This window comes from Schistocerca gregaria, chromosome 2 (genome assembly GCF_023897955.1).
Source record: "Schistocerca gregaria isolate iqSchGreg1 chromosome 2, iqSchGreg1.2, whole genome shotgun sequence".
NCBI lineage: Eukaryota > Metazoa > Arthropoda > Insecta > Orthoptera > Acrididae > Schistocerca > Schistocerca gregaria.
In genome coordinates, this window is record NC_064921.1 from 1,021,098,470 (window position 1) to 1,021,242,648 (window position 144,179).

Consider the following 144,179-nt stretch of genomic DNA (forward strand, 5'->3'; position numbering starts at 1 on the left):
CTGTTGTCCTTCGTGGCAGACCATCCTGGGCTTATATTTCAGAAGAGAAAGCCCGCCTGCATGAGGTGAGATTTCCTGCTGCTTGCCAAACTGCAAAGTCGCTCAGTCTCTCCCCAACTGAGAACGTTTGGAGCATTACCAGCAGGGCCCTGCACCCATCTCTACCTTCTGACGATCTAACGGACCAATTGGACAGAAGTTGGCACGCTGTGCCTCAGGAGGACACCAACAACTCTATCAGTTAATGTCTAGCCGAATAACTCCTTGCGTAAGCAACATGTTATTGACTGGCTCAGTTTGTAAAGTCCTTCCTCTCGAATAAACCATCCAGTTTTTCTGATTTGCTTGTCAGTACATGTACATCACATCTACCGATTTTCGTTTCATACGGATAATTTCTTCGGGTTTAAACCGATTTTTTTATTTTTTACTTGTTTGTGTCTATCAATCTACTACGAAATATTTGCGATACCTAACGGAGGACTTTTGTCTCGTAGCCAATCCCCCCGTTTAGCCACTGTGTGACAATGGTCGTGCGCCAGATGTTACAAGACAGATATTGCACAGTACACACCCCCTTGGACTTTCTGAGTACGAGTTCATACTCCCAAAAGTTTTGTCACTTGCTCCTGGCATTGCGTGCCATCTGCAAGTGCTTGTTAGCTAGTGGCTTCGATACACTAGATGTCTAGCATTTTGTCTGCTGAGAATGTGTGATGATTTTACACAATGATCACAAATATTTTGCATTCTTTCAACAAAGTTTTATTGAGTTCTTTAAAGTGAAGTTACAATATGGTCTCTGGTTATCTCGTTTCTATCATATCACGGAGAAACAGCGTGATTCCACTGACGGCTAGGCCAGTGAAGTGCATCGAGCAGTCGTAGTCGCCTGCGATGTCTGTTCTCTTCCGTCGCCTGTGAACATGAAAATGCACAATTTTTGAAAGACTCGCACGTTTTGTGGTGTACTATAGCTTACGCTACGGTATTACTTCAAATATGTAAGCTAAATTCCTATATCTACATCTACATCCATACTCCGCAAGCCACCTGACGGTGTGTGCCGGAGGACACCCTGAGTACCTCTATCGGTTCTCCCTTCTATTCCAGTCTCGTATTGTTCGTGGTAAGAAGGATTCTCGGTATGCTTCTGTGTGGGGTGTAATCCCTCTGATTTTATCCTCATGGTCTCTTCGCGAGATATACGTAGGAGGGAGCAATATACTGCTTGACTCTTCGGTGAAGGTATGTTCTCGAAACTTTAACAAAAGCCTGTACCGAGCTACTGAGCGTCTCTCCTGCAGAGTCTTCCACTGGAGTTTATCTATCATCTCCGTAACGCTTTCGCGATTACTAAATGATCCTGTAACGAAGCGCACTGCACTCCGCTGGATCTTCTCTATCTCTTCTATCAGCCATATCTGGTGCGGATCCCACACTGCTGAGCAGTATTCAAGCAGTGGGCGAACAAGCGTACTGTAACCTAATTCCTTTGTTTTCGGATTGCATTTCCTTAGGATTCTTCCAATGAATCTCAGTCTGGCATCTGCTTTACCGACGATCAACTTTATATGATCATACCATTTTAAAGCACTCCTAATGCGTACTCCCAGATAATTTATGGAATTAACTGCTTCCAGTTGCTGATCTGCTATTTTGTAGCTAAATGATAAGGGATCTATCTTTCTATGTATTCGCAGCACATTACACTTGTCTACATTGAGATTCAATTGCCATGAATATGAATATGAATATGAATATATACATTCCTGGAAATGGAAAAAAGAACACATTGACACCGTTGTGTCAGAACCACCATACTTGCTCCGGACACTGCGAGAGGGCTGTACAAGCAATGATCACACGCACGGCACAGCGGACACACCAGGAACCGCGGTGTTGGCCGTCGAATGGTGCTAGCTGCGCAGCATTTCTGCACCGCCGTCAGTGTCAGCCAGTTTGCCGTGGCATACGGAGCTCCATCGCAGTCTTTAACACTGGTAGCATGCCGCGACAGCGTGGACGTGAACCGTATGTGCAGTTGACGGACTTTGAGCGAGGGCGTATAGTGGGAATGCGGGAGGCCGGATGGACGTACCGCCGAATTGCTCAACACGTGGGGCGTGAGGTCTCCACAGTACATCGATGTTGTCGCCAGTGGTCGGCGGAAGGTGCACGTGCCCGTCAACCTGGGACCGGACCGCAGCGACGCACGGATGCACGCCAAGACCGTAGGATCCTACGCAGTGCCGTAGGGGACCGCACCGCCACTTCCCAGCAAATTAGGGACAATGATGCTCCTGGGGTATCGGCGAGGACCATTCGCAACCGTCTCCATGAAGCTGGGCTACGGTCCCGCACACCGTTAGGCCGTCTTCCGCTCACGCCCCAACATCGTGCAGCCCGGCTCCGGTGGTGTCGCGACAGGCGTGAATGGAGGGACGAATGGAGACGTGTCGTCTTCAGCGATGAGAGTCGCTTCTGCCTTGGTGCCAATGATGGTCGTATGCGTGTTTGGCGCCGTGCAGGTGAGCGCCACAATCAGGACTGCATACGACCGAGGCTCACAGGGCCAACACCCGGCAGCGATCTCCTACACTGTCCGTACACCTCTGGTGATCGTCGAGGGGACACTGAATAGTGCACGGTACATCCAAACCGTCATCGAACCCATCGTTCTACCATTCCTAGACCGGCAAGGGAACTTGCTGCTCCAACAGGACAATGCACGTCCGCATGTATCCCGTGCCACCCAACGTGCTCTAGAAGGTGTAAGTCAACTACACTGGCCAGCAAGATCTCCGGATCTGTCCCCCATTGAGCATGTTTGGGACTGGATGAAGCGTCGTCTCACGCAGTCTGCACGTCCAGCACGAACGCTGGTCCAACTGAGGCGCCAGGTGGAAATGGCATGGCAAGCCGTTCCACAGGACTACATCCAGCATCTCTACGATCGTCTCCATGGGAGAATAGCAGCCTGCATTGCTGCGAAAGGTGGATATACACTGTACTAGTGCCGACATTGTGCATGCTGTGTTGCCTGTGTCTATGTGCCTGTGGTTCTGTCAGTGTGATCATGTGATGTATCTGACCCCAGGAATGTGTCAATAAAGTTTCCCCTTCCTGGGACAATGAATTCACGGTGTTCTTATTTCAATTTCCAGGAGTGTATATATGAATATGAATATATATACACTCCTGGAAATGGAAAAAAAGAACACATTGACACCGGTGTGTCAGACCCACCATACTTGCTTCCGACACTGCGAGAGGGCTGTACAAGCAATGATCACACGCACGGCACAGCGGACACACCAGGAACCGCGGTGTTGGCCGTCGAATGGCGCTAGCTGCGCAGCATTTGTGCACCGCCGCCGTCAGTGTCAGCCAGTTTTCCGTGGAATACGGAGCTCCATCGCAGTCTTTAACACTGGTAGCATGCCGCGACAGCGTGGACGTGAACCGTATGTGCAGTTGACGGACTTTGAGCGAGGGCGTATAGTGGGCATGCGGGAGGCCAGGTGGACGTACCGCCGAATTGCTCAACACGTGGGGCGTGAGGTCTCCACAGTACATCGATGTTGTCGCCAGTGGTCGGCGGAAGGTGCACGTGCCCGTCGACCTGGGACCGGACCGCAGCGACGCACGGATGCACGCCAAGACCGTAGGATCCTACGCAGTGCCGTAGGGGACCGCACCACCACTTCCCAGCAAATTAGGGACACTGTTGCTCCTGGGGTATCGGCGAGGACCATTCGCAACCGTCTCCATGAAGCTGGGCTACGGTCCCGCACACCGTTAGGCCGTCTTCCGCTCACGCCCCAACATCGTGCAGCCCGCCTCCAGTGGTGTCGCGACAGGCGTGAATGGAGGGACGAATGGAGACGTGTCGTCTTCAGCGATGAGAGTCGCTTCTGCCTTGGTGCCAATGATGGTCGTATGCGTGTTTGGCGCCGTGCAGGTGAGCGCCACAATCAGGACTGCATACGACCGAGGCACACAGGGCCAACACCCGGCATCATGGTGTGGGGAGCGATCTCCTACACTGGCCGTACACCTCTGGTGATCGTCGAGGGGACACTGAATAGTGCACGGTACATCCAAACTGTCATGGAACCCATCGTTCTACCATTCCTAGACCGACAAGGGAACTTGCTGTTCCAACAGGACAATGCACGTCCGCATGTATCCCGTGCCACCCAACGTGCTCTAGAAGGTGGAAGTCAACTACCCGGATCTGTCCTCCATTGAGCATGTTTGGGACTGGATGAAGCGTCGTCTCACGCGGTCTGCACGTCCAGCACGTACGCTGGTCCAACTGAGGCGGAAATGGCATGGCAAGCATGGCAAGCCGTTCCACAGGACTACATCCAGCATCTCTACGACCGTCTCCATGGGAGAATAGCAGCCTGCATTGCTGCGAAAGGTGGATATACACTGTACTAGTGCCGACATTGTGCATGCTCTGTTGCCTGTGTCTATGTGCCTGTGGTTCTGTCAGTGTGATCATGTGATGTATCTGACTCCAGGAATGTGTTAATAAAGTTTCCCCTTCCTGGGACAATGAATTCACGGTGTTCTTATTTCAATTTCCAGGAGTGTATGAATCCTTTGCTGGTAATATGACAAAAGTTTTGAGCATGTAAGTAACGAAGAGCTGGAATGCCAGACACTCCATTGTAGTTTATTGCTGCATACATACAAGATTCATTTTATAAAGAGGTTCAGTTTGAGGGCGTTGCTGCAGCGTATACAGGGGCATCGGAAATTCCCGTTACAAACTTCTAAGCTTGTAGAGGGGAATCAGCACTGTTTCCGTTCTACTACGATTTCAACTCAAGTTGTGTAAGGCCTCCACGGCTGCCGAGAGAAAGAAAAAAAGCTCAAAGCTGCTTGTCCCAGTATGCAGTAGGGTAGACAGGATAACGTGTACTAGGTCAGTCTTTCAGGTGATCTCCCTTAACGTCTACCTTGCTGCGAGACTCCTCTAGAGACAGAGGAAGATTTGCTGGCACGAGTTCTGGCCGCACATCTCGTGGACGTGCGGCAGCGTTCTCGCTTCCCACGCCCGGGTTCCCGGGTTCGATTCGCGGCGGGGTCAGGGATTTTCTCTGCGTCGTGATGGCTGGGTGTTGTGTGATGTCCTTAGGTTAGCTATATTTAAGTTGTTCTATGTTCTAGGGGACTGATGACCTAAGCTGTTAAGTCCCATAGTTCTCAGAGCCATTTTTTTTTTTTTAGTTCTGGCCGCTGCACTAGAAATTGAGGAGGCACCAGGTGCGATGGAGAGTGTGTACCAGAACATGCCTCGTAGGTACAGTGTCTGTAACAACACTGTTCTCGATACGTCGAGCCGCTGTTGTAATGTATCGGTACTGTTCTGTACATACAATATGTTGGGTTCTTTTATCTTTTAGAATAATGTAAACATGTAATGTTTCAGTAATGATACAAACAAATGTGCTTAAGTAATAAATGGATGTTTCGTTGTCTTTCCTTTCGAATTGTTAGCTAATAATTGTACTGCGTCACGCCTAATTCAGTTCCTCAAGCAGAAGTGGATGGGTTAAAGATCTGAATTGAAACCGTCGAAGAACGGAACGGTACGTTCCCGAACATAGGCTCCTGTTCAAAATACTATGTATTAACTCCCCTCTACAAGCTCTCGAAATTTGTAATGGGAACTTCCGAACACCCTGTATGGAATGTAGCGCGACTACGATGAGGGTATATGGACACCGACATCTAAGCGAGGCACTAGTGGGTCATTCGTGACTTTGCGGCGTGCGAGCGCCAAATACGGAAACGTGAACTGAAATGAAATGATCGTATGGCATTTATTGGCCAGGATATCCGCTTCGGGATTCGGCCGCCGTATTGTAAGTCTCTTTAGTTGGCTTCACTTCGGCTACTTACGAGTCAATGATGATGAAAATGACGACGATGGACAAAATACCTAGTCCTCTTCCAGTAATCGAACCCGGACCCCATGGCGTGGAAGGCTGTTACGCTGCCGCTGCGCTACGGAGGGGTACTGCAGCGATCTCATCACCAAATGCATCAAACGAAGACCAATGTGCTGTTATTCTTTTCTTGGCTGCTGAAGGACAAACACTGGTAAACATATCGGAGAATGGAGAGTGTGTATGGGGTAGCATGTCAGTCGAGAACCACTGTTATGGAATGGTACGCCAGGTGGTGCTGTCGCTTCACGGTAACGCGCTTCCTCATAACGTAGATGTCGTAATGCAGAAGTTACGCCCACCAAAGTGGGTGACACTCCAGGACCTGCCCTACAGTCCTTTACTCCTCGTCTCTCCCCCTGTGGTTATCCCTTAAAAAAGCGTTGAAGGGCTGACGACTCCTGTCGGACGAGGATGTGCAACAGGCACTAACTGAATTCCTCACCTGGGAGAACAGCGTGTTTTACCAAACGATTATGTCTATCATGTTGAGTGGGTGGGATGAAGTGTCTCAACACTAATGGTGATTTTTTCTGACTAAAATACCGATTCTGAACTGTACGACCTTTGAACAAAAACTTTTTGATAGCCCCTTATACCTACATAACTTTTTTCATTATAGACAAACACCGCCGAGCCAATATAATACGGCTACGCGCTCAGTAGCCTATGCTGGGCCAAACAGTTGCTGTCAACTAGGGACCAGCGTTTTATGGGTACAGAACTAACCGACCGGCAGTGACCTAGGTGTGTTCCATCGTGTTGAGATTAGGCGAATTTGGTGGCCAAGGCATCAACATAAGTTCACTCCTACGCTCCTCAAACGACTGTAGCACGATTCCGACATTGTAACAAGGATAGATATACCGCTGGGAGATGCCCTCGCTCTCGGGGAGGGCATGAAGCATGAACGGATGCAGGTGGCCTCCTATAACGTAAACGTAGTCCACTGCTGCCAAAGTGCCTTCAGTTACTGCCACTGGTCCCATGTAAGCCCAGGTGAATGTCCGACATAACAAAATACTGTTGCCAACAGTCTTTGTCCATGACGTGGTGCATGTTTCCAGCGATCACTCTTTTGAACGACGGCGAGACCGAGCACGACCATTGACATCGTATAACAAGGAAATATGGTTCATGCTACCAAGCGACACGTTCCCATTGATCCACCACCCAATGTAGAAGTTCCCGTCTCCACGTCAGTCGTAACTGATCATCTCGTTGAGTCAACGTGGGAACACCGAGGGGTGGTCTGCTGCGGAGGTTCACATTCATCACTGTGTGCTGAATGGCGTGGGCGAAAGTTTTTTCCTACATCAATATTGTACTCTGTCTCCATAATTGCCACAAATCGCCGCTTCTACTGCAGTACCGATCCTGTTCTGTAATGAGGTACTGATGTCTTGTCGCCTGCTCGTGTCTCCCCGTCCTCATACCACTTTGCATAAACGCTGATGACAGCAGAACGTGAACAGCTGATCAGCTATATTCGTGTCCCGTCGCTGGGCCGGAATACTATGCATTATACACTACTCGCCATTAAAATTGCTACCCCAAGAAGAAATGCTGATGATAAACGGGTATTCATTGGACAAACATATTATACTAGAACTGACATGTGATTATATTTTCACGAAATTTGGGTGCATAGATCCTGAGAAGTCAGTACCCAGAACAACCACCTCTGGTGGCAATAATGGCCTTGATACGCCTGGGCATTGAGTCAAACAGAGCTTGGATGGCGTGTACAGGTACAGCTGCCCATGCAGCTTCAACGCGATACCACAGTTCATCAAGAGAAACGACTGGCGTATTGTGACGAGCCAGTTGTTCGGCCACCATTGACCAGACGTTCTCAATTGGTGAGAGATCAGGAGAATGTGCTGTATCCAGAAAGGCCTGTAAAGGACCTGCAGCATACGGTCGTGCATTATCCTACTAAAATGTAGGGTTTTGCAGGGATCGAATGAAGGTTAGAGCCACAGGTCGTAACACATCTGAAATGTAACGTCCACTGTTCAAAGTGACGTCAATGCGAACAAGAGGTGACTGAGACGTGTAACCAATGGCACCCCAAATCATCACGCCGGGTGATACGCCAGTATGGCGATGACGAATACACGCTTCCAATTTGCGTTACCCGGATGTCACCAAACACGAATGCGACCATCATGATGCTGTAAACAGAACCTGGATTCATCCGAAAAAATGACGTTTTGCCATTCGTGCTCCCATGTTCGTCGTTGAGTACACCATCGCAGGCGCTCCTGCCTGTGATGCAGCATCAAGGGTAACCGCAGCCATGGTCTCCAAGCTGATAGTCCATGCTGCTGCAAACGTTGTCGAACTGTTCGTGCAGATGGTTGTTGTCTTGCAAACGTCCCCATCTGTTGACTCAGGAATCGATACCTGGCTGCACGACCCGTTACAGCCATGCGGATAAGATGCCTGTCATCTCGACTGATAGTGATACAAGTCTGTTGGGATCCAGCACGGCGTTCCTTATTACACTCCTGAACCCACCGATTCCATATTCTGCTAACAGTAATTGGATCTCGACCAACGCGAGCACCAATGTCGCGATACGATAAACTGCAATGGCGATAGGCTACAATTCGACCTTTATCAAAGTCGGAAACCTGATGGTACGCATTTCTCCCCCTTACACGAGGCATCACAACAACGTTTCACCAGGCAACGCCGGTCAACTGCTGTTTGTGTATGAGAAATCGGCTGGAAACTTTCCCCGTGTCACCACATTGTAGGTGTCGCCACCGGCGCCAACCTTGTGTGAATGCTCTGAAAAGCTAATCATATGTATATCACAGCATCTTATTCCTGTCGGTTAAATTTCGCGTCTGTAGTACTTCATCCTCGTGGTGAAGCAATTTTCATGGCCAGTAGTGTATCAAAGCCGGTTATGGCGATGTATTTCCCCATTGGCGGCCTGTGCCATCGCTACGATGATTCTCCACTCGTATCTGCTACATTGTGTTCAATGGGGTGACCAAAATCGAGCCAGCGATATACACATACAGACGACAATAGTATCATGCACACAAGGATAAACGGGCAATGCATTGGCGGAGCTGTTATTTCCACTCAGGTGATTTATGTGAAAACGTTCCGACCTGATTGTGGTTGCACGACGGAAATTAAGAAACATTGAACGCTGAATGCTAATTGGACTTAGATTAATGAGACATCCCATTTCAGAAATAGTTAGTGATTTCAATATTTCGACTTCTACAGTGTCCATATCCTGTCGAGAATAGCACTGCCTCTCACCACAGACAACGCAGGGACCGGCGGCCCTACTTAATGACCGAGAGCAACGAGTTGTCAGTGCTGAAATGAAATGAAATGAGCGTGTGGCATCATTGGCCGGGAGGCCCCTATTCGGGGAAGTTCGGCGGCCAAGTCCCAGCCTTACTTCATTCGACGCCGCATTGGGCGACTTGCGCGTCAGTGCTGAGGATGGAATGATGATGTAGACAACACAACACCCAGTTCCTGAACGGAGAAAATCTCCAACCCAGCCGGGAATAGAACCCGGGCCCGCTTGCATGGGAGACCCAGTCCATGAGCGGAGAAAAGCTCCAACCCAGCCGGGAATAGAACCAGGGCCCGCTTGCATGGGAGACCCAGTCCACGAGCGGAGAAAACCTCAAAACCCAGCCGGGAATAGAACCTGGGCCCGCTTGCATGGGAGACCCAGTTCATGAGCGGAGAAAACCTCCAACCCAGCCGGGAATAGAACCCGGGCCCGCTTGCATGGGAGGCGAGCACGTTACCATCCAGCTAACCAGGCGGACTTCCAGTGCTAACAGACATGAAGTAACCACTGAAATCAATGTGGAACGTAGGACAAAGGTGCCTTTTAGGACAGTGCGGCAAATGCTGACGTTAATGGGCTATGTCAGCAGACCTATGAGACGAGTTCCTTTGCTAACAGCAAGACATCACCTGCAGCACCTCTCTTGGGCTCGTACCATATTGGTTGGACCCTACACGAGTGGAAAACCGTGGCGTGGCCAGATGAATCTCTATTTCCGTTGGTAAGAGATGATGATAGGATTCAAGTGTGGTGCATACCCCACGAAGCCATGGACCCATGTTGTCAACAGGGCACTGTGCAAGCTGGTGGTGGCTCCATTGCGTTGCGACCTGTGGAATGGACTGGGTCCTCTGGTCCAACTGAACAGACCATTGACTGGAAGTGGTTATGTTCGGCTACTTGGAGACCATTTGCAGCAATTCATGGATCATGTTTCCAAACAACGAAGGAATTTTTATGGACGGCAATGCGTCATGTCAAGGGTTTAAAGAACATTCTGGGAAGTTCAAGCAAACGATTTGTTTGCTCAGAACGCTCGACTTGAGTCCAGTAGAACGTGTATGGGACATAATCGAGAAGTCATTTCGTGTACAAAATCCTGCGCCGGCCACATTTTCGCAATTATGGACTTTCATAGGGACAACATGGCTCAGTGTTTCTGCCGAGGACTTCCTACGATTTGTTGAGTCCATGCCACCTCGCGTTGCTGCACTCCGCCGATCAAAAGGAGGTCCGCCACAATGTTAGGAGGTATCTCATGACTTTTGTCACCTCAGTGTACTTTCCTTACCGTATCAGTTCTCGCAAATGCATCAGGCGGCTGTTTTATCTCGAGGCAGGGAGTGTTCATAATGTTTGGGCTCATCAGCGTATAGTATACCGTCAACCAGTTTTATGTGGATCCTTGGGAATGAAATAAAATGGTAGGAGAAGGTAAAAGAGGGTTGACAAGGCACAACCGCTGGAATGATGGAAGAAGCTTGCAGAGGAGGTTCGAATTTCGCAGCAAACAAAAGAGGAAGAAGCACAGGGAGGGAAAAGAAACTGTTCACTTGCCCTACTTAACAGAGCATGAACAGTGGCAACGTTTGCAGTTCTTTGGAACACGCTGAAGAGTAAGCGGGGTTGACTGGGTTGTTTTGGCCAAACTGCGAGGTCATCGGTCTCATCGGATTAGGGAAGGACGGGGTGAGAAGTCGGCCGTGCCCTTTCAAAGGAACCATCCCGGCATTTGCCTGGAGCGATTTAGGGAAACCTAAATCAGGATGCCCGGACGCGGAATTGAGCCGTCGTCCTTCCGAATGCGAGAGTAAGCGGATAGTTGCTGTTCCAAGGAACTGCGGAATATTTCACTAACAAGAACCACACTTTTTATATTTTTTTATGAAAAAGAACAACAGCCCCAAATTATCACAGAAATCGATACATCCTATAAAAATGGACGTACGATTGTATGTATGTATTTATGTTCCGTATCTCCTCCTAAACCACATGACCGATTTCAACCAGACCTCGTACACTTTGCACTTACTGCCTGTAGAGAATCGCTGTGGGTTTATGAACCATCTACCTATCTAAGGGATCAGGTGAGGGTGAAAAAGAGGTGAGAAACAGAATTTACTCATCGAGTATTTGAGAATGAGAGTTTTATTGACTTGTCACAGGCTTTAAACATAATTTCAAACCTTTACGAAACTTTTGTCGCTGGCAGCCCTCACAAAATTATGAAAGGAAAAAAAAAAATGTTTTCTACATTTTCACTGGTCACTCAGTAAAACTGTCGCATGAAACACGACGTTTTAATTCGTCATTTCTTTACAGCTAATTGTAATTCCGACGCACGTGGCACATAGTAGTAACATACACAACTAAATGCAACAGGAAAAATTTGTCCTTGAAAGACACATGGTTCAGGAGATATGACGTGAGAAACAATGAGGTGCGTTAAAAACCGCCACATCATGCATGGCATTTAAATTTATTCCCTTTTTGCTAGTAACTCTATTCGCATCACATTTCGCAGACAGCGTCCACATATTCTGCTGGATGTAGCAACGAAAATACATCATTTTACGTAATACAGATCTTGAGAAACGACGTCATAAGCATAGAGCTTCATGAAAATGAAACTGCATGGTGAAATTCGCTGAAGATACGGGTGGAATACGTGTAAAAATACGTTTGAAATACACTCCTGGAAATGGAAAAAAGAACACATTGACACCGGTGTGTCAGACCCACCATACTTGCTTCAGACACTGCGAGAGGGCTGTACAAGCAATGATCACACGCACGGCACAGCGGACACACCAAGAACCGCGGTGTTGGCCGTCGAATGGCGCTAGCTGCGCAGCATTTGTGCACCGCCGCCGTCAGTGTCAGCCAGTTTGCCGTGGCATACGGAGCTCCATCGCAGTCTTTAACACTGGTGCCCGTCGACCTGGGACCGGACTGCAGCGACGCACGGATGCACGCCAAGACCGTAGGATCCTACGCAGTGCCGTAGGGGACCGCACCGCCACTTCCCAGCAAATTAGGGACACTGTTGCTCCTGGGGTATCGGCGAGGACCATTCGCAGCCGTCTCCATGAAGCTGGGCTACGGTCCCGCACACCGTTAGGCCGTCTTCCGCTCACGCCCCAACATCGTGCAGCCCGCCTCCAGTGGTGTCGCGACAGGCGTGAATGGAGGGACGAATGGAGACATGTCGTCTTCAGCGATGAGAGTCGCTTCTGCCATGGTGCCAATGATGGTCGTATGCGTGTTTGGCGCCGTGCAGGTGAGCGTCACAATCAGGACTGCATACGACCGAGGCACACAGGGCCAACACCCGGCATCATGGTGTGGGGAGCGATCTCCTACACTGGCCGTACACCTCTGGTGATCGTCGAGGGGACACTGAATAGTGCACGGTACATCCAAACCGTCATCGAACCCATCGTTCTACCATTCCTAGACCGACAAGGGAACTTGCTGTTCCAACAGGACAACGCACGTCTGCATGTATCCCGTGCCACCCAACGTGCTCTAGAAGGTGTAAGTCAACTACCCTGGCCAGCAAGATCTCCGGATCTGTCCCCCATTGAGCATGTTTGGGACTAGATGAAGCGTCGTCTCACGCGGTGTGCACGTCCAGCACGAACGCTGGTCCAACTGAGGCGCCAGGTGGAAATGGCATGGCAAGCCGTTCCACAGGACTACATCCAGCATCTCTACGATCGTCTCCATGGGAGAATAGCAGCCTGCATTGCTGCGAAAGGTGGATATACACTGTACAAGTGCCGACATTGTGCATGCTCTGTTGCCTGTGTCTATGTGCCTGTGGTTCTGTCAGTGTGATCATGTGATGTATCTGACCCCAGGAATGTGTCAATAAAGTTTCCCCTTCCTGTGACAGTGAATTCACCGTGTTCTTATTTCAATTTCCAGGAGTGTATGTTAAATATATGTGAAATGTTTTTGACATGTGTTTGTGGGAGCAAAATTAAGGATAGAGAGCTCATCCTAAACCCTGTGCAACGATTTCAACCAAATTTGATACGCATGTTAACGACGATCTGGGAAGAAATAGTGTGACAGTGAGAACCACCAGCCTCCTATTGGGGTGGGGGAGGCGAGAAAGTGAAGAAAGGCATTTGAAGGAGGAGAAGGGGAGAAAAAGAGGAGAGGAGGAAATTGGCACAGATAGGGGGGAGACAAAGAGATGGATAGAAAGAGGGTGAAGAGGAACTGGATAGAGGGGAGAGGTGGAGATTGGCAGAGAAAAGAAGGAGGATTAAATGGACAGAGATTGGGGGGGGGGGGGGTGAGAAGGACACCGAGAGATGAGAGGGTCCCATGGGCAGGGAAAGGAGAAGAAGGGAATGGATGGAGAAAGGGAAGACGAAGGGATGGCAGAAAGTGGGGAGAGGAGGAAATAGAGAAAGGAAGCAGGTGGAGAAGGAGAGAGAGAGAGGAGGAAGGAGGAAAGGAACAGCGAAGGGGGGAGAAGGGGATGGAAAAAGAGAGGGCATCAAGAGATTGAATTAGATGAGGAAGAGGAGGAGGAGATCAACAGAGGGGGGAATGGACTGAGGGGGGAAGGAGTAGAAGGACAGGGTGGAGTGGGCAAGCAGATGGTCAGAGAGAGGGCAGAAGAGTGGATAGGCAGACAAAGGGATAGGAGGAGATAGACAGACAGAAGAGCAGAAAGAGATGGAGAGAGAATTGGAGATGGAGGAGCTGAAAGAAGGGAGGGGTAAGGGTAATGGACAGGGGGAGGAGCGAGGGGGAAATGGACTAACACAAGGGTTGCAGCCACATGTAGTAAGCGTTGCTTCACGCAGTGTAGAATGGCAAAAGGCGACTGAGGTGTTGCAAAGTAGGCAGGCACAGATAGCCTTGCTGACAACAGCAGTCTACCAACAGACTGACACAAGACGCAGACAGACCGAGCGCTGAGTGAAGCCTGGACAGTGCTGAGTAAGGGGAAGTAGGGCCAGCACGCAGAGTTATGCTGCAATATACTGCGGGAGTAATAACAAAAAGCTACCACCGAGGGTAAAAAAAACGTCCTCCTGCCGGATATAAATAGTGGAGCGCAGGCAGCAACAGACAGAAGCCATTAGGAAGCAGTTTGGATCTGAGGACGGGCGTGGTCCATGTCTGGATGTCCAGTCTTCGTAGTTGACGATTCCGGAAGTCTGTTCCAGCTCGCAGGAGTCATCCGTTCGCCGCCAGATATCAACTTCAGCTCTGGAGGTCGGCCCGAGTTCGGTCGGCACCGTGGCTGACTACTACAGCGAGAACTTCCAGCAGGACCGGCCGCAGCGCGGTCTCGGTCACAGGCGCCACCGGGGACTGAAGCCCGGACTCCACGGCAACCCGGCCCCACGGCGCGTGGTCCGTCCATGACGGCACCTCGCAGACATTGCGACTGACGGTTTCCAGGCCGCCGGTGCAGCAGGCGCCAGCAGCTGACCTCACCGCGACGCGGCCATACTGGGCTGCCCAGCGGCGACGAGTTCATCTCAACCACAGACCATCCTGGCCTCAGCGGAGCACTGGTGGCCTGAGGCTCCCGAGTGCGATCAGCGGCGCGCGTTGCGCGCATTATCGGAGAATCTACACAGCAGCAGCCAGGTGGAGGGATTCGCAGGGTTGGGCAGCGACGACGAGGTAGAAATTGTAAAGAAAGTTCAATAAATAATTGTAAAACTCCACGCCGTCTCAGTCTTTGGCGCAGCCACTGTGTCTGCTGCTGACAAGTGGTGCAGAAGCCGTAACACAAGGTTGGAATAAGCACTACTCGGACTACTCGGGCAACACTAGGTACTCTGCTAGTTCATCATACTTATGTTACGTAAATCTATCCGCCCTTTCCTAGAAATGGACCGTGATGCCCTCAACAGCTATAAGCAAGGAACTATCTTCCACAACACCTCCCCTCCATCGCCCCAACCTAAACAATATGAACTGATGGAGAACCCCAGAGCCGTAAAAATATTTTTCCAAAAACGGCTCTGTCAACAGTTGTAAGCAAGCAACTATCTTCCACAACACCTCTCCTCCATCGCCCCAACCTAAACAATATAAACCTAAACAGCGCCGTTTTCATGAGTTAGCTTCAATTTGTTTAGGTTGGGGCGATGGAGGAGAGGTGTTGTGGAAGGTAGTTCCTTGCTTACAACTGTTGACAGAGCCGTTTTTGGAAAAATGATTTTACGGCTCTGGCATTCTCCATCAAAGGACGCCAAGTCATTTACTTTATTTTACTAACCGACTGCGAGAAAATTTACTTACCTTTTGCGTAGGATAGAATTATGCAGATTTCCGTAACAGCCAAATGGTCGTTGCCATGATAGTATCTTCTCCAGCCACGAAGGTTTTATAAATTCTTTAAATCCCTCTAGACCACAAAGGACAACTGGAACACAGAAAACATATAGTTTGTTGTAATGGGACTAACGTAAACTAACTGCAGATGATACTCAACTTTATGAATAAAGCCTACTATTTGATCCACAGGACCTCAGACGAATCAAACCACGAATATGTTTTGGTTCTGAACAAATTTATGTATCCCAAGTAACAGGCACACGATATGTTACGAGACCAGTATTCAACAGAGTACAAAAGAATATTCATGTCGGTCAAAAATAAATCTAGTTTCTAGAGCGGCAGATTCAAATATAAATAGTTATTTATCTACAGTAGAAGGTGAACGAATAAATTCGTATTCTTTTGTTAGTGACTAGAAACGCTGGATACAAGGACAAAGTACAACATCCAGCATAGCAAAAGTCTCCCTTCCAGTACAGGATTGAGAGAGATAGTGCAAAGGTTTAACGGACTTCAGATATCCATACAGCTGTCCTGATTTAGTGATTCCGTGGTTTATATAACTCAATTATGGAGACTGCCAGGATGGCGCCTGTCGAAAGGCCACTGCTGATTTACTGTCCAGTTCGAGTTTGTGCACCGTCTTCATCCTCTCGTTGTCGATGGGACGTTCAACTCTAATGTTCTTTTCCTCCATCCATCCACTAAATTAAATGCCTTGTCTTCTATTCAGTTTCCGAAGCATTATCCCTGTGCTTTACGTTCATACGGTGTCTTGCGGAAATATAGTACTTGAGAGAAAGTGTACAAATGAATTATAAGTCAAGGTACGCCGTTGTTAACTGATTGTGTGAGGACATGCTGGAAAGTAGTGCCTCCTATTTTTTTAACATTCTACATTTTTATTATTCATGTCTGCATACTGTATTTGCAGCCCTCTCTCGCTACAGGGCTCCGAACTGTAGCGTGTAACATAACCAACTCTGTATATGAGGAACAGCGTGACGTAATCGAGTTTCGAATTCGAAGGGACACACACGACCGCTGAAACATCTGCAACAGTCCGACGACGCCTTCAGTTCACTGTCATTGATCATCCTCCATACAGTCCCGACTTGGCCCCACCCGATTTTCATCTCTTTGCAAAACTTAAAGAACACCCTCCTTTGCAAGCAGAGGTGAGGTTGTAGCTCCGTCAGCCAAGTCAGACATTCTACAATAACTGTCTCGAGAAACTGGTCTCTCGTTGGGAGAAATGTATTCACCGCCAGAGTAATTATATTGAGATATAAATATCTAGACATGAAGAATAAATACTGGGTGATCAAAAAGTCAGCAAAAATTTGAAAACTGAATAAATCACGAAATAATGTAGATAGAGACGTACAAATTGACACACATGCTTGGAATGACATTGGGTTTTATTAGAACCGAAAAAATACAAAAGTTCAAAAAATGTCCGACAGATGGCGCTTCATCTAATAAGAATAGCAATAATTAACATAACAAAGTAAGACAAAGCCAAGATGATGTTCTTTACAGGAAATGATCAATATGTCCACCATCATTCCTCAACAATAGCTGTAGTCGAGGAATAGTTGTGAACAGCACTGTAAAGCATATCCGGAGTTATGGTGAAGCATTGGTGTCGGATGTCGTCTTTCAGCATCCCTAGAGATGTCGGTCGATCACCATACACTTGCGACTTGAGGTAACCCCAAAGCCAATAATTGCACGGACTGAGATCTGGGGACCTGGGAGGCCAAGCATGACGAAAGTGGCGGCTGAGCACACGATCATCACCAAACGATGCGCGCAAGAGATCTTTCACGCGTCTAGCAATATGGGGTGGAGCGCCATCTTGCATAAACATCGTACGTTCCAGCAGGTGTTTATCAGCCAGGCTGGGGATGATGCGATTCTGTAACATATCGCAGTACTTCTCACCCGTCACGGTAGCAGTTACAAATTCAGAATCACGCATTTCCTCGAAGAAAAAAGGCACGATAACGGTATATTTGGTAAATCCAACCCATTCCGTTCCGTGACTTTCTCGTCGTGCAATGGAGTTTCCACGACAGTTCTAGGATTTTCGGTAGCGCAAATTCTGCAGTTGTGGTCGTCGACAGACCCTCGGAGCGTGAAATGAGATTCGTCGGTCCACAACACGTTACTCAATGAATCGTCATCTTCCGCTATCTTTTCTAAGGGCCAACCTAACAGTAGTGTATGGAATGCCGTTGCGACGTGCGACTGCACGAGCGCCGACTTCCCCTTGCAGAGACGAACCCGCTACAGTCTCCATTTCTTCCTGAACTGTCTCAGCAGCATTACGTCTTGTGCTCGGTCGGGTATTACGGGGTCTATCGTCTAAACAACCCGTGGCTTCGAACTTCGAAATCATTCTCGCCACAACTGCATTTTTCAACGGAGCTTTACCCGTTCGAATCTCCTTCCTATGGCGATAGGATCGTAACGCTGAACTAGCACATTCCCCATTCTGATAATACAGCTTCACTAAAAGCGGCTTTTCAGGTAACGTCAACATGCTGCGACTGCTGGAGCATCTGATTCTCTCTCTCATTACACCTCCTTTTATACACGATTGTCATGCGCAGTCACTAATGTTTTGCTGTCCAGCGCCATCTGTCGGACATTTTGTGAACTTTGTTTTTTTTTTTGTTCTAATAAAACCCCATGTCATTTCAAGCATTTGTGTCAATTTGTACCTCTCTGTCTACATTATTCTGTGGTTTATTACGTTTTTAAATTTATAGTGGCTTTTTGATCACCCCGTATGTAGAATGTTACTATCGTTTGTTTTATTTAAGAAGCTTCAAGAGTTTTCACATAAAAAAGTTCCGAGGCGTTACTTTTCAGTACGCCCTCGAATATTCCATCTGTGAAACGCAGATTAATGACAATGTGTTGTAACTGGAGTGTAATTTGCGCACAAAAAGTTCCATACATATCTGATTTAACAATGAGAATGTGGTCACATATTTATTGTAGCAGCCGAAGTACCATGCACTCACACTGTGAGACTGATTGCGAAGTATACATGTAGTGGTCGTGCGAAATGCACTATCGTGTTGTATTGTGTATTAGCAATACTAAATAGAGGTCAATAACGTGACACGAGCAGCGTGTAAATCATGTGAAGTACTGGGTGTTCCAAAATTTCTTTCCTCGCGCCTGTTGTTACAAACTGCTACTGTGGTGTTATCTTCTGACAAACGAGAAATTCCTTCTGCTCTAGGTGGACAACGCTTATTAAGTCACACTGCACACTGTAAGCTGTACAAATGTCGTGATTACTTTGCTCGGTGAAGAGATCCCTGGTGGGTGATAGATAGCCGCCCGCGGCGAGTTCTTCAGCGTCCAGCAAGATGCTGGCACACAGCTCAGGGATTCGGGTGCTCCAGTCCGTATCAGCGAAAGACGTGGCGTTGGCGCAGCCGAGCTGAAAGGGAATGGTCTGTGAAAGTACGCTGCTTATAACAGAAAAGCAGTACGGTTGCCGTACTGATAGTTTCCTACCAAGATAGTGCAACGTGTCACAATGATTGAAAGTTCTGTGTTGGCTAAAGGAGGCTATATGGAGATGAAGATGAAACGACCCGCGCGCAACTTACGCTTGTCTTTATTACAATGGCATTGGTTGAGATCTGAACAGTCATGTGAAGTTCACAAAAATACACACATTTTCTGCTACAAACCCTTTCTTACTAAAATGAAAGAGAGCTGTTAGAATTAAAGATCGGTGCATGGATTATTCTAAATTATACGAATGCCTTGTACGCACATCTTGAAAACGTTGCTGTACAAACATTGGCCGCTCCCGAAAAGAAAGCTTCCACAAAGGGATATAACTACACAACAAACTGCCATATAATACAAAATTTATCACAGATATAAGAAAAGTATGAGATACAAGTAACAATACACGTATAGTGCCTTCTATTAAGTAAGCCAATTTTGAGTTTGCTATGCGGAATTCGCTAGGGAATTCAGTATTCCCAGATCCACAGAGTCAAGAATGTACCGAGAATACCAAATTTCAGGCATTACCTCTCACGAAGTGCCGTGGCCTACGGCCACGTTACTGGATTAATGGATTATGGCAGCAGACGACTGACGCAAGTGCCTTTGCTAACACCACGGCATCGCCTGCAGCGCCTCTCCTGGGCTCTCGACCATATCTGTTGGCCCGACTTTAGTTGTAAGAGCTGATAGTAGTGTTCGAGTGTGGCGCAGACCTCACAAAGCCATGGACCCAAGTTGTCAACAAAGCACTGTGAAAGCTGGTGGTGGCTCCATAATGGTGTGGACTATGTTTATATGGAATGGGTTGAATCCAGTGGTCCATCTGAACCAATCATTGACTCGAAATTGTTATATTCGGCTTCTTGGAGGGCATTTATAGCCATTAATGGACTTTATGTTCCCAAACAACGACGGAACTCTTATGGATGACAATGCACCACATCACCGGATCACAGTTATTCTTGACTGGTTTGAAGAACATTCTGGACAATCTGAGCGAATGACTTGGCCGCCCATAATGCCCGACATGAGTTGCATCGAACATTTATGGGACATAATCGAGAGGGTAGTTCCAGAACAAAATCCTGCATCAACAACACTTTAGCAGCCATGGACGGCTATAGAAGGGCTCAATATTTGTGTAGGGGAGTCCCAAACAACTTGTTGAGTCGGTGACATGTTGAGTTGCTGCACTACACCGCGCGAAAGGAGTTCCGACACGATATTAGGATATATCCTATGACTTTTGTCACCTCAGTGTAAACGTGTGAAGACGGAACAGACAGTCCCAATCACTGTATACAAGGTGTTACAAGAAAAGCAACTTTCAGGAAACATTCCTCACACACAAATAAACAAAAGATGTTATGTGGACATGTGTCCGGAAACGCTTAATTTCCATGTTAGAGTTCATTTTGGTTTCGTCAGTATTTACTGTACTTCCTCGATTTCACCGCCAGTTGGCCCAATTGAAGGAAGGTAATGTTGACTTCGTTGCTTGTGTTGACATGCGACTCATTGCTCTGCAGTACTAGCATCAAGCACATCAGTACGTAGCATCAACAGGTTAGTGTTCATCACGAACGTGGTTTTGCAGTCAGTGCAATGTTTACAAATGTGGAGTTGGCAGATGCCCATTTGATGTATGGATTAGCACGGGGCAATAATGGTTGAAATGGCTCTGCGCACTATGGGACTTAACATCTGTGGTCATTAGTCCCCTAGAACTTAGAACTACTTAAACCTAACTAACCTAAGGACATAACACACACCCATGCCCGAGGCAGGATTCGAACCTGCGACCGTAGCAGTCGCGCGGCTCCGGACTGAGCGCCTAGAACCACGAGATCACCGCGGCCGGCACACGGGGCAATAGCCGTGGCGCGGTACGATTGTATCGAGACAGATTTCCAGAACGATCGTGTCCCGACAGGAAGACGTTCGAAGCAATTGATCGGCGTCTTAGGGAGCACGGAACATTCCAGCCTATGACTCGCGACTGGGGAAGACCTAGAACGACGAGGACACCTGAAATGTACGAGGCAATTATTCGTGCAGTTGACGATAACCCTAATGTCAGCGTCAGAGAAGTTGCTGCTGTACAAGGTAACGTCGACCTCGTCACTGTATGGAGAGTGCTACGTGACAACCAGTTGTTTCCGTACCATGTACACCGTGTGCAGGCACTATCAGCAGCTGATTGGCCTTCACGGGTACACTTCTGCGAATGGTTCATCCAACAATGTGTCAATCCTCATTTCAGTGCAAATGTTCTCTTTACGGATGAAGCTTCATTCCAACGTGATCAAATTGTAAATTTTCACAATCAACATGTGTGGGCTGACGAGAATCCGTACGCAATTGTGCAATCACGTCATCAACACAGATTTTCTGTGAACGTTTGGGCAGGCACTGTTGGTGATGTCTCGACTGGGCCCCATGTTCTTCCACCAACGCTCAATGGAGCACGTTATCATGATTTCATACATGATACTCTACCTGTGCTGCTAGAACATGTGCCTTTACAAGTACGACACAACATGTGGTTCATGCACGATGGAGCTCCTTCTCATTTCAGTCGAAGTGTTCGTACGCTTCTCAACAACAGATTCGGTGACCGATGGATTGGTAGAGGCGGACCAATTCCATGGCCTCCACGCTCTCCTGACCTCAACCCTCTTGACTTTCATTTATGGGGGCATTTGAAAGCTCTTGTCTACGCAACCCCAGTACCAAATGTAGAGTCTTCGTGCTCGTCTTGTGGACGGCTGTCATACAATACGCCATTCTCCAGGGCTGCATCAGCGCATCAGGGATTCCATGCGACGGAGGGTTGATGTATGTATCCTCGCTAACGGAGGACATTTTGAACATTTCCTGTAACAAAGTGTTTGAAGTCACGCTGGTACGTTCTGTTGCTGTATGTTTCCATTCCATGATTAATGTGATTTGAAGAGAAGTAATAAAGTGAGTTCTAACATGAAAAGCAAGCGTTTCCGGACACATGTCCACATAACATATTTTCTTTCTTTGTGTGTGAGGAATGTTTCCTGAAAGTTTGGCCGTACCTTTTTGTAACACCCTGTATATGAGGGCGATGGCGATGTATATATTTTAAAAGCGGTTGACTGAAGAGCAGCAACATGGTTGCTGCCACCGCTCAACCCATGGAGTGGGAAATAAATGATCAATAAAGAAGGAAATATGTTTGATGATAGATAAACACTGCCCCCTCCAATAGAGATCGAAAGTGAAAGAGGAAAAAATAAGTAATGTGTGGAAAGTAGAGCTTACCCTCCAGGCGACCGAGTAGAAGAGCAGGCGGTGCGTGGTGGAGTATCCCCTGGGGACCGGCTCGCTGCTGGTCTCGACCCTCCAGCAGCCGCTGGAGACGCGGCAGCCGTCCAGCAGGCCGCGCAGGCAGAAGTCGGAGTCGCCCTCGGAGGGCCAGCGCTGCACCAGCAGGCTCGCCAGCGAACTGGCGGTCAGCGCGCCAGGCTGCGCTGGCGCCTCTAGCGGCGAGGCGCCAAACCGGCCCAGGCCTCGCCACAGCCGCGGTTGCGCGAGCTGCAGCACTGCAACACACGTGCTCGCTGCTGTTCAGGTTGCTCACACACTGGATCGTGGCCTCGCTGTACTCTGTTGGCGCAAGTCGCACGACACCTCATCTTCGAAACTAATACGAATATAAACATTGGAAGCGCAAACACTACGTAAGGCTAGGCGCAAATTCAGACGCGTATAGCGCGTGCGAAGCGACGCAGCGCAGCGCGCATTTTTGCAACTTCACTGGTTCAAATGGGACCGCGCAAATTGCGACGCGACGAGACTGGGACGCGACCCGCGCCTGCGCCAGGTCGCGCGGCGTTGTGGTTGCGCCACCATTTCTCGTGCCTCGCTAGCACCGTGGGAAATTTTAGGCGAGAAGCGGAAAAGTAGCCCGGCCATATGCTCACATCGGAACGGCGCATACGAGCAGTGGTAGTATTGTCCATACGATAAATTTTGCCTTACTGTATACTAAATTTTGTTGCCCTTGGGTAGTGTTTCGTTTTTCGTTTTTTAAGCGCTCCAGATTTCTTCGTTAGTCCATTATACTTTTCTGTTTTTATATCTGTATAGTTTTGTTTTGTTTTTCTTCTGTCAAGAAAAATGCATATCTCAATAACTGGTGATCCATTGGCCGCTGCAGTTGTATCACATGCCTCCGCGATGTTTTCAGATCACACGAAGGGACGGAGGGTAGTGAATAAGGGAGCAAGGAATATTATAAAATCATGTGATTAAGAACCAAGGCAGGAAAGTAAAACGAGGTTATCTTCTCGCTGCCTATTATGCTGGCGTATATGTACGATCTGTTACAAAAGTTTAGAAAAGAATAATCTCCACAGGTGTGATCCCTTTGTGTTCCAAGATCTGAAGTATAAAAGTCTCACTGTGATTACTTGGATGTGGATGTAATAATGTAATACGACACATTGTACTACATGCATGTGAACATCGCATTTTCACTGCAAGCTAGAAACAGTTGAAAAGCAGTCACAAATGACAATGTTTTAATTGGTTCGTCGTGATGAGAAAAAGCATTTCAGTTGTTACACGCACACTATCAGCATTAATAAACTAATTATACAACAGAGTACACAAATGAGGAAAATGGTCGGTATTATTACGAAAATAGGAATATCCTTAAAGAGTGACATGATTAGATATATTTAATTTGTTGAAATGTACTGCTGACAAAGGCAGATCTACCTTCATGACAATGTTTTTCGAACTCCAGCTCACAAGGCACACATTGCTAGCATTCCTGCCGCGCGCGTTATCCTCCTGACCATTGGGTTGTGCGACAGATCAATTGTTTATTTTCCTGAATAACAAGTATTTTATTCGCGATCACACATTGTCAGCTTGGCAAGCCGTAGATTGAGTAACCAGTATCTAGCATGTGCCTATCATTCCGCCTGAAGGAACGCTCGTCATTATTTTAATACTGCTCAGATCAAGACAATCCTTTGGTAAGTTTCCATTCCAGTAGCTCAGTGTTAAAAATGCGATGGGTAACAGAGATTCCACCAAAATTCCAACAGAAGTGGCAATCTATTTTTGTGTGAGTTTTTAACCTTTTCTCATTCGAAGAAGTATCACCGTTTGTGAGTAACGGCCACATTTCGCTTGGTGGCTGGTTTAATTGTACTTTCTTTGTCACAGTGTAATTTACCAGACTCATCTCACAGTAGCTACTGCGACCGAATTCCGAAACGATGTGCCTCATTAAACAAGGAATTGTCAATCACAGAGCTCGTTAACTTACAAAAAACCTCATAGTGTCGGTTTGCAGTAACATAAAAGAAAAAATTTCATGTTTATTTTGGTACTAGGAAGCTCTTGTTTCGCTAGCTGTCGATAACTCTTAAAAATTACAGTCACTGGAGTGAAACAAACAAAAAGGGAAGTACTGATATATCACCATAGATAAAAAAGCTCCTTGTGTTTAAGAATTGACAAAACACTCTCCTCCTTGTATGCTGTCATTCACCAAACTTTCGTTTCGATGTCTCGAGCGGTTTAGGAGTATGAGAGATGTTGCGGGCGTGAGATCGGGAGTGAGCGCGCTACATAGGATCCAATTTCTCGAGATCGGAGGCAGATAGAGACCTCCTCCCAAGTCTAAACAAAAATTCAACATGTTAGCTAAATTTCATACGCAGCAATATATGGCGTAATACGCACCAAACGCAAAATTTTCGTTGCAAAACATTGCGAATTTTGCGTAGTTTCATCACGATAAGAATGGTCATCAGCGAGATGATGGGCACAACGGCACGAAGCTGACACATAACGCTACAAGTAAGGCAAAAATCAAATATTTTCTGTGAATAGTTTCTGTAAAGTCGTTTGAGAAAGATAACAGGTTGCGCGCGGTGCGGTTCTGTGAGCGCAGAGCGTCGCCAGCCGGCACGTGCGAAGTACGGTGTACGCGTCGCAATGTGCGCTGGACCCGCGCAACTCGTGCGTGTAGCGCTGTAGTGTCGTGTCACGTCACACGTGCTACACGCGTCTCAATTTGCGCCTAGCCTAAAAGTCTGTCGTATACATCCGACTTGCGACACCACCACTTCCTGTTGGGTGTATTTAGCATAATCCTTGACCCCTAAATTGACCTAAGTTCGACCACTTAAATTCATTACCACCTAGGGATACCTCCTTCATCTTATTATTACCACACAAATTAAAATCATAAGATTTTATAAGTTTGGGAAGGAACATTGATGAAACCACATACCCCAACCGTTAATGTGTATCTACACTTGTTCGTGAAATAAATAAACGAAGATAAATTTTGTTGTAGTCTTCTGTCTGAAGACTGGTTTGATGCAGTTCTCCATGCTAGTCTAGCCTATGCAAGCTTCTTCATTTCTGAGTAGTAATTGCTGCAACTTACACCCATTTGAACCTCCTTACTGAAACCATTCCTTGATCTCTCTCCAAAATTTACAGTACTGGCCATTCAAATAGCTACACCACGAAGATGGCGTGCTACAGACGGGAAACTAAACGACAGGAAGAAGATGCTGTGATATGCAAATGATTAGCTTTTCAGAGCATTCACACAAGGTTGGCGCCGGTGCCGACACCTACAACATGATGACATGATGAAAGTTTCCAACCTATTTCTCATACACAAAGAGCAGTTGACCGGCGTTGCCTGGTGAAACATTGTTGTGATGCCTCGTGTAAGGAGGAGAAATGCGTACCATCACGTTTCCGACTTTCATAAAGATCGGCTTGTAGCCTATCGCGATTGCGGTTTATCATATCGCGACATTGTTGCTCGCGTTGGTCGAGACCAATGACTGTTAGCAGAATATGGAATCGGTGGGTTCAGGAGGGTAATACGGAACGCCGTGCTGGATCCCAACGGCCTCGTATCACTAGCAGTCGAGATGACAGGCATCTTATCCGCATGTCTGTAACGGATGGAGCAGCTACATCTCGATCCCTGAGTCAACAGATGGAGACGTTTGCAAGACAACAACCATCTGCACGAACAGTTCGACGTTTGCAGCAGCATGGACTATCAGCTCGAAGACCATGGCTGCGGTTACCCTTGACGCTGCATCACAGACAGGAGCGCCTGCGATGGTGTACTCAACAACGAAACTGGGTGCACGGATGGCAAAACGTCATTTTTTTCGGATGAATCCAGGTTCTGTTTACAGCATCATGATGGTCGTATCCGTGTTTGGCGACATCGCGGTAAACGCACATTGGAAGCGTGTATTCGTCATCGCCATACTGGCGTGATGGTATTGGCGTGATGGCCATTGGTTACACGTCTCGGTCACCTCTTGTTCGCATTGACGGCACTTTGAACAGTGGACGTTACATTTCAGATGTGTTACGACCCGTGGCTCTACCCACCATTCGATCCCTGCGAAACCCAACATTTCAGCAGGATAACGCACGACCACATGTTGCAGGTCCTGTACGGGCCTTTCTGGATACAGAAAACGTTCGACTGCTGCCCTGGCCAGCACATTCTCCAGATCTCTCACCAACTGCAAACGTCTGTTCAATGGTGGCCGAGCAACTGGCTCGTCACAATACGCCAGTCACTACTCTTGATGAACTGTGGTATCGTGTTGAAGCTGCATGGGCAGCTGTACCTGAACACGCCATTCAAGCTCTGTTTGACCAATGCCCAGGCGTATCAAGGCCGTTATTATGGCCAGAGGTGTTCTGGGTACTTATTTCTGAGGACCTCTGCACCCAAATTGCGTGAAAATTTAATCACCTATCCGTTCTAGTATAATATATTTGTCCAATGCATACCCGTTTATCATCTGCATTTCTTCTTGGTGTAGCAATTTTAATGGTCAGTAGGGTATATGCAAGCGGCAACGACCGATAACAAACTGACAAAAGTAAGTTAATTATACCATACATTAACGGAACACAAAGCTGGAAACATGACAGAAGAGAAATACAGGAGTACAAACTGGCAAGTGGTATGAAACAATACTCAGAACCAATATTTAATAACGAGTGTGAGAGTCTTGCGGTACACCGCCGTCAATAGCAAAATTCCAACTAATTTCAGATTATACACAAAATACCTCACCGATTCCCTCTTGCCCTCAACATGTAATCTTATCGACAGTGAGGAACATAGATATACATCTATAAATGAGGAAGGAACATTGAATGGAATTGGACCCGTGGTGCCGAGTATCAAGTGGATTGCACGCTGTACAATAACAACAGCGGATTTGCATTGTACTGTATTGTATGTTAACCGGGGACCTAGAAACGACGGAGAGGCTCCGTCCACGCCGCAGCCGCAGTGGTCCACAACGCCACGACGGCTACCGCAGTACACTTCACCCCTCCGCCGCCCCACACCGAACCCAGGGTTATTGTGCGGTCCGGCTCCCGGAGGACCCCCCAGGGAACGTCTCGCACCAGACGAGTGTAACCCCTACGTTTGCGTGGTAGAGTAATGGTGGTGTACGCGTACGTGGAGAACTTGTTTGCGCAGCAATCGCCGACATAGTGCAACTGAGGCAGAATAAGGGGAACCAGCCCTCATACGGCGAGGCAGATGGAAAACCGCCTAAAAACCATCCACAGATGGCCGGGCGGGGACACAGCGGATTTACTCAACCCAACTGATGTCCGATTTTCCAAAGTGAAGAGGAACGCAGTGAACTGTCTAAACGATCATATGGTATGTTATGGGGGCCATCAAAAAGTTTCCGTTCGAAGGCCGTACACTCCAGAGTCAGTACGCCAATCGGCAAAAGCATCGGGAGCTCTGAGGCACTCTTACTACCGACCCATCAGGTCGATGACAACCTTCCGGTAAAACACCGCGTCTGCTGCGTGAAGAAGTCCGCATCCTGCCGCACATCCCCGTCTGACAGAATCATCGACGCTTCAAGGCCTTTATTAGGGTGCCGAAGGTGTGACAGTCGCTTGGGGGCTGATCAGCGCTACAGAGCGGGTGGTCTTGTGTCTGTCGTATGAGCTGGCGTAATTTCCGCACTGCGACATTTATGATATGGGGACGTGTGTTGTCATGAAGCAACACCACACCTTCGCACACCATTCCAGCCTGCCGGAGTGGCCGAGCGGTTCTAGGCGCTACAGTCTGGAACCGCGCAACCGCTACGCTCGCAGGTTCGAATCCTGCTTCGGGCATGGATGACTGTGATGTCCTTAGGTTAGTTAGGTTTAAGTAGTTCTAAGTTATAGGGGACTGATGACCACAGCAGTAAAGTCCCATACTGCTCAGAGCCATGTGAACCATTTGAACACCATTCCATAATGGTGGTTTTCGACAGACAAGTTGTCCCGTACACATTCTCCGTTGACCGACAGATGTCTAGTGGTATTTATATTGGCATACAAGCAAATAATAAAAACACGTTGGTCCTGTTGCGCTGCATTTGGTTATAATGCCACCATAGTTCACGTTTCCACATTTACCCCACGCACGTCGGAAATACACGAGTGCTGCACTGCTCCCTCCCTCTTGTTTTCATTTATTGGCTGTCAGCAGCCTATTATGCCACTCTGCAGCCTACAGAAAAGTTAAAAACAAAATTAGGAGATATGATTTTCTGCAGGCTGCAAAAAGGCATAATAGGCTGCTGCCAGAACGCCCCGGAAAAAAGGAGGGAGGGACCAGTCCGGCACTCGTGTATTTTCGACGTGCGTGGGGTTAATGTGGAAACGTGAACTATGGTATCATTATAAACAAATGCAGCGGAACAGGACCAACGTGTTTTTATTCTTTTCTTCTCATAAAAATAAAAACAGGCGATAAAATGGTGGCTGATTGAAACTGGAACAAGGCGAAAAATTGCGAAGAGAATATAAAAACAAAGGGTCGGTGATGCTGATTAAATACACAGTAAATAGATAGGTACAATTTAAAAAAAAACACGGCGACAGTCTGGTTTCTGTTTGCAACAGTTTAAAAGCACACCTAGCGACAATATGGTGTCTATTCACAACACTGACAGGGGACGCACAACACTGAATACACACTTAAAACAGCATTATAAAGGAGACACGAAGGGAGATTGGGGGGGGGGGGGGAGTATCCGGACTGATGAGGGGAAAAAAGGGGGAGGAGAGGAAAGAAGAAAAGGGTGGAGCCGATGGAGGGGGAGGACACAGGAAAACGGGGGCAGGGCAGAAGTGAGAATGAGTGGGGAAGACAGTGAAGGGGAAAGAAAAAGGACCTGGGAGGAGAGAATGGGGTCAAGGAGTGGGTAGGTGGAGAAAAAACAAGATGGAAGAGGGGGAGAGAAGCCTGGAAAAAGGACAGATGGAGGGAGGGGGAGGTGAGGATCATAGTTGATAGGAGAGATAAATGGAGGGAGAGAGGGCATCATCCAAAGGGGGAGTTGATGGAAGCCACCACGAGAAAGGAGATGAAGGGTGTAGAGGTGGAGGATAGGGACGACGGTGAAGGTGGGGCAATGGGCGGGGGTTGGAGAGGAGAGGAGCAACCAGGAGATGAGGGGAATCAAGTTGGCGGGAGGTGTAGAGGGCGTGGACATGTTTGAGGAAAAGGAACAGATGGGGGAAAGGAATCATGTCATAGAGGATTTGCATGGGGGATGGGAGGCTTCTATGGAAGGCGAGGCGGAGTGCATGGCACTCGAGGATCTGGAGCGACTTACACGATTTGGCGATGGGGGGGGGGGGGAGGGGGCGGACATCCGGGCAGGACTGGCCCAACAGAGGATGGGACGGACTAAGGATTTGTAGCTGTGGAGGATGGTAGAGAGGTTCAATCCCCATGTCCGGCCAGAGAGGAGTTTAAGGAGACAGAGGGGGTAGTTGGCTTTGGACTGGATAGAGTTAAGATGAGGGATCCAGGTGAGGTGACGGTCAATGGTGAGTCCAAGGTAGGTGAGGGTGGGGCAGAGGCGCACAGGACGAGCGAAGATGGTAAGAGAAAAACCAAGAAGCTGGAAGGAGCGAGTAGTACGATGGTAGCCTGGGTACCTCCCTTTCATGTTGGTGTTTATATACCCACAACGGAGTCGCTCTACGTTGCACGTACACGGCAGCAACGCCCTCAAACGGGAACTTTTGACCGTTCCTTAATGAGGAATAGAGTCAACAGGGCTTCTGTGAGTACCTCGCAACAGACCATCATAAACATAAACGGATGAGAAACTATGAAGCTGAATGTGCCAATTTTTTACTCACTATCTCAAGAAAAAGTTTTATTTAATAATAATATTGAAGACAAATATCCTTTATGTTACAGAATAATTATGTTAGTTATATGGAGTAGATAATAAGCATGTAAACTTTGAGGAAGAATGATCAATAAAACTGTATTAAAAAAGAAATAAAGCCAGCGTGGCCGACTGCCATATGGGAAGTCCGGGTTAGATTCCCAGCTAGGTTACAGATTTTATCCTCTCGAGGACTGAGTACTGTGTTACATCATTTTCATCATTATCGACTCACAAGTCGCCTAAGTGGCTTCACTTAAAAAGTCTTGCACTCGGCGAACGAACTACTCCAGATAGGGTCTCCCGGCCAATAGTGCCACAAGCTACTACCATATACAGGGTGTCTCTCTTAAAAGTCGTGAGGTGCATTTTTTCTAGCGTTTCACCAGATATTTGCAATTTAGTTTTTGCCATATGTAGATTGTGTCAGCCCAACAAATACTGATCATGACGTCTTTCATGCGACGTCCACCGTGGACAGAAAGTGTCACTTTGCTTCCGGCTAGAAACAAAATGATTTTTTAAGTGGAATTTTACGTACCCATTTGATAATGCGACCCCAAATTAGTCTAGTGCTATGGGAGACACAGACACGCTTTCCTTCGACGCTGGGTGTTGCATGAAATGCATGATACGCAGTATTTGTTTAGACTGATACCATCTACATATTGGAATAACGAAATTGCAAATATATGCCGAAACACCAGCGAAAATGCACCTGATGACTCGTAGGGGATACAGCCGGTACATCCCGAACTCAGAACCTCTTGCAGGTTGCCTATCCAGTGGCTTCTAGAGCCAACAAGACTTTGATTTTCAACTATTACAGTTAGAAAGTGTGTGTTTGCGTGCAGGCAGCGTAACTGACGGTGCGCAAATTCCCGGACTTCATTCATCCAGTGTTTGAGAATGGGACCTCTTGACACCATACAACAAACTTTACACATAATTGGAGACCTTTAGGAACGTTCTCCTCGCTGACACCGCACCCCCCCCCCCCCCTCCCCCCCGCCCTCCGCCAAAAATATACAGGTTGGTCCATTGATCGTTGATCGTGACCGGGCCAAATATATCGCGAAGTAAGCCTCAAACGAAAAACTACAAGGAATGAAACTTGTCTAGCTTGAAGGGGGAAGGCAGATGGCGCTATGGTTGGCCCGCTAGATGGCCCTGCCATAGGTCAAACGGATATCAACTGTGTTTTTAAAAATAGGATCCCCCATTTTTTATTACATATTCCTGTAGTATGTAAAGAAATTTGAATGTTTTAGTTGGACCACTTTTTTCGCTTTGTGACAGATGGCGCTGAAATAGTCACAAACATATGGCTCACAATTTTAGACGAACAGTTGGTAACATGTGGTTCTTTAAATTAAAATACAGAACGTAGGTACGCTTGAACATTTTATTTCGGTTGTTCCAATGTGATACATGTACCTTTGTGAACTTATCATTTCTGAGAACGCATGCTGTTACAGCGTGATTACCTGTAAATAACACATTAATGCAATAAATGCTCAAAATGATGTCCGTCAACCTCAATTCATTTGGCAATACGTGTAACGACATTCCTCTCAACAACGAGTAGTTCGCCTTCTGTAATGTTCGCACATGCATTGACAATGCGCTGATGCATGTTGTCAGGCGTTGTTGGTGGATCATGATAGCAAATATGCTTCAACTTTACCCACAGAAAGAAATCCGGGGGTGGGGACGTCAGATCCGGTGAACGTGCGGGCCATGGTACGACCTATCCACCTGTCATGAAATATGCTATTCAATACAGCTTCAACCGCACGCGAGCTATGCCGGACATCCATTACGTTGAAAGTACATTGCCATTCTGTCATGCAGTGAAACATCTTGTAGTAACATCGGTAGAACATTACGTAGGAAATCAGCATACATTTCACCATTTAGACTGCCATCGACAAAATGGTGGCATACATTAACCCGCCAAGGTCGCTGATGTTCCACTTCTCGCGGCCATTGTGGATCTTCCTTTGCCCAATAGTGCATATTATGCCGGTTTACGTTACCGCTGTTGGTGAATGACGCTTCGTCGCTAAGTAGAACGCGTGCAAAAAATCTGTCATCGTCCCGTAACTTCTCTTGTGCCCAGTGGAAGAACTGTACGCGACTTTCAAAGTCGTCGCCATGCAATTCCTGGTACATGGAGATATGGTACGGGTGCAATCGATGTTGATGTAGCATTCTCAACACCGACGTTTTTGAGATTCCCGGTTCTCGCGCAGCTTGTCTGCTACTGATGTGCGGATTAGCCGCGACAGTAGCTAAAACACCTACTTGAGCATCATCATTTGTTGCAGGTCGTGGTTGACGTTTCACATGTGGCTGAACACTTCCTGTTTCCTTCAATAACGTAACTATCCAGCGAACGGTCCGGACACTTGGATGATGTCGTCCAGGATACCGAGCAGCAAACATAGGACAAGCCCGTTGGGGCATTTGATTACAATATCCGTACATCAACACGATATCGATCTTTTCCGCAATTGGTAAACGATCCATTTTAACACGGGTAATGTATGACGAAGCAAATACCGTCCGCACAGGCGGAATGTTACGTTGTACCACGTACTTATACGTTTGTGACTATTACAGCGCCATCTAACACAAAGCGAAAAAAGCGGTCCAACTAAAAGATTCATATTTACACTCCTGGAAATTGAAATAAGAATACCGTGAACTCATTGTCCCAGGAAGGGGAAACTTTATTGACACATTCCTGGGGTCAGATACATCACATGATCACACTGACAGAACCACAGGCACATAGACACAGGCACTGCACAATGCCGGCACTAGTACAGTGTATATCCACCTTTCGCAGCAATGCAGGCTGCTATTCTCCCATGGAGACGATCGTAGAGATGCTGGATGTAGTCCTGTGGAACGGCTTGCCATGCCATTTCCACCTGGCGCCTCAGTTGGACCAGCGTTCGTGCTGGACGTGCAGACCGCGTGAGACGACGCTTCATCCAGTCCCAAACATGCTCAATGGGGGACAGATCCGGAGATCTTGCTGGCCAGGGTAGTTGACTTACACCTTCTAGAGCACGTTGGGTGGCACGGGATACATGCGGACGTGCATTGTCCTGTTGGAACAGCAAGTTCCCTTGCCGGTCTAGGAAGGGTAGAACGATGGATTCGATGACGGTTTGGATGTACCGTGCACTATTCAGTGTCCCCTCGACGATCACCAGAGGTGTACGGCCAGTGTAGGAGATCGCTCCCCACACCATGATGCCGGGTGTTGGCCCTGTGTGCCTCGGTCGTATGCAGTCCTGATTGTGGCGCTCACCTGCACGGCGCCAAACACGCATACGACCATCATTGGCACCAAGGCAGAAGCAACTCTCATCGCTGAAGACGACACGTCTCCATTCGTCCCTCCATTCACGCCTGTCGCGACACCACTGGAGGCGGGCTGCACGATGTTGGGGCGTGAGCGGAAGACGGCCTAACGGTGTGTGGGACCGTAGCCCAGCTTCATGGAGACGGTTTCGAATGGTCCCCGCCGATACCCCAGGAGCAACAGTGTCCCTAATTTGCTGGGAAGTGGCGGTGCGGTCCCCTACGGCACAGCGTAGGATCCTACGGTCTTGACGTGCATCCGTGCGTCGCTGCGGTCCGGTCCCAGGTCGACGGGCACGTGCACCTTTCGCCGACCACTGGCGACAACATCGATCTACTGTGGAGACCTCACGCCCCACGTGTTGAGCAATTCGGCGGTACGTCCACCCGGCCTCCCGCATGCCCACTATACGCTCTCGCTCAAAGTCCGTCAACTGCACATACGGTTCACGTCCACGCTGTCGCGGCATGCTACCAGTGTTAAAGACTGCGATGGAGCTCCGTATGCCACGGCAAACTGGCTGACACTGACGGTGGCGGTGCACAAATGCTGTGCAGCTAGCGCCATTCGACGGCCAACACCGCGGTTCCTGGTGTGTCCGCTGTGCCGTGCGTGTGATCATTGCTTGTACAGCCTTCTCGCAGTGTCCGGAGCAAGTATGGTGGGTCTGACACACCGGTGTCAATGTGTTCTTTTTTCCATTTCCAGGAGTGTATTTACGTACTACACGAATATGTAATAAAAATGGGGGTTCCGATTAAAAAAAAAAAAAAAAAACCTCAGTTGATATCCGTTTGACCTATGGCAGCGCAATCTAGCGGGCCAACCATAGCGCCATCTGGTTTCCTCCTCCAAGGTAGACGAGTTTCGTTCTTTAGAGTTTTTCGTTTGAGGCTTATTTCGTGAGATATTTGGCCCGGTCACGATCAATGGACCACTCTGTATATACATTTAAAGGATGCAGTTTATCGATCACTGCATTTTCACTGTTAATGCAGTAAAACGTTAGCAGCAGACATAGGGTTTTAATTTTTTTATTTCTGTACTAATACTGACACTATTCACAACAAAGTTTTCGGGCTGCCTCCACACATACTACTGAACGTACGTCCAAAATTACATAATCGTACGACACATCCTTCAAGAGATATGGCGTCTTGAACATCGAGAGCCGTGAAAAACTAGCTATTAAAATGGAGCGCAAATCACCCAGACTATATCCGTTCAGTGTTTCCTAATGAGAACTTCCAACAAACTTTAAACACAATTTCGAACGTTTTCCTAACTTCTTCTCGCTTACATGCTTCATGGAAGTTCGAGTCTTTATAGAATCGAGTTTTCACTGGTTAATTGCTAGTTGGACGATGTCTACTGAGAAATTTTTCTCTGCACATCTGGCTACACCGTACATTGCATGTATATCCGTAAATTCTGGTGATAAGTAACACTCGATATTCGACAATCAGCCACGAACAGTAAATGGTCGCAAATTTCACCGAGTATTCGGGACAGATATTTGTATCTTGTTTTTGAACGTAGCACCAGCAATGTCAAGCTGTGCACAGTTGTTGGTCATTAAGTGCAGTTTATAAATATGTGCCTGACTCACATTGCACAGTATGAACCTATCACATTGCACACGTCTAGGGATACATACATCGTTTTGATAAACATCAATCATTCGATGTATTGTTGTTCCGAGGGGAACGTTGATGTATGATAAGACTGATAGTTTTTCGAATTTTTGATTCGAGGGAAACCTATTGCTTTATGGGTTTTTACAGTACTATAAAGTGTATATGTGAAAGAAATTAACTAATTGCTATTAAAAGTTTAGATAAAATGATACCCGATTACAGTTCTATATTTTTATTGTAAACTTTTAACTAATACAAATCTCAACACAATTGCAGTATATAACAACGTAATCGCTGCGATCAGTAATCAGTATTTTTTTCATTTTTAGGGTTCGATGTTGTACTTTCCTGTTCATTAACTGAATTACCGATTACATTTCTGAGTTACTATCGATATTCCTAGAACTGGTAAATATCATGACTTACTTACATACTCCCGGTAACAGAGATTTTATACCTTCCCACATGTCAATTGGATTTAGTTTTATCGGAGCAACAGATGAACCCAAATACATCGGAACTTCGGTGTCCATTGTAGCAGTATATGAAAACGACCTAAACTTTATGTACTATGTATTATATGTTTATTATACTTCAATATATCGATAGTCTTATCTTTTTTCCTGACTCGTCGGAGGAATCGTATTTATTATCAATTTTTTGCCGTTTTCGCGAATTCACTGAAGTATGTGACCACATCAAAATGTAATAACTTAAACCTTGAGACCAACACATTAGGCAGTGCCACAATCGAGGTATATTTGAATCTCAAACACCTTCTCATTTGTTTGCTTAATTCACTTTTTAAGTAGAGTATAATCGTATCTTTTGGAAAACCATTTTTAGGGGATTGATACAGACAAGTTTCTTGGGATAATTGGCAGACAGGTATGAGCTGTATTAACTAGTTACAGGTAACTCACTTGCCCACGGTAGTCGGAAATGCCCCAGGGAAACTCATTTGTCAGCTCATGGCCTCTTTGTGTGCCAAATGTCATCCTAATACGAGCCGTTGTAGTAATTTTTTATACACAACTGGAATATACAAACTTATCCATCACTATATATATCAAACAAAACAATAAAATATTTCATGGAGTAAGAGAGGAATGTAATATAATTAGTTGATAATTGAGTAATTTTGAGGAATAGATGTATTACACACTCTAACAACAACTAATCTATCATGAACAACAAAGAATGCATTTATTTACCTGTCTACAATTAAGATTAAACCACCAATTCATAGTTTTCGCAAATTTAGTACATTAAGTTTCTGTTAAGCAATCAATGGATCGGAGTCAAACCCCGCTTTTAGGTCAACAATTTCACAAACAAGTATAAAAACAGCAAAGAATCATGAAATCCTCGACTGTGAATAGCAGTTGATAAGCGAGGGCATTGTTCTAAATGTCATACAAAACATAGATATAAAACATCGTTCAAAATAACTTGCAACTAGAAACATCGATGTATCTCTGCGCTCCTACACACGTCGATACAACTGAACCTATATATAACTTAGATTTCATATTTTTGGTCTAGGAAATAATGTCCCAGAATCAAATTAAAAATAGTTCCCATCCGCTGGTTCTAGCCAAAGTTTCTGGGAGGTTTCCCTTTGTTGTAGGGCAAATGCTGGACTCATAGCTCCCCTCCAAGTGCAGGGAGGTTATAGTTAAGCTTCCACTACTTGAGAGGGCCCCATGAAAAACGATTGATCGTAGGACAATGAAACTTCATGGAAGTTATTGTAAGTACACGCGGAAGGTAACAACGAATAAATCATTGAAAGAAACACATTTTAATTTCCACACGAGAGGATAACAAACGTTAATTGCGTTTGATGTTTATGTTCCACGATACAAACGTCGCTCAGTACGACGACCTTCTGCTCCACAACAGGCTGGAAGTCTGTATCGATACCACTTCACAAATGATCGCAGCATTTTTCGAGCAGTGGGCAATGGAATGTTGAGCTATCGTGATACAGCTTGTGGACTTATTCAAGATCGAACATTTCTTCCGGCATTCTCAGCCGTGGCAACAGAAATTTCTTCTTCAGCTTTCTGTGACACCATTACCCGTCGGCCTCTCCCATGGGTAATTCGCAAATCGCCAGTTAATTTTAACTCCCAACTCATGTTCTTCAACCACAAGAGGACTTCTCCATGTTCCTTAGACAGATGGAGGAGGTGGAACTGGGCTGATAGAAGAGTGGAATAATACTCCTGACTGGAGTAAGTATATACCTGTGCAATGTTGGGTACTGACCTACATATAGATATAAAGTTGGGTTCCGAAACGGTAAACAGTTTTCCGTCTAGATTGGCTGAAGTAGCGAAAGTTTAATTACATCCATGCTGTATTTCGAACTGGGACCCCTTTTGCTCCACCACTAACTCGGCCGATGTTTGTATGAAAAGTCCATGACTCTCCAGTGGGTCATTACACGAACAGCCCTGCTGGGCATGAAAAGTACGTAAAAAAATTCTCGTTCATTTCGTTATCTGAAAATATCAGTTTAGGGTGCTCTGCTGTTTCCGTAATTTGGGCCTAAGCGTTTGTATCAGTTTTCAAGTGGCTTGTACAATAAACTCCCTGTAGCAGCAGGTGACCTTACCTCCCTGCGCTGACTTCGTAGCCCCTGCAAAATGTTTAGTAGAGAACTGGCCACGTCTCTTTGTCACAGAATCGTCGCCTTTAGTGGTTAGTCTGCCAGCGTAGCACTTACTCTGGGCGCCCGCGTGGTCGGCGACGCGTGCCAGCTGGCGGCTCCTGTCGCGCACGAAGGCGGCGGCGCGCGCCTCCAGGTGCTCCAGGGCGCTCCTGAGGCCGGCGTCGCTAGCGGCCTCCACCATGTCCTGCAGCTGCCCTGCGCCCACACCACGGCACCACAGCTCACACACACAATGAATCTCGGTGGAGTATTTCTAACAGGTGAAGGCACACGAAACACAAAGCAACAAGTTATAAATTTACTTCGTTGTAGAATTTCAGGCTTTCTCACAGGCACTCACTCACGTACATGAACTGCAACATGTGTTCCCCGTTCGAAACTTCTGCTTTGTTTATAAATTATGGCCACTTCATTGCACTATTCCGTCATTGGCGCACACACCGCATCACTATTAGTAATACGTACCGCTAAATCCACGATCTACATCAGTGGTCTGCAAGCCACCTTATGGAATATTATGCAGAGGATTCTGTGTACCGCTGTGACTCCTCGCCCACCCTCTTCCCCAATCCAATCACGAATGGTGTGCGAGATGAACGATTGCTGGTAAGCCTCTATCCAAGCTCGAATAAAGGAAGTAATACATCAGTTGACTGTTCTATGAAGGTACGCTCTTGGAATTTTAAAAGTTAATCACATCTAGGTGAAAACTGGTTTCGTGTTAACTAGCTACACATCAGTTAATAGTGGTATTATAAAATCTGACTCTGCTACTTTTTAATATAATCTCGGACGAGGTGATAGAGAGGTTATTGACTGGCAGTGATTACAGAATGGAGAATAAAAACTAAAAATTATTTGATATGCCGATGATGCAGTTCTGCTGAAGATAACCTGCGGAGACTTTACATATATTTAACGTGGCAGCCAAGAACCTAAACATGGTCATACACTCGCAAAAAGACAAATGTATAGCCACTTCTGTAGAACCAATTGGATGTAAACTGGAAATCGATGGAAAAATTATTCAATAGGTAATGACATATAAATGTCGTGGTATTAATCGGTCCGGCAGTGTCAATGTAGGAAAGGATGTCAGAGAACAAATAGAAAAGGCAAACAAAGTCGCAGGGTGTTTAAATGATACTATTTGGAAAAACAAGCAATTAGGAAAGGCAATAAATACAAAACAATAGCAAGACCAGTTACGATACACACAATTGAGACAAGACCGGAAACATCAAAAACAAAAATACTTTTCGAAGCAACGAAAATGAAAAGTCTGCAAAGGATTACAGGGAAGACTGAGAGATAGATAGAGAAGTGAATGCATTAGAAAAGGATGTTAAGTTCACTCCAGCAGTGAATGGATACATAAGAGAAAGCATGAGTGGAACGAACACATAGACAGGAGAGACGAATGGAAGATTGTGAAAAATCGTAAAAGATAAATCACCAACTGATCAACGAAATATTGGTGTCCAAGGAAAATATGCAGCGACAATCTCAGGGTAGACTGTCGTGTACTGAAGGAAACAGGCTTTAGCCTAGGAAGAAAGGAAGAAGAAGAAGAACCACATAGTGATGCTAAACGACTCTCCTATTGGTTCTAGCTAACTAAACGAAACAGTGACGAAACGCGCTGCCTTTTTTTGGATCTTTACTACTTTCTGGCAAGGATCCCAGACTGACGAGCAGTATTCATCTACCTATCAAACGAGAGTTTCGTAAGCTACCTCCTTCGTGGGCGGACTACACTTCCTGAGGATTTTTCTAGTAAATCTCTGTCTGATACCTGTCCTTTCTATGATTAATTTTATTTCGTCGTATCACTTTAAATCATCCCATACGCATAATCCCTTATATTTACAGGATGTGACTGCTCCCAGTGACTGTTCGGAAATCGTGTAATCAACAACGAATCTTTCCGTCTATTTGTGCACAATATGTTATATTTGTTTACTCTGAGAAGCAACTGTCAATTCCTGCACAAGAGTCAATCGTCTTCCGGTCTTCCTGCATTGTGCTACAATTTTCTAGAGTTGCGACTTCTCTCTACACGAAGACATCATCCGGGAATAGCCTCGTCAGCATTCCGACGTCATCTGACAGGTCGTTAATATATATTGTGAACAGTAATGACACTATAGCACTCCCTTGGAGGAAGCTTTGCCTCTGTTAAGAATAACATGCTCTGAGCTACAGGTTGCCCCAGAAGAAATGGTCAACGTTCAGGGATACGACAGAAAATTCATTCGGAGAAAAAAGGTATCGTAGGCACGGGCTCTAAAGAACATACTTTAAGAGCTATGGGCACTTCTTCATCTTCGATACTGTGAAACAAATCTCTTCTACAGCGTGCTCTTTGCTTTCCATATTTTTGGAAGAAGTAGTATGGACGTAAACGACAAAAAAGTCCAGCAAACTTGGACCCTAAAATGCACCCCCTAAGACCTATGAGCATCTGTTCAGTAGAAGAGATGTGTTTCACAGTAGCAAAGATGAACACGTGCTCATAGCTCTTAAAGTATGTTCTTTAGAGCCAGTGTTTATTGGAAATTTTTTCCTGTTTCGGTCCACATTACCACCTCTCAAAACATTGAAAGCAAACAGATTGCAATAGAAGAGATTTTTTCACGTATCAAAGTTAAATAAGTGTGCACAGCTCTTAAGATATGCATTTTAGAGCTCATTTTTACTATACACGTTTGCTTCGAATGATTTTTCATGACATATCCATGAATATTGACCACTCCTTCCAGAAAACACTGCAATTGCAAGGAACTCTTCACAAAAGTTTACAACACAAAGTTGGTCAGATATTCTGTAGACACGTATTTGATTCACTGAGTGACTATGTGGTAGCGTATCAAACGACATCCGGAAATGAAGGAACACAGCATCGACCTGGCGCCGGTATCTGCTGCCTTCTGGATCTCGTGAATAAACGGGTTTCGCACTATCCATACTGATTCATTCAGAGGAATTTTCTGGTCTCCAGAACCGCCACACTGCGTGAACATAAAACGTGTCCCATAAGTCTTCAACATATTAACACAGGCTTTGCTCTCGTCTTTCTGCCATCCTTATACGCGTTATATATCATATTCACATATTAAATAACAAAAATTACTTTCTTTTTGTGGGACTAAGTAACACAGGACGTATTTTTTTAGTAGCAAGTCAGGTGACTCATAGTGACATATTGCTGTCTGTTTAATACTTTCACTTGGTTTCCAACCTTCAAAAAGCGATATGTGTATTACCAAGCACTACAATGAATGTAATTTTCCTTATTTTCCAACCGAAAATAACAGCGAGCGACACTGATGCGCTTATTACAGTAATAAACAAGGGAACGATACAGAAACTGTTTAATCCACACGTAGCCCTTTTCTTCTTCCACTTAATGGCCCACATCCTTACCACGAAGCACCTCCACGACTTAGAGCCCAAACCACTGTACCTGAGATGAAGTGCCCTAAGTATGCATCCGTACAAGGCTCACTCTAATCGATTGCTTCTCCGTCGAGAGAAAATTTCAGGTGTAGCGCTTGTGGCGTACGGATAACGGTACCTCGTGGTTTAAAAAATATTTTAAAAATAACTATATCCAAGAGAAAAGATTAATACAGTCTCTATTTTAATGAATGACGGAGGAATGAGGCACGAATTTTAAGGTTGTATTGACTTGTTCAACCTTCTTTCCAGATTATTAAGAACCAGGTGCGAGGGCTGGCTGATGCAAACTTCGAAATTATACTTTATTGTAAGACGGACATACTTCCGTCAGTTATTAATCTGCTCTTCAGCGTTTTAATTTATCAAATTTTCAATGTAGTGTCTGCACAGCTCGGTAGGTAAGAACATTACACATGAAATTTAAGAGTTAGAGAACACACTTTAATCTGCCATGTGGGCACACAACATTGTTTCTTTCTTTCATTTCTCGATAAAGTACGTAGCTTCATTACAACTAGGCACTAACTGTAAGCGGAAACTAATTGCAGTGTGAAAATGTGCAATTCCAATGAAAATAAGTTTTTAAAAGTAAATCTATGTCGGTCTTAATTGCTTTGGCATTAATGATAAAAAAACTATCTTTCATTAAGTTTTGAAATCTGTGCGCTATTATGCCAAAAATTATTCCCAGTGTAAACAGTGTGTTTGACATAAGATGTACACCTCTGTATCTTACAAAATGATGGGTGACAAACAGGAACTGACTGTGAGTAGATGAATGTTCTACTGGCGGGTTCAATGGCTCTGAGCACTATGGGACTCGACTGCTGTGGTCATTAGTCCCCTAGAACTTAGAACTACTTAAACCTAACTAACCTAAGGACATCACACACATCCATGCCCGAGGCAGGATTCGAACCTGCGACCGTAGCAGTCGCACGGTTCCGGACTGCGCGCCTAGAACCGCGAGACCACTGCGGCCCTGGCGGGTTCAAATGTGCGCCCAAGTTCTTGAAATCACAACACAATGCGTCATCTACACGGCCTATGGACGGGATTGCTGACCGTCGCCTTACATTGTCATATACGAGGAAGGTCAAACCGCACAAACAAACGGGTTCAGTGTGCCACAGATACCGGTGTCGAATAGAAATGGCATACACATCCAACCAGCACTTTTACAGGTTGCTAATGCTCGGTGAATGCCGACGTGATGCTAATGAATCAGTGATTGCGTTTGCTGTGATATATTCTGGACGAGAAGTTCCGGCAGCCATTACGTTCTTAAGTGCTCAACAACGACTTCCACAAACAAGTAGTTTGAGAAGGCGCGGCAGTAACAGATGAAGAACAGGGAGAAGTGAAGAGATGGAGGTGTTTGTTGTAGATGCAATACACCAGGATCCTCGTTTCAGCCTACGAGATGTTTCTGCAGCCTTACACCTGTGTGGCATATCGTACAGGGTTGCAAGTTTCACCCATACTACCTGTCACCAACGCTGCTGCGGAGGATTTCAACCGGAGAGTTACTTTCTGCAAAGGGACCTTGGATAATTACACTCTGGACGCCTTACGAACAATGGTGCAGTGAACATCATAATGCGTATGACTGGGCCACAGAAAATCCTTGGTGGGTATGTTCTCTCGATCAGTAACGAAAGCGGTCTATCACTGCTTGTTGTGGAATCCTTGGGGATGGAATCATCGGTCCACATAACTTCGCAGAAAAACTGACAGGTGAAGTGTACCGGGCTTTAATCGTCGACAGTTTAGGTGCTCTCTTTGAAAATGCCTACCCAGACATTGGACATCGTATGAGGTTGCAGCACGATGGTTACCCATCCTATACTGCGCGTGATATTGTGCAGCAACTGGACAACGATTTCTTGTAAGATGTTTGGGGTGCCGAGGTCCTCCGGAATGGTTCACACGTGCGACCGAATTAACACAAGTAGATTTGTTTTTTAGGACATATTCAAAGAGTCGTGTTTGCATCGCCGAACTCACAACCACAAATGATTCCAGATGACACATCGACGAAGCTTGTCGCTCCGTGATACCGTCGACGTTACGTCTCGTCAGCAGGTCATTTAGAAGACGCGTTGCGTTGTGCACTCAGAAACACGGGCTCACATTGCAACACCTAGCTAATGAAACATTCCGCCACCAGAACATTCATCTGCGCGTAGCCAAGTATTATGTACAGCATGTTGCATCCACCCCTAAGTCTCTGAAAGTTTCTTGTTCCCAAACTAACCGCGATAGAAATGTGTTTTAAACTTATTTGTACAGAACTGATTTAAATACAGCAGCTACATAGTAGGAAAAACTAATGTTCTCTTTAAAAATTGTGTCTGGTTGCTGTAACTCTCTGGAAAAGAAATCAATAAACTATGTTCATATCCCCGCAGAAAGTGTAACGTTTCATATGTGGACCTACCACAATAAATTTCCCTGTCATCTATTATTTTGTAAGTTACAGGGGCATACGCTTCATCTGAAACACACAAACGTTTACAATGATATATGCCACATACCGGTAACGTTAGCTAAAAATATCTGAAATTTATCCGCTTCATTAAATGTGGAAGTCTGCTGCCGGTTACTGATGTTAAAAGTAAGGGAAACTGTTAGAAAAAACTGTTAGAAACATTGAAGGTCAAGTACTGCACTGTCTTGGAAAAGCTATTAGCGTGAATTGCGTCACTCAGGCGGGAGACCGCAGAAGATTTGTCGCTGTTGATGTCTACAGATGTTGACGTCCTTCTGACTTTCCCACAGGCTCACAGACGTCTTAGGGGCCTCAGCCGACAGCAGTTCGCTTAGCATTGACTGCAGAAACATGTGGCCTGTAAGGGGTTGCTCGACCATTGTGCACTACTCCCTTCAACTCCCTACGCACAGTCACTGTGCCAGCTGGACTGCTGGAACCTCTTTGGAACTCACTAATGATTCCTTCCGCTCATTTCACGCAATTTTTTTACCACCATCCTCCGCAGTGCTGATCGATCCCTGTGCATCAGTACGTGAGAACTGCCTCGTCTTGTTACAGCTGTGGCTGCTTCTTCTCGTTTTCACTTAACAATCACATCACCAATAGTCGACGTGGGCAGGTATAAAATTGTCGAATTATGACAGATGAATTTGTTACTCAAGTTACACTTTGGCCATTAAAATTGATGAACCAAGAAGAAATGCAGATTATAAACAGGTATTCATTGGACAAATATATTATACTGGAACTAACACGTAATTACATTTTCACGAAATTTGGGTGCATAGATCCTGAGAAACCAGTACCCAGAACAACCACCTCTGGCCATAATAACGGCCTTGATACTCCTGGGCATTGAGTCAAACAGAGCTCGGATGGCGTGTACAGGTACAGCTGCCCATGCAGCTTCAACACGAGACAATAGTTCATCAAGAGTAGTGACTGGCATATTGTGACGAGCCAGTTGTTCGGCCACCATTGACCAGACGTTTTCAGTTGGTGAGAGATCTGCAGAATGTGCTGGCCAGGGCAGCAGTCGAACATTTTCTGTACCCAGAAAGGCCCGTACAGGACCTGCAACATTCGGTAGTACATTATCCTGCTGCAATGTAGGGTTTCGCGGGGATCGAAAGAAGGGTAGAGCCACAGGTAGAAACAAATCTGAAATGTAACGTCCACTGTTCAAAGTGGCGTCAATGTGAACAAGAGGTGACCGAGACGTGTAACCAATGGCACCACATACTATCACGCCGGGTGATACGGCAGTATGGCGATGACGAATACGCTCTTCCAATGTGCGTTCACCGCGATGTCGCCAAACACGGATGCGACCATCATGACGCTGTAAACAAAACCTGGATTCATCTGGAAAAAAAATGACGTTTTGTCATCCGTGCACCCAGTTTCGTTGTTGAGTACACCACCGCAGGCGCTCCTGTCTGTGATGCAGCGTCAAGGGTAACCGCAACCATGGTCTCCGACCTGATAGTCGTGCTGCTGCAAACGTCGTCGAACTGTTCGTGCAGATGGTTGTTGTCTTGCAAACGTCCCTATCTATTGACTCAGGGATCGCGACGTGGCTGCACGATCCGTTACAGCCGTGCGCATAAGATGCCTGTCATCTCGACTGCTAGTGATACGATGACGTTGGGATCCAGCACGGTGTTACGTATTACCCACCTGGACCCACCGATTTCATATTCTGCTAACAGTCTCGACCAACGTGGGCAACAATGTTGCGATACGATAAACCGCAATCGCGATAGGCTATAATCCGACCTTCATCAAAGTCGGAAACGTTATGGTACACATTTCTCCTCCTTACACGAGGCATCACAACAACGTTTCACCAGGAAACGCCGATCAACTGCTGTTTGTGTTTGAGAAATCGGTTGGAAACTTTCCTCTTGTCAGCACGTTGTAGGTGTCGCCCCTGGCACCAACCTTGTGTGAATCCTGTGAAAAACTAATCATTTGCATATCACAGCATCTTCTTCCTGTCGGTTAAATTTAGCGTCTGTAGCACGTCATCTTCTTGGTGTAGCAATTTTAATGGCCAGTAGTGTATATCCAATGAGTACTTCACACACGAAGTCATTAGGCTCTCCTAAGGAAGCAGTCTACTGTTGTTGCTTCCCTACTTGGGTTGCCACCTGTTGTGTGTAAAAATTACATGTATTTGCTGTTGAGGGTAGGGAAAAAAATACATCAAAATAAAGTATTTTTTACTTCGCTTGATTCTTCGTTTAAAAATATATTTTTTATTGCGTTAGCAGTGTTTCACAAATAATTATCCCTTGTAAACTGATTCACAGCACCTTTGCGGTTTGTATTTAAGTAACGACGAATAAATAATTCGTTTTTATAAAATTCAGAGACGAATAATTTTTACGATGTTGTTATTGTATAATTTTTCTACGAACTGAAATATACTTGCAAGACAATTGCTACTGAAGACAGGAGATAAAATATGCAAAGTCACGTATACATTTTCAGCTGTTCACGATTTAGTGAAGAATCAGTTAAAAGAAGGAGTTTATATTAACCGAAAATTAGTGGACTGTGTAAATTCACGCTTATGTAACGATAGCAGCTATCTTTTTTATACACATATACAGTATATCGCGTGTCGTATAAGCAATAGTTACAGCACGCCGTATACAGGGTGAGTCACCTAACATTCCACTTCGTAATTGAAAACGGAAACCACGTGTGTACGTTTACCTCACCCCTCATGGTAATGTACATGTGCGTCAGTGAAAAAGACCAATAAAAAGGTGTTAGCATGTGGGCGTAATGTGCTGTTCCAGTCTCTTCTGTACCTAAGGTCCATCACCGTTCCCTTTGGATCCCTACGTAATTCGTGGCTCTCCGATACACACGATCGAACAGCGGAGGAGTGGTACTCAAGCGTCAACTTTAGGTTACAATATTTCCGGATGTAATTGCATTTTACAATGTAACGAACGGCACTGACTACGTATTTGTTTATATGTTCAGATGTGCTATCAAAACTAACGGGGTTCCATTTAAAAGAACGTAGGTTTGTGTTAAAAAACATACTTCCGTGCATTTTTTTAAATGGTTTGTATTAACCAATTACACTAGCCCCTCTCCTCACGTTCGGCCTGTGGAATCGATTCGTCAGGATTTAATGTGGTTTACGAAATATATCCAGCGGTAACGTTAGGTGACTCACCCTGTATATCCCGACTAGCCTGGCTGTAGACACAAGGCGTGAATTTAGAATGCAAACCCAAGACTCAGATGTCAGCAGGTGTTACGGTGATACATGGGCAGCTTTGCTATTCATTTCGAGCTCTCCGCAGGGTGGAACTAGAGGCGGGAACGAATCGAGCTGTCGCTGAGGTGAAAGGTAATTGCGCGCGAGAGTCAGTCGTGGTAAAATTTTCACATAGATTCCGTAGGAGCATCGATCTCTCGTAACAATTCAACGCACAAACATGTCAAGCGGACCTTTCTCGTAGCTACACGCCGATAATGTTGTTTAGGAAGTAATAATAAATGGAATAAAAGCCATTTCTAAGCCATAAGTATGTGTGTTAAGCAACGCTTTTGGCGCTGAATGCGCCATCAGCTTTGTTGAACTATAGAATGTTCAGGTTTGTGTGAATATAAGAGCAACTTAGGAAATTAAAGAACACGGAAAATTTTAAAAAAATGCTAAAGCATACCTACGATTCTGAAAAAGTTAATGCTTTCGTACCAAAAACGATTAAAAATGGTTCAAATGGCTCTGAGCACTATGGGACGTAACTTCTGAGGTCATCACTCCCCTAGAACTTACACCTAACTAACCTAAGGACATCACACACATCCATGCCCGAGGCAGGATTCGAACCTGCGACCGTAGCGCAAAAAGGATAATAATAAATTTCGTGAGACACGGGTGCTCCAAGCAGTCAAGGATAAAGTTGTATACTGTAGAATGTGTAGATGATAGAGAATCCTCTTCAGAGTATTTCGAGGTAGGAAGTACGAGGATCACTCCAAAAGAAATGCACACTTTTTTTTTTTGTAAAAATACAGTTTTCATTCTGCATCTGTGAAAGTTTTACAGTGTGTAGGTACATCCTTCCCGCTTGTTTTCAAACTTAGTTCAACCTGATCCCGTGAGTGGCGCTGTCACAGCATGTCTTCAAGATAGCTACTACACTTGACGTTCGACAGAAGCAACGTGCTGTCACAGAATTCCTGTGCTGTGAAAACGAGACAGTGCGAAACATCCACAAGAGGTTGAAGAAGGTGTATGGAGATGCTGCTGTCGATCGTAGTACAGTTAGTCGGTGGGCAAGCAGGTTACGTGATGAAAGTGGGCACGGCAATATTAAGGGCCGGCCGCGGTGGCCGAGCGATTCTAGGCACTTCAGTCCGCAACCGCGCAATTGCTACGGTCGCAGGTACGAATCCTGCCTTGGGCATGGATGTGTGTGATGTCCTTAGGTTAGCTACGTTTAAGTAGTTATCAGTTTTAGGAGACTGATGACGTCAGATGTTACGTCCCATAGTGCTCAGAGCCATTTGAACCATTTGAATATTGAGGATTGTCCTCGCAGCGGCAGGCCTCGTTCTGCACACACTCGAGACAATGTGCAGAGAGTTAACGAATTGGTAACTGCTGACAGACGCATCACAGTGAACAAATTGTCACGCTACGTTGGGATAGGAGAAGGAAGTGTTTGCAGAATACTGAAAGAGTTGGCGTTAGAAAAGGTTTTTGACAGGTGGGTTCCCAGGATGTTGACAGTGGCTCACAAAGAAACAAGAAAAACGGTAAGCAGCGAACTTTTGGAACAGTACGAGAATTGTGGAGATGAATTTCTTGGAAGAATTGTGACAGGTGATGAAATATGGCTCCATCATTTTTCACCAGAGACGAAGAGGCAATCAATGGAGTGCCATCATGCAAATTCACCCAAGGAAAAAAAATTCAAAAAGACACTTTCTGCTGGAAAAGTTACGGCTACGGTGCTTTTCGATTCGGAAGGACTCTTGCTTGTGGACATCACGCCAAGTGGAACCACCATAAATTCTGATGCATATGTGACGACACTGAAGAAACTTCAAGCTCAACTTAGTCGTGTTCGACCACATCGGCAAAAGCAGGATGTTTTGCTGTTGCACGGCAATGCACGGCCACGTGTCAGTCAAAAAAACATGGAAACGACCACAAAACTCGGATCGACAACACTGAAACACCCGCTTTACAGTCCTGACCTGGCTCCATGTGACTATCATCTCTTTGGGAAACTGAAAGACTCTTTTCGTGGAACAAGGTTTGAAGATGATGACTCCCTTGTTCACGCTGCCAAACAGTGACTCCAACAGGTTGGTCCAGAATTTTACCGTGTGGGTATACAGGCGCTGGTTCCAAGATGGCGTAAGGCAGTTGAGAGGGATGGAAATTATGTGGAGAAATGAAAATAATGTTCCTAGATGACGTATCTACACACTGTAAAATTTTCAAACATGTAGAATAAAAGAAGGGTTTAAAAAAATAGTGTGCATTTCTTTTGGAGTGACCCTCGTAACTGTCTGAAATTAGTATTTCAACCGGTGTGACCTTCTTAAGGCCTATGAGTAATTATTCTAGGACACATGTCAGTATATTACTTATGTTGCATAACGAACAACTGCCTGCAACAGTGGTATTCTTGGATAAACTATAGACAATCTGTAGATCACAGCTTTTACCAGAGCGATTCCACGCTCAGATTGTTGAGAGTAATGCAACCATTACACCTAGCCCAAACAGAGAAAGAGCTTATTGTAAATCCGCTAATTCGATTCATATCACAGATTCTGACACTGATGAAATTACAAACCGAATGACCGCAATCACAGCTTGATTACATATATATTAAGTGAGTACAGTAACTTAATATACAACTCTCTCCCAGTAAAACAATTATGCGTGAAGTGTGTTGTGGACTGGTTGGACTATCAACTGTTTGACTACCAGAAATCACTTTTATCAATAATATGATGTAGAAGTACACACAGGCATATCTACATCTACAGCTGCATCTGAAAGCCACTGTACTGTGTGTGGCGGAGGGTACGTTTTACCTGTACTAGTCATTTCCTTTCCTGTTCCACTAGTAAATAGAGTGAGACAAAAACGGCTACCTGTATGCTTCTGTACGGGGCCTAATTCCTCTAGTCTTTGTTGTCCTTACGCGAAGTGTACGTTGGCACCAGCAGAATTGTTCTGTATTCAGTTTCAAGTAGCCGTTCTCTAAATTTTCTCAGTAGTGTTCCCTGAAAAGAACGTCGCCTCCCCCCTCCCCCCCCCCCCCCCCCCAGGGGTTTCCATTTGAGGTCACGAAGCACCTCCGTAATATATGAGTGCGTAGCGCCTGTCCTAAAGAACAGACATCACGTGGAATCCACATGTGTGATAGATGTTATGTGAACTGAAGGTGGAGGAGGCAGAAGGAAATGAAAGGTATGGAACTACTGATTCCATCTGCATCGGGGGTTCATGGGGAATCATTAGTGGCGAGTGGAAAAATATGCCTGACGGGGACTCCAGCCTGGGATGTCCTGCTCAGTGCGCCACCCGGACACAGCGTCCATCGCAGCTGCACAGACATTCTCGGCACGCTCCCCGGCTGACCCCCACAGCCACCCTGCTGTCCCCGTCTATGTCCTCCGTGCTCGCCAATTTTAGATTTCCGTCAGAGGTCGAGCGTAAATGTGCACCCGCTCTGAGGGTTACCGATTCATTGCCCAGCGAGGTGAATCATTTGTACAGGATGAAAAGTTTTTAACCGACAAACTCTGGGAGGTTGTAGGCGACATCAAAACAAATATTTCCCCCTAATGTCTTTTTTTCCTATGAGGAGTGTTTAAACCGGTGGAGGCCGAATTACGCTCTTCAGTTGTTAGAGGCCGTATTAGGATCTTTAGTTGTTAGAGGGCGTATTACGCTCTTCAGGTGTAGGCAACTGCTGTCCACCAATGTAGTAGTGCATTGTCTCTGTTTACTAATGGAGCGATACACCTGGAGTGAGTTCACTGATATGGTTGGTGCGTACTACGTTGTGCACCACAACGGACGAGCTGCACAGCGGGTTTATCAACAACAGTATCCTAGTCGCCGTATCCCGCATCATGCGACCTTTGCTGCTGTGTACCAACGTCTGCGTGAGACCGGGTCATTTAGCAGATTACCTGGACAGGGTCGCCGTCGCACGGTAAGAACGCTGCAATTTGAGGAAGCTGTATTGCAGTATGTGGAGTGATATCCTTCAATCAGCACTCGTGCAATTGCACGTAACATGGGGACGAATCAGACGAATGTAAGAACAGTCCTTCGAGAGCAATTGTTAAGTCCATTTCACTTACAGCGTGTCCACAACCTGGAATCAGTTGATTATCCTCCCAGAGCACAGTTTTCGCACTGGTACCTGGAACAGTGTGAAATGCATCCTACATTTCCATTCTCGGAATTGTTTACCGATGAAGCAACGTTCGGGCGTGATGGAGTCTTCAACATGCACAATTCGCATGTTTGGAATGAGGATAACCCACATGCCACAGTTACTAGCGCTCATCAAGTGCGGTTCTTCGTTAATGTGCGGGTCGGTGTTGTTGGGGAATGTTTAACTGGGTCCTGTCTGCTACCTAGGCCCTTAAATGGCAGGCACTATTACAGTTCTCTCAACAGAGCATTGCCAGAATTGCTGGAAGACGTCCCGCTCCCTACAAGACAACGCATGTGGTTCCAACATGACGGGGCGCCGGCACATTTCAGACGTCGTGTGCGTCGATTCCTGGACCGACGGTTCCCAGAAACGTGGATTGGCAGAGGTGGTCCTGTACCATGGCCTGCTCGACCCCAGATATGTCCCCTCTGGACTTTTTCGTTGGTTTAATTAATATGTCGCCAGAGAAATCTTCCTCTACCGGTTTAAATACACCTCATAGAAAAAAATGACATTAGGGAAAAATATTTGTTTTTATGCCCCATCCAACCTCCCAGAGTTTGTCGGTTTAAATACTTTTCACCCTGTGCAGTGTGCCGAGATATTCCGCGCAATTGCGACAACTACTCTGTCTGGATAATACAGTGGTTAAGGTTCAAAACGGCTCTGAGCACTTTGGGACTTAACATCTGAGGTCATCAGTCCCCTAGAACGTAGAACTACATAAACCTAACTAACCTAAGGACATCACACACATCCATACCCGAGACAGGATTCGAACCTGCGATCGTAGCGGAAGCGCGGTTCCAGACTGTAGCGCCTAGAGCCGCTCAGCCACCCCGGCCGGCAGTGGTTAAGGCCTATTAAGGGGAGACGTTGATGAAATTGACCAAAAATGTAAATTTTCAATTTTTTTTATTTGTTAGTACAACTCGTGGACAATATGTTCCCAAAGTTTGAATGTTGAAAAGTAATTAAAAGTGTGAAGGGGCCTCCATGCCACACACACATTTTGAAGCAGCACTTTAATAGCAGCTCAGTGAACAACGATGCTGTGTGCTGTGTTTTACTTTCAAACAAACGTGAGCTGGATACATCTAGAAGGCCGTGATACATACTCTTTGGTTTTATAGATCATCTTTGGCCGATCCTGCACTTCTCAAAAAGTGTGTTCATGGCAAAACCCAAAATCCAAAGAGTATCTAAATTCACTCATATGGAAACGATGCCCTAAAAACACATTTGCTTCTGCTACAGTTGTCAGAATTGCAACTTATGGTGCAGTTATTGTATTTAATGATAGGAACGTCGGGAGGATGAAGGTATTAGAAAGAATGCACTTCAAGCTAGGAAATAGATTTACAGCGCGTCTCTGCAGATGAAAAGTCAGTTGAGGACTTGGGAAAGGTAAGAAGACAGACAACAAGAAACCAGAAGAGAAGCCTTGAAGGGAAAGACGACCCAGAGTACGAATGTGGTGCCTTCTGAAAAAGTGACATAAGTAAAAAAGTTAGGTTGAACTTAAAATTGCGTTTCCTGAAAAGTTTGTTTTTTAAAGTTTATGAACGTTACCCTCAGATTCAATGAACGCTAGAATTGTGAAATTTTGTACACATATTCCTGTAAACCTAATAAACGTAGGCTCAAGAGAAAATTTAGAAATTCTGATTGCAACCTGAGATATGGGGAAAGATGATTAGAATTTTGCATGAATTTAAAATTGTACTTGTGTAATTATAATTAAAAATTATGAAAATTTGCCTATTTCACCTATTCCTAAAACCTCATGAGAGACGCTTACAACATATAAAGAGATGAAACAGAGAAAATTGTGTAGAAATCTCGTGAATACTTTTTGAGAAAAAGGAACATACATTATTTTTTGCAAATAAAACTTCAAATTTCATTTAAAAAAGTTGAATATATATGATCAAAGGATTTTATACGTAAATATGTTAGTTTCATGCAAAGAGTGATACTAAATTTCATTTTCATATCTCAAAAACTGTGGATTTGGTGCATTTTTGAAATAGTGTGTTTTTTTCATCAACGTCCCCCGTTAGGCGGAATCTCCCAGATTCGGCACTCATTTTCACTCGTCGTCGCTGATTTCGCAAAAAGTCCTGATGCAGTTAATATCTTTAGCTCCAGCCCTTTTCTTTCCTTTCTTCCCCCTCCACCAGCAATTTATATAATATCTGCGTAATACATGCGTGTTTTTCGAGCCTGCCGGTAACATATCTGGCAGGTCGTCTCTGATTTGCTACGATGACTTCCTTTATTTGGACCAGGCGCTGATCCCAAAACTCGAGCAGTACTCAATTAAGGATTACACTAGTGTCCTATATACTGTCTCGTTTACAGATGAACCAACGTTGCCTGAAATCCTCCCAAAAAACCACTCTGAAGAGCCAAAAAACTGGCACACCTAATTAATATCGTGTAGGGTCCCCGCGGGCACACAGAAGTGACGCAACACGACGTGGCATGACTCGACTGATGTCTGAAGTAGTGCTGGAGGGAACTGACACCATGAATCCTGCAGGGCTATCAATAAATCCGTAAGATTTGCGAGGAGCTGGAGATCTCTTCTGAGCAGCACGTTGCAAGCCATCCCAGATATGCTCAATAATGTTCATGACTGGGGAGTTTGGTGGCCAGTGGAAGTGCTTAAACTCAGAATTGTGTTCAAGGAGCCATTCTGTAGCATTTCTAGACGTATGGGACGTCTCACTGTCCTGCTGGAATTGCCCAAGTCCGTCGGAATGCACCATGGACATGAATGGATGCAGGTGATCAGACACGACGCTTACGTGTCACCTGTCAGAGTCGTATCTAGACGTATCAGGCGTGCCGAATCACTCCAGCTGCACACGCCCCACACCATTACAGAGCCTCAACGATCTTGAACAGTCTCCTGCTTACATGCAGGGTCCATGGATTCATGAGGTCGTCACCATATCCCTACACGTCCATCCAGTCGACACAATTTGAAACGAGACTCGTCCGACCAGGCAGCATGTTTCCAGTGATCAACAGACGAATGTCGGTGTTGACGGGCCAGGGGAGACGTAAAGCTTCGTGCCGTGCGGTCATCAAGGGTACACGAGTGAGCCCTCGGTTCCGATAGCCCATATCGATTATGTTTTGTTGGATGGTTCGCACACTGACACCTGTTGATGGCCCAGCATTGAAATCTGCAGCAATTTGTAGAAAGGTTGCACTTCTGTCATATTGAACGATTCTCTTCAGTCGTCGTTGGTCCCGTTCTTGAAGGATCTTTTTGCAGCCGCAGCGATGTCGGGGATTTGATGTTTTACCGGGTTCCTGATATTCATGGTACATTCGTAAAATGGTCGTAAGGGAAAATCCTCACTTCATCGTTACTTCGGAGATGCTGTGTCCCATAGCTCGTGCGCCGACTATAACACAATGTTAAAACTCACTTAAATCTTGATAACCAGTCATTGCAGCAGCAGTAATCGATCTAACAACTGCACCAGACACTTGTTGTCTGATATAGGCGGTGCCGACCGCAGCACCCTATTCTGCCTGTTTAAGTATCTCTGTACTTGAATACGCATGCCTATACCAGTTTCCTTGGCGCTTCAGTGTATGATATCAATGAGTCACAATTGGAAGCTGTCAACCCATGTGAATCCCTGGATGTAATACTTTCTAGGGATATGAAATGGAACGGTCACATAGACTCAGTCGTAGGTAACGCACGTGGCAGACTGCGGTTCATTGGTAGACTAGCGAAATGCAACCAGTCTACAAAGGAGACTGCATACAACAATCTCGTGTGACCCTTGGTGGGATATTGCTCCAGTGAGTGCGAACCATCCGAAATAGGACTAACAGGGGATACTGAACGGATGCCAAGAAGGTAAACACGAATGATCAAGGGTTCATCTGACCCGTGGGAGAGAGTCACGAAGATGTCGAATAGACTGAACTGGCTGAAGCCTGAGATGGTGCAAACTACCCCGAAAAAGCCTACTTAGAAAGTTTCTAGAACCGACTTTCAGCTATTGAATCTAGGAATATACAACAGCTCCCTATGTATCGTTCCCCCACGGATTGCAAAGACTGGTTTAGACTAATTACAGCACGCACAGAGGCATTTAAGCAGTCATTTTTCCTGCTGTCCGTACGTGAATGTAAAGAGAAGAAAACCCTTATAAATGGGACGGACCCTCTGCTATGCACTTCATTTTTGGTTTATTGAATGTGTATGTAGATGTAGATAGCGTTATACATGAATTTATTTACTTCTCTTTCGTATCAAACCAAAACTATGTTTTCCTGTTCAACTGCAGACATAAAAGTTTTGAGCATATTTATCAATTTTCAATTTCGTTCGTGCCAGATTTTCCAAAATTTAGCTAATTACGTGTCAGTTTTCTTCACATGTAAAATACATCTTCAGCAGTTAGTGTCGTATGCTCAACAAGTCAGTATAAAAGTAAGTGATGTTTTATTTGTAATTCTGTTCGACCTTCTTCCGATGGAAAGAGAATTAATTTGTAAATTAGATAAAGGTCACTTACTAAACTAAAAAGTAACAAACTTTATATTTTCCCACCTTTTGCTGAATTTAATGGAATCTAGAACAATACAAAATGACTAAATCTTTCTGCCTCCACTGGAAGTTTTTAAGGGTTTCAGGCATAGCGTTTTACTCACTATAAACTCCTGCACCTGAAGAATTAACAGTATATTCCAGCAGTTTTATGTATTGTACACCAGTTAAATGTGTAGATCGTAAAATACTTACAGTTGATATGTACAGCACAACCTCATGTCTAACAACAACAAAACATGTAGAAAGTGGTGGTAAGTGCTTATGGTGGCCTCTACTGTCCATTCTTTCCTGTGATTCTAAAATCACTTCATCCACATCTACAATCCTGTATCATTTCTGTGACACTCTCTCCCGTATTTCGCGATAATACAAAACTTGCTGCCTTTCTTTAAACTTTTTCGATGTACTCCATCATTCCTATCTGGTAAGGATCCCACACCGGGCAGCAGTATTCTAAAAGAGGACGGACAAGCGTAGTGTAGGCAGTCTCCTTAGTAGATCTGCTACATTTTCCTTACTGTCCTGCCAATAAAACACAGTCTTTGGTTACCTTTCCCCACAACGTTTTCTATGTGTTCCTTCCAATTTAAATTGTTCGTAATTGTAATACGTAGGTATTTAGTTGAGTTTACGGCTTTTAGATTAGACTGATCTATCGTGTAACCCAAGTTTAACAAGTTCCTTTTAGCACTCACACTTTTCGTTATTTAGGATCAGCTGCCACTTTTCGCACCATTCAGATAGCTTTTCTAAATCGTTTTGCAGTTTGTTTTGATCTTCTGATGACTTTATTTGTCGATAAATGACAGCGTCATGTGCAAACAACCTAAGAGGACTGCTCAGTTTGTCTCCCAAAACTGTTTATATAGATAAGGAGCACGAAGGGACCTACAACACTACGTTGGGGAACGCCAGAAATCACTTCTGTCGTACTCGATGACTTTCCGTCAATTACTACGAACTGTACTCTCCCTGACAGGAAATCACAAATCCAGTCACATAACTGAGACGATATTCATTAAGCAAGCAATTTCACTACGAGCCGCTTGAGTGGTACAGTGTCAAAAGCCTTCGGGAAATCCAGAAGTACGGAATCAATCTGAAGTCCCTTGTCAGTAGCACTCAACACTTCATGTGAATAAAGAGCTAGTTGTATTTCACAGGAACGATGTTTTCTAAACCCATATTGACCGTGTGTCAATAGGCCGTTTTCTTGTAGGTTATTCATAATGTTCCGAGCGCAATATATGTTTCAAAATCCTGCTGCATTTCGACGTTGACGATATGGACCTGTAATTTTTTGGTCTGTAGTAACGTCCAAACAATATCACGTGTTTCTGGGTACACTATCCTCTAGGTGCAAAACTTTCACCTACTTATTTCAGAGGGAAACACAATCTGTTTCCACGACCACAACATTTAGGTTTATTTTTAAAGGTCTTAACAAGAGCCCAAGGAAAGGCACCTAATGTCTAATAATAAGGGGGGATGCGATGTGGAAAAATATTTTCCCACCGGTCAGAAATGGTCGGCAATTTGTCCGGAGCACTATGTGAGCTCAGAGAAAAGGAACCATCTGATTCCCGCCGCAGCAAACACGAGCTTATTTGTGGAAGCTCTCATGAAGGATTTGTGTTGTTGCGTAACATCACACACTGGCTGCTTTCTGTGAACAAAGCGTATGGCGATAAAGAGACAGTGAGTGCAACACTGCTGCGCTGTTACGTGGATGGATACAAAAGTAGCAACAGAATAAATGAATCGTACGGAATTAATAAAACTGATGCCTCATGTGGCTCATATGGTCGTAATTAGACTCATTCGGAACATGCAGCCGAATCAGACAACCAACTCCTTTGTTTTATATAGCTTCGACCCAAGTCAATACGACGCTTCTAAGTCCAGAACAACACAAAGAGTCATATCGTGTCCATAGAGGACACTTTCCGTCGACACGCTCAGTTCGTGCATCGTACCCAGTCTTGTGGGTCAAACGCAGCATCCGCTACGAGAAAAGCAAATACCACATGCGAGCGAATTTGCGTAGTGGCTGAAAAAAAAGTGTGCAAGATTAGTGTCCGAATAATAATAACATGATTAAATCATGTCGAAAAATATTTCCGTATCGATTAAAAGAATTTTTACGGCAGATAACCTTGGTTGGCACTGCTAGTTCTGATATTTATTCACATTTAATTTTACAGACTACACCGTTACTTGTAGCAATTGTTGATTTCTAACCGGCAAGCACTAGAAAATAACGCAATTACGAAGTACGCAGCAGCATAAGTTCCCGGGAATAATCGTGAAACAACATTTAAACCCATTAGAGAACTTTGAACTATTTATTTGAATATGGCCTCATACGTTACATAATTATGACGCTGATATTTTAGTGGTGTTGTTTCAACATATCTCTTCAGAAGTCGTTTATTATTTCCAGCTTGTAAGTCACTTTACTGCGTAGCACCTACCTCTATATAATTTACTTCGTTTAATACACAAAAATTATTCAGCTGTCAGTTCAACCTGTAATGTTCAAATAGTAGGGGATGACTCAATATTTTGAATAATGGAAGTATTAAATGTGACACAGTAGGAATAAATAATTTGTGACTATGATTGGGTGAACATTTTACATCACGATAAGTGCTGCTGTGGTTGAGCAGTCAGCGAATTCATGCTGCAATTGTGGAAGTTAATCGTTATCTCAGGCACCTTCTCGGATTATGTAAGGTCGAGGAGAGCGCTTCGTTTCTAGCTGTGTACAAGGCGCTTCAGACAGATCTGTGTAAACTACTCACCTTTTATTCGTGTTAAATGTGAATGTTGCTAGAGAGAAGAATTTTAGGTAGAGTGTATGCTGACTCAAATTATTGAAGAACACTCATAATGGCAGGTGAAAGTATAAAACCTTTTATTCAGTGAGTGTACTGTCATTGCTGACCAGCAAAAGCAGGAACTTAATTAGACTGAGCCGGCCGGTGTGGCCGAGCGGTTCTAGGCGCTTCAGTCCGGAACCGCGCGACCGCTACGGTCGCAGGTTCGAATCCTGCCTCGGGAATGGATGTGTGTGATGTCCTTAGGTTAGTTAAGTTTAAGTAGTTCTAAGTTATAGGGGACTGATGACCTCAGATGTAAAGTCCCATAATGCTCAGAGCCATTTTGATTAGACTGACTAGACAAGTTGGCCTATTCTCTTTCAGCGTCTGACGTTCAGGAGGTTCGGAGGTCGAATCCCTCTCCATGCATCCCGATTTAGATTTATTGTGGTTTCCCGGATCTTTTAATACAAATACTGACATGACTCCGCTGAAAAGAACGTAGCCGATTTTTTTTCCCTTCATTCTCCTATCCGACTTTGTATTCCCTCTAATGAGTGCGTCGTACAGCCATTTTCTTATTTCTAACTTGAAGTAAAACGCAAGTCGAATTCTTCTTATGTTATAAAAATAGAACGAAATTTTTAAAAAGTCATAAACGTCAGAAATTTTGGGTTCAAATGTAAAAAAGAATCATTAAGAGAATGAGATCAACTATTTCTACCAGAGTGGACTCCGAAAATATCCGTCGCGCGAAACCTAACCTGTGCTTTTATCACACGATTACTTAAAAACCTTAGGTTAAGACAGTTGGTATTGACTTCAGAAAAAAAATCTACTCAGCACCAAACCTACGCTTTTCGTCGAAAGTGCGGTCGTATGTGAGTATAAAACGAAATTTGTGACTAGACTGAATATTTCTTGACAGAGTGTACGTAGCTTGTTATCTTGGATGCAGAGCCGCCGACAGACGTAAAAGTAACGCCACGTATGCCCCAGAGAAGTGTGTTGGTTTTTTTTATTCGTGCTGTGTATTTTAGCTGCACAGCTATAAAAGCGCACAAATAGTCAGTCAGGCCATCACTATAGCTCACACATATATCTGGGTGTAACAGTTTGTATGGATGTGAAATGGAACTATCACTTAGACTCAATCGTTGGTGAATCAGGTGGCAGACTTCGGTTCATTGGTGGAATACTGTGGAAATGCAATCAGTCTGCAAAGGGGATTGGTTACAAATTACTCGTGAGACCCGTCCTAGACTACTGCTTAAGTGTATGGGACGCGTACCAAATAGGAATAACGAGGATTGTTGAACGTATACACAGCAGGGCCGTGCCAATGGTCACAGGTTTGTTTAAATCACATGACAGCTTCATGGAGATGTAGGAAAAACTGGGAGACTTCAAGACAGATGCCAACAGTCTCGTGAAATCCTACTTACAAATTCTGAGGGACCAGCTTCACGTAAGGAACCTAGGAATATACAGTGAGGTTACAATTAAAGTATCGCTACTCCCACGAAAAACCAGTGATCAAAGGACAATTGTACTTTGTGAAAACTTGTGTAAGGACTTGTGGAAGTGAAATAACGAATACACCATTGAAAGAAATACATTTTAATTTGCATGTGAAAGAGTAACTCTGTTAACTGCGTACCATGTTTACGTTTAAGGTTGGTTACAAACGTTGCAGAATGTGGCGACCACGACGGCCTGGGTCCGCACTAGAGTTCGTTGGTTGCACTTTTCGAACGGAGGACCACGGAGTTTTCAGTTGCAGTGACGAAGCTGGAAGATCGCACATTGCATCCAGCATTCGCAGCCATGGCAACAGCAACTTCTTCAACGATTCGTGGCGCAGTTCGCCGTTGGCCTCTCCCAGGAGCAATTCCCAAATCGGCAGTTAACTCGGACTTCTGAGCCATGTTCTTCTACCCCGTGCGGAAAGAGGACCTCTCCGTGTTCCTTTAATCAGTCTATACTCGCGAAGAGCATCAGCAGTATTGCTATTGTTTTGATTTAAAAAAAGCCCTACGAGAAAAACCCTGCTCGTACTGTCTAGTCCAGTGTTAACTGTCTGCAACTGTAATGCACGCTGATGCTTGTGTTTCAGCCCTATGTCGCCGGGCCAGTACTGCCGCCTAAGCGCAAGTCATAGCATAAACTCTTCCAAAAACGCAAATACTGCAGCGCTCAGTCTGAACATCATTCCTATAAAGGTGGTTCCATCTACACTGGCTCAAGCAGCGAAAGTTTAATTATAACCACTTTGTGCCATAAACCCCTACGCGTCGCGTAGGCCAGGCTGGTTACACCACACACAGATGCGTTTCAGTAATCATTATTCCCGCCTCCCTTGCGCCAATGGAACGGAAAAAAGCCTTAGAAACTGGTGGAGCGGGAAGTACACTCTGTACTGCAGAGTGTAGGTGTATATGTAGAGGTGTTGCAGTTATGGCAAAACTGTACCGAAATATTTTTTCGACATTTCGAGGCAACATAATCTAAACAGCAACAAGGTTATTTGTGGTAAGATTCGCTTCAAAAAATAAATTTAAAATGTCAAGGTACTGTCGTCAGACCTGAAAAATAGGTTGTAGCCGGCCGCTGTGACCGTGCGGTTCTAGGCGCTTCACTCCGGAACCGCGCTGCTGCTACGGTCGCAGGTTCGAATCCTGCCTCAAGCACGAATGTGTGTGAAGTCCTTAGGTTAGTTAGGTTTAGGTAGTTCTAAGTTCTAGGGGACTGATGACATCACATGTTAAGTCCCGTAGTACTCAGAGCCATCTGAGTATTCGTTTAGCAGATATCGTCTTCACGGAAATATAATGGCATTAAATGTCCAAAAATGTCCATACTCGTATTGTTTGTGACAATTATAAACACAATTTAATAATTTACAGTAAATAAGTAGTTTACAGTTTACAGTAAATACGTAGTTTAGTTTCTGTGTGCTAACACCAGGGAACACATACAAAATGTATCGTATAGAACTTCACTTATACAGGGTGTAACAAAAAGGTACGGCCAAACTTTCCACACAAAGAAAGAAAATATTTTATGTGGACATGTGTCCGGAAACGCTTACTTTCCATGTTAGAGCTCATTTTATTACTTCTCTTCAAATTACATTAATCATGGAATGGAAACACACAGCAACAGAACGTACCAGCGTGACTTCAAACACTTTGTTACAGGAAATGTTCACAATGTCCTCCGTTGGCGAGGATACATGCATCCACCCTCCGTCGCATGGAATCCCTGATGCGCTGATGCAGCCCTGGAGAATGGCGTTTTGTATTACAGCCGTCCACAATACGAGCACGAAGAGTCTCTACATTTGGTACCGGGGTTGCGTAGACAAGAGCTTTCAAATGCCCCCATAAATTAAAGTCAAGAGGGTTGAGGTCAGGAGAGTGTGGGGGCCATGGAATTGGTCCGCCTCTACCAATCCATCGCGTTCCAAATCTGTTGTTGAGAAGCGTACAAAGACTTCGACTCAAACGTGAAGGAGCTCCATCGTGCATGAACTACATGTTGCGTCGTACTTGTAAAGGCACATGTTATAGCAGCACAGGTAGAGTATCCCGTATGAAATCATGACAACGTGCTCCATTAAGCGTAGGTGGAAGAACTTGGGGCCCAATCGAGACATCAGCAACAATGCCTGCCCAAACGTTCACAGAAAATCTGTGTTGATGTCGTGATTGCACAATTGCGTGCGGATTCTTGTCAGCCCACACATGTTGACTGTGAAAATTTACAATTTGATCACGTTGGAATGAAGCCTCATCCGTAAAGAGAACATTTGCACCGAAATGAGGATTGATACATTGTTGGATGAAGCATTCGCAGAAGTGTACCCGTGGAGGCCAATCAGCTGCTGATAGTGCCTGCACACGCTGTACATGGTACGGAAACAACTGGTTCTCCCATAGTACTCTTCATACCGTGACGTGGTCAACGTTACCTTGTACAGCAGCAACTTCTCTGGTGCTGACAATAGGGTTATCGTCAACTGCACGAATAATTGCCTCGTCCATTTCCGGTGTCCTCGTCGTTCTAGGTCTTTCCCTAAGACGCCGATCAATTGCTTCGAACGTCTTCCTGTCGGGACACCTCCGTTCTGGAAATCTGTCTCAGTACAAACGTACCGCGCCACAGCTATTGCCCCGTGCTAATCCATACATCAAATGGGCATCTGCCAACCCCGCATTTGTGAACATTGCACTGACTGCAAAGCCACGTTCGTGATGAACACTAACCTGTTGATGTTACGTACAGATGTGCTTGATGCTAGTACTGTAGAGCAATGAGTAGCATGTCAACACAAGCACCGAAGTCAACATTACCTTCCTTCAATTGGTTCAACTGGCGGTGAATCGCGGAAGTACAGTACATACTGACGAAATTAAAATGAGCTCTAACACGGAAATTAAGCGTTTCCGGTCAGATGTCCACATAACATCTTTTCTTTATTTGTATGTGAGGAATGTTTCCTGGAAGTTTGGCTGCACCTTTTTGTAGCATCCTGTATACGTTACTTAAACATTCGGTGAGCTTTTATATGTGTTTCTTGCTGCTAACACAACTTCCCTATGTACATAAGTGTGATTCATTTACTACAAATTATCAGTCTTTCCTTTTAATTATCATATACATTATGTACATTTTGGACATGTCGTAGCATTATGCTTCTATGAAGAAGATATTGACGTCTTCTAAATCAATATTAACAGTAGGTAAGTCTCTGTAACAGACTTCTTATGGTTTACATAAACGCATGGCGAATTTCTACTGATTTATAATATCCCAAATTTTGTAAGTTTCAAAGATGACAGATTAATCTGTTGAAACCGGTAAAGCGAAAGAAAAAGATAATTGTGCAATTGACGACGGAATTTTATTCTGAAATACATACTGCGAATACGTTAGGGAAACAGCAGGAGATATGAATCAGTTCTTCGCATTTACCACATTGGACTCGCATTCGGGAGGACGACGGTTCAAACCCGCGTCCGACCATCCTGGTTTAGGTTTTTCGTGATTTCCCTGAATTGCCGGGATGATTTTTTGAAAGGGCACGGCTGATTTCCTTCCCTAGTCCGAGCTTGTGCCCCGTCTCTTATGACCTCATTGTCGATGGGACGTTAACCGCTGATCTGCTCTTCCGCCTCCTCTTCGCATTTACACTCTATGGACATCAGCAGACGGAAGTTTTGCACTGTTAATAAGTTATCATCAACCACTAGCTACCGTTATAGGAATTCTCCTTCGTCGAAATACCATAGTATTTTTTTTTTTTTTTTTTTTTTGAAGAAAAGCTACGACGCTTCAGATTAAATGTAACTGTGGTATCACCGCTAGACACCACACTTGCTCGGTGGTAGCCTTTAAATCGGCCGCGGTCCGTTAGCATACGTCGGACCCGCGTGTCGCCACTATCAGTGATTGCAGACCGAGCGCCGTCACACGGCAGGTCTAGTCTACAGACTCCATAGTACTCGCCCCAGTTGTACAGCCGACTTTGCTAGCGATGGTTCACTGTCTACATGCGCTCTCATTTGCAGAGACGACAGTTTAGCATAGCCTTCAGCTACTGATACGTCCCCTTAGAAAAATTATTGAATTACTGTGCTGATAAACCTCTTACATTATTTGATTTTCAAACAGCTGCGCACAACTGAACGTACTCAGACATTTCGGTCTTTACCTATTCTGATCGCCACTAAACTAACACACAATATTTTTAGCGCAAAGCAAAATGACTTCCAATAATCCCTACAAAAGAATGGCCCTGACTAACATTAACCTATACGTTTCACAAATCACTTACCTCACAAAAATCTTCGTTACTCAAGCTACTGCAATACAGCGAGCGCCACTACTGCCAGCTAACTAAAAGATTCTAACTACGGAAGACACTGACTACTGATAGGCATAGTTAGCAAATGAAAGATTTTAATAGAGAACAAACAATGTATTTATCTTAATAGTCATAATATACATAGCAGTTCATGACATCCATTCTTACAAATGTTCTGTTTCTGATGGACACACCTCCAGATTATCCATTCTCAAAAATCAGCGATCTCACTTCCCCACATCCACCACTGCTGGCGGCTCGCCTCCCACTGCGCAACGCTGCGCGCTGTTAACAGCCAACTGCCCAACGCTACAATGGCGAGTATTACAACAATGCCAACCAGCCACAGACTGCACACAGCACAGCCAGTGATTCTCATACAGAGCGCTACGTGGCGGCGGCGTTACCAATATAAAAACCTAAACAGCCTACTTACACTACATCATTTGCTACGATCTAGCAAGGCGCCATATTCAGTACTTACTGAACAGACAATATTGTGAATCATGTACCGTCAAGAGTGACGTTCATCATTAATGGATTAAAGTTAAGTATCAAACTAATCACGTCCGGTATCTGAATTCTAATTCCTTGTCATGTTCGAGACCTCACATCAGTACAGTCCTTCCCACCTCACGCCAGCCTGCGTGAGCTAAAACGCGTGCGTTTCGGCCTCCTCTCGTAACACGGTGTTGGCTCTTCTGCCAACCCAACAGTAACCTTACCTTAGAACATACTATAACATTCCTAAAACACCAGGCGGTGACCTGACACCAGCAGGAGAAAAGAAAGGGCGGCCCTTCCGTCTGCAGACAGCTTACCGTCGGCGATGGCGACGGCGAACACGGAGTCGATGAGCGCCTGCGACTGCCCCTCCAGGTAGGCGAGCGCGTCGGACAGAGCCAGCAGCGCGCGCTGCTGCAGCACGTCCGCGGGCGCCGCGGCTGCCGGCCGTAGCAGCAGCAGCAGCGGCAGCAGCAGCAGGGTCAGCGTCTGCATGTCTTCTGAGGACGGCCAGCCACCTGCCGACACCTGCGCCCGAGGCGGGATCGTCCTGTGTGTGCGCAGCCGCCGCCTGCGCAGCCCTGCCAGTGACGTAGGCACGCGGCAGCCGGCGCACACTTGGGTACACCGAAGACGGCGTGAAAACAACACCGTGCCGGAATACAGCTTCGTAGACAGTTCGCTGGTGATACCGACTGCGCGCACACACCAAATTTTAGCTGCTCGTCAAGTGGTCAACTGCGGGCGCAGTCACTTATCAAAATAGCTGAACTGCGGATGCTGAAGTTAATTGCAAGCCATGAAAACGCAGGTTTGCACTCGAGCATATTCCTTCCCAGTTCCCTAAGCTATAATACACTACTGGCCATTAAAATTGCTACACCAATAAGAAATGCAGATGATAAACGCGTATTCATTATACTAGAACTGACATGTGATTACATTTTCTCGAAATTTGGGTGCATAGATTCTGAGAAATCAGTTCCCATAACAACCACCTCTGGCCGTAATAACGGTCTTGATACGCCTGGGCATTGAGTCAAACAGAGCTTGGGTGGCGTGTACAGGTACAGCTGCCCATGCAGCTTCAACACGATACCATAGTTCACCAAGAGTAGTAATTGGCGTATTGTGACGAGCCAGTTGCTCGGCCACCACTGACCAGACGTTTTCAGTTTGTGAGAGATGTGGAGAATGTGCTGGTCAGGGCGCCACTCGAACATTTTCTGTATCCAGAAAGGCCCGTACAGGACTTGCAGCATGCGGTCGTGCATTATCCTGCCGAAACGTAGGGTTTCGCGGGGATCGAATGAAGGCTAGAGCCACGGGTCGTAACACATCTGTAATGTAAGTCCACTGTTCAGAGTGCCGTCAATGCGAACAAGAGGTGATCGAGACGTGTAACCAAGGGCACCCCATACCATCATGCCGGGTCATACGCCAGTATGGCGATGATGAACACGCGCTTCCAATGTGCGTTCACCGCGATGTCGCCAAACACGGATGCAACCATCGTGATCCTGTAAACAGAACCTGAATTCATCCCAAAAATGACGTTTCACCATTCGTGGACCCAACTTTGTCGTTGAGTACACCATCGCAGACGCTCCTGTCTGTGACGCAGCGTCAAGGGTAACCGCAGCCATGGTCTCCGAGCTGATAGTCCATGCTACTGCAAACGTCGTCCAACTGTTCGTGCAGATGTTTGTTGTGTTGCAAACGTCCCCATGTGTTGACTCAGGGATCGAGATGTAGCTGCTCCATCCGTTACAGCCATGCGGATAAGATGCCTGTCATCTCGACCACTAGTGATACGAGGCCGTTGGGATCCAGCACGGCGTTCCGTATCACCCTCCTGAACCCACCGATTCCATATTCTGCTAACAGTCATTGGATCTCGACCAGCGCGAGCAGCAATGTCGCGATACGATACACCGCAATCGCGATAGGCTACAATCCGACCTTTATCAAAGTCGGAAAAGTGATGGTACGCATTTCTCCTTCTTACACGGGACATCACAACAACGTTTCACCAGGCAACGCCGGTCAACTGCTGTTTGTGTGTGAGAAATCGGTTTTAAAGTTTCCTCATATCAGCACGTTGTAGGTTCGCCACCGGCGCCAACCTTGTGTGAATGCTCTGAAAAGCTAATCATTTGCATATCACAGCATCTTCTGCCTGTCGGTTAAATTTCGCGTCTCTAGCACGTCATCTTCGTGGTGTAGCAATTGTAATTGCCAGGAGTGTAGTTGTGGATAAATATGGTTGATAAAATACTCCTGCCCATAATGGTGCACTCGTCAACGTCTTTTAAAACCGCACGGAAACTATTTTCATTGCTTATGAAAATAATAAGAAACGCTTTCTAAACAATTCAAACGGTCGTAGTTCCATTCCTGCACTTTAAAATTAATTCCTGTATACGTTGATCATTTTTTTCAAGTTTCTTGTTAGATCTGTGATGCCTGTCTGTATCACTCATTTTAATGTTTCATCGGCAGCGTAAACGAAGTTATATTCTATGTGTGAATGTGCCCTCTGAAAATCCAGGCCGAAAGCCCTGTGAAACGTATCACACGACTGCTCTACAGTAACCTAACAATCCATTTGTAACTTGCTACTGACATACGAGGAATAGGAATTAAAGTGATTGATAATAAAAGTGCTAGCATCAGTTCAGTGGAAACAGTACGAAGTAGCAAATAAAATACTCGCGCGCAGACGACTTGTTATAACATACCTCATCGTAGCCGACCTGTTTGCTGAGGTAATGCCGAACTTGCTGTGGCGCAGTTGGACAAACAGCAAACCTTTTCGCGCGCAATCGGTACCCACCCACGTACCTGACCTTGTCGCTCGTCAGATTAGCCAGAGACAATTTGAACTCCACGCCGGAAGACGTATTGGTCACGTCACCAATAGGCTTTCCTCACGTTTTAACCACCTCCTCGAAAACATAAAGTTACAAATCGCTCTGTGCACTATGGGACTCAACATCTGAGGTGATGAATCCCCTAGAACTTAGAACTACTTAAACCTAACTTAAGTGGTGCCGGCCAAAATTCTAGCGACACACTTTCAAATGTAGCGCTAAATTAAGTGATTTGTTGCGGGGTCAGTGTCACTATGTGGTATGTGGGAGTACAGATGTCCTTAGTAGTAAACAGTAGTAACAAATGTTGTGCCTAAAAGTGGATGATGTGCAAAAATAACGCTTGGGTGTAAAATAAGTCGTTGATCATGAAGAATCAGCTGCTCTCCTGTGTTCAACATCGGGCTGTCATACTTTATACAAGAACATACTGACAGTACTGAATGTCATATCATCATTAACTGTACATGTCTAACTTTCTCCAATTGTGTAACGAATTAAGCCACTGGCACGCTATGAAAGGCTTTCTATCATTAATTAATTACACTTGTTTACGGACTATATGGTTAACATATAATCAAATATTTCCTGTGCATCAGATAGTTCGAATCTCTTATACCCACACAGGACAAAATACACACATCAACAAAGTTTTTTATCACCTCGGTTCCGAGAGTTCCGGAACCTGTACAGAAAATTGAAATAGAGATCAACATAAACATCATTTCAGCCCTTTTTATTGCTCATGAAAACCACACATTACATGTACCACCATACAGCGAGGCCTTCAGAGTCGGTGGTCCAGACTGCTGTACACACCGGTACCTCTAATAACCAGTAGGACGTCCTCTTGATTTGATGCTTGCCTGTATTTGTCGTGGCATACTATCCATAAGTTCACCAAGTTACTGTTGGTCCAAATTGTCCCACTCCTCAACAGCGATTCGGCGTAGATCCCTCAGAGTGGTTGGTGGGTCACGTCACCCATAAACAGCCCTTTTTAATCTATCCCAGGAATGTTGGATAGGGTTCACATCTTGAGAACATGCTGGACACTCTAGTCGAGTGATGTCGTTATCCTGAAGGAAGTCATTCAAAAGATCTGCACAACTGGGCGCGAATTGTCGTACATGAAGACGAATGCCTCGCCGATGTGGTTGCACTATCGGTCGGAGGATGGCATTCACGTATCGTATAGCAGTTACGGCGCCTTCCATGACCACCAGCGACATACGTCGGCTCCACATAAAGCCACCCCAAAACAGCAGGGAACCTCCACCTTGCTGCACTCACTGAACAGTTTGTCTAAGGTGTTTAGCCTGACCGGGTTGCCTCCAAACAAGTCTCCGACAATTGTCTGGTTGAAGGCGTGTGCGACACTCGTTGGAGAAAAGAACGTGATGACAATCCTGAGCGGTCCATTCGACATGTTGTTGGGCCCATCTGCACCGCGCTGCATGGTGTTGTGGTTGCAATGATGGATGAAGTAGGAGCCCTTTGTCGGCCTGAGCGAGGCATGTTATCGACAGTCCCAGTGTCTGTGTATGTCTTCCATGTCCGAACAACGTCGCTTTTGTTCAGTCCGAGACACCTGAACACTTCCCTTGTTGAGAGCCCTTCCTGGCACAAAGTAACAACGCGGACGCGATTGAACGCGGTATTGACCGTCTAGGCATGGTTGAAATACAGACAACAGGAGCCGTGTACGTCCTTCCTGGTGGAATGACTGGAACTGATCGGCTGTCGGACTCCCTCCGTCAAATAGATTCTGCTCATGCATGGTTGTTTACATCTTTGCTCGGGTTTAGTGACATCTCTGAGTCAAAGGGACTGTGTCTGTGATACAATATCCACAGTCAACGTCTGTCTTCAGGAGTTCTGGGAACGTGGGTGATAAAAAACTTTTTTTGATGTGTGTATTAGTCATCATCTTAAAGGACCTCAGTGGTCGCTCTGGGGTGCTGTAGGGTGTGCAGAGACCAGGCGGTCACGTGACGCTCCACCGATGACGTCAGTGATGGCAATGGCGTGCTGTGTGTGCGCTAGTTGCATGGCATCATCGCAGTAACATGGGTCGACGAAGAGGCGTTACAGAAAGGCTTCAAAATGGTTCAAATGGCTCTGAGCACTGTGGGACTTAACATCTGTGGTCATCAGTCCCCTAGAACTTAGAACTACTTAAACCTAACTAACCTAAGGACATCACACACATCCATGCCCGAGGCAGGATTCGAACCTGCGACCGTAGCGGTCACGGGGTTCCAGACTGAAGCGCCTAGAGCCGCACGGCCACACCGGCCGGCTGCAGAAAGGCAGAAAGGAGTTACTGTGTTTTGATGTACCCATGAGAACACCGTGAATGATGTTGCCTGATTTATCTGCGTATGAACGCGGACTGCCCAACATGTCTGCACGGAATGTGTACAACATGGAGGCACCTAACGCAGCGTAAGAACAGCGGCCGGGAAAAAGTAACTGGCGGGGACCGGTAACTGGTGTCGAGCCTTGCGAGCGGCAATCGGTTTAGAATACTACTGCAAGTGATCATCCAAGGTAGGCTTTCGCAGTCGATATTAATCTTTAAGCTTACGGACTGACAGGCCGTGGCGGGTATGTAAAACTTCCCCTGACGCTTGCGGCTGCGGAACACATCTTAGGAAGTGAAGCGGCGACCTGTAGTCAGAATTCGAGGGAGCGCCTGATATAAAGGCAGTATAGGGGACCTGGAATCTCACTGGCTGGACTAGTACTCAGTGATGAGTCCCACAGTCCCACCTCGAACAGAGCCCCGAAGACTAGCGGAGACGTATCTACAGACGCCCCGGACAGCCGTCGAATACCGATCCGTATGGGCCGACAAGCAGGGGTGATTATCTGGAGTGTCATTCCTTTCCATAGCAGGTCCGCTTTGTTTGTCACCCGCAGCTCCCTTACAGCACAGCGGTACTACGACGATATTCTGCGCTCCGTTTTGTTGCTCTTCGCTGCGAGCCATCCTGGGCTTACATATCAACAACATAATGCCCGTCCACACACGGCGAGAGATTCTCCTTGTAGTCTTCGTGCTACCCAAACCGTACCTTGGCCAGCAAGGCCGCCGGATATTTCCTCAACTGAGAACGTTTGGAGCATTATGGGCATGGTCGTCCAACCAGCTCGGCATTTTGACGATCCAAGGCTCCAGACAGTTATATGTACAGACTTATAACTTATAATCAACTCAAGAATTGCGCATCATGAGGGGTGTCAAGCAAGGCGATCCCATCTCCCCAAAACTGTTCTCTGCTGTATTGGAAATGGCTATGTCAAAGCTGAGCTGGGAAGGTAAGGGAATTATAATTAATGGAAGAAGGCTTACCAACTTGAGATTTGCTGATGATATTGCCTTACTGGCCAAAGTCTCCGCAGAGCTCCAAAACGTAGTTACAGATCTTGCATCGGAATGTCAGCAGGTTGGCTTGAACATGAACCTATCCAAAACAAAAGTAATGTCCAACAAATGGGTCCCAGCTGGAGATGTGAAAGTCAAGGACAGTCTATTGGAAGAGGTCAGTGAATATGTCTACCTTGGCCAGATTATAAATATGATGGGAGACATAAGGCCAGAAATAAACCTGAAGAAAGCAGTATTTGATCAATGCATTCTTCCTGTGATGACGTATGGCTGCGAGACATGGACACTGAACTCATTTACAAAAGGGTTACTTAGGACAGCACAGAGAGCCATGGAGAATCAATGCTGGGCTATACAAGAAAGGACAGGAAAATGGCACATGACATCCGGTCTGTGACGAAGGTTAACGACATCTTAGAGACAGTAGGTTCCTTGAAATGGTAGTGGGCTGGCCACGTCGCAAGAAGAAAAGACAGCAGATGGACGAAGCTAGTACTGGAGTGGAGTCCGAGAGAGCCCCGAAGGCCTAGAGGAAGACCACCAGACAGATGGGACAAAGGCATCAAGAAGATCGCTGGTAACACCTGGCAGAGAAGTGCCCAAGACCGTCCCACTCGGAGAAGACTGCTGAAAGCTTACCTGAATCCACGACTCGAAGAGGCCACATCATTTAATGGTTGAATTGGCTGATTATGATGATGATCAAGGCTCCAGAAAGACATAATTTGGCACGATACCACTCTTGAAGATTTCAAACAGCCCTATCAATCCATACCAAGCCGAATAACTGCTTGCATAAGGGCCAGAGGTGGACCAATGCGTTGCTGACTTGCCAAACTTGTGAAGCTCTTTCTCTTAAATAAATCATCCAATTTTTCTTAAACTGTAATCAGCTGTGTGTCGTACATGTACGTCACATCCACGATTTCCGTCTCTTTCCTGACAATTCCATCGTAGTGCGCCGTTTTCTTTTTTGTCTTATGATTATTCTCTGGGTTAGAATGTACTGTGCAGAAGTAAATAATTTTTATTATTTCAAAGACCACCTATTAATACAGACGTGGGGACAGAAGCATGTTTCGCGTCTGCTTATTGCCCTAGCTGCGAATGACAATTATGATCGTAAGTATTTTCTAAAACCGTCCCACTCTCTGGCACCAGGTACGTCGGTTATCTTTCTCTTCCTATCAACACAAGGAAACCTAGGTTCATACACCAGTTTCACACTTTTTCTAAGCAACCCACGTTTGGAGACAGTTGCTTCCCATGCAGTACTCTAAGTAGAAGGGTTGGAACTTAAATAATGGAAACTATTTATTCACAACCGATACAAAAAGTTACTTGTTTGCACCTGTTACTGTCCTTCAAAGTAGTCACCAGCGTTGTGTAGAACTCGTTGCCAGCTATGTGGAAGGCGTAGTATACCGTTAGCAGAGCCTGTTCTGTTGATGGTGCGAATGGAGCGGTCTAAAGTTATGGCGATTCTCGTGTACGACGGGGTCGGTTTTATCCTAACGTATTACGTTCCTCCACGGCAGACCGTCAGTGCACAGTATGACTGTTCGTTTTTGGAGCATCAGCTGCGACCAGCTTTGCGAAAGAAGTGGCGACACTTTCTGCGCAACCCACCCATCATTTTCCAAGACAATAGGCGGGCGGATATAGCGCAAGCTGTGGCTGCTCTGTTCGGTCGATGGGACTGGGAAGTACTGTACCATCCACCATACTCCCCAGACTTAAGTCGTCGTTACTTTGATTTGATTCCGAAGATGAAGGAAGCACTTCGTGGCATTCGCTTCAGAACTGTTCCAGAGATTCGACAGGCATTAGCCCGCTACATTCGCACCATCAACAGAACAGGCTCTGCTAACGGTATACTACGCCTTCCACATCGCTGGCAACGGGTTCTACACAATGCTGGTGACTACTTTGAAGGTCAGTAACAGGTGCAAACATGTAACTCTTTCATAATGTGGTTCTCCAATCACACACAGATAACGAACAGAAATTTTAGAAATGTTTTGTTCCGTTGTGTTAATTTCTGGATCTAAGTTTGAAAGACTAATGCCGTGACAAAGACGTCAGAGGATTTTTCGTACATGTACAAACGTAGAAAGAGAATGAGGTTCACTAACACAGTAGAACGAGCTTTTGTAAAAATCAATGGCATTATCAGGGGACTGGCCATGACTACTTCATTGGTTGCTAGAAGGAATCAGATATATGACTGATGGCAGTTATGAAAGTGTTTTATTCCCTACCAGGCATACCATGTTACTCTGTAACATTGTGGTATATGTTCGTATAAAAATGTAATATTGAAGAGACAAAGGATTACAAATTGACCAATGACAGGATACGGATGTAGGGATGTTGAACGTCCTGAAGGAGTACACAATGTTAAGACAAACTTTTAAAAACATGTGTCTGACATCAGTAGCCGAAACAAGAATCAAACATTGCCCCACAGTTATGCCGTTTTCTATCGTATTGCTTAATTCTTAACAAAAAGATTAATCCTCGAAAAATTGTCTACACCAGTAAATTCTCTTTTCAGTTTAATGTAGAACACGAGTTAATAAAACTTTCAACTTCATGAAATAAAAGAAGTTCATATGCTGTTAACTGTCTTAATAGACTTTTACAAATCACGCTGAGCTTTGAACAACTACGCTCTGAGCATACTAGTTTTACGATAAGATAGAAAATTTGTAAAGGTTTTCTTGTCATTAGCAAGTGTATACACCCATTTAAAAAAAACATGTAAAATATGCACTCAACATTTAACCTAAGTCTGATACCTAAAAACAGTTTCCTTCTTAAGCACTGCCCACCCCTTTGACCGGTCTGTTTCTGCAAACTTCGGAAAACGTTACTCTTTCTCTCTGACTTTACAGGAACAAGACAGCAAAACCGAACATAGTTTAGCAAATTACCAAACGTCAGCTACAGTGAGACGAGAGTGCTACTATCTGGACAGTCAGATACTACCTGCATTGAATGGAATTGTACTACACTTTGATAATGGTCGCGAACACTATCATTTGGGAAAAACGTCGCTTAAGTGGTTATTGAATTTGCACATTCCCCAAATTCATGAACCATCTGTCTCAGCACGTAGTCGAAAATCAACTGCGTGTTCCGTCTCCACGCTGAAGCCTTGTCAATACACGCACTGCGGTACAGGGAGGAGCGTCGAGCAGCAGGTAACGGACACAGCTTCCGCCCTTGCGCTGTCCACCTCGCCAGCAGCTCCTCTGTGCCCGGTAGTACTGCACTGACGCGCTCGGCTCGCCCTGCGTTAGTGACCACAGCAGCTTGCCAGCAGCCACGCCACGCCCGTGCTCGCCGCTCTGCCCGCAGATCCGCTCTCCAAAGCTCACTCTGCTCCCTCCTCTACAATACTCAGATATCGATTATATAACCAGCTGTTTAGCTTGTGGCTCTGAAAAGCAGCCGAAAAACTATGGCTCCAACTCTATCTACTGATACTTTGACGGGGTTCGAAAATGTTCTGTCTTAATTATGAAGTCTCCAATCAATCCCCCAAAGTGCTTTCCTTAACGATATTGTGTAACCAACATTGTATAAGTGGAGCTGCAATGCGCCAGAATCACGTCTGTGAGGAAATTGATAGAGTTTGTATAGATTATCATTCTACGAGGGCTATTCGGAAAGTAAAGTGCAATAGGCTGCAAAATGGAAACAACAGTGAAAATCCTATGAAGCTTTGCACAGATACACCACTCGCCATTAAAATTGCTACACTGAAAGAAATACAGATGATTAAAGACTATTAATTGGACAAATATATTATACTACAACTGAGATGTATTACATTTTCACGCAATTTCGATGCATAGATCCTAAGAAATCAGTACCCAGAACAACCACCTCTGGCCCTAATAACGGCCTTCGTACGCCTGGGCATTGAGTCAAATAGAGCTTGGATTGCGTGTACAGGTACAGCTGCCCATGCATCTTCAACACGATACCACAGTTCATCAAGAGTAGTGACTGGCGTATTGTGACGAGCCAGTTGCTCGAACACCATTGACCAGACGTTTTCAATTGGTGAGAGATGTGGAGAATGTGCTGGCCATGGCACCACTCGAACATTTTCTGTATCCACAAAGGGCCGTACAGGACCTGCAACATACGGTCGCGCAATATCCTTCTGCAATGTAGGGTTTCACGGGGATCGAATGAAGGGTACAGCCACGTGACGTAACACATATGAAATTTAACATCACTGTTCAAAGTGCAGTCAATGCGAACAAGAGGTGACCGAGACGTGTAACCAATGGCACCCCATACCATCACGCCGGGTCATACGCCAATATGGCGATGACGAATACACTCTTCCAAAGTGCGTACATCGCGATGTCGCCAAACACGGATGCGACCATCTTGAAGCTGTAAACAGAACCTGGATTCATCCGAAAAAACGACGTTTTGCCATTCGTGACCCAGGTTCGTCGTTGAGTACACCATCGCAGGAGCTCCTGTCTATGATGCAGCGTCAGGGGTAACCGCAGCCACGGTCTCCGAGCAGATAGTCCACGCTGCTGCAAACGGCGTCGAACTGTTCTTGCAGATGGTTGTTGTCTTGCAAACGTCCCCATCTGTTGACTCAGGGATCGAGACGTGGCTGCACGATCCGTTACATTACAGTCATGCGTATAAGATGCCTGTCATCTCTACTGCTAGTGATACGAGGCCGTTGGGATCCAGCACGGCGTTCCGTATTACCCTCCTGAACCCACCGATTCCATATTCTGCTAACAGTCATTGGATCTCGACCAACGCGAGTAGCAATGTCGCGATACGATAAACCGCAATCGCAATAGGCTACAATCCGACCTTTATCAAAGTCGGAAACGTGATGGTACGCATTTCTTCTCCTTACACGAGGCATAACAGCAACGTTTCACCAGGCAACGCCGGTCAACTGCTGTTTGTGTATGAGAAATCGGTTGGAAACTTTCCTCATGTCAGCACCTTGTAGGTGTCGCCACCGGCGCGAGCCTTGTGTGAATGCTCTGAAAAGCTAATCATTTGCATATCACAGCATCTTCCTCCTGTCGCTAAAATTTCGCGTCTGTGGCACGTCATCGTCGTGGTGCAGCAATTTTAATGGCCAGTATTGTATATTGGACTGTGCCTCTAGTATGACCATCGATGGCGTCACGTCGCTGTTTTCAGTTCTCAGCAAACAGTGAGCTCGCAAAGATGCCTAGAACAGTAGTGTCTCCCGTCAAGTATGAGGGGCTGATGAAAGATTTCGCCTCAAGTCAAGCAGCCCTCATAACATAACTGCCATGCGTTTCATTCTTCATGAAAGTTCTTGGCCACGCTCTGCAGGGGCAATGAAGATGCTCCTGCAGCGTTTTCGATGCTTATTGTTCGATCACCTAAAATACATAGCTGAGTGGTCAGCGCGACGGAATATCATACCTAACGGCCCAGGTTCGATTTGTGTTGTCCTTATCATCATTATTTCATCCACATCGACACGCAAGTCGCCGAAGTGGCGTCAACTCAACAGACTTGCACCAGGCGAACAGTCTACCCGACGGGAGGCCCTAGTCACACGACATTTACAACTACAATACAGTCCGTAAATGGCTCCCCTGAATTCCATCTCTGCTCACATGATCCATTGTCTATGAAGACAGCATTTTGGCACAGACAGCGAGCTATAGACCAAGATGAAGAACTGACGGAAAGCCCTCTAAGACGAGAGTATTGGAAAGTTGGAACAACGTGACCTCTGTGGCCGAGCGGTTCTAGGTGTTTCAGTCCGGAACCGCACTGGTGCTACGGTCGCAGGTTCGAATCCTGGCTTGGGCATGGATGTGTGTGATGTCCTTAGGTTAGTTAGGTTTAAGTAGTTCTAAGTTCTAGGTGACTGATGACCTCAGATGTTAAGTGCCACAGTGCTCAGAGCCATTTAAACCATTTTGAACAACGCGACGACAGATGTGTAAGTCGGTTTGGCGACAACGTAGAGAGATGCTGTATGGTGTAGGAAATATAATATTTTTTATTTCCATAGTGGTTTCCATTTAGCGAGCAAATGGATCTTACTTTTTCAACAGGAGTCATACAAAGATCTTGTACTCGTACAATTATTTTTAATAAAACTTCAGTTTTCCCCACAGCCTTTTTCTGGAAGAAAAGAAATAATTGCAGATCACAGTTTTGTGAGGACAGCTATCTTTATTGTTCAGTGCCACGTGTTTCACTGAAATGGGTAAAGATGAGTGTCATGGACTGTTGAAGTTTTTTCATTATTTTGAAGGGTGACAAAAATGAAACAAGTCATGGAAGTCCCAGGATAATCACGTAAGACTCTTCAATCATTAGTAAATGAATTAAAACGTGAATAGCATATAAAGATACATTCAGCAACGTTTTGACTTTTGGCCATTGGGCTGCCTACAGGCAGAGGCAAACTCATGATGTCACAAGCTATGCTCCCCTCATCGACGGCATGCCAACCTCCCCTATTTATCATGTAACGAATGTAGCCCAACCCCCTCCCCTCCTCGGTCTACCCACCCACACTACTGGCTCTCTCCAGCCAATCAAAATACAAGATGGTGAAATTAAACTACTTGTGTTAGCGGGAAATTAAAAAAAATCCAAGATGCTGGAACTAACCCAGTTGTGATTTTCAACCCTTACTCTGCCCCACCTGCGCCCCTCCTCCCTGCACACCTCCAATCACATCCCACTACTTTACCGCCCATTAAAATGAAACAGCTCATCACTATGTGCCAGCAGGACTGTATCCAAATTTGCACCGAACTCAAAAATATCTAAATGATGTGAGTTGTTTGTTAAAAAATTATGTTTGCAATGTTTCCAAATCTAAAATATGTCAGCAAAATACACACACACACACACACACACACACACACACACACACACACACAAAAATGGTTCAAATGGCTCTGAGCACAATGGGACTTAACTTCTGAGATCATCAGTCCCCTAGAACTTAGAACTACTTCAACCTAACTAACCTAAGAACATCACACACATCTATGCCCGAGGCAGGATTCGAACCTGCAACCGTAGCGCCTAGAACCGCTCGGCCACAACGGCCGACACACACACAAGCACACACACACACACACACACACACACACACACACACACAAACACACACACACACTTCAAAATGAATATGTAACCTCCGTCTAAGCTGTGTAAAATAATGCCACATTTAAAAAAATTGCCACTGTGTTTTCATTCCTCACTACAAAATATTGTTTATTAACTCCCTTGCCAGTCGCATCACTAAATTTCATTGGGAACTACGTTGCACTCGCTATGGAATACAAGAATGAGTATAAAACATACTCTCCATAAATAGCCTATGCAATATAATTAACGTAATACAGATACGTAGATGTTGCAAATTATTTTTATTTTAACTACTGTTCTACAGGATTTTAAAATATGGTCGTGTTGCTTGTCGTCACCGACAGATGGCAGTATTCATGCTTTGATCTGCATACCGCGTTTGATGTAGTGCATCACGCAACATCAAATTAATTATTTTCCACATTTGAATTCTTTTAAGATGCTTTTCAGGCGTCGCAGCGTTGATTCAACGTTTGAAATGTTTACAAAAATATATCAGTAACGCAGTAAAATGCAATGTTTACACCAAGTATTAAAAAGTTAATTTCACAAACACACACGCACACACACACACACACACACACACACACAACGTGATTAAGCTATTTCCATGCATAAATAGCCACAAATAGCGTGATAAACAGACAGTTGGCATTTTAAGTTTGGTCTAAAGGATCGACACTAAGCTGAATAGGTAGAATTCAGACATTAGGTACAGAGCTACGTTAAGGAGGCAGTCTGAGTTACTGGAACAGTATAATTATTTAGGCCTACTCTCAGTGGAAAGTACAGTGCACCCTCAATTTAAATAATTCCACATTTAAATTGTTCTGTTTCAGTATTACAAAAGTATTTAAATATCTAAAGGTTGTTGACTCTTTAATCTGGTATAGTGCGGGTCAGTGAACTGAAATGGAAAGAAGACAAGGATTTCTGCTCAGATTGGTACAGGATAACATCGACAGCAGTAGAAAATAGCATAATGGGAGTAGGATTCGTTATGAATTGAGAACAGTTCAGTGATAGGGTTGTTCTCGTCACAATCGACAGCAAACCAACACCAGCAAAGATATTACAGGTACGCATGCCAATATCACAAGCTGAAGATGAAGAGATAGAGAAAGTGTATGAGAATACTGAACGAGTAACTGAGTACGTAAAGAGGGATGAAAGTCTAATAGTGATGGACTGCAAGTAAGGCTTACGGGGTATATGGGCTAGGTACTAGAAATGAGAGAGGAGAAAGAGTAACTGAGTTCTGCAATAAATTTCAGCAAGTAACAGCCAATAATCTGTTCAAGAATGACAAGAGGAGGAGGTATAGTTGGGAAAGGCCGGGTGATGCGGGAAGATTTCAGTTAGATTACATTATTGTCAGACAGAGATTCCGAAATCAGACACTGGATTCTAAGGCGTAGCCAGGAGCAGATTCAGAGTCAGATCACAATTTATCAATGATGAAAAGTACGCTGAAGTTTAAGAGACAAATCAGGAAGATTCAGTGCGAAAAGGACTGGGATACTGAAGTACTGAGGAACGAAGAAAGAGGCTTGAAGTTCTCTGAACCTATAGGTACTGCCATAAAGAATAGTTTAGTAGGCAGTTCAGTTGAAGAGGAATGGATATTTCTAAAAAGGGTAGTCACAGAAGTTGGAAAGAAAAAAAATAGGTGCAAAGAAGTTAACTGCGAAGAAACCATGAGTAACACAAGAATTATTTCAGTTGGTCAATGAAAGAAGGAAGTACAAAAATCTTCAGGGAAATTCAGGAATACAGAAATACAAGTCTCTGAGAAATGATGTAAACAGGAAGTGCTGGGAGGCTAAGACGAAACGGATTCATGAAAAATGTGAGAAAATCGAAACAGATATGATTTCAGTAAAACTGACTCAGCATATAGAAAATTCAAACCAACCTTCAATGACATTAAGAGCAAGGGTGTTAAGATTAAGAGTGCAGTGGAGATTAGACAGTTAAATGCAGAGGAGAGAGCGGATAGGTGGGAAGGGTACACTGTAAGCCTTTATGAGAGGGACGTTTCTCTGATGTGATAGAAGAAGAAACAGGAATCCATATAAAAGAGATTAGGGTTCCGGTATTTGAATCAAAATTTAAAAGAGCTTTGGAAGATTTAACATCAAATACGGCAGATGGGATACATAACATTCCATCAGAATATCTAAAATCATTGAGGGAACTGGCATCAAAACGACTGTTGACGTTGGTGTGTAGAATGTATGAGTCTGGCGAAATACCATTTGACTTTCGGAAAAATATCGTCCACACAGTACCGACGATTGCAAGAGCTGATAATCACGATAATTATCGCGTAATCAGCTTAACAGCTCATGTATCCACGTTGCTGACAAGGTTAATATATAGGAGCATGTAAAAGAACATTGAGAGTATGTTAGATGACAAAAGAACATTGAGAGTATGTTAGATGACAGTTAGGCTTTAGGACAGGTAAAGACACCAGAGAGGCTGTTTTGAAATTGAGGTTAGTAATGGAATCAATACTAAGCATAAGTTAAGACATGTTCATCGGATATGTCGACCTGAAAAAAGCGTTCAACAATGTAAAATGGTGTAAGATGTTTGAAATTCTGAGGACAATAGGAGTAAGCTATAGGGAGAGACAGATAATATGCACTACTGGCCATTAAAATTGCTACACCAAGAAGAAATGCAGATGATAGACGGGTATTCATTGGACAAATATATTTTACTAGAACTGACATGTCATTACATTTTCACGCAATTTGGGTGCATAGATCCTGAGAAATAAGTACCCAGAACAACCACCTCTGGCCGTAATAACGGCCTTAATGCGCCTGGGCATTGAGTCAAATAGAGCTTGGGTGGCGTGTACAGGTACAGTTGGCCTTGCAGCTTCAACACGATACCACAGTTCATCAAGAGTAGAGACTGGCGTATGGTGACGATCCAGTTGCTCCGCCACCATTGACCAGACGCTTTCAATTGGTGAGAGATCTGCAGAATGTGCTGGCCAGGGCAGCAGTCGAACATTTTCTGTATCCAGAAAGTCCCGTACCGGACCTGCAACACGCGGTCGTGCATTATCTTGCTGAAATGTAGGGTTTCGCAGGGATCGAATGATGGGTATAGCCACGGTTCGTAACACATCTGAAATGTAACGTCCACTGTTCAAAGTGCCGTCAATGCGAACAAGAGGTGACCGAGACGTGTAACCAATGGCACCCCATACCATCACGCCAGGTGATACGCCAGTATGGCGATGACGAATACACACTTCCAGTGTGCGTTCGCCGCGATGTCGCCAAACACTGATGCGAGCATCAGGATGCGGTAAACAGAACCTGGATTCATCCGGAAAAATTACGTTTTGCCATTCGTGCACCCAGGTTCGTCGCTGAGTACACCATCGCATGTGCTCCTGCCTGTGATGCAGCGTCAAGGGTAACCGCAGCCATGGTCTCCGAGCTGATAGTCCATGCTGCTGCAAACGTCGTCGAACTGTTCTTGCAGATGGTTGTTGTCTTGCAAACGTCCTCATCTGTTGACTCAGGGATCTAGACGTGGCTGCACGATCCGTTACAGCCATGCGGATAAGATGCCTGCCATCTCGACTGCTAGTGATATGAGGCCGTTGGGATCCAGCACGGGGTTCCACATTACTCTCCTGAAACCACCGATTCCATATTCTGCTAACAGTCATTGGATCTCGAGCAACGCGAGCAGCAATGTCGCGATACGATAAACCGCAACCGCGATAGGCTACAATCCGACCTTTATCAAAGTCGGAAACGTCATGGTACGCATTTCTCCTCCTTACAGGAGGCATCACAACAACGTTCCACCAGGCAACGCCGGTCAACTGCTGTTTTTGTACGAGAACTCGGTTGGAAACTTTCCTCATGTCAGCACGCTGTAGGTGTCGCCACCGGCGCCGACCTTGTGTGAAAGCTCTGAAAAGCTAATCATTAGCATAGCACAGCATCTTCTTTCTGTCGGTTAAATTTCGCGTCTGTAGCAAGTCATCTTCGTGGTGTAGCAATTTTAGTAGCCGATAGTGGACAACGTGTACAAGAGCCAAGAGGGAACAACAAATTAAAAAGGGACAAGACAGGGATGCAGTCTTTCGCCCTTGCTGTTCAATATGTACATTAAAGAAGCAATGAGGGGAAATAAAAGAATGATTCAACTGTGGGATTAAAATCCAGGGTAGAAAGATGGCAATGATAAGATTCGCTGCTGATATTGCTGTCCTCGGTGAAAATGAAGAAGGACTGCACGATGTGTGGAATGGAATGGACAGTGTAATGAGTACAGAATGATGATTGAGAGTAAATCGAGAAAATACGGATGTAATGAGAAGTAGCAGAAATGTGAACAGCGAGAAACTTAACATCAGAATTGATGATCAAGAAGTAGATGAAGTTTAGAAATGCGGCTACGTAGGTAGCAAAATAAACAATAACGGACGGTGGAATGAGTACATCAAAAGCAGACTAGCATTGGCAAAAATGTATTCCTGACCAAGAGAAGTCTACTAGTATCAAACGTAGTCCTCAATTGGGGGAAGAAACTTCTGAGAATGTGCTTTAGGAACAGCATTGTATTATAGCCAAACATGGGCAGTGGGGAAACCAGAAGAGATGATAATCGAAGCATTTGAGATAAGAAATGAGAAGGTTCTGCACAGAATCGGAGAAGAAAAGGTTATGTGGCAAATGCTGACAATAAAGCAGGACAGCTATTAAGACATGAGGGAATGATTTCCATGGTAGTAGAGGAACTGTAGAAGAAGACAGAGATTCTAATTCATACAGTAAATAACTGAGGCCGTAGGTTGCAAGTGCTACTCTGATATGAAGAGGTTGGCACAGGGAATGGATTCGTTGCTGGCCGCATAAAAAAAAGACCAAAAACAGACGTAACCTGCATACTTTCGCAATAAACAACGAAAACTTCTACAAGGGGCTTTCAATAAGTAATGCAAAACATTTTTTTCTGAAAACAGGTTGGTTTCAGGATTCAAATAAAACACTTTGTTCATCATTCTTTTGGCTACAGAACCCTCTTTTCCAACATAATCTTCGTTCATTGCGACAGTCTCACGGCACCTCACTGTGAGGGCCTGTACGATCGGATGGTACCACTCTAGTGGTCGACGTGGGAGCCAACGTCTTGCTGCTTCAACAGCCTCCCCATCATCCACGTACTGCCTCCGTTGGAGTGCGTCCTTCATTGGGCCGAACAGGTGGAAGTCGGAAGGTGCGAGACCCGGGCTACAGCGTGGATGAGGAAGAAATTCTGTAACTTCCTCTCGGGTGTGCAGACATACGTGAGGCCTTGCGTTGTCGTAGAGAAGGAGAGATTCGTTTCCATTTTTGCGGCGACAACACTCTGAAGCTGTTTCCGCACTTTCCTGATGACAGCACACTACACCTCAGAGCTGATCGTTGCACCATAAGGGAGGGTATCAAATAGACAGGCTCTTCAGAGTGCCAAAAGACGGTCGCCATGACTTCAGCGGCTGAGGTTGCGACTTTGAACTTTTTCTTTCGAGGAGAGGTTGTGTAGTGCCACTCCATGGATTGCCGTTTTGTTTCCAGTTAGAAGTAATGAACCAGGTTTCGTCGCCTGCGACAATGTACGACAAAAACTGTCACGGTCGGCCTCGTAACGCGCAAATAATTCCGCACAGATTGTCGTTCGTTGCTCTTCTGTTAGGCAGCGAGTGACCTAGCGGGCACACACGTCCGAGTACACCAACTGGTGGACGAGTGTGCCAGCAATATCAACAGAGACGTCAAGTTGAGCGGCGAGGTGTTGGATTGTGATCCGTCGATCACCTCGAAGGAGAATGTCAGCCAAGTTCCAGTATGGCAGGAGTCACAGCTGTGTGCGGTCGGCAGGCGCGGGAGAGATCGGACCGGTTTGCGCGGCTTTGTTACGACAATGGCGGACGCGTCGCCCAACGACTCACCTTATTGTTTACTGCCAGGTCCCCAGGAAGCGGCTATGAATATCTACGATGTTCTGGTTTTCGTCAAAAGAAAGTCAATGACAGCCCTCTGCATGGAACGGACCTCAATTATAGGCGCCATTTTTAAGGCTACGTTGCCTACGTATAGCGACGCCACCTATCAGAATTTCGTGAAACTATAGGGGCTTTTGCGAAAATATTCCACGATGTCCCACAACAAATTCCCCATTTTTTCAACCGAAATTGGTCGAGAAAAAAATCTGTTCCATTACTTATTGAACGCCCCTCGTACTTTGTACATACCAAATATGAGCAAAGATGGCAAGAAAGATGAAACATCGTCGAAGATGATGGGTTAACAAGACAGAGTCGATATCTCAAAAGTAAATCTTTGTCCCCGAAATAAAATTATTTATCAGAGATAATTACAGATCTTGAAAACCAAACTTGGTAGCAAAATAAAATTGTATTATTGCTCCAAATAAGCAAGATTTCAAGCAGAAAACCAGCTTTGCAAGCACAATGGACCTCCAGACTACATTTTTCCACACCTGATTATCTGTATAACTTATTAAAATACACACGGTTCGCTTATTGGCACTACTGAAATGAACTAGCAGACGAGCTTAATTCGATCTCTGTACCACACACTAAATTCATCAAAATACAGAAAAAAGTTTTCGGTAACTCGCAAAACACAATAGGCACTGCTCCTCATCTAACTTACAGCGTAAGGAGCGCTTGTCGACAAGAGTTACCAGACTAAACAATGTCATTTCCTCATCAAAAACTCGTCCTTTATCAACGCCAATTAAACATTACGGTGACCCCACGCCAGAGTTAACATCATCTTGCTGTTAAAAACGTTGTCATCTTCTGTTTTTACGCAAAGAAAACTTGAGGTAAAACTGTATTCCTTTGATTCCCTCCACAATATGCCTAACTGAAGCAGGCATTACACAGACAGAGAAAGAGAGAGAGAGAGAGAGAGAGAGAGAGAGAGAGAAAGAGAGAGAGAGAGAGAGAGAGAGAAGCATATTTAACTGTGATACATAAATCACAAAGATTATGTCAGCTACTGATGAAAACTGTGTTCTTATAATTCCTTCTGTAGTTTACTATAATCTTGTTTCCTGGAAATTAAACTGTGGTGTGTAAATTAGAAGGATGGTGTCAGCTACTGGGGGATGTCAGCTGTTGGGGATTTCGGCTACTGGATCTAAGAACTGTATTGTATCACCCATTATTCTCCACTGCCCATCATTCTCCAGTCCACCCTGGAAACTGACCATCATCCCCACACTCTAAACTGTCCACCTTTCTCTATCCAGTTGTATGCTGGGTGATGGTTGTCAGTTATTTTCACATCTGCCTTGCCCACTGTACAATGCCTTCCTTAAAATTCATCTCAGATATGTGCATACAACATCAAAAAATTACTTACAGTATTTCCACATGTGCCTCACAATCATAATCAGTAATATTCCTCTAGCTCTCTGTGATATTTTAATGAGGCAACCAAAGTGTGATGTATTAGAGAGAGATGAAAAGAACACAGTTTTCTCCCAAAAGCTAACATTTCCGCCAGTAGCTGACACTTTTTATGCACCTTCATATTTTTTATACACTTTAATTATGGATATATACTAAACAAGTTTCTAGCAAATCATGTAAAAGTGTGTTGCACAGAAACCGACAGCTTAATCCATCACATCACAACTCATATGTAGGATGATACCAGGATTGAACCTATTTCAGAATTGGCACTCTATGAGCAAAGTCCCATTTAATTCAACTTTAATAAATCTTGCAAAGTCTGGACAGTCCCGAGTTCTTAGCTTCTCGATCCGGGTCGAGGTATATATTGAATACAACAAGGTGACTGCTAGCATAAATCGGAAAACCTGGTTTCGGGTCACAGTCTGGCAGAAACTTTCACTTGTCATTGAATTTAATTGAATGCCAAACTGCGGCCAGTATATGTACGGCCACTGTATCAAAAATGGTGTCTGTTCTGTCGGACATGTCCAACAAAACAAATCACAATATAAAAGATTAAATGATGATGGTGTGTGGGCATGGGGAGAGGATGTATGGAATGATAACAGTTGGATTTTGATTAACTACTGTAATATTCAGAACTGTACTTTTATGAATGACCAATTCTAGCACACAGAAATTCACGAATACACCTGGGCTAATCCGTCAAGGAACCTAAAATCGATCACAGACTATGCAATAGTATATAACAATGATTATCTTGAAAGGCAGACCTATTCATTTTGAACGAGATTTCGTTAATAATTCGGAGCCTAAACCGTGGTTCTTCTGAACGTCAGCCATTTTGTAGCTTCTCCTGTACTGACATTGGCCATCTGTTGTGATTCATTAAATGTAATTATACCATATGCCACTAAATGGCGGAAGTTATTATTTGGCCGTTGAATCTTTCTGCTGCTAACAAGCATTCCTTCGTTCAGCATCAAAAGTGCACTTAACTCAGTTTTGCAAAAAATATCACTTACGACGTTATGATTTCACTGATTCATATGTCAGTATACTTTTAACAACTGTTTGCACAATCCCCTTCTTTGTTTCTTTTGATATTGCTCTCCTCCAGAGAACTCCATTTATTATCTTAATTGCTCCTACCTTCCACATCTGGTCCTCAGCTTCTCGGGGTAAGGATAATAGGCCCTTACTACTTTACTGCCATAATAGTTCCTTGCGGCAGCATTCCCTCTGTTTCCCCCTACTACTGGATATTATGTTTTATTCATATTTGTTCTAAGCCCACCTTGTTCGAAGGCTTCCATTAACTTCTTTATCACAAACTTGACATCCTCCCTATTCTGTGCTGTCAATACTTGATCATCGGCAAATAATAATGAGTACATAGTTCCATGCTTCAAAGGAATTCTCGTACCTGAGTACGATTGATTCCACCGTTCCAGTACACATTGCACACATATTTCAAACAGCGTCGGCGACATACTGCATCCCTGTCTATGTGCTTTCGTGTTACGAATGGCTCACTCAACTTTCTCCCTACTTTAACTGGTGCATAGGTTTGCTGGTGTGGTCGCCTAATCGGAGACATATGTTGTGCTTCTGTCCCTGGATACTCCAGCGCTTGGTTCAAATGGCTCTGAGCACTATGAGACTTAACTTCTGAGCTCATCAGTCCCCTAGAACTTAGAACTACTTAAACCTAACTAACCTAAAGACATCACACACATCCATGCCCGAGGCAGGATTCGAACCTGCGACCGTAGCGGTCACGCGGGTCCAGACTGTAGCGCCTAGAACCGCACAGCCACTCCGGCCGGCTCCTTGCAGGGAAAAAATCCTCACGGATGACATGACTTGCTGTTGACAATTCGAATCTACCACAAACGACCAAGAGCAGAAATTCAGATGAAGGCTTAATACTTTGAGAACATAACCGACATTCAAGACAAAATAACAGGACATCACACACGGCCGGCCGGGGTGGCCGAGCGGTTCTAGGCGCTACAGTCTGGAACCGCGCGACCGCTACGGTCACAGGTTCGAATCCTGCCTCAGGCATGGATGTGTGTGATGTCCTTAGGTTAGTTAGGTTTAAGTAGTTCTAAGTTATACGGGACTGATGACGTTAGAAGTTAAGTCCCATAGTGCTCTGACCCATTTGAACCATTTTGACATCACACACATCCATACCCGAGGCAGGATTCGAACCTGCGACCGTAGCGGTCGTGCGGTCTGTAGCGCCTAGAGAGCCCCGGCCGGCACTCCATCGCTTCCCATAGTGCGTCGACGGTATGCTTTTCTCAATCCATATATACTAGGTCCCCCCCCCCTCATGAACCATGGACCTTGCCGTTGGTGGGGAGGCTTGCGTGCCTCAGCGATACAGGTGGCCGTACCGTAGGTGCAACCACAACGGAGGGGTATCTGTTGAGAGGCCAGACAAACGTGTGGTTCCTGAAGAGGGGCAGCAGCCTTTTCAGTAGTTGCAGGGGAAACAGTCTGGATGATTGACTGATCTGGCCTAGTAACAATAACCAAAACGGCTTTGCTGTGCTGGTACTGCGAACGGCTGAAAGAAAGGGGAAACTACGGCCCTAATTTTTCCTGAGGGCATGCAGCTTTACTGTATGATTAAATGATGATGGCGTCCTCTTGGGTAAAATATTCCGGAGGTAAAATAGTCTCTCATTCAGATCTCCGGGCGGGGACTACTCAGGAGGATGTCGTTATCAGGAGAAAGAAAACGCGTTCTACGGATCGAAGCGTGGAATGTCAGATCCCTTAATCGGGCAGGTAGGTTAGAAAATTTAAAAAGGGAAATGGATAGGTTGAAGTTAAATATAGTGGGAATTAGTGAAGTTCGGTGGCAGGAGGAACAAGACTTTTGGTCAGGTGACTACAGGGTTATAAACACAAAATCAAATAGGGGTAATGGAGGAGTCGGTTTAACAATGAATAGGAAAATAGGAATGCGGGTAAGCTACTACAAACAGCATAGTGAACGCAATATTGTGGCCAAGATAGATACGAAGCCCACACCTACTACAGAAGTACAAGTTTATATGCCAAATAGCTCTGCAGATGACGAAGAAATTGAAGAAATGTATAATCAAATAAAATAAATTATTCAGATAGTGAAGGGAGACGAAAATTTATTAGTCATGGGTGACTGGTATTCGAGTGTAGGAAAAGGGAGAAAAGGAAACATAGGTGAATATGGATTGGGGCTAAGAAATGAAAGAGGATGCCGCCTGGTAGAATTTTGCACAGAGCACAACTTAATCATAGCTAATACTTGGTTTAAGAATCATGAAAGAAGGTTGTATACATGGCAGAACCCTGGAGATGCTAAAAGGTATCAGATAGATTATATAATGGTAAGACAGAGATTTAGGAACCAGGTTTTAAATTGTAAGACATTTCCAGGGGCAGATATGGACACTGGCCACAATCTATTGGTTATGACCTGTAGATTAAATCTGAAGAAACTGGAAAAAGGTGGGAAATTAAGGAGATGGGACCTGGATAAACTGAAAAAACCAGAGGTTGTACAGAGTTTCAGGGAGAGCATAAGGGAACAATTGACAGGAATAGGGGAAAGAAATACAGTAGAAGAAGAATGGGTAGCTTTGAGGGATGAAGTACTGAAGGCAGCAGAGGATCAAGTAGGTAAAAAGACAGGGGCTAGTAGAAATCCTTGGGTAACAGAAGAAATATTGAATTTAATTGATGAAAGGAGAAAATATAAAAATGCAGTAAATGAAGCGGGCAAAAAGGAATACAAACGTCTCAAAAATGAGATCGACAGTAAGTTCAAAATGGCTAAGCAGGGATGGCTAGATGACAAATGTAAGGATGTAGAGGGTTATCTCACTAGGAGTAAGATAGATACTGCCTACAGGAAAATTAAAGAGACCTTTGGAGAAAAGAGAACCACTTGTATGAACATCAAGAGCTCAGATGGAAACCCAGTTCTAAGCAAAGAAGGGAATGCAGAAAGGTGGAAGCGGTGTATAGAGGGTCTATACAAGGGCGATGCACTTTAGGACAATATTATGGAAATGGAAGAGGATGTAGATGAAGATGAAATGGGAGATACGATACTGCGTCAAAAGTTTGACAGAGCACTGAAAGACCTGAGTCGAAACAAGGCCCCCGGAGTAGACAACATCCCATTGAAACTACTGACGGCCTTGGGAGAGCACTTCATGACAAAACTCTACCATCTGGTGAGCAAGATGTATGAGACAGGCGAAATACCCTCAGACTTCAAGAAGAATATAATAATTCCAATCCTGCAGAAAGCAGGTGTTGACAGATGTGAAAATTACTAAACAATCAGTTTAATAAGCCACTGCTGCAAAATACTAACATGAATTCTTTACAGACGAATGGAAAAACTAGTAGAAGCCGACCTCGGGGAAGATCAGTTTGGATTCCGTAGAAATGTTGGAACACGTAGGCAATACTGACCTTACGACTTATCTTAGAAGAAAGATTAAGGAAAGGCAAACCTACGTTTCTAGCATTCGTAGACTTAGAGAAAGCTTTTGACAATGTTGACTGGAATACTCTCTTCCAAATTCTAAAGGTGGCAGGGGTAAAATACAGGGAGCGAAAGGCTATTTACAATTTTTACAGAAACCAGATGGCAGTTATAAGAGTCGAAGGGCATGAAAGGGAAGCAGTGGTTGGGAGGGGAGTGAGGCAGGGTTGTAGCCTATCCCCGATGTTATTCAATCTGTATATTGAGCAATCAGTAAAGGAAACAAAAGAAAAATTCGGAGTAGGTATTAAAATCCATGGAGAAGAAATAAAAACTTTGAGGTTCGCCGATGACATAGTAATTCTGTCAGAAACAGCAAAGGACTTGGAAGAGCAGTTGAATGGAATGGACAGTGTCTTGAAAGGAGGATATAAGATGAACATCAACAAAAGCAAAACGAGGATAATGGAATGTAGTCGAATTAAGTCGGGTGATGCTGAGGGAATTAGATTAGGAAATGAGACCCTTAAAGTAGTAAAGGAGTTTTGGTATTTGGGGAGCAAAATAACTGATGATGGTCGAAGTAGAGAGGATATAAAATGTAGACTGGCAATTGCAAGGAAAGCATTTCTGAAGAGAAGAAATTTGTTAACATTGAGTATAGATTTAAGTGTCAGGAAGTCGTTTCTGAAAGTATTCGTATGGAGTGTAGCCATGTATGGAATTGGAACATGGACGATTAATAGTTTGAACAAGAAGAGAATAGAAGCTTTCGAAATGTGGTGCTACAGAAGAATGCTGAAGATTAGATGGGTAGATCACATAACTAATGAGGAAGTATTGAATATGATTGGGGAGAAGAGAAGTTTGTGGCACGACTTGACCAGAAGAAGGGATCGGTTGGTAGGACATGTTCTGAGGCATCAAGGAATCACCAATTTGGTATTGGAGGGCAGCGTGGAGGGTAAAAATCGTATAGGGAGACCAAGAGACGAATGCACTATGCAGATTCAGAAGGATGTAGGTTGCAGTAGGTACTGGGAGATGAAGGAGCTTGCACAGGATAGAGTAGCATGGAGAGCTGCATCAAACCAGTCTCAGGACTGAAGACCGCAACAACAATATATACTAGGTGTATTTCCTGACCCTTAGAATACGGTTTCTCATTTACTTGGCTAAGGCTATGATCCATATAAGTTCGTCCAACTGTAAGGCCTGCCTAATCCTCTCGCAACTTTCCCTCAATCTCATTCTCCAAACTGTTTTTCATCATAACTCTAATAAGTGCCACAACACTAACCCCCGTATACTTCTTTCGGTACTTCTTGTCTCTTTTTTTATAGATAGCAAGTATGTATATTACACATTACTCTCTTGGTTTTTCTTCTCTCCCCCCCCCCCCACCCCCCCAGTCTGACTGAACAATTAAACGTGTCACCATTTCTTGCCTTTTCAGGATCTCTCTTACGACTTCCTCTAATGTAGCTCTTTTATTACCTAATGTACTGCTTTTGTTGCAGATTTCTCTCAACTGATGTTTATGTTTCTCTCCCACAAGTGCTTGGACGTGCGTCTTTCGCTGCCCAATAGATATGAGTTGCACTGAGGATACGGGATTGGTAGCCATTGTCATGTTTCCTGTCATCCTCAGTGCCCTTGCCGATCTGTTGTAACCAAGCGAATGCTCTGATTCGCAACATACTCTTTTTCCATGCTCTTCCTTACACTTTCCTGTTAATTTTTTAGCCCTCTTTTTATATACCTTCTATCTATTGTAATCCTCTTCTCTCCGAGAGATTAACAGCTGTTGTAAGTATAGTAACATATGAACGGGCGACAGCCGTAACGGCACTTCAGGAACGACTGATGAAGATTTATCACATGGTGCTTCAGTCGCAGATGAATATTATGTTCCTGACCAAGGCAATTAAAGTGCAAGCGTCTTGTGTAACATTTAGCAACTGGGTAACGTTATGTACTCAAATTATTAATGAGTTTTGTTGAAGGGAAAAATGGCATAAACTATTTTTTAGTTTACTAGCACACTTTAAACTAGCGTAAAACGTCTCCTTATTTCAAATAAAAATTATTTTCCTCATGAAGAGCATGGCCACGAAAATATTTTCAGTCCTACCTGTATGTTACTGTAATGCTTACCATCTTTGTGGTAAACTCACGTGCCCTTGAACCAATTACATTCACCAAAATGATACGATTATGAAGGGCGTTTTCTGTATAAAACAGAGTTTTATAATGATTTGTGTTTTTTATATCGATGTATAATGGTATACTGTTTCTTATATCCTGATGCATCTTCAGATGAAAATGATCATAGCAAGTGAGAAACAAAACCCAACAATGACAAAATCCAAACCACAGCTGAAACATTTTACTTAGGTGTATCTCGTGCAGAAACTGAAAAGAACACTGTTCCAAGAAAAAGAAACATAATAGTGGAGCCCTGGAAAGAGAATAAAATAAAACTGCTAAGAAACCTTGGACAAGAATATTCATCTATAGTAGGAAAAATTATACGTGCAAGAGTCCATTAGCCATTTCAGCATACATGCCGATGTGAATGCAGGACATTCTAAGAAGAAGGACGAAGAATTATCTCAGAAGAATATTGGAAAACTGGTTCTTGGCAACAACAAAGGTCTTCATGGTAAAATGTGTTTCATCTACAAAACCAAGACGCCTAAAACTATATTGTAAGGAGCCAAAAACGCAAACTGCTGTGATTAATCTGGTTGGTAAGCAAGTGTGTAAGGATTTCTTTCTTGAAACACTAACTATAAGTAATCGTCGGTTTACCACAGCTACATTAACCAAGCCAACAGTGGAAGTCCTATCCCCTGTAGATAAACGTAGTACGGCTGCTGCAGGAAATAAAATACCAGGAGATCGCCTCAGGATCGTAAGGGACCAGATAGAAAGCTTTCCTTATTACACAGGTCACTATTCTAGTAATCATAATCCTAATAGGAAATACCTATCACTGGAGTAATATATGTCAAAAACGTATAAGCTTTATACTGATAAATGTGAAGAAGAAAATCTTTTGCCGATGAAGGCCTGCATTTACCGTAAGGTGTTCAATGCACAATTTAATATATCATTTTATAGGCTAAGATGTGACACCTACACCAGTTGCGACAGATTAGAAAATTTAATCAAATCAAAGGTAGGCGCCATTAAACGAAACAGTCTAATGCCTGAGAAAGAGCTCCACCTAAGAAGAAATGATCAAGCAGGAGCCTGTAACCAAGGAGATGTACATAAGTGAAAAAGAAGGCTCATCGTGATCTCCAATTGTAATGTTTTCTCGCTGTTCTCATTTCTGCTACTTCTCATTACTTTCGTCTTTCTTCGATTTACTTTCAGTCCACATACCGTACCCTTTAGACTGTTCATTCCATCCACACATCCTGAAATCATCCTTCACATTCACTGAGGATAGCGATGTCACCAGCGAATCTTACCATTGATATCCTTTCATCTTGAATTTCAATCACAATCTTGAATCTTTCTTTTATTACCCTCATTTCTTCTTCGTTGTATAGATTGAGCAGCAGGGGCGAAAGCTACATTCCTGTCTTACACCCTTTTTAATCCGAGCGCTTCGTTCTTGGTTTTCCACTCTTATTGTTCCCTCTTGGTTCTTGTACACATTCTATTTTAACCGCCTTTCCTTATAGCTTACCCCTTTTGTGCCCAGAATGTCGAACATCTTGCACCAATTTACAATGTCAAACGCTTTTCCATACCAATATATCCTATGAATGTGTCTTTATTTTTTTAGCCCTGCTCCCTTTATGAACCGCAACTTCACAACTGCCTCTCTGGTGTCTTTATCTTCCTAAAGCCAAACTGATCGACAGGTAACACAAACTGAATTGTCTTTTCTATTCATAAACTCCGCAAATCCTTTGGAAAAATTCCATTTGCCATGTTTTCTTTGAGATACTGACTTGTGCCAGGTCGTCCTTTCGCGTTTTTCTTCCTATTTAAATAACGATTTCTCGCGATCGCGTCTGAGAATATAAGTGAACCCCGTCGCCGCAGTCACAGTAGCCTGCCCTAGCTAGCCCTAGCGCTCGCTGCACGCAAATTTACTGCAGGAATGGTAAGCACACACTGCAGCGTGACCTGTGGACGACAGGAATTTCACGTGTTTGAGGAGAGAGGGTTTCATTTCTGTGCTTTAGCTTCCGCTAATCTCTCACTGTAACATGCGTTTCACGTAACTGTTCGCATACTTCTTTGTTTTCCTGGCATGTTAAATTGGAGGGAAAGCTTCAGCTAAGCACCACTAATGTATCGCCTTAAAACTTATTTGAGACCATGCTGATATGATTATTTCCTTCTTATGTTCATACAGGTGTTGAGTACTGAGTTCAAGTTCTTGTCTTTTTTTATATATTTTGAATGGAAACACGGCCGAATTAATTTGCTAGCTCTAACAGTAACTGATTATTATTTCAGCCGGTATTATCCAGCAATATGTCGTTGGGAACCCTAGTTTGTATTTCTGAATAGTTTGCTCTTTGGCCTGTGTTACAAAGTCTATGTCTAAAGAATAGAGCCGGCCGCTGTGGCCCAGCGGTTCTAGGCGCTTCAGTCCGGAACCGCGCGACCGCTACGGTCGCAGGTACGAATCCTGCCTCGGGCATGGATTTGCGTGATGTCCTTAGGTTAGTAGGTTTAAGTAGTTCTAAGTCTAGGCGACTGATGACCTCAGGCGTTAAGTCCCATAGTGCTTAGAGCCATTTGAATCATTTGTGATCTAAAGAATACATTTTTCATGAGTTATTTATGAACTGATATATGTATGCTATTAGCAGATCAAACTTTATGACTCAAGTACGTAACCCAGCTTCATAATTAAATTGCCGACTAAAGTGAGGTCCTCTCTTCAAATCACGATTTAAATTAACGTTTCCTGCTAGCGTTACAGTTATACTTTGGATCAAGGGGAAATGCTACCGCTTTCTGATCTGCAACGGTAACACTGGCAACTGGATTTATTTGCTCTATCCACGAGGTTCGTAGAAAGTTGCCGGTTGTATTTCCGAAAACGGCCGAGTTCTGGCAACCGTATGTGGTTTTTCTCGTGATTACGGCGCGGTCCCCTCCTTGCGCTTAATAAAACCCCAAATGCGGAAGGATATGAAGACGTTAATAGCATTGTCAACTGCGTTCAGGAGAGGAACAGTTCGGAGACGATGAGTGTTTGTAACTCCATGAGAATGCACTCTGTCATAAAGCAGCACCTGTGAGGCAGTTGTCTGTGAACAATGACATTCCTGAAATGGATTGGCCTGCACACCGTCCCCGCATGAACACAGTGGAACACCTCTGGAATGAATCAGAACACAGGCTTCGCTCTGGGCTCCAGCGTCTAACAGCACTACGTCTCTGGTTGCGGCTCTCGAGACGAGAATGGGCAGCCATTCCTCCTCAGACATTCAGACATCTCATACATGAAAGTGTTGCCAGGGGGGTTCAATGCGTCATACAAGTGAACGGGACACACTCCACATTAATGTCCACCAATAGGTCTTCGGATACTTTTGATCAGATAGTATAAGTATGCCACCTTCATGAAATTTAATAGATTACTACATAATTAGAATTATTCTTTGCTTCATACTTTTCAGCTATTTAGAAAATACAGATGCAGATATTAAACACGATTCGTAATTGGTCTGCCTCTCTAAAGACATCGTCGTTAACGAACGTTTAACACCAATGCTCCATTTTCTTCATTGGCTTTTAAATCATTTAGCTAATATATTTTACGAACGATTTTGTCAATTACTAGATTAAAAATGATACCAGCTAATTTCTTTTTAATATGCCCTAACGATCCATTCGAGTCTTCCATATGGAAATACCACTCACTAACGGGTGTTTGCCGAGTCGATAAGGACGCTATATTTTCCAGTGGCTTCGGCACACTGTTAGAGTCCACGCAACGTAAAGCATGTGGACTTCAGTGAACTAAAGCCTTACGAGCGTGTTTAACGAGCCGGTAAGGATGTCTATGTTTTCAGGAGCCTGCATCATACTGATGGAATTTACGCATCGCTAAGTTTGTGGATTTTAGTGAATTAGTCATACGAGCCTTTAATAACCTCCTGACTTTGGTCGGTTCATTATACACATGGTGCCCCAAATAACGTGGACATACCTGAGGGGTCAGAAGTGGTTCAGGAAACGATATTAAAATTTTATACAAGTGCAATCATGCAAAGGGGTGAGCATTTCGTTTTGTAGCTAAGCTCCAAAGAAGAAGACTACAACGATACAACGCTTGTCAATATATATTTGTTTGCGTGGCCATCTTCCACAGCAGCTGTTACAATCTGTTACTACAGGTTACCAGTCTTGATCTGACTGCAATCTAATTAAAAAGAGCCAAATTTTACTTAGGTTACAGTCAGATCAAGACGAATAACCTATAGTAATAGTACGCTTGTCAGTGCTTGCGCTCAAACTTTACTAGAGAAATTCCAGGAGATGTAGTGTGTGAAGATCAAGCGCGTCTGATCAGCGCAGTTCATGCCGCATTACGATGTGTTGCCCTGCCATCGAAAGTGAAACTGCCTCTTCTAGGCAGTCTTTACGCAAAAAGTTTCCCTGCCGTATGACTGTACTGCTCTTTTCAGTAGCTGTCGAGTGCCGATGAATAAGTACATCATTTGACTTAAAAATATCTATCTTTGTACGTTATTTCGAACCATTTCTGAACTATTAGAGGTATGACTGAAGAGGTAACCAGTCAAGACTCAAACAAGATTTTATTTTTAATTCTATTTGGAATAGCCATAAATCAAGAGTGCCGCAGCTACTTTGTTTTCAACTGTAGTTTTCTTTGGGCTCACACTTCTTCCATTTTGCGAGAGTGTCCTTCTATTCTTAATATTTTTTGTCCTGAAAGTGTACTTTCATAGTGATTCTTCAAAAATTGTTCTGTTTCTTACTGTGTCCAAGTCGATTCCAACATTTCCATACCTTCTCATTCTTCTCGCAGTCGTTTGCTTTTGGATTAGCAATTATTTATTTTTATGTCAAAGACTTGATTAATTATGCTATCATTATTCATCCTGCATATTTGTCCATAGAAGTTTAATCTCTTTTTTCTCATTACATCTATTACTTTTTCAATTTTCATAGATAGTTCTGCAATTGACCTTGACCTCTTCTCAGATTCATTGCTCTTTTTCGTCCCAGGTAATTTTCTTAGGTTTCAATTCTTTCTAATTTTTTCAAGCTTTCCTTTCACAGTCAGTTTAAGAGTTTCTGCTGCAGTGAATATTTCTAGGCTTACCACTGTTCCATAGTGTTTCAGTCTGTGGATACCTCTAATATGTTCATATTTGCCTTGTTGTAGGCGTAGAGGGTACGAGCATAGGAGCGGGGACGTCAGATCCGGTGAACGTGCGGGCCACGGTATGGTGCTTCGACGACCAATCCACCTTTCATGAAATATGCTATTCAGTACCGCTTCAACCGCAAGCGAGTATATGCCGGACATCCATCATGTTGGAAGTACATCGCCATTCTGTCATGCAGTGAAACATCTTGTAGTAACATTACGTAGGAAATCAGCATACATTGCACCATTTAGATTGCCATCGATAAAATGGGGGCCAATTATCCTTCAACCCATAATGCTGTAACATACATTAACCCGCCAAGGTCGCTGATGTTCCACTACTCGCAGCCATCGTGGATCTTCCGTTGCCCAATAGTGCATATTATGCCGGTTTACGTTACCGCTGTTGGTGAATGACGCTTCGTCGCTAAATAGAACGCGTGCAAAAAATCTGTCATCGTCTCGTAATTTCTCTTGATCCCATTGGCAGAACTGTACACGACTTTCAAAGTCGTTCCCATGCAATTCCTGGTGCATAGAAATATGGTACGGGTGCAATCGATGTTGATGTAGCATTCTCAACACCGACGTTTCTGAGTTTCCCGATTCTTGCGCAATTTGTCTGCTACTGATGTGAGGATTAGCCGCGACGGCAGCTAAGACACCTACTTGGGAAACATCACTTGTTGAGGTCGTGGTTGATGTGTCACGTGTGGCTGAACACTTCCTGTTTTCTTAAATAACGTAACTATCCGGCGAACGGTCCGGTCACTTGGATGATGTCGTCCAGGATACCGACCAGCATACATAGCACACGCCTGTTGGGCATTTTGATCACAATAGCCATACATCAACACGATACCGACCTTTCCCGCAATTGGTAAACGGTTCTTTTTAACACGGGTAATGTATCACGAAGCAAATACCGTCCGCACTGGCGGAATGTTACGTGATACCACGTACTTCTACGTTTGTGACTATTACAGCCGCATCTATCACAAAGCGAAGAAAGTGGTCCAACTATAACATTCGTATTTCTTTACGTACTACAAGAATATGTAACAAAAAATGGGAGTTCCTATTTAAAAAAACGCAGTTCATATCCGTTTGACCTATGGCAGGGCCATCTAGCGGGCCAACCATAGCGCCATCTGGTTTCCCCCTTCAAGCTAGACGATTCTCGTTCTTTGTAATTTTTTCGTTTGATGCTTATTTCGTGAGATATTTGAGGTGATCAATATCAATGGACGACCCTGTATAGGTTTACATCATGTCTTACTCTCAAGCATTAAGAGCTAGTAGCAGCTATGCCATCGTCGAAGGTCACTAATGTCCGGTAATGGGTGTTTTATTACCCACCGGGGCACAAATATCGTGAAGCTTCACTTATCTCAGAAGGATAGTGCCTGTTGCGACTTCTAAAAACTTATCTAAATCTTATTCCTTATCAAGTCTCGTGGTTTTGGTCCTGATACCAAAGGTTCACTCTGAAAAGTAATCTCGTGTGGTTCCTTTTTTTGCTAATCTTTCAATTTCGGTAGTTTTCAGACATCCTTAGTTTGACATAAACACTGTAAAACAGGAAACTCTATACAAGAAAGGATTCACAAGAAAATATAATTACAACGTAGAAAAGCTGCAGAATATAGGGGCTGGGAGGCGACTTCTTAATTATTATTTTATTAAACGTGTAGTATGTTCTACCACGTATGCCCCAGAAGTGCGTGTTCCAAGTGCGAGTTGGTACTCAGTGGAACTGAGAGTCTGTGGCCACAGAAAAAGAAGACAGCTGTTAATCCGTCCGGGAAAAAAAATTAGCCGATCATGGGCTTTCGGACCCGAATGCACAGAATGTCTGACTTCAGGGATTCACGAACCATTGATGTGCAAGCCGAACGTCGACTTTGGCGTTACCTGAAAGTCGATCGACGGCGCTGCACTGCAACAGCTCGCTAGTACAGCAAACCAGGGTACAACCAGGGTAGCGCCTACTACAACCTTGATCCTCCGTTGCTGACAGATGCCGGCTGCACGTGTTAACGGCGGAGCACCGAAGATAAATAATTTACTCGGATGTAACAAAGCTGGCCTTCTGTTAAATGGCGGCCCGCTGTCTTCCGCTGTGAGTCATGCCTTCTACTTCTTATGATGAGTAGACATCGGCGTGTCCAGCTAGAAAGTCCAGTCCTTCAATCAATGTTCAGATTTGATGAGGACGTGCATTTTCTAGTACCGTCAGTCTACATGAAAAGTATTCGCGACCAATTTGGCTATAATTCTTGCTTGAAGATAAAATTCGTCTATAGTGACAATTGTGTTCCGTGGGGAAGACGAGATGTCTCATTTGGAAAGCGATCCTTTCCACACGGCTAGAAGTGCCTCAAACGCGCTGATGAGCGCACGCGAGGCAACAAAGTACTTCATTGGTGGACAATTTCACAAATCTTAACCCAGCTTATCTAACGAAAAATCTCGATAGTAGTAATCGCTGTGTGAATTCTCCTTCAGACTACCTTCAAAATCTGCGGAAATTATTTACTATATATTTATTTGCTATTTCCTTTTAGTCTGTAATTTAGCTAGAAAAACAGAACAGATATTGCATGCAAGATATCGGTAGTATATACTACTGTGACGCATAATATATTAATGTCAAAGTTAAACATGTGTGTCTCAGCATTGCGCTGTTTAGGGAACATATTTAGTAAGGAAAAAAATGAGACATATAGAAAAACAGAGAAGGAGTAATAACATATTAAGATGAAAAGAATCTACATACTACCCTTTGGCCGTGTGGCACACCGAAATGCTCGTACGCTCATCCAGAATTGTACTGTACTACTGTTTTGCTCCCCATTGCTAACTCACGGGTTTTGTATTTTGTAATTCTACACTATACTACATTGCACTACTCTACTGTACCTGTATCACAAGCAAACTTGTTTTGTTTTTCTTTAATTTTGTCAGAAGTATAGGCCTCTGGCACCCTGAATCGCATCTCTGGGTTCTCCAGGCCAGCGGTGCCGTACCACCCAAGCTGTAGGTGGCTCAAATGACTCTAAGCACTATGGAACTTAACATCTGAGGTCATCAGTCCCCTAGATTTAGAACTACTTAAAGCTAACTAACCTAAGGACATCACACACATCTCCATGCCCGAGGCAGGATTCGAACCTGCGACCGTAGCAGCAGCGCGGTTTCGGAGTGAAGCGCCTAGAACCGCGCGTCCACAGCGGCCGACCAAGCTGTAGGGTTTGGAAGAGTGGAAACCAATGCAAACAATGTTACTCGCAGCAGTATTACCAGCAACGAATCCGTCTCGGTTAAACAAATTCGTCCATCTTGGTTGCCGCAGCCGACTATTGTAAATGTTGGAAAGAAAACATGCTTTAAACCACGTCAATAGGTGAGATTACTTTTGCTTCACTGCCTGTCAAACAAGTCTCATATTTGAAAAACGCATCGTGTTTTCCTTTCGAATGAAACGGATAAAGTAACCTTGTAACATTCATGGTGGTGTCCGTTTGTTCTATATCGTGTCTCCCTACCACTTTCGCGAAACGACGCTCTGAGCGTGTTTTTAAGGGAATTGACTAGTTTGAACGTGGGACTTGTTCCTGGTAAGGAGACGCCACACCACACATGACATGTAGAATTCAAAAGAGTTCAGGGAGACTAGCGAATATATAACCAAATTCTTAATGATTTCAGCGTCAGCTCCACTGCACTCCCTGTAAAAGAATCTTAATACTAACTAAATTTAATGGAAGGGGTTCAAGGCTTTCCCATTTTTAGTTAGCTGGTAAAATAACGTCGAAAAAGCAGTCAAGTTTAACATTGGAAGTTTTATTCTACTCACAAAACATTGTTTATAAATTGCACTATTGATAAAAGGAAGTGTTTTAATACAGGATGGTAAAAACCAACTGCGTTCAACAAAAATGTGAACGAATATTCCGTGAATGGGTTTCCAAGTTCTACAATGGATAGAAGGATGACCTATGCCATATCACATCAATAATGTAGGTTTAAATTAAGTTTCACAAATTAGAAAACTATCAAATTGGTCTACAGTGACCCTCAATTATCTTTAATTACTTATCTAACTTGTCGTAAACTACAGTGGCTGATGTGACTTCTCAATAATTATATAACAGAGAAATCATCGCGTTTCAAATTTTTACTTCACGTGGCAAATGTGAACACCAAGAGCTTTAATTTACGATCGACACTAGTATTACGCAAAAAGTGGGTGTAACAGATGAGACTTCTGCAGTTCTGAGTGAAGCCTTATTCGCTCAAAAATGCGGCATCGCGTGCGTTCATTACCTTGTCGGTGTTTAGGCAGCGTCAGGGTGTCGGCGGCCGGCGCAGCAGCAATCCAGCTCGCTGTCTCGGAACTAGCTCTCTCCTAACTTCTCCTTACTACTATTTACCGAAGTTGGTTTAAAAAAAACTATCTGGCTGTGTTTTCATCTGACCAATTAGTGTCTCAATGTTAACCTTAAGCTCCACCTACAAAAATTCTGTCTATCCAATGAGAAACGATATACTTTTCGTGGTGGGGCAATGTTTTTAAGGTTTGCAACGCAACAGAGACGCGAAAAAGTCTCACGCTAAAACTTGCAGCTGGTGTGGTCCTTTTATCGTTATCGTAAGATCTATACAGTTCTTCTGGAAGGCTCTATCTTTTAACATGGGCTGGGGGGTAGTCCTAACGTAACAGAGACGCGAAAAAGTCTCACGCTAAATCTTGCCGGTGGTGTGGCCATTTTTGTGTTATCGTAAGATCTATACTGTTTTTCTGGAGGGCTCTAGCTTTTAACATGGGCTGGGGGGGGGGGGGGGGGGTGGTCCTTGACGTAACAGAGACGCGAAAAAGTCTCACGCTAAAACGTGCGAGTGGTGTGGTCTTAGCGGTAGGCTGACGACGTGGGTGTCCAGTCCGTCCCTTATCGTAGGGCCTTCTAGCTGAACACGGTTCTGCTCTCGGCTTCTGTTCTCGTTTCTTCCCTCGGAACTGCGTCTGTCCCACGGTGGGAAGGTATGACATGCATTTAGGCATTCTGGTGTTAGTCTGTGGTATTCAATTTACTCACTCGTTCCTCGTATTACTTTGGTTAATTTAATGTCAAGATTTATTCGGAGATACGTGACATACTACTGGATTTGCTTATCATGTCAGGGTTTTCATGGAAGGTGTTGGATTTGCCTGACACCTTACAATCTGGAAGTATCAACTATTATGAACTGAATGGAAGAAAGTGAAACCACCGAGGTCGAAGCCATTAAAAACGGACCAGAAGCTCCGTTGGACCAGAACAGAGCAGAATATTAGCGTTGTTCCTACAGAAACTGCGTCTTTAATTCACATGAAGTGATGTAGCTAACTGTTGAAAATTGGGACCCTTACTGGGTGGGAATACTAGGAGAGACAGTAAATATTCAAAGCAGAGCAGAGATTTTGTACCCGTATTTGTTTAGAAATCGCAAGAGCGTCAAGGAAGCTTATTAAATTCCTTTCACAAGCGATTCAAGAGGGACTTTGTGTATCTTGGCGAAATTTACTGGTAAAATTTCTCAAGCTTATATCCAAAAGGAGTCTGACAACATATTATTACTTTCCACATACATCTTGCGAAGTGACCCTAACGGAAACTCAGAAATATGTGAAATCATACCGAGGATACTGACAGACGTTCCTACTGCATACCATTCACAAATGGAACAGGAAAGGGAGAAATGATAGTGTAACAAAGTACTCTGACATACACCAATGGTGGCTAGCGTATTGTACACTGTCCGTCCAGAAAGCTTTCCTGGCATAAAAATGGCGTCAGAACAGTAAATATGGTGGCATTTAGAACTATCAACTGTAAACAATAGATGTCATTCAACCAATCAGTTGTGAGCAGACAGGGTTAAGTAGTCGGCATGTGGATATAGTGTGTGAACCTAGTTGTGTCACAAATCGCATGGAGCAGTGAGCGAAACATCTCTAGATAAAGAGTTCAAGAAATTCTGCAGAAAGTTCTGTAGTGGACAAAGGTGTGTGCAAAGTGTGTCCCGCACACTTTGACTCCCGAACAAGCACGACGTCGAATGGTCGCCTGCCGCGACTTGACAGCTGTGCAAACCGCTGACGTTTCCTTGCTGGAAAAAAAAAAATGGTTCAAATGGCTCTGAGCACTATGGGACTTAGCTGCCGTGGTCATCAGTCCCCTAGGACTTAGAACTACTTAAACCTAACTAACCTAAGGACATCACACACATCCATGCCCGAGGCAGGATTCGAACCTGCGACCGTAGCGGTCACGCGGGTCCAGACTGTAGCGCCTAGAACCGCACAGCCACTCCGGCCGGCTCCTTGCAGGAAAAAAATCCTCACGGATGACATGACTTGCTGTTGACAATTCGAATCTACCACAAACGACCAAGAGCAGAAATTCAGATGAAGGCTTAATACTTTGAGAACATAACCGACATTCAAGACAAAATAACAGGCAAGTGTAGCATCATCACAAAGAAGAACCAAAAGTAAAATGAAACCACACAATTATTCTTAGGAAAAGCTGATGCTAGTCTGAGATTCATTCGATGAATCGAGAGGAAATGGAATTATCCACAAAGAAGTGGCTTGTAAAACACTCTTTTGAGCGATTCTTATTATTATTGTCCGTCAGTCTGAGACCCTTACCAGGTATCGTTAATGGAGGAGATAGAGAAGATCCAAAGAAAAGCAGCACGGTTCTTGACTTGTTCGGGTCAGTAAGCGTGAGAGCGTTACTGCCGTGCGCTTCGCACTTAAGCGGCAGACGCCACGACGAAAGCGTTCTGCGTCACGAGAAGGTCTACTGTAAAAATTCCTGTAACGTGCATTCCAAGAAGAGACAAGCATCATATTATTTTTCGCGATTTTGCATGTTGCAGTGTGATCACGAAGGGAAAACCGGACCTCATGCAGGGCTGTCGACATCTTTCTTCCCGCGCACCATTCGCGAATGGGACAGGAAATGAGGTACAGTAGAGCGTCAATTATCCGAACTACATCTACATCCATACTCCGCAAGCGACCTGACAGTGTGTGGCGGAGGGTACCTTGAGTACCTCTATCGATTCCCCCTTCTATTCCAGTCTCGTATTGTTCGTAGTAAGAAATATTGTCGGTATGCTTCTGTATGGGCTCTAATCTCTCTGATTTTATCTTCATGGTCTCCTGGCGAGGTATACGTAGGAGCTAGCAATATACTGCTTGACTCTTCGGTGAAGGTATTTTCTCGAAACTTCAACAAAAGCCCGTACCGAGCTACTGAGCGTCTCTCCTGCAGAGTCTTCCACTGGATACTGAATGATCCTGTAACGAAGCGAGCTGCTCTCCGTTGCATCTTCTCTATCTCTTCTATCAACCCTATCTGGTACGGATCCCACACCGTTGAGCAGCATTCAAGCAGTGGGCGAACAAGCGTACTGTAACCTACTTGCTTTGTTTTCGGATTGCATTTCCTTAGGATTCTTCCAACGAATCTCAGTCTGGCATCTGCTTTACCAACGATCAACTTTATATGATCATTCAATTTTAAATCACTCCTAATGCGTACTCCCAGATAATTTATGGAATTAACTGCTTCCAGTTGCTGACCTGCTATATTGTAGCTAAATGATAAGGGTCCTATCTTTCTATGTATTCGGAGCACATTGCACTTGTAATTGGGGGACACGGGCGTTCGGCAAACCCGTTAACTCCGATCATAAAAATGTATACTTTTATTTAACAATTTATCAATAAAAAGGTCATATGTTTATAATAACATTAATGTCTTATGTTCTTATAAAGGCAAGTACCGCAGGAACACGTGTAGCACAGCCTAGCAAACAAAAAAATATGTAATAGATATGCATTTGCATGTACAGTAAGTCTATATTCGTCTGCTGGAATATTGCTACGTGGTGTGGGATAATTACCAGGTAGGATTAACGGAGGACATCGAAAAAGTGCAAAGAAGGGCAGCTAGTTTCCTGTTCAAGCGCAGTAGCGGTGAGAGTGTTACGGATATGATACGCGAGTTGGGGTGGCAGTTACTGAAACGAAGCCGGTCTTCTTCGCTGCGAGATCTATTTAGGAAATTTCAATCACCAACTTTCTCTTCCGAATTAGAAAATATTTACTTCACGCCCACCTACGGAGGAAGAAATGATTATCATAATAAAATAAGATAAATCAGAGCTCGAACGGAATGATTTAGGTGTTACTTTTTCCCACACTCCATTCGAGAATGGAATGGTAGAGAAGTAGTATGAAAATGGTTCGATGAACCCTCTGCCAGACACTTAAGTGTGAATTGCAGAGTAACCATGTAGATGTAGATGTAGAAGGACTTTCCTGACAGTTTCACACATTTGCTTGAACGTTCTGTGCGTTGTATTTCAGTGGGGAAGGGGGTGGGAGACTATGTACAACATGTGACACACTGAAATCACCAGCTTAACATTTCTCTACTTTTTTTTTAATCCCATCTCGAAACTATTTTGACTTTATTTCACTTTTATGACCATGTTTATTGTAATAATTTCACACTTTTATCTATTATATTTACTTTTCACTATCTTTGGTTATCCTTTTCGCAATTTGATTTATATTTGGCCCTTTGATTTTCTACAGATTGTAGATATCCCATTTCGCTTCGTACGAGCGAAGTATTTCACTGTATTTTCGAAATTTCGTAGAAATCGTGAAAACCTTTTATGCGTCAGGGTGTGTGCGCACAGTCGTCCCACTTTAAACGGTGCTCACAGAAAGACAGCGGGCTACCTTCGCGAGGCGGCCTGCTCTAACGCGGAAAACACCCCCTCGTCACACCAGCACACCATGGCAGGCAGCTGGCGGCGACGACTGGCGTGGGCCAGCGCCTTCCAGCGAGACGTTCTGAAACTCCCCTCCAGATTAAAACTTTGTGCCAGACCGAGACTCGAACTCGGGACCTTTACCTAACGCGGGCAAGTGCTCTACCAACTGAGCTACTCAAGCACGACTCACTCCCCGTCCTCACAGCTTTACTTCCGCCAGTGCCTCGTCTCCTACTTTCCAAACTTCACAGAAGTTCTCCTGGTAGAGCACTTGCCCGCGAAAGGCGAAGGTCCCGAGTTCGAGTCTCGGTCCGGCACACAGTTTTAATCTGCCAGGAAGTTTCATATCAGCGCACACTCCGCTGCAGAGTGAAAATCTCATTCTGGAACCGGGTCGACAGAAGCGTCCGATCCCACTCGTCGGCTTTGACCCGTGACGTAAGGGCGTTGTCGTGTGTGACGTCATGACGGGCGGAGTTTGGTTTGTGAGTGTGGTGTGTTTGTATATGTCGTTTTATTTTTTTGTTGTGTTCTCTGGTGGTATGTTCAGGGTTTTCGTTTGTGTGGTGTAATGGGCTCAGTTTGCTTTTGCTCATTATCCAGAATTGTTCGAGTGTCGGCTGTGTTTGTACTAGAATTAGTTTCAGTGAGTTAACAATTTTGTATGAAGGTTAATTTAGTGTTGTTCGCTGTACGTTGTGAGGTAATTTTAGTAAAATTAATCGGTTGTTGTTTTTGTTCAGGAATGGATACGACGGATAAAATTAACAGTGCGCAGGTGAAGGGAAGTGTTCGATCCCAATGTGTGGCTGTGTATGCTGGTATTGGTATCGGGAGGGGTTTTTGAGCCAATGGAAGTGTCCGAATCCAGATGATATTGTGTTTAGTTATACTTCGGGAGTTTTATGCTGTCTGTTTTTTTCGTCGTTTTGTGTCGTTTTGTATGGCAGTGTGTGTCTAAATTTGTTTATATATAGTTTGGCCCCACCCAAAATCACCCCATTTCCCGCGCTTGTCCCGTTAGTGTCATTAGGCTTTTTGTGGAGAGTGTGTGTGTTGGTTTTTCGATGTATTTTCGTCCTATTAATGTATATTGGAATCGTGGTTTATGGTCGTTTCCACCATATTTGTGACGTCATGGGTCAAAGCAGACGGGCGGGATCCGACGCTTCCGTATTTCCCTGGAAACATCCCCCAGGCTTTGGCTAAGCCATGTCTCCGCAATATCCTTTCTTCCAGGAGTGCTAGTTCTGCCAGGTTCGCAGGAGAGCTTCTGTGAAGTTAGGAAAGTAGGAGACGAGGTACTGGCGGAAGTAAAGCTGTGAGGAAAGGGCGTCAGTCGTGCTTGGGTAGCTCAGTTGGTAGAGCACTTGCCCGCGAAAGGCAAAGGTCCCGAGTTCGAGTCTCGGTCCGGCACACAGTTTTAATCTGCCAGGAAGTTTCATATCAGCGTACACTCCGCTGCAGAGTGAAAATCTCATTCTGGAACGAGACTTTCTGTTACCACTTTCGGCACGCCGGTTGGTGACGCGCTGCCCTAACAGAATCCAGGGGCAAGCCCTGCAATCTTTCTCAAACGTTTTTACAGAACCTAGTGGGTAAAAAAAAAGATGTTCACTTTGCTTTTAGCTTTGTATGTCAGCTTCAGGATGAAGTGCTCAGCATTTCGATAACGGTCATACTTGATGTGATTTTCGAATTCAAGTGCGACACAGCGCGAAGTTCAAAAAGGTTGCAATGAAAATAAAGGTCGGCGTGATCTTGCATTTTTCGTATTACACTTTTTTTTTAATCGTCACGCTTCTGACTGGTTTGATGTGGTCCACCTTGAATTCCTCTTCTGTGCTGAGCTCTTCATCTCAGAGTGCCAACTTCAACCTACGTCTTCAATTATTTGCTGGATGCATTCTAATCTCCGTCTTCCTCAACAGTTTTCATCCTCTAGATCTCCCTCTAGTAGTATAGAAGTTACTCCCTGATGTCTTAACAGATATCTTAGCATCATATCCCTCCTTTTTGCCAGTGTTTCCCATATATTTCTTTCCTCTCCGATTCTGTGCAGAATCTCCTCATTTTTTACCTTACCAGTCCACCTAATTTTCAACAGTCGCCTTTTGCATCACATCTCAAATGCTTCCATTCTCCTCTATTCCTGTTTTCCCTCATCCATGTTTCACTACCATCGAGTGCTGTGCCCCGAACGTACATGCTCAGTAAGTTCTTCTTCAGTCATACATTGCTGCTAGTGAATTTGGCTAAGATATAGAACTTTTCTTTAGCTTTGGGCGAAGGTCTCTATCTTTCTCCAATCTTGAGAAAATGGAATTTATTTAGGATCTTCACTTCCGGCTGCACATGCACGAGAATGAAATATTCATAATATCCCTCATATATCCTAACCCATTCGACAAATAGATACAAGATTTTGGCAAATGACAGCACGTAAAGAGGAGAATATTTTTCTATGTGGTTAACGTATGAAACTTTCTTATCTGTGGCGATGTAGCAGAAACTACAGTTTGTATTTTATCTTTTCAATCAAGTACTGCAATCTTTTTGAGTCTTTTGCAGCTAGAGAGAAGAGAATTTGCAATTATGAAAATAAACATGAAATTTCTTCTACTGTATTACTACAAACTGAAAAAATGTTTTCTGTAAGCTGCTGACCTCTGGTCGTCAGTTGCTTGTTTAACATGTAACTGTTTCAGAATTATGTCGCAACAACTACTGCAAGGCCAGTGTGTCAAAATCATGCTGTTTTAGCAAAAGAAGCAAAATTAAACCTGTCAACAAGAGAAACATAGCCTTTAATCAAAACTGACGAGGATTGTGCAAATGAGAAAGGTTTACTATTCTGACAAAAATAACTCGCCATTCTCTTTGAACTTTGGCGGGATCCTGTAAGTCATCATTTTTAATTGTTAACAATTAGAATGGAAACTTAGCAAAAGGATTTTCACTCTTTTCTTCATCCAAAAAATATGAATAAGTAACAGCAAATATTGTATCATCTTATTGTCCGTATACCCGTTCAGAGTGAAGTGGTGATCTTATTTGCCTTAATTGTCTTTTGGTCTGTTAAAAATAGGTTATATACATCTACAATCTATTTCAACCTCTCAAGTAATTCATAAAGTAATGACTGTCACATGTCTGTAGCCTTGTTAGCCACTCTGCATTCTTATATTGCTGTCAACATATACACAGGAAACAAATTTGTTAATTCTAGTAGAACACTGCTGAATTTTTGCTGGGCAGTAGAACTGACCCAATAAAGCTCCTTCACAGCTGTGGACACACTGAAGACTTGCAGGGCCTTGCCAACTATTCGTCAAAGTCGGTATCACAGATCAATTGAAAGATTTTTGTAGCAAGAAGATTGACTTCCACCCTCTGGCGTCGATAGCAACGGAAAGACGGTATGCTTTTTTCTGTAATTTTCCATATGTAAAAATATAACTGAGGTGTAGAAAGAAAATCCTTTGGCAATTTTCTGTCCCAGATCTTCATTAATAAAGATACACTGGTTTACAGAATTCCTCTGAAGTTGCCAGATGATTTTTATCTGAATTGTTAACCGTTTCTCATCTGAAGAAGCATCATCAATTATGAAGAACAGCTACATTTGTCTTGTTTCATTTTGCTTTATATTCCAAAAAAGCAGTATAAATTGCAATACAGAGTGACTTATTAAATAAGCAATAGGCGACCATAGAAGTAAATATCTTAAAGAAAATCTCATCGTGTCAGTTTGCTGTAACATAAAAGAAGGAATTTCACGTTTAGTTTCATATCGGCAGATTCTATTTTCACTAGCTATCAATACCTTTTTAAAAATTACAGTACTGGGTTTAAAACAAAATTAAATAAAAACTGTAGCTTCGGCTGTATCGACATAGATAAGAAAGTTCCACATGTTAACCATACAGCAAAATACTCTCCTCGTTGTATACTGTCATTGCCAAAATCTCGTTTCTATATCTCGAGCGGTTTAGGAGGTATGAGGTATGTGATGAATATTTCATTCTGGCAGCCGTGCAGTGAACAATCTACATAAATTCCATTTTCTCGAGATTGGAGACATATAGAGACCTCCCAAATCGAAAGAAAAATTGAATATGTTAGCTAAATTTCGTTCGAAGCAACATATGGTGTAATATGCACCATACACAAAATCGTGGCGGCCCGTACTTTTCATTGCAAAATTTTCTGAATTTCGTACAGTGTCTTACTTAAATGCGAATATCACAATACGAATGACAGCGAGAAGATGGGCACTTTACTATGAAGCTGACATAGAAAGTTATACGTAACGTAACTTTTTTTATGAGTAATCTCTGTAAAATCGCGCATTGGGTACTAACATTTTCAATTTATTGAAAATTTTCTACACTGAATGGTCACTGTTTTAAAACAAAATATTCGCAATGTTATTTGGGAAGCTTACCGCTGTTATCCTCAATGCCACTGCAGCAACACAACATTTTGTGCATCCTACAAAAGATGGGAGACTTTCTTTTGGAAATGCACTATTTCCAGTTACTCTCCATTAGAGGTTTCTGAACAGAAAAGACTCATTTTTGGTTTTTATTTTTATACATATTTCTTAATTTTATTGTCTATTCCCTTTACCTAAGGCTCTCGGCCACTGGGCATTTGAGAAGTGCAGAGACGTGGTTGGGTGTGCAGTGAGGAACAGATGTTTTCCATTATACAAAGAAAAAAAAAGTTAGCATCCAGATGCAAATTTTTATTTCTTCAGATGACTAGTTTAGGGCTTTCAAAAAGTTCTAATCTTCATATTATTATATTGTGAAACTGAAAAATGCATATTTGAGGAGTGGTAAAGCAAAACAGGTACAGGATAAGCGCTGGAACCAGTACCACTGCCAAGACTTTCAAGATGTTAAACAGTTCTAATAACTTGAGAGATTGCAGGCCACTCTCACTTTTGATACGGTGTCATGCTGCTTCATAGGACAGAGGGGCAAAGTATTCGCTGCTACAGCGTAGGGCTCTCAGCACCCTGTTCCTTGGAACCATATTTTTCTTTATGGAATAGTAGAAAATAGATGCTTGGTAGTAGAGTAGTTTTTGGACCATACCACGGATTCACATTTATGGTTCAAACTGGTTCAAATGGCTCTGAGCACTATGGGACTCAACTTCTAAGGTCATCAGTCCCCTAGAACTTAGAACTACTTAAATCAAACTAACCTAAGGACATCACACACATCCATGTCCGAGGCAGGATTCGAACCTGCGACCGTAGAGACTGCGCGGTTACAGACTAAAGCGCCTAGAACCGCTCCGTCACAACACCTGGCGGAGATTCTTAGTCGTTCTTTAAATGTTAATTAACTATTAATATGTCGTTGTGATTCTAATGAAGTAGTTTACACAACTTCATTCAAGGGAGATTATGTACTGGTAAACATCCTCAAATTCGATAACGCCGTACACATCAGAATCCCTAGTACGGAGGTTGTGTTTTCCGGTTTTGTATTTTTTCATCATCGATGCCCTTCATTTCTGTCTCTTGTATCGGCGCTGTAGTCTATTGAGAAGCTGCACCTATCAAATGTTTTATTTTTTGCTCTTCAAATGCTGTGCTATTAAGTTGCCACTACATTAACATTTGTCCAAAGTATTCACATATACTTTTAAAAGGTTTATAGGCTGTGTGTTCTCTGATTTTCTACTTCGACACTTATTGTTTACAGCAAAATGATCGAAGACTAAGTCTAATACTTGACACTCATGTCGTCTCACCTCAAATTTTTGTTCATGCAGTATTTAAAGCGTCATTCCATATGACCTCTCTTAGTCTGTAATAATCTATAAAATTTCAGCGTCTATCTTTGGAGTCAACAGCCATTATTGCACATGGATCCCATTAAAGCATAATCTCGACACACTACACTACGAAACACACACGGATCCCGACTGCCTGTCGTCTGCTAACAGCGCGAGAGATTCCCAGCGAAACTGGGAAGGACTACACCCTTAAGCACGGCCTCCATTTCGAGGAACTGGGGCATGCACAAATGTGATCAGAGCCAGGGTGCAGGACCTATAAATAAAGGGAACAATCAATTTATATCCTGAATTAACAACACAAAATAACAACACCTTGTGCGAGATTGACTTAAATTTTATAGTTATTGAATTAATAATAGAGAAGAGTAGCTAATTCAGACAGGTGAGTGAGTAAAGCTATCATGAACTTGAACACTGAGTAAATGCAGTTATTCAGTAAGGTAACTTAACAATTCGCTATATGTAAATACGTACAATCACCTCTTTTTCATTGAAGACATCTTCTAGTGACAGAGTTTCCCGAAGATTACTTAAAATCATACGTTTGTTTCTTATGCAGATTCAAATGCTTGTCGCATATATTCGTTTTTATGAGCTTTTATAGCCGATTTAATTAATAGCAGCTGGTTAAGCAGTGTAAATCCCATTTAATTCCGTTTTTTTTTTTTTTTTTTTGTTTGAGTATCAAACACACAGAAAATCCCGTCTTGTTTCTGCATCTGAATGTGAAAATGTTTTCACAATTTTTACAAGTGTAGAAATATTCTCAAAAACTGTTTGTCCTAAAAAACCTTTGATTGGCTACAATTTACTCTGAAAGACCTCAGACAATTCTCTTGTAAGAGCTCGTTGTCTGTTTGGTCAAAACAGCACGGTAACGACCTCCATTATATCTGTAATGAGGCAGGAGTCAGTAAAAAAGGCTGATACTTTTCAGAAATGATTTGCAAATTAGGCACATCTGTTCTCTTTTCATAGCTAAGAGCAACATTTGGCTCAACGAATTGTATCTCGTGGAAAAGTGGCTCTGATACGGGTAATCTATGTATCTCTTCGAATACAGCAGTTCGACAAAACTGCAGACACCGCAGTCTAAAATTATGATTATCTGTTTTTTTTTTCATTTTCAGTATAAGTATTTACAACTTCTTACATTCCCTTCCGAGGCATATATCTGATCTAATTTAAGTAAAGTTTGAGGGTCAAGGGATTTAATTTACCCATTTTTTTAGTGTAGATGCGTCTCATTTTGACAAAGTGTTCTAATCTCTGGCTTTGTGGCTGTAATTGCCCTATTAAATTCTGCTTACTTTGAAAAAGAGTGTCTGCAGTGTTAAAAACCCAGGACCGTATTCTTTATTCGAGTTAAGTTTTTGTGTAAACGTTGATCATTTCATGACTTATCATTTCTGCCATCATCACACTATCATGTAACATGGCTTCAAGAAATAAGAGCTGCTGAGTTTCCCACTACTCTAAATTCCTCGATATACACTGCTGTAATTCTAGCCACGTTGTTCCAGCGGGTCTTAAATTTTATGTTTCTTTTAGTTCATGAGTTCTTGTAATGAAGAGAGCGTTACTTGTTTTCTGCAGCTGTGGCTAACGCAGTATGCTATGTTTCTTATTAAATAATTCACATTTCTCGGCAGCTTTACTGGCGATAATGTGCAAGGATTAACATACACATTTAATAACAAAGAATGAGTCCTCTGCCTCAGCTTTCAATTTTGTTATCAACGAGGAATTTTCCCCTACCATCAGGCTTGCAACATCTATAGCCATGACAATAATACTTGTAGCTGAAATACTTTTCTCGCTGAAGCGTTTGAAGCCTGCCATCAGAGAGAGCTTGTACGGTACAATTTATGAATCTAAATTTATGGTTTCCAACAACTGCGTAACAGCATATTTTCTGTCTTCAGAAAAATAACTAACAACTACTCATAACATTTTTTACTATAAATGGCAGTGCCTTCGTCTGCAAATAATGAAAACTTGCGAGTTTGCAGAATATCAGTCAATTTACGTGCAATTTTAGAATAGACAAAAATGTGTTTTAAGCTCACCTACATGATATGTTGATAAGGATAGTGAGTACTGAGAAAATGTTGTCGCTGATCTTATTTCGGCAGCTCTGGCACAGTCTTCGAGCTTACGACTTGCGGTCCTTGTAGCAGGACGATGCTCCGACGATGAAAGTACTAGTTGTTTATTAAATTGTGGGACTAAGTTTCTGTGCCAGTCCCGATTTGCTGTTTCGAAAGTTCGCTTCTCCCAGCACACAAACTGACATCACACGCCCGGCAACGAGCACTATAACTGTCCTTGGGATCTGCAGTTAACCACGCTTTAAACTTCTTTCTCATTCCAAACTTCCTTATTTCTGTCCGCGTTTTGGAACTCTCTTTTTCAGTGCTTGAAGCCACAGTAAAAAATACTAATATTCCAGTTACACAACTAAAAAAAACTTAGAAGCTTCTGGTAAGGCTGTGCCAGTAGTGTATCTATACAGAATCTGTGCCAGTAGTGTATCTATACAGAATCGTACTGTATTCACTAACAAACGGAAAGAGTTGTTGCTAGCACTGTTTATGTAGTCGCGAATATGAGTTATTATCAAGACATTTGTGACTATCACTGAGACGTCTCAGTTACTTTACTAAACTGAATTGTGTAAACGTGTTTGTTGACAGTACGACACAGGTGCTTATGAACCGTATGTAGATCGAGATTTTGAAAGTTTCTCCTGGTCAAAGTGACTGGGTCTTCACATCTGACAACTGTTATGCAGCTAACGTACCACTGGCTACGGCGACGTCGAACACACACTCGAGAAGAGAGTGGGGTTGAACGGCGCTGGCGCTCCAGCCACGACTGCAGCTGCCGCTTATGCAGGTGCGCCACGCTCTGCTTTCAGGGACGGCCATTGCCCGTGGATCGCCTGCAGGGCTGCGCAACCCGCCCACTGGCAAATGCGTTTGCTCATCGACGCTACGTCTGCCACCTGGCAGCTAGGGAGCACCGCTTCAGCGCCGTGGCGTCATCGCAGCCACCGGTGACCCGGAAAATTTTTTGTGGCTATGTAATCCCATTATTTTGTCCGCCTCTGAGTACTCTGGTAAATAACCGTTTTCAGTACATACAGAAACTAAACCAAGTGGGTCAGACACGGACAGACCTCCACGGTGTTAGGAGCGAAGCTGACTTCAGTGCTACCATTTAGTATTGAAACGATGTGGCACAGAGATTAAACGGTGGATTTAACGCACATTCTTGTCCTGCAGACGATCGATCGACCGAGTTGAAATGTGCTAGGGTTAGGGGCAGGGTAGTTCTTTGAAGTTTTGATAGTTTACTTACAATCATCTGTGTGCACTTCTGATGGAAGGAACATTGAACGTCCGGGTGACGCCTAGGTTTTTAAAGACAACATACTTTGTTTCTGAAACACTCGTCTCGCAGCTGTGCCTTCATTTTCTTTATCTGTCCTCGCTTGCGGATAGTTTCTGAGTCACAACTCCTTCCTCAAAAGAATTCCTGTCATCAGCTGGAAAACAGTATCATCACTCGACAACCCTCAACTAAAACTCCTATGCATAATACATAGTTGTGCATTTTAAAATTGCTTAACCTATAAATGTAAATGACCTCTCCAATAGTGATATCTGATCCACAGTATTTCACACTATCTACTTAATTATTTAATTCAGTCAGAAATCAGAATTTCCAATAGCCATAAATCACTGCCCTTTAGAATAGTATTTCATGAATGTTTCCATCATGCACGGATATCTATGGCGTGTAAGTGTAGTCTGAAACTTTAGATAAGTTTGAATGTTACTTTATTCCAACTTTTCCTAATGTCCTATTGCTGCTGTGAGACAATAGCAGTCTGTGTGATAATATTCGTTTTTAACTGCATGTCTTGTACTAAAGCTTCTAAAACTTGCCTTTGTTGGAGCACTACCTTTTTTTTTGAGGGGGGGGGGGCGCGAAGTGCACAGTTTTATTTCGTAAAAGTGTGGTGCTCCTAGGGAGGAATTTGAACTGATGAATGCAACTGACCATTTCTTCGTTATTTCAAACCCGAAACACCACTGCTGCAAGTAAGAAGTTTTACTAGTAATGCCCAGTATCAGAAGGTTACTGAGTTTGGCATTTTCCCTGTTCCTTTGTGAAAATTTAAATCTAATGAGAACTGTTTAATAATATTGGTAACTAAGTTATTTAATCCTAAAATTGGATTTTGATTGTTTTCTCAGCGCTCAAGGCCGTGTGTAATCTTAAAACGACAGTTGGTTTCATACGTAAGCAGCTATAGCTCTACAGAGCTCACGTAACACCCTAGTTAGCCGCAACGGAAAGGTCCACGCAGTCGGGGAGAGTGTTGTATCTGTAGGATAGTGTACCTATCATTGTCTCATGTTTTCTGCTTGCGTTTCAATCTAGACACTGCCATAAGCAGTTTCCGGCACATCTCACTGTTTTTGTTGTTTTGGAACATTAACGGCTGCGTTTTGTGCAGCGTTTGTATGTATTACGAGCTCTACATATTTAAGTACTGTATGTTGATTAAAGCTATTTAGAGAATATTGTTAGTTCTTCAACTATAGAGTTTTATGTTGAGTGAAATTATGTCTATTTTTTTAAAAATAGTTACATAAAACGTGAACAGTAAATCATACGTCATCAGTTGTTAATCATTTTGCTTCTTGAAACGCAACATTTCACATTTGCAAATAAATTTAAGAATTTTATCTGCCTCGAAAACTGAAATTCGTCAATTGCCAATAGCTTTTATTTCCACAATGTTTTTAACTGTTAAGTGGTTTTTCATAGTGTTTCTTAATTTGATTTCATTTGCTGATTATTGGTATGTAGCAGAGTCATAGTGTAACACAGACTACTTAAATAGAGAGTACTGACAAGATTTACTTGAATTTGCTGAGCACATGCCCCGCCATACCCGCATCCAGTGACGCCTGTGGGCTGAGGATGACACGGCGACCGGTTGGTACTGTTGGACCTTCATGGCCTGCTCAGGAGTAGTTTAGTTTTAGAGCCTTTACGGAAGACTCCCGAAACAGAGTGCCCGCTCTTTTCTCTGTCGCTTCCTTGTATAGCCCGTAACGAACTAAAGAGAGGGGCAGTTCCAACACCAGCACAGTGAAAGCATGGCTGCGTTTTACCTGCCAGACATCCGTCCCCAATTTCCACAGAAACATGTGATGATTGTGGTAGAATATCAAAAACATGTGAAATTTGTTAAAAACAAAAACTGCTGCTGTAAAATTAAACTGTCTAGTATCTGAAAATAATTTTGTTTGATTCAGTATATTTGTTTTTATACTGTGGGCCATACTGTCTACCTAACCAGAAAAAAGAAAGAAATCAGCAAGGAACTAGTAACTCTGAAGTGCTACAAACCATACTTACCTTATTCAATGAGATTTCGTTATTGTAGACGGATGAAGTCGTGCTCACAGGGTAGAAATGACTGATGTGAAGATGGCTGCCTGGTTGTCAGATGAAATATTGTGGCAAGCTGTTGCTATCATACGGCAGCAATCCCGAAATCTCATGCAGTACTCGTACGTATTGAGAACTTCAGGAATCACATTCATATCACAATGAATCTCTCATATGTATGTATGAGTACTACATTTTTTTTCATTTCTTTTTAATTTTAAAGTTGCTCACAATTACATATTAGACGTGCGTATCATTTTCAGTTCCGGATTAGACACGTAGCAAGAGTTAGGAAATGCTAAGGGCCCCATGCATTAGGGTACTCAGCGCATGAGTGTGAAAAAATTATTAAGTTAGATACGAATGGTATTGTTCGTAGTGTCCAAACGAAAGACGGTGGTGTTCGAAACAATGAGTAGAAAAAATTTTAGATCATTTGTAAAAGTGATCGACGCCCACACCATGCTTTGCGTCTCTTAAGTTGAGAACACAGCAAAACTGAAATGGAGTTTCCTAAAGCTGTCAAAGCTAGTTGTAATAACCCTATCAGCTAGAATACGATTCTGTTGATTACCAATAAGAAAGCAGTAAATGGATACCGTACTTATTTCGTAAGTAGTGACCCTAGTCCTGCAACTTCGATCTGCATACAACGGAAAATAAACTACAAAATAAAATGGAATTACATAATTTGATCAGACGGCGTTACAAGTCGGTGTTATGATTTACATTATATGTTACTACCTAAAATTTTATCGGCTCTCCCTCAGCATCCCAAGTTTGCACACGTAAATACGGGAATGAAGAATTAACATCGTGCTGCAAACATTTACCGAACTTTGTCCCCACATCATTAGCGTTTGACGTCAAAACAAGGGTGTTTTAGAGGCGTCCATCAGTGCTGGTATTAACAGCAAAAAGCACGAGCCCTAGACCTGCAGTCTTACAAAGTTTTTTACAGAAAAATTCGTTGCGATCATGATTCCCAAATGTAGAACTGGACTTGCGCATTTGTCTTTGATGATCACGAACACCAGGGGAGGGCGCTCTTTTTCAACATTGAAGTGTATTAAAAATGAGTTAAGGAGCACCACAGGAAAAGAATGTCTAGACGACCTCATCTTAATGAATACAGAATGTGATTTTCTTAGTCATTCACATGAATAGTGTTACTTCTAAATTTGCCCCAATTAAATCGAGAAAACCTGTTTTTATTAATTGCTGCTTATTTTACATCCTAAGCTTTGAGACCTACAGCAAATGAAGGCGCTCTTCTTGTCATTTGCTACAGGCCCCGCATTTTCTTAATCAGGCACTGACCGTTCTCTACTATGAAGACAATGTTATTTAGATATTCAGAACGTTCAGTTGGCCTTAAATGCTGAAAGATGAGTTACTATTTAAATATTCGATGTATAATTAAATTAACTCTGATGTATATTTGTCATTTTCAATAGTTTGCAAATTTTAGTTCAGTTTACAACACACTGTCTCTACAGCAGTTGCTGTAACACACTTCATAACTATATTATCTATAATACATAAAGCGTCGCATGTTATGTCACTGAACATGTACGACCTGTAGAGAGTTTCCCGATTACAGGTCTGGAATTTATGGTGCTGGTTGTTGGGATGTTTAAGGGGGACTAAACATGGAATTTATGGCCATAAATTAAATTGTACAAGAAAGAAAGCTATCGTGTTGAAAAGTTGCTGAGTCACGTTGCAATTCATTCTCGCTAGTATTTAAATTTTTTATGGCGTGTTTTACTCCCTCTACTAGAGTTGTGTGGGAAGCTTGAGTATAAAATAGTCTTTATTGATGAACGTGTGGTGAGTACAGTAAGGCAGATGTTTGGCGTCCGCCAGCAGCAGAGTGGTGGAGAGGGCGGCGGCGCCGGCTACACGCACGAGGGGTGGAAGGGGCGCACGTGGGCGGCGGCCACGCAGCCCACGGCGGAGCGACCCAGGGGCAGGCAGCGGCCCGACACGCGCTCCACCTGCAACACCACGGCAGGCGCTGTCAGCACGCGGGGTTGTTTTAACACTTAGCAGTTCAGATTAGAAAGTGGAAACACGTCTACGACTGGGCACTAAAAGACGCCAGACACTCAAATTGTACACAAAACAAACTTATCCCTTCCAAAAGGCTCTCCATTGCAACTAATACATTTGTCCCAACGGTCCTTCCACTGTTCCAAACATTTTTTGGTAGTCATCTTCAGAAATGAAACTTTCTGAAGTGCCGGACCGAGACTCGAACTCGGGACTGGCAGAAGTAAAGCTGTGAGGACGGGGCGTGAGTCGTGCTCGGGTAGCTCAGTTGGCAGAGCACTTGCCCGCGAAAGGCAATGGTCCAGAGTTCGAGTCCCGGTCCGGCACAGTGTTTTAATATGCCAGGGAGTTTCATATCAGCGCACACTCCGCTGCAGAGTGAAAATCTCATCACGGAATTATCAGAAATGGCTAACAGCTCCTCCCTCGTTGTCTTTTTGACTTCTTCAACGTTGTCATGACATCGAAATACGTGTCTAAGGAATAGAAAAGCAACTGGAATCACTCAACAGAGCAAAGTCCACTGGACCTGACGGGATACCAATTCGATTTTACACAGAGTACGCGAAAGAACTTGCCCCCCCCCCCCCCCCCTTCTAACAGCCGTGTACCGCAAGTCTCTAGAGGAACGGAAGGTTCCAAATGATTGGAAAAGAGCACAGGTAGTCCCAGTCTTCAAGAAGGGTCGTCGAGCAGATGCGCAAAACTATAGACCTATATCTCTGACGTCGATCTGTTGTACAATTTTATAACATGTTTTTTGCTCGAGTATCATGTCGTTTTTGGAAACCCAGAATCTTCTCTGTAGGAATCAACATGGATTCCGGAAACAGCGATCGTGTGAGACCCAACTCGCTTTATTTGTTCATGAGACCCAGAAAATATTAGATGCAAGCTCCCAGGTAGATGCTATTTTCCTTGACTTCCGGAAGGCGTTCGATACAGTTCCGCACTGTCGCCTGATAAAGTAAGAGCCTACGGAATATCAGACGATCTGTGTGGCTGGATTGAAGAGTTTAGAGCAAACAGAACACAGCATGTTGTTATCAATGGAGAGACGTCTACAGACGTTAAAGTAACCTCTGGTGTGCCACAGGGGAGTGTTATGGGACCATTGCTTTTCACAATATATATAAATGACCTAGTAGATAGTGTCGGAAGTTCCATGCGGCTTTTCGCGGATGATGCTGTAGTATACAGAGAAGTTGCAGCATTAGAAAATTGTAGCAAAATGCAGGAAGATCTGCAGCGGATAGGCACTTGGTGCAGGGAGTGGCAACTGACCCGTAACATAGACAAATGTAATGTATTGCGAATACATAGAAAGAAGGATCCTTTATTGTATGATTATATGATAGCGGAACAAACACTGGTAGCAGTTACTTCTGTAAAATATCTGAGAGTATGCGTAAGGAACGATTTGAAGTTGAATGACCATATAAAATTAATTGTTGGTAAGGCGGGTACCAGGTTGAGATTCATTGGGAGAGTCCTTAGAAAATGTAGTCCATCAACAAAGGAGGTGGCTTACAAAACACTCGTTCGACCTATACTTGAGTATTGCTCATCAGTGTGGGATCCGTACCAGATCGGGTTGAAGGAGGAGATAGAGAAGATCCAAAGAAGAGCGGCGCGTTTCGTCACAGGGTTATTTGGTAACCGTGATAGCGTTACGGAGATGTTTAACAAAGTCAAGTGGCAGACTCTGCAAGAGAGGCGCTCTGCATTGCGGTGTAGCTTGCTCGCCAGGTTTCGAGAGGGTGCGTTTCTGGATGAGGTATCGAATATATTGCTTCCCCCTACTTATACCTCCCGAGGAGATCACGAATGTAAAATTAGAGAGATTCGAGCGCGCACGGAGGCTTTCAGACAGTCGTTCTCCCCGCGAACCATACGAGACTGGAACAGGAAAGAGAGGTAATGACAGTGGCACGTAAAGTGCCCTCTGCCACACACCGTTGGGTGGCTTGCGGAATATAAATGTAGATGTAGATGTCAAATCGGTGTCCTTTTAAGCCCCTTTTCGTAAGTGGAAATAATAAAGTCGCATGGAACTAGGTCAGGCGAGTGAAGTGCGCACGGCAGCGGAACCAAGCCATCTCTAACCAAAACCTGTCTTACAGAGTTGTCTGAGTGTGTAGGTGCGTTGTCGCGGTGGAAGAACCAGTCTCCTGTCTGCCACAAATCGGGTCATTTTGGACGAACACTGTTGCGCAATTTTCTTCAAATGGCTCTGAACACTACGGGACTTACCATCTGAGGTCATCAGTAGCCTACTATAGACTTAGAACTACTTAAACCTAAGTAACGTAAAGACATTACACACATCCATGCCCGAGGCAGGATTCGAACTTGTGACTGTAGCAGCCATGTGGTGCCGGACTGAAGCGCCTAGAACCGGTCAGCCACAGCGGCCGGCCCGCAATTTTCTTAAAACTTCCAAACTGACAGTCTGACGGGGGGGGGGGGGGCAGGGGGGGGGAGGGGGGGGGGGGGGGGGGAGGGGGGGGGGGACCGAATGAATTACGCCCTTGGCATCAAAAACGCAAATCAGCATTGTTTTGACATTTGATTTGCAATTTTTTTGGACGGGGTCAAGATGACGTCTTCCCATAGCGTCATCTTGTAAAGCTCTTTTCAACATTAAAACTGTTTTACCGGCAGTTTTACCCATTAGAAAACAAAATTTCACAGCTGCACGCTGTTGACTTCAACTTGCCATCATAAAAAAAGCGGTGAAACAAGAACAAAACACCGATAGCAAAAACAATCACTATAGATAATGAGACAAACCTGGTCGACAACAAAGGCGGCGCTGAACTGGCAATGAGGTGCGCTATAGAAGCTATAGAAGCGTAGTGGGAGAATTTGTTACTACACAAGCTCCGTCAACCGCAATGTTATTACAGTTTTTTTTTTTTCCACCACGCCTTACATCTACACCTGTACGGCGCAAACAACTGCAGTGTTGCTGTACTAGCTCGTAATAAGTCAGGAATTTATGCAATTTCTCTTCATTACGTAAATGTACAATACCACTTCGTTTCTAACAGTGTTTATACCTGAATAAAATCTTTCCGGTTTTCAAGCTGGCCGGCCGGGGTGGCTGAGAGGTTCTAGGCGCTACAGTTCGGAACCGCGCTGCTGCTACGGTCGCAGGATCGAACTCTGCTTCGGGCATGGATGTGTGTGATGTACTTAGGTTTAAGTAGTTCTAAGTTCTAGGGGACTAATGACCTTAGAAGTTAAGTCCCATAGTGCTCAGAGCCTTTTTTTTTTTTTAAACCTTCGGCAAATGCAATAAAATTCTCGAGCTTTCAATGGCAATCTCTGTCATCTTCGTTAGGAATGAAGCTACTGACAGCCGGGATTGGCGCGGTTTTCCCCTTGTGTGGCCACGAATACGGCCGCTGGCGCTAATCAGAGGGGGCCGAAGCGACGCGCGCGCGGAAAGTGAGTCGGGCAGCTCCGGGGCGCCGCGGCACCGAGTGACGTCACGTGGTAGGAGGGGGCCAGCGCCACGTCTGAAAGCGCCGCTCCAGTCTCCCAGCAAGCGTTAAGCATCCGTCGTCGCTTCCTTTCGACAGCGAAAGCTCGAGAAATTTGTTCGAATTGATGCGACTTGCAAACCGAGAAGATTTTATTCGCACGTGCCGCCGCGAAAGACTCCGAGGACTAACGTTTATACCTGTTTTCGGTTGTAAAGTAACTGATTCATGCTTTTGGATATTTATAAAGTTTATTTACACAACAGTGTTACGTATCCTGCGCGACTCGACACTGGTCCTAGTAACTGACACGCACGAGCGCACATACGTTTCTACGGTGAGGGCCTACTGACATTTTACTATGTTTTTTATATGAAATTTTAGATTCAACAAAGATTACGATGTGACAGCTGCACACAGACGGGCATACAGAGCTTGAGAAATCGCAAGGGCGGGGCGCACTCCCATCCTGTCGATTTTTCTTGACGTCTTCAGCTGGAATACTCACTAGTTCGATGTAGCTGTTTACACTAGTCTGTACAGATCAAGTGTCTTCATCACTGGGTAAGTACTGCACACTACATCCACTTAAACGTTCTCATTTAAGTCTAGCTTCAGCCTCCCCCGATAATCCCCCCCCCTCCCCTCATCCCTTGCTCACACGCCCTTCCCATCTTTATCAGAAGTGACGATTCCTTGATGGCTCAGAACGTGTCGTATGAGGCGATCCCTTTATTTAGTCAAGTTGGCACAAATTTCTTTTTATCTCAGTTCGATTCAGAACCACCTCACCAGTTACCCGATCTACCCATATAATCATTTTTCTCCTGTAGCAGCTCTCCCGTCGTATTTTTCACCTCTTTCTCGACAAAAAACAGATGTTACAACAGTGACTACGTTGGCAATATTCTTACGGAAAAAATTCATATGAAAAACGGTAAACCAAATAAAGTGCCTATGATAGGATACTGAAGTGTAACTACGGAATAAAATGTGGAAAGGTAGGAACAAAATATCATAAAACGACTCACCACTTCTATATCCATCAAGCACTCACGACCTTCTGTTGTGCTCGGTTTAGCTCCTGCCGTTACATTCGCCTGAAACAAATTAAACTATTAACGTAAGATACGTGTGCTTCAAGTACCATACGACAGAGATTCAAAAAACTGTAGAGCGCGGGTCGCCCCACTAGAGGAGTGTGGTAACAATAAATGGGGGAGGAGAGCTTATTGAAATGAAAACATATAAATTCAAAAACTGACTATTTTATTGAAACCAAGCAGAATTGATTCTGATATAAAAAAAATTACACTTCACATTTACATTGGCACAATGCACTTACAAACAGGAAACTTCTCTGTCAGTAGTGTATAGCGCATTTAATAATTAACTTTGCAATACGAAATTAAAAACATGTTTAATAATTATCATTGAATCCGATGGGCCTGGCTTTCAGAGCAAAGTTTTTCGAAGAAGGGTTTCATATTAGAAACAGACTGAGTTCATTCTCTATGTCTCTATATTTTGTCTTCAGAGCAGTCAGTGAAGAAAATCCGGTTTCGCAAGCGTAGGCTGTTGAAAATGGTAATGGTATACGCATGGCTCTTGCCTTCAATGCAGAAAGCTCATCATCCAGTCCCGACCGACATTCAAGTATCTTCGCCACTTTCCGTGAAGTCTATAAAGATTTCTTGTTACGCAATTGAGAGGCCATATGTGGAATTTTGAAATGGATCCCTATCCCGCATGTAACGAGCTACCAATTTTGTAACTTCTAGATTTAGCCTTAAAATACTAAAATAGTATTATTACATGTATACAGACTAAGACCAATTAAGTAACAGACCACGAGGGAATTATCTGAACGGGACGGAAGTGAGTAGATGTAACGTAGACATGTACAGACAAGCAAATGCTTACAATTAAAAAAAAAACGATGATTTATTGAAGAGAATGAGTTACACAAATTGAGCAATTCAGTAATGTTTTGGCCCACCCCTGGTCCTTCTGCAAGCAGTTATTCAACTTGGCATTGATAGAGTCGCTGGATGTCGTCCTGTGGGACATCGTGCCAAATTCTGTCCAACTGGCGCTTTAGATCATCAGAAACTAAAGCTGACTTGAGAGCCCTGCTCGTAATACTTCCAACTTTCTCAAATGGAAAGCGATCTGGCGACCTTGGTGGCCAAGGTTGGGTTTGGCAAGGGCATTATCTTGCTGAAGTCTAAGCGCAGGATAGATTGCCATGAAGGACTATGAAACGGGGAGCAGAATAACGTCAATATACGCCCGTGTTGTAAGGGTGCCGTGGGTGACAACCAAAGGCGTTCTGCTATGAAATGAAATTGCAGCCCAGACCGTCACTCCTGGTTGCCAGACAGCATGGCGGGCGACCGTCAGGTTGGTATCGTACCACTGTCTGGGGCGTCTCCAGACATGTCTTTGCTGGTCCGTGACACCCAGTTCGAAGTGGGTCTCATCATGTAAGACAATTGAACCCTCCAGTCAATGAGATTCCAGCAGACACACCTCTAGACACACCTCTACACACACCTCTACACACACCTCTACACACACCTCTAGACACACCTCTAGACACACCTCTAGACACACCTCTAGACACACCTCTAGACACACCTCTAGAAACACCTCTAGACACACCTCTAGACACACCTCTAGACACACCTCTAGACACACCTCTAGACACACCTCTAGACACACCTCTAGACACACCTCTAGACACACCTCTAGACACACCTCTAGACACACCTCTGACAGAGTGAGATACCAAGCTGGGCTTACATTTCAGCAAGATAATGTTGTCTTCGTGCTCGCCAAACCCTAACTTGGGCAACAAGGTCGCCGGACCCCTCCCCAGTTCAGAACGTTTGGAGCATTATGGACAGGGCCCTCAACCAGAGCTGGATTTTGACAATCTAATACGCCAAATTGACAGAATTTGGCACGATATCTGTTAGAACGACATCCCACAATTGTATCAATCAATGCCAAGCCGAATGACTGCCTGCACAGGGATCGGAACGGGACCAACGCGTTACTGACTTGCTCAATTTGTGAAGCTCGTTATCTTGAGTAAGTCATCCAATCTTTCTGAAATTGTAGCAATTTGCTTGTCTGTATGTGTATGTCAGATCAACAAATTTCCGTCGCATTCGGATAATTCCTTCGAGGTGTGTCTTATTTTTTGTCTTAGAGTTTACACTGTTATCGCATGAGAAAGGGGAGGAAGGGGGGACGATGAAAATTAAGATTGAAAATTCAATAGCGAATACTGAAAGATCGAAAAACGCCACCTTAAGACGTTTCAAAATATGAACGACGGAAGTTTACGTCGCATATCGACGATTCATGTGGAATTGTCGCTTAATCAACATTTGTACTCCGGTATAAAATGTTTGATGTCGTTCCGCAGAAAACGCGGAAATGAATTTGGGAGAAAGTGTCTTTTCAAGGATCTTCTGCAGCGCTTTTAATTACAAATCGAAGTGTGAAGTGTGACTAAGGTATGGAACTAATTTAGCTTAAGACGGGAGAACTTTAACCTGCTGATGACTGTCTTGCTCTTCAGTACCGGAGAATCCGCACTCAGTCGAGTGAGCGGTGGCCTCTGCCGCACTAGAAACACCTCCAGAGTGATCTATTTACCAGTCAAAACTATACTTACGATGCATCCCAGTCTCACAAGTTAATTCGTCTTACAGGTGTTGCTATGAGGGAACGACTTAACATAGTTTTATCTGATTTCTAGCCTAACCATTAGTCCCTCACTATTTCTTCTCAGAGGACAGAATACAGGATCATTCACAAGTACCTCCATATTTTCAGAAGATGACGGCACGAAAAGTACAAGACATACAGAAAAAAATGCTTATCAGTTTCCACTCATAATACGCACTCTGGCCGGCCGCTGCGGCCGAGCGGTTCTAGGCGCTTCAGTCCGGAACCGCGCTGCTTCTACGGCATGCCTCGGGCATGGATGTGTGTGATGTCCTTAGGTTAGTTAGGTTTAAGTAGGTCCCATAGTGCTTAGAGCAATTTGAACCATTTGAACGCACTGTGGCGTAATTGCTCTGGAGAGTAATCATATCACAACATGGAAACACATCATCCGCTCCGTATTGTCTCATCAAATTAGTTCCCGCCTTACATAGGCAACGCTACGAGCAGATATCCATTCTGGGCTGACGTCGTGCCTTCCGGGACAAAACGTGTCAGCGATGCCAATGAATTGCATGCACTTATTGACGTATGCCGTGTCACAAACGGTATGCATGTTGAGCACCTGTAATTCGAGTTGAAAGCTTGGGGATGTGCTCTAGCCATTGCTCTGTCACTACTTTCCGTACGTGTTGCAGTTTGCGCACAATCGTCTTCTGAAATACCGCAGACACTTATGAATAACCCAGCAGGTACACACATTTATTGCCACTTGCGACTACGCTGGGAAAGTGTTCCACTCTCACTATTTTTCTTAACAATTATTTCTCAGCACAAGCTACCCTGCAACATCATTACCAGCTTTCCAGACTGTTTCTGGCCATCCTGTACAGCCAAGTACAATTTTTATAGCAATCAGTACCGCCAAAATACAGGGCATTTCACGCACAACAGAAGTGCTCTGTCGTACTTCGCGAGGGAACCAATTGTTGCACTACTTCGCATTTCTGACTGGTGTGTTGTAACATCAGAGGCAATTCATCCATACAATATATGAAGCACATGCTAAGGTTCCACGCTGTTAGGCAGTATGGTTTCGAGGCCCTATTTTTTGGAGGAATGTTAACTATTAGAAGTTTCGAACTGAAAATTTGTTCTTTCCAAAGATATTCACTTGGTAAGTTTATAATAAGACGCATTTTACTTTTTAGTATGAGCTGCAATAATGTGTAATAAATTTGGAGTGTGTGCACAAGTCAGTGTCTGCAACGGTGGTGAGCTGTTATTTCTGCGCGCCATTAGTTTCAGCAATGTTAAAAATACGTAACAGTGGCTACATCACTGTTCGCATTCAAGGAAAACAGAAATAAGAACACCTTTATCATTCAATCAGTTACAGTGTGCGCACGGCCTAAGTAAGTCGTGGTCCAAAAATTTTATGAATTTCGTTGGTGCGTAGAAGGCGGTGTTGTTGTTGTTGTTGTTGTTGTGGTCTTCAGTCCTAAGACTGGTTTGATGCAGGTCTCCATGCTACTCTATCATGTGAAAGCTCCTTCATCTCCCAGTACCTACTGCAACCTACATCCTTCTGAATCTGTTAAGCGTATTCATCTCTGTCTCCCTCTACGATTTTTACCCTCCACGCTGCCCTCCAATACTAAATTGGTGATCCCTTATTGCCTCAGAACATGCCCTACCAACCGATCCCTTCTTCTGGTCAAGTTGTGACACAAACTTCTCTTCTCCCCAATCCTATTCAATACCTCATTAGTTATATGATCTTCCCCTCTACCCATCTAATCTTCAGCATTCTTCTGTAGCACCGCATTTCGAAAGCTTCTATTCTCTTCTTGTCCAGATTAGTTATCGTCCATGTTTCATTTCCATACATGGCTACACTCCATACAAATACTTTCAGAAACGACTTCCTGACACTTAAATCTATACTCGATGTTAACAAATTTCTCTTTTTCAGAAACGCTTTCCTTGCCATTGCCAGTCTACATTTTATATCCTCTCTACTTCGACCATCATCAATTGTTTGCTCCCCAAATAGCAAAACTCCTTTACTACTTTAAGTGTCTCATTTCCTAATCTAATTCCCCTCAGCATCACCCGACTTAATTCGACTACATTCCATTATCCGCGTTTTGCTTTTATTGATGTTCATCTTATACCCTAGTTTCAACACACTGTCCATTCCATTCAACTGCTCTTCCAAGTCCTTTGCTGTCTCTGACAGAATTACAATGTCATCGGCGAACCTCAGTTTTTATTTCTTCTCCCTAGATTTTAATACCTACTCCAAATTTTTCTTTTCTTTCCTTCACTGCTTCCTCAATATACAGATTGAATAACATCGGGGAGAGGCTACAACCCTGCCTCACTCCCTTCCCAACCACTGCTTCCCTTTCATAACCCTCTACTCTTATAACTGCCATCTGGTTTCTGTACAAATTGTAAATGGCCTTTCTCTCCCTGTATTTTACCCCTGCCACCTTCAGAATTTGAAAGAAAGTATTCCAGTCAACATTGTCAAAAGCTTTCTCTAAGTCTACAAATGCTAGAAACGTAGGTTTGCCTTCCCTTAATCTTTCTCCTAAGATAAGTCGTAAGGTCAGTATTGCCTCACGTGTTCCAATATTTCTACGGAATCCAAACTGATCTTCCCCGAGGTCGGCTTCTACAAGTTTTTCAATTCGTCTGTAAAGAATTCGCGTTAGTATTATGCATCCGTGACTTATTAAACTGATTGTTTGGTAATTTTTACATCTTTCAGCACCTGCTTCCTTTGGGATTGGAATTATTATATTCTTCTTGAAGTCTGAGGGTATTTCGCCTGTCTCATACGTTTTGCTCACCAGATGGTAAAGTTTTGTCAGGACTGGCTCTCCCAAGGCCGTCAGTAGTTCTAATGGAACGTTGTCTACTCCCGGGGCCTTGTTTCGACTCAGGTCTTTCAGTGCTGTCAAAATCTTCACGCAGTATCGTATCTCCCATTTCATCTTCATCTACATCCTCTTCCATTTCCATAATATTGTCCTCAGGTACATTACCCTTGTATAGACCCTCTATACACTCCCTCCACCTTTCTGCTTTCCCTTCTTTGCTTAGAACTGGGTTTCCATCTGAGCTCTTGATATTCATACAAGTGGTTCTCTGTTCTCCAAAGATCTCTTTAATTTTCCTGTAGGCAGTATCTATCTTACCCCTAGTGAGATAACCCTCTACATCCTTACATTTGTCCTCTAGCCATCCCTGCTTAGCCATTTTGCACTTCCTGTCGATCTCGTTTTTGAGACGTTTATTTTCCTTTTTGCCTGCTTCATTTACTGCATTTTTTATTTTCTCCTTTCATCAATTAAATTCAGTATTTCTTCTGTTACCCAAGGATTTCTACTAGTCCTCGTATTTTTACCTACTAGGTTCTCTGCTGCCTTCAATACTTCATCTCTCAAAGCTACCCATTCTTCTTCTACTGTATTTCTTTCCCCTATTCCTGTCAATTGTTCCCTTATGCTCTCTCTGAAACTCTGTACAACCTCTGGTTCTTTCAGTTTATCCAGGTCCCATCTCCTTAATTTCCCACCTTTTTGCAGTTTCTTTAGTTTCAATCTACAGTTCATAACCAATAGATTGTGGTCAGAGTCCACATCTGCCCCTGGAAATGTCTTACAATTTAAAACCTGGTTCCTAAATCTCTGTCTTACCATTATGTGATCTATCTGAAATCTGGCAGTATCTCCAGGCTTCTTCCATGTATACAACCTTCTTTTATGATTCTTGAACCAAGTGTTAGCTTTGATTAAGTTATGCTCTGTGCAGAATTCTACCAGGCGGCTTCCTCTTTCATTTCTTAGCCCCAATCCATATTCACCTACTATGTTTCCTTCTCTCCCTTTTCCTACACTCGAATTCCAGTCACCCATGACTATTAAATTTTCGTCTCCTTTCACTATCTGAATAATTTGTTTTATTTCATTATATATTTCTTCAATTTCTTCGTCATCTGCAGAGCTAGTTGGCATATAAACTTATACTTCTGTAGTAGGTGTGGGCTTCGTATCTATCTTGGCTACAATATTGCGTTCACTATGCTGTTTGTAGTAGCTTACCCGCATTCTTATTTTCCTATTCATTGTTAAATCGACTCCTGCATTACCACTATTTGATTTTGTGTTTATAACCCTGTAGTCACCTGACCACAAGTCTTGTTCCTCCTGCCACCGAACTTCACTAATTCCTACTATATCTAACTTTAACCTATCCATTTCCCTTTTTAAATTTTCTAACCTACCTGCCCGATTAAGAGATCTGACATTCCACGCTCGGATCCGTAGAACGCCAGTTTTCTTTCTCCTGATAACGACGTCCTCTTGAGTAGTCCCCGCCTGGAGATCCGAATGGGGGACTATTTTACCTCCGGAATATTTTACCCAAAAGGACGCCATCATCATTTAATCATACAGTAAAGCTGCATGCCCTCGGGAAAAATTACGGCCGTAGTTTCCCCTTTCTTTCAGCCGTTCGCAGTACCAGCACAGCAAGGCTGCTTTGGTTAGTGTTACAAGGCCAGATCAGTCAATCATCTAGACTGTTGCCCTGCAACTACTAAAAAGGCTGCTGCCCCTCTTCAGGAACCACACGTTTGTCTGGCCTCTCAACAGATACCCCTCCGTGGTGGTTGCACCTACGGTACGGCTATCTGTATCGCTGAGGCACGCAAGCCTCCCCACCAACGGCAAGGTCCAAGGTTCTTGGGAGTGGGGGGGGGGGGGGGGGGTGACGGTAACAAGATTCAAATGTGATGGGTAAATTTAGCATCTCGAGTAATGTTGATTAAGCTGCGTAGATGGTTGAAGAGGTAAAACACAAGTTACAGCTGAAATTAGTGAAAAAATTTTATTAGACGTTATATTCACTTGTGAATAGAACAAAGAAGTATAGTAACACGTTTAAAAAATATGAATACATATTGGTGAACAGGGTATCGGCAGTTCGCCATTACTACAGTCCCCACGCGACCTTAAACTAGCCCTGCGAAATATGAGATGGTTCCCATCAGCAAAAGCACTTCGTAATACTTCCATACACGCAATGGCAACGTATGCGCTCTTATTCTTCTGCATGAAATAACGTTAGTCTTATTATTAATTGTTAATTCTCTTAGAAAAGGTTGCAGTTTGTTCTTCATATTCGCACGGTAAATAGTGTAACATGAAACATAGGACCCAACTAACTGCTCGCTTCTGTCCTACTTTCACAAAATGGAGAGGCTCTTGATGTTAACGGATGAAGATTTTCAAAACTAAATTCAGTAACCATTTTTTTTTAAATACAGCGATCATAACAGTTTCGGGGTCCCCCCTCATTCATTTTAATTCTGAAGTGTTCTATATTAGTTTGACCAGCAAAAGCTAAAATCAATATAAAAGTAAAAATTTATCAGTGTTTTATCTTTATCAAAATTGACATTTTGTGTGTAGCACGGAAGTGCAATTTCTAGGGTAACCTATGCCGATTTTAATCAGATCAATAGACAGTATAAAGTTTTGTAGTATACATTATAGTATAGTGTTATGTATTCATGGGTTTCCATATCATTACAGAACGTGAAACCATCAGTTCAATAGATTTTCTGGTTCTAAAATTCTACTATATTATGCAGTGTTAATACTTGTTGCTTTGCACGAATATCTGCCAACTTGTACAGGGAAGAAACTCAGTTAATGCTTAATTAGGCTGGCGACCGTATTATTAACAAATTGGTAGCATCTTCAGTGTTGCTTTTGGTCCATCCTGACGTGTAATTGCATTTTGAACTTACTTGACGGATCATTGTTATTACAGAGTGGTTATAAGTCTGATTTGCCACCATTCAGGTACACGCGGTCGACATCTATACGAAAATCCTTTCTCATAAGGTGAATCCCGCTCACTTACCATAGCACACGCTTTAACGAGTGCTGTGTCACGGGGGATTACAGGTGGACTGTACTACGTGTGGTTTTGTAGTCTAACATTCATCGTATTGGTAGTTAGTTGTTTACGGGATTGTCTGCTACGTCAGTTCATTTAATTTAATTTAAGCAGGCGGCGTCCCTCAACTAAATTTGACTCGAATTAGTTGCGTTCAGCATCTTAGCTCAATCGCTATCAATTTTCTTTCAGTCTCACATTAAGAGAGCTGAATTCCGGGACTTTCGGTTCTGCGCAGGCTATTAGATGAACGTACCAGGTTGGTAGACAGTAAGAACTTTCGTGGTCTGCCTTGATGCAGCAGAGCATAGCTATGGCTGCTTGCATGCTCTGCGTTCACACTACAAATGTGAATAGGTGCATACAACCCGTGTCGGCACAGAGGAGGGAATACACAAGACGCTAGGGTGCTAGTTGCACAGAACATGGAGTCTTGTTTCCATCTGGCTGCAAAGGTTAATTACCTCCCAAACAATTAGCCCCTACACTATAATAGCATCCCCTGTCGTATGGTTTCGCCGTAACTGTTGCCAAGTTCAAGAAGAAAGTGAATTGTTCGCTTGTCTGATTGCATGAACATGATTCGATAACAGAAAAAAGTGACTCTTCGCCATGCTTGAGACAATGGCATATTAAGGTGAATAAGAGTACTGTTTGTCCACGATAAGACGAGTTTTTACTACTGCTGCCAGTAGCGGAAAAAATCAGCACTAATTGGAAGATATTCATTTGTCTCCGAGCGCTGAGAGTGTTTCCGGTGTGTCACCTCTGCTTCCCTATAAACACAAAACAAGGCAATGGTGCCAGCACTGAGGAAAGAAATCTCCGCTCCACAGTCCTCATGCTTGGCCAAGAAATGCCTCCTACAGTTCCAGAAGGACCTTTCCGTGGCCAAACAACACAATTTGTCAATAGATCTGCCAACACAAGCATTTGGGGGCAGTTTGGTGAGTATCGTTATGTCTCTTACGGTCTCGTTGTCCAACTGAGGACCTCACCTGTGGTGGTGAGGCGCCACTTGCTCGCCCGGTGACGCCGACGTCTCCCACAGACGACAGCGACGCCGAAGCGAGCGCCACCACCGAGAACGCACCAACCGCCGTCAGCAGCCACCCCGCTCCAGTCCTGCCAACACAGCGCCACCAAATTAAGCTCATATTCACACTCAACAACTGGGACACATCTACACCCAGTTGTTATTCGCTAATGCAACACACTGCTGCCTGCCTTAGCAGGGCACTGCTGCTGTTACTAAAGTCAGGACCTTAAAAGTTATTCATTTTAATTCTCATAGGGGCATGAGTGATCCATGTGTCAGCATCTCAATACAAGTTATCTGTTCCGAAACCGAATGAGCCTGTAGGCAACCACGACCAAATGAGCTAGTAACTGTTATCACACCCGCAGTCATCGTTTTAAAGATGAAGGGTGGAAATTTGTGCGAGTACCGTTCCGATATTCCTAGCAGCCAGGTATCGAGAACCACGCACTCAGAAACTGAATAAATCATTTTTAAATGTATGGATTTGACACATGTCCCACAATGCGAATATTTTGCAGGCACTAACTGTCTGATCCAGACAGACCAAGTGGTGCTTTGAAGAGAGTGTGTGTTTGGGGAGGGGGCGGGTGGAGGGGGGAGGCGGGCTTATATATATATTTCATAAATGAAAATCTGGTTCTACCCGTTAGCAGAAATCTGAAAAAAAATTTAAATATTTAAATGGGTCCGTAAGCTACTGCACATGGTTCAAAGAAGTTACATGCCTGATAGAGAACATTCAGTGTTGTTGTTAGATTTTTGCACTACAACTTGCCTAGCATTGCAATTTTTTATATGTACCTGACATGTGACAGTAAAGTATTGCATCAGAGTAAACTAAATGCAGTTCACAAAATGCAAAACATATGACTACAACGGCCAGCGAGTCATAACGGCCAGCGAGTCAACTCCTAGACCTGGTTGTTACTATAATTGGAGACTTGGAATGGTCATATAGGCCAAGACTTGTTTGGGTAAAATGCTTGGGAGACTTCGTTTCATTGGTTGAATACCGGAAAAATACAGTCTACAAATGAGATTTCTTACAAAATACACGTGCGATCCATCTTAGAAAATTGCTCTGGTGCATGGGACTCATACCATATAGGGAAAACGGGGGATACTGAACACAGAACAAGCAGGTTCGTTTGATCCATGGAAATTCTGGTAAACCTGGAGTGGGTAATCCTTGAAGATAAACGGCAACTATCTTGTGACACTAGTGTTTTAAGAACCTATATCAAGCTTTTCGTAAAACTGGCTATCGTTATAGACGTAGCTGCAGATAGCGCGATACTACATTTTTTAGGCACGGAAGAAACAAACATCCAGAGGCTGCATTTGTCCAATGGTTCCAGGTGGTACGAAATGCAATGTTACTTTTCAGAACGGATAGTTTGCTCTAAACGAGCATGATTTTTATACGCAGACCAGAAACCAAGCAAAAGCACGTTATTTTGGCCAGCTATTGGCCAAAAGCAATGCTCATATAATAGTTTAAGTTCTCTTATGCCCATTTTCCCACGCTTGGTTTGTGTGACGTAAATATTCTCTAAGCCCTTGTAGGATCACAGCACACGAGAAACAATCTTAGTGGGTAGAGCACCTCTATCTTGTCGCAGAACGATAAATAACTTTTCAACCAATTTATCATTCAGATCAACAGTCGGCATAATTGTTACTTGATTTTGATATAACTCTCGGTACCTCTAATTTTCAGAGTTCGTTTGGTATGCATTCCCTCTTCAAATGTCGACTGATGGGAGTTGAAAACCAATTCCTTTCTGAATGATGCGATAAGTTTGTCGTCTCATCAACAAATTTTGTCGGACCGATTCCACACTTTGGTGCTCATCGCGAAGTCGACGTTATGTCAGAAATTTCGTTATCTTACGTCTTCCATTTCTGTAGCACTGATGTTATGCAACCATCCATTGCTTCCCTTTAAATCATTAATGTATGTCGCTAGCAGTTTGATGCGCATAACCTGGTATGTCTCCATCATACACATCCACAAACTTTATCGAGCATACTTGAATTGCGCGAACACCAGTTTTCCTCCACTGAATATCGGCAGTTTTTCTTGTGCATTTCAGGTTCATATTGTAGCGGGCTTATTCAAAATCAGTTCATAATTTACGGAAGATCTTTCATGTACGCAACCATGTTCAGTACACGCTCCTTGGACAACGATTGCCCTTCACTACGTTCCACTGGAGACGGGTTTTGCGGTTCCTCTCTGACAAGGATGATGGACTACATGGCTCGGCTCCTGTTTCAGTACCGCACCACGCCCACTTGTTAAGCACCTATCGTCGTCATTATACTACCCACGTACATTGTCCGCACAGTGGAGCGTATACTACAACACACACATTCCACTGAGTCATGTCGCACAAACGCTAATACACTCCTGGAAATGGAAAAAAGAACACATTGACACCGGCGTGTCAGACCCACCATACTGGCTCCGGACACTGCGAGAGGACTGTACAAGCAATGATCACACGCACGGCACAGCGGACACCAGGAACCGCGGTGTTGGCCGTCGAATGGCGCTAGCTGCGCAGCATTTGTGCACCGCCGCCGTCAGTGTCAGCCAGTTTGCCGTGGCATACGGAGCTCCATCGCAGTCTTTAACACTGGTAGCATGCCGCGACAGCGTGGACGTGGACCGTATGTGCAGTTGACGGACTTTGAGCGAGGGCGTATAGTGGGCACGCGGGAGGCCGGGTGGACGTACCGCCGAATTGCTCAACACGTGGGGCGTGAGGTCTCCACAGTACATCGATGTTGTCGCCAGTGGTCGGCGGAAGGTGCACGTGCCCGTCGACCTGGGACCGGACCGCAGCGACGCACGGATGCACGCCAAGACCGTAGAATCCTACGCAGTGCCGTAGGGGACCGCACCGCCACTTCCCAGCAAATTAGGGACACTGTTGCTCCTGGGGTATCGGCGAGGACCATTCGCAACCGTCTCCATGAAGCTGGGCTACGGTCCCGCACACCGTTAGGCCGTCTTCCGCTTACGCCCCAACATCGTGCAGCCCGCCTCCAGTGGTGTCGCGACAGGCGTGAATGGAGGGACGAATGGAGCGATCTCCTACACTGGCCGTACACCTCTGGTGATCGTCGAGGGGACACTGAATAGTGCACAGTACATCCAAACCGTCATCGAACCCATCGTTCTACCATTCCTAGACCGGCAAGGGAACTTGCTGTTCCAACAGGACAATGCACGTCCGCATGTATCCCGTGCCACCCAATGTGCTCTAGAAGGTGTAAGTCAACTACCCTGGCCAGCAAGATCTCCGGATCTGTCCCCCATTGAGCATGTTTGGGACTGGATGAAGCGTCGTCTCACGCGGTCTGCTCGTTAGCACGAACGCTGGTCCAACTGAGGCGCCAGGTGGAAATGGCATGGCAAGCCGTTCCACAGGACTACATCCAGCATCTCTACGATCGTCTCCATGGGAGAATAGCAGCCTGCATTGCTGCGAAAGGTGGATATACACTGTACTAGTGCCGACATTGTGAATGCTCTGTTGCCTGTGTCTATGTGCCTGTGGTTCTGTCAGTGTGATCATGTGATGTATCTGACCCCAGGAATGTGTCAATAAAGTTTCCCCTTCCTGGGACAATGAATACACGGTGTTCTCATTTCAATTTCCAGGAGTGTATTTCATCTGCCACGTGGTAGATATAATGCAATGTAATCTCTGTTCATCGTTGCCTTTGCTTTGTATCAACACCACTAGCACTGTAGTATTATTGTGAGTGGCTCGTCGACGAAGCATTTCAACTACGCTCCGTAGCTTCGTGCTATGCTCACCATTGGATACCTCCAGTCCTGTTGCCATAAGAAGATAATATAGTGGTTTAATTTTATACATATTTGGTAGCTGCAAACACTGGAAGTGTGAATTAAAAGACGCCTTCAATCACAAATTTTCGTGTTTTTTAAGTGCGCGATGCATTTCAGCTCCTGGTGGTCCATCATCAGGGTGGTTCAAATGGCTCTGAGCACTATGAGACTCAACTGCTGTGGTCATTAGTCCCCTATAACTTAGAACTACTTAAACCTAACTAACCTAAGGACATCACACACATCCATGCCCGAGGCAGGATTCGAACCTGCGACCGTAGCCGTCGCACGGTTCCGGACTGCGCGCCTAGAACCGCGAGACCATCGCGGCCGGCCATCATCAGGTGTAAGTTGTCTTAATAAAAGATTTATTTTTGCTCGGGGGTGAAATGAATATTCCTGTCATGAAAAAGTTTGCGTTAGGTTATGAATTTCGTAAGTCAAATGCGGAAAATGTGCTAAACAAAAGAAAAGATGAACCATGTAAACTTATCACATAATTCAAGAAAAACGTTTTAAATATTTTAACACTTTCATACATTGGTTTCTCCGCACATTTCATGCATAGCACTTCAGTCACAAGCACATTTGCGTACACATTTTTGTGAACAATTCATAGATTGTAAACACCTCTATTGATATTACCTATAATGGCCTTATCTAACTTTTTCTGTTTTTACTGAATGTGAACTCTGTATAACGATGCTTTTAATGTAACATCGGTGTAAATGTTTTATTCTTTATTAATGATAATATATGTAATTGTAATTATTCTAGGAATATAACTTCAAAAGTAATGCGGTGTAAAAGAATGTAAAAGCTAAAAATTTAATTGTAATACAGGTTATCCATAGGGAAAGTAGGTTTGTAATCATGTAAAACTTTGAATTCCCTCCGAAACGGAACTGGCTAGGCGGGAATAGCAAAGGTGGATTTTGCGGCCGAACAGCAAAACTCCCGTATGTCACGAGTCAGTCGGTGGCTAGCAGGCAAAGAGTGCGGTGTCTTGTGAACTGATGGGGGCGAGAACAACTGCTAGATTTTATGGTATAATATAGCCTCGGATGCGAAAGCGATGGGGCTTATGCATGGCATACTTTGGTTGTACTAGGAAAATCTGACGCTAAGGAAGGAATTTTCAAAGCTCGTCACACAGGAAGAGCCGTGGTCACTTTTGCCGCCCTTTTTTTGAATAGCACTGCCTTCACCTTCAGCTCAAATTATCAGCCGAGTACTGTATAATTGCATGGACCAGTTATATGGTTTCGTTTTCAATAATGATTTTGTATCCTGTAAACTGTGTTGAGCTAACGTATTTTATCCTTAGTCATTTACCTAATGAGGATCCCATCCCAAGTGCTAAGTTGAATCCGACTTTCCTATTTTATTAAACAGAAAAGCAATTGTCTTCTTTAACAAAAATTAATAAACTTTGCTGAGTTGTGAAGTATGTAATTATTTAGTGAGCATAAGTTTTAAAATACTCTACGTAGTTTTCATAAATGAACCGTTAAAGTTTCATCAGCGTATAACTACTAAGAGAAGATTTAAAGTATGTAGTTCGAAGATTTTTTATTGAAGTAATTTACAGTTTCATGCATTATGTACTTAAGAGTGTTTCCAATATTGTGTTGTGGCTAAAGTGTTCAGTCTCTATCTGACCACACCGATAGGTTAATTTATGGGTCCCCATGCTTATAGTTAGAGAAACGTAAATGTAATATTACTGTAACATCAATTCAGACTGCGCTAGATACAGATACCCACTGTTCATTTGAGAAATATAAGGAAGTGAATGTTTCTTGAGAAGCCAAATAATAGTCAGTATAAAAGATACAACTGCGTCTTAACTGTTTCAGTAGCAGTAATGTGCTACAATTAAACTGACAAAAGAACTTCTTGTCCAAGTCAGTAGCGCTACGCAATTAGTGATCATTTATGTACAATTATCACCATCTTCCTACTGTCATGTACAAATATTGTTATTGAGAGCTAGCTATTAACAAAGCGTATTCATACTACTCCTGTGTACTTCAAATCAAATCATTGGTACATCCCTTGCTATATAGAGCTACTGTCTTGTATATCAGCAAAACGGAAGTGCAGTGTCAAGTAAAGTCAATACCAACAGTTAACTTTCTTTATGAACCACGCTAATACTAGGTACAGCTTTACGTAATTTGGTTGGCGACCGTTTCCTTTTACGTAATTACAGTTCACTTGATTACTAATAGGACCTTGGTTCAATTTCCATTTGTTTTGTTATTGTTTCCTCTCAATGACGATCTTTCCAGAGTCGCAAAACAGTCTGATACCTTTCCATTGCGCATAGTCACGGTAACAAAAATCTTTTCACAGAACTAGCGTCATCGGTATACTATTAATTTAGTATACTTACAAGATGATTATAATGTACATGGTGTGATCGAAGATGAATTTATTCGTAGTGATTTGAGATCTAATTATCAAACAATTGACAAATGCAAACTTTAGAAGGGGTCTTTAAAATTACTAAAATGTGGCTTGCGAAATCAACCTGTTCATTTATCATAGATTCTTATTTTTTATTTTGTGGAGGTATATCTCCAGTTGTAATAGATTTTAGGTCTTACCACTGGCTTGATTATGTAGTGCTACCAAATTGTTTTCTAGATTGTTGATATGTTCCATTTCCAACATACGTTTTGCCGTAACTGATTTTCCGAAGTGGTTGAGCCTGAAAGTATTTGTGTGTTCTTCAAAACGGATTTTGAAGTCTGTGCCTTTTTCTCTACATAGTAAGCAGGACAACTGGTGCAACTAAGATAAAAAAATATAGAAATTCTTGCAGGTGACGGGTTTGCGTCTTTTGATGTAACTAACCTATTTACGAATGTACCAACTGAAGAAAAAATGCAATCTTCGTAGCTAAGAAAAACGTAAAAAATTTTAACTGTAGAAATATCAAAGTCAAGGACATGATGCAGCTAATATTGTCACTCAGTTACTTGAAATTTAAAGGGAAAATTTACCAACAGAAAGAGGGTCTTGCCATGGGCAGCAGCATATCAGGTTCGTTGGCAGATATATTTCTCAATCATCTTGAAGGCTCAAATGGCTCTGAGGTTCGCAGGAGAGCTTCTGTAAAGTTTGGAATGTAGGAGACGGATACTGGCAGAAGTAAAGCTGTGACTACCGGTCGTGAGTCGTGCTTCGGTAGCTCAGATGGTAGAGCACTTGCCCGCGAAAGGCAAAGGTCCCGAGTTCGAGTCTCGGTCGGGCACACAGTTTTAATCTGCCAGGAAGTTTCAGGAAACATATTATCAACAGTCTAGAAAACAATTTGATACTACTTCATAATGAAACCAACGGTAAGACCCTAAATCTGTTAGTCACCTGGAGATATATCTCCATAAAATAAAACAAAAAGTTTGAATCTATGTTAAATGAACATATTTCGCAAGCCACAGTTATTTTAGTAATTTTAAAGACCTATTCTAAAGTTACCCTGCATATGTCGTTTAATAATTAGATCTCTGGCACTACGAAGAAATTCATCTTTGATCACACTACGTACATCTGTGAAGTGTTTACAAAAGTGTGACGAGTGAAGCTATATGCATGACAGGATAGAAAAAAACCAATGTATGATAGTGTTAAACGCTTTTCTTGGATTACGTGGTAAATTTACACTGGACATTTTTGCCACTGTTTCGCACATATTTTCCGCATTTGATCTACGAAATTCATAACCTATCATCATAACTTTTCATGACATGGACATACATTTCACCTCATTCACGAGTGAAAATAAATCATGTATCAAGACGACTTACACCTGATGATGAACCCACAGGGTCCGAAGTGTATCATGTATTTAATAAAGCACGAAAATTTGTGACTGAAAGACTTTTTTAATTCATACCTCCAAAATTGTCGTTGCATGATAGACAGTATTTGGGGCGTCGAGTGCCGTAAACACCATTGGCCTTTTGCGACCTTGCACCCAAGGGGCTCCTTGTTAGTTCTTTTCATTTCAAACGACCAAATCAATTCGTGCCGTTATCGTTTAAAGAATCTGTTAAAATTGACTGCACTGCAAGAAACCGAGCAGAAAATTACATTTTCATAACTTTACAACTGCATTTTAAGCCACGTTTTTCACAATCCGATCGTATACAGTCTAAGTGATACTGATTGATTTTGAATACATAAAAGAATGATTTCTCCAAGATCATTTCTGAATCATGAAATGTGATGAATCAGCCTACATAGCCGAGGACACAAACAGAGTGGAAAATCCACTGCCGCTCGAGTGACAAAATCCACAGATTTTCACGTTTGGAAGTCGGCCATGGCCAAACACCAGTGCCAGATTGTTTATTAAACAAAAGAATATTGTGGAATTCTGTTAAAAGAAAAGACAAAGATTTGGATGTAATGTCTTTAAATACTATTTGTAAAGATGTTGGTAAAAATCAGACAACGCACACCACGTTAGCTACCGAGCGAGGTGGTGCAGTGGTTAGCACACTGGACTCGCATTCGGGAGGACGAAGGTTCAAAACACGTGTCCGGCCACCCTGATTTACGGTTTCCCTAAATCGCTTCAGGTAAATGCCGGGATAATTCCTTTCAAAAGGGTACAGCCGACTTCCTTCCCCATCCTTCCCTAATACGATGGGATCGATTACCTCGCTGGTTGGCGCCCTCCCCCATACGACCAACCATTAACGTTAACAAAGAAGGATGTGAGGGAAACATGCACTGTTTTGAATAGTTGAGTCGTTGCTCTTGTGCAGTGGATCCCAGCCTTTCTGAGACCATTACCCATGAGTGCACCCCTCCCCTCCCCCTTCCTCCTCTTCCACTCCCACTATCGTCAACATTAGCGCCTAACTAAACATTAGAATGAAAAAGAACTTAATTGGAACAATTTTCGTGTTAAGATGACGAAACATAAATGATATTTAGTTTTTGTAGGTGTTTTAGTAAACCACGAGTTAATGAGCCAGTGAGACAATTGTGACTTCTTATTTGTAGCATCCTCTTTTTATCGAATCTTGAAGCCATTATATGTGTATCGCAAGTGCTACCTGCAACTACTTTACAGAAAAGAAAGCGATCTATCCACTTTGGGGGTAGACGTTTGTTACAGAGCACACTACCAGTGCTCCACTTGCTTCACTCAATAGTCCCCCCCCCCCCCCCCTCTTAAAATCACCCAGGTTAAGATGTGTTACAGATACTTACTCTTCGTAAATCACTTGATTACTGGTTCCCTTCCTTCTGCAATGGCAGAAATTGGAAGACTTCAGGCTGTCAATGCTTTATACTTCCTCATCAGTGTCACTAATAACAGTAATACGGTGTAGGCCCTATAGCGGTATAGTAGCCGTTACATAATTACTATTGTGTTGTGCTGTCAGCTTGTTCCTTAACTGTAGCGAAGTGAATAACGCAGTTTCTGGTCGATCGATGGAACTACTTACAACTCGGAGAAGGGATTTTCGTAAAATATATAAGCATATGAGAGATATGTCTCAAATTTATTGTCATAGTGACAAAGTACAAAGTATGTGTGTAGTGGTTAAGTACGTAGGGTAGATATTCGTAGATGTTCACATATTCGTTTCACATTGGGTCACATGTTAATGCTAGTATTTGCAAAAATTGGTAGCTTACGTAATCAGTATAAGGATCTTACAAAAACTTGTTAATAGTGAAGTGCTTTTAAAAATAATTTAGCTTCATGACGACAGAGACAGTTTAACCCTTTTGTCTTTATCTCTTAAAAAACGTCATTTTACCCCTCAAGTGGTAAATAACCCCCAGGATGGGAGCAACTGCTCTAGTGCA

General features: G+C 43.9%; 1 protein-coding gene across 1 annotated transcript; it reads right to left on the minus strand.

The window, feature by feature from the left end:
• Positions 1-749: 749 nt before the first annotated feature.
• Positions 750-65,836, minus strand: LOC126335518 (UPF0764 protein C16orf89 homolog). Its single transcript, XM_049998876.1, has 6 exons — positions 65,638-65,836; positions 38,185-38,325; positions 22,465-22,745; positions 18,943-19,087; positions 15,586-15,709; positions 750-918 (listed from the first exon to the last, which is right to left on the minus strand). Exons 1-6 carry the CDS (start codon positions 65,813-65,815, stop codon positions 807-809), a joined length of 981 nt encoding a protein of 326 aa, XP_049854833.1. The 5' UTR covers positions 65,816-65,836; the 3' UTR covers positions 750-806.
• Positions 65,837-144,179: the final 78,343 nt, after the last annotated feature.

Bases quoted from the DNA above. Each gene is read 5' to 3' on its own strand.
- LOC126335518 (XM_049998876.1), bottom strand. From the start codon at position 65,815: ATGCAGACGCTGACCCTGCTGCTGCTGCCGCTGCTGCTGCTGCTACGG. The intron at 22,746-38,184 runs GTAAGTGCTACG...CGTGTGTTGCAG, and splicing joins CGACCACGCGGGCGCCCAGA to TGCTGCAGCTCGCGCAACCG. The intron at 15,710-18,942 runs GTAATCACGACA...TCTGTGTTCCAG, and splicing joins GGATCTCTTCACCGAGCAAA to TTGTCCTTTGTGGTCTAGAG.